We start from the raw sequence: 140,296 nt of genomic DNA on the forward strand, positions 1-140,296 counted from the left end.
TGGGGGGAAGAGAGGAGGGGTAGGGGCACCCTCTGGGCTACGGCAGGTCTTGGGGGGAATCCCACTGCCTGATGCACCTCTGGCACTGACTCTGCCTTGTTTTTGCACCTTCCCTTTTCTCAGCGCCCCCTGATTGATATGGGCCCTGTGGCTGTGTCAGTGATGAGGACTCCCTGCAGTAAACTGAGAGGTGGTGCCTTCAGCAGATGTGCCTGCCTGTTGGGCAATGAGCGACGCCAGGCTTGCCTTCCAGCAGCCTGGGCGTGAGATGGCCTGGCATTCGGCGCTAGACAGAAAGGCAGTGGTTGGGGGCTGGACCTCCCTGCTGGGGAGCATTTGGCTGCCTGCCTGCCTAGTTTCGTGGTGGGAGAAGGGAGGGGAGCTCATCCAAGATTCCTGTTTCCTGCCTGCAAGTCCCAGCTTCCCCATGTTAGCCATCTCAGGGAAACCCTGCAGAGGTATTGCTAGAAACCCCTGGAGTGCCTGGGTCCAGGGCCAGGCTCCCGGCAGAAGGTAGGAGTCCCAGGTAATCAGCCACTAGCATCAGTTACTCCATTCTGTGGACTGGCTGCTCCTGGCTGGCAAGGAACAGCCCCTCTCAATGCTTCATCAGGCAGACACGGTGCCAGACCGTCAGCCCCTCGTATGCAAAGATTTAATGGTGATGATTGGAGATAGTCCCTGCATTTTCAGCTGGCTGTGGGGTGATATCGCTGTGCCCTGCTATGCGACTGTTCCCTTCTGCCCCAGAGGTGGCTGTCCGTCAGTGAGGGTGAGGAAGCCCCTTTGCATAGCTCTGTGGGGTCCCGTGTGCAGTGAAGGAGATGCACAGGGCCATCTGTGACTGCTATCAAGTATTTCTAATAGCCAGAGGACACTAGATGGGGAGGGCTCTGAGTTACGACAGAGAATTTGTTCCCAGGTGTCTGGCTGCTGGGTCTCACCCATGTGCCCAAGGTCTAACTGATCACCATTTCCCCCCGAGACTCGGGGGCGGGGGAGCCCACGGGAGGGTGGTGTTGCACTTTCCACTCCGGCGTGGGGCACGGGCCTCGTGCTGGTTTGAACTAGTGTAAGTGGTGGAGTCTCTGTAACTTTTAACTTGTTAAACAAGATCTGAGGATGTCAGTAACTCAGCCAAAGGTTAGGGGTCTATTACCGGAGTGGGTGGGGGAGGTCTGTGGCCTGCAATGTGCAGGAGGTCAGACTAAATGATCGCGCTGGTCCCTTCTGGCCTGAAAGTCTGAGAGATGATATGGACCGGGCCTTCCGGCCCAGTGACTCTCTCCCCAGGCTGCGCTGCTTCTGGCTGCTTCCTTTGGAGGTGCTGAGCCGCTGCCTGGTGGCCCCTCTGGCCTGTGCAATGGCATAAGAACCACCAATCAGGAAGCTCCCTGGTGACATCAGCCTTAAAAATAAGGGATTGTCTCAAAATGTGAAATGGGCCAGACAGAAGATAGTGGCGAAATGCTGCTCCCTCTCCCTCGGCCGTGGGTGTGCAGCCGGCGGCTCCTCGGACCCAGAGCACAGCGTGGAGCTGCCTGGAGGCCTCCCTGCATGCGCTGGGAGGGTGCAGCTTTTTGCAAGTGACTAGCTCGGCCTCTGCTCAGGGATGTGGTCAGCCGAGCCGGATGGGCCGGCCTGGATTCTCCAGGCAGGACCGTGGCAGGCTGGATTCCCAGGGCCTGGGACAGGTCGGCCGGGCAGGACTGAGCAGGATTTCCCGGGCCTCTCTGAATCTCAGTGAAACCCAGAGCCTCTGCAAGGAAAGTGCCACCAACGCTTTTATTTCAGCCTCAGCGATGTTTCTCCTTCTTGCTGGCCTCTGGTTTGATTTTGGGGGATGCTCCTGCTTTTCGTGGGGCACCCTCCTCGTCGGCAGCTCCAGCTGCCCCTGGACCAGGCCTCCCCATGAGCTTTCCCTGGACAGAGAAGGCAGATGGGGTTATGGGGAGGGAATTTGGAAGCAGTGTTGTCTGCAATGCTGGGGCTGCCGCTAGCTCTCTGATTCCCCCTCCCACTCCCTCCAGGCTGCAGGCCCTGGCTGCTGTGCAAGATGCAGGACATTCTGCAGCCTGGAGAATGGGAGAGATGCTAGATGGGAGCTGAACCCCTCCTGGAGCACGTGGGTGGAGGGTCTGCAGCAGAAGAGGATGCTGGTCCAACCTCCGTGTGACTGACCTCTCCAGAGCAGCTTCCAGGGTTTATGGGGTGATTGAACTGCCCCTGACTGAGCTGTGGACCCCCTGGGCAGGCTTGAGGTGCTGCTATTGGGCTAGGGGCATTCTGGGTGGGAGCCTGGGAGGGGAGAAGGGACTCTAGTGTCCCTGGCTTTCATTCCCCACCCTGACTCTGGGAGTGTCTGAGCTTCTGGACACTCCCTCCTTTCTGGAGCTCCCTGAGACACCTCACCCCCGCCCCCTCCTTGCACTTCCCCAGAGCCAGGAGCAGAGAAGGCCAAGTCCCCTCTGCCGGAACCAGGGCGTGGACAGCCAGCAGAGCAGAGGAGGCCGGGGGCATGACGCTCACTGAGATCTGGGAGGGCACAATGGAAATCAGCGACTCCATGGTCTGGATCTTCTTCCCATCCTGGGCCTTCAGCAGCTTGAGGCGGCTCTTTTCCAGAAACTCACACTGAGTGCGCAAGGCATCTGCGGAGGGGGGATGGGTGGGGCTCAAAGGAATGGCATCTTCCTGGCTGCAGGGAGACCTAGCCTCTCTGACCAGGTTTGCTCCATGCCATCTCCAAGGTGAGCCCCCTTCCTCCCCGGGCCCCTGCAGTGCTGGCACTGGCTAGGGGCTGAGCTGTGCTCCCTGCCCACCAGTGGCCCTATGAGCCTCCCCGCGTCCCCCTAGCGTGGCTCTGTGTGTGGGCTCCGGAAATGTTCCCACCTCCCAGGCAGGCAGGCAGGGAGCAGACATGGCCGTGAGGGAGCCCTGGTAGAGGGGCTGTGAGCCCTGGGCACGTGGCAGGGAGGGCGCAGGCCTGCTGGTGCTGGGTTTCCTTGATGACTCTTTTTATCTTGGCAGCAAATCCAGCTGGCTCGGACCCCCTGGCAGTGGGCTCAGCTAATGCAGCTTGTGGGACGAGTCTGCCAGAACCAGCCCATGGACCCTGCGCCAAGACCTTGGTGTAGAGCCAAGGGCCTGCCCCCTGGAGCTGGAGCAGGGCCTGGGCCAGGCCCAGGTCAGCTGTGCTCTGTGTGGCTTGTTCCTTGTTGGCTGAACGTGAATGAACATGCCCCATCTGAGCCGGCCTATGGCAGGGAGCGTGGCTGGGGCAGCTCGGCCCAGCGCGTTACCCAGCCCCCTGGCGTTACGGCCCATGATAGCAATGCCAGTGGGACCCAGCATGGCTCAGGGAGCAGCCAAGCAATGGCACAAAGCTGTCGAGGAAAGTAGAGGCTTGAAATCCGGAGACGCTTCCCAGTGGAGACCTGCAGGGGCAACTGCCAAGGCAAAGGGGGAGCCCCAGCCAGGGGCCGTTTATACCGGGACTGGACAAAGCCCTGAATGGGCACCAGGGGCCAGGCACAGGGCCCCATCGCTGTGACATCAGTAACTTACCTCAGTAGCTGCCTGCTGTGGGGAGCCCTGCATGCTGCCCAGACCCTTTAGCGACTGCAGCTCCTTCCCTGAGAGCTGGGCTTTGAGAGCCCTGTTCCAGCCGCGGCCACTATGTAGTGCGTCTGAGGAAGAGGCCCCATCCCCACCAATAATGCCCCAGTGCTGCACCTCCCTCTGTCCCTGCTCTGCACCTCCCAGGCTGCGTCCTGCCACGCCCCACAACTGCCGGGGTGGTGTGCAGCCAAGTCCTTTCTGCATCTCCCTTGCCGTGGCCTCTTTGTGCCACCCTGAGCATTGGGCGGGGAGCAGCGGCCACCTACCCAGAAGCTCTGGCTCAGGATCCTTGAGGATGGGGGTGAAGGCGCGATAGGCGTTTTCCTGTTTGGTCCCTGCAAGAAGGAATCCTCAGCGTCACGTCATGGGTGGAGAAAGTGCCATGGGGCTGGTGTTGCCTGCTCCCCTCACTCCTCAGGGCAGCAGCAGAGCCAGGCGCTGGGCTGGGCTGGCCGGGCAGGGAGTCCTGGGCCCATGGGGGTGGGGTGAGATCTGCTCAGTGCTAGTACCTCTGGCCATGGGCATTGGATTGCTGCTCTGGGCCCTTGGGGGTTGGCCAGATGGCACAAGGAGCCCCCCCAGCAGAGCCTTTGCACAGAGCTTTGCACAGAGATGCTTTTAAAGAGATAATTGTCTCCCCCCGCTGCCCTGGCCAGCTGTGGGGCTAGGGCTTCAGTGGGGAAGGGCTGTGCTGCTGGGGGCTGCAGGGTGCCCCCGGGAAGGCACCTGGGGCTCCACGCTCCACCCGGCACACATAATAGGTTCCTCGGGGTGAGAGGAACTTGCTGGCGCTGTCGCTGGGAAGCTTGACCAGGAAGAGCAGCTTGAGGGTGCCCAGTTCGTCGCACAGGTCGATGGCTTCTGGAAGACACCGCAAGCCCTGGGAATGAATTGCGCCCCCCACTCTGCTCCCTCCATCCTGCTGTATGGCACAGCCCACGACGCTGACTCCGGGACCTACCTGCTGCCGAGCTCGCTGAGGCACTTGCCTTTCAAACAGTCCTGTGAGGCTGGGCAGGGCCAAGCCCTCTGCTAGTCCTGCTTCTGCGCCCACCACGCTGTGGAGATGGGTTACTGGGCTGGGAATCCCGGCTGCCCTGCAGCCCACTGGGGCACTTCACCCGCCGGACTCCCCCCTCCGCTGCATGCTGCAGAATGGTCCACGGCCTCCCACTCCCAGCTGTTGTCCAGCCATGCTGCTGTCTCCCGCACCACCAGCCTGCCTGCCTCACCTGCAGCCCTGGCCTCACATCTCTGCTGCTCTCGCCCACCCCCTGCAGTCAGTCTTGTCTCCTTTGCCCCACCAGGCCTGCCCCCACTGAGCAAGCCTCTGCACAGTGCCCATGGCACTTGTAAGCCCCTCATCAAAACCACCTCCTCGGTGGCTTTGTGCCTCGTGCCCCTGGCTATAGCTCTGTGCCACCCAGGCTTGGAGTGCAGCACCCTCCTGCGTGGCCGGTCAGATGTGTGGATGGTGTCACCTTGGGAGGGCATTGCGTGGGCTGCTGGCTGACGCCCTCCCCACCCATAGCCCTCTGGATCCATTAGACTCTCCTGTGGTCGACAGGGTATTACGTTTCCTCTTCCCCAGAGTGTCTTGAGTGCCTCTGCTACATGGCTTCCCCATGCTCCACCGCATGTGTCCTGCCCAGCATAGCGCCCAGCCCTGGCATCTGACATGACGTGCTCACCATCACCCATGTGGGCAGCCCCCAGCCACCTGGGTCTTGCACAGAGCTCTCCCCGGCGGCTCCTGTGGGGCTCCCTCCTGGGCCACCTACTGCAGGTAGATGCTGCTTCTATGCGCTGCCAACACCCAGCGCCAGTTCACGCCCTCTTGTCCTGTCCTCCCCAGCATGTGCCATGGGCCCAGAGCCATGCGCTCGGGCTCGCTAGATTGGGTCTGTGGACCTGTACTTGCTGCCAGCCCGCTCTCGGTTTCTGGCGGGATCCCAGCGCAAGCCTGGCAGGTCGGGGTGCTCACCTGTTCTCTGGAGCCCCACCTTACTCTTCAGGTAGTGCAGCAGCAGGAGGACAGAGCAGCCGGTATTAGCCAAAAACTGCTGGTTATCTGGAAGGGACAAGGCAGTGCCTGACCCAGGGCTGGGCACACAGCTGGGGCGGCCTCGGGGCTCTGCGCTGGGGGAAATGATGCGGCAGGTGGGAGCTATCTGCAGGCTGCCGCCTCCGCCTCGCTAGGCCTCCGCACGTAATGGGGCGAGAGGATGGCTCCCAGTGCCCGGCAGTGCCGGACTCACCAGCCAAACCCCCTGCGGCCTCAGACTGAGCATGGGGAATGCCCTAGCGCCTACGGGGTGCCCGTGCCGGCCCACCCAGCAGCTCTGTATCTGCCCTCTGGGTGAGCTGGCACCTGGGAGCTGTCCCACAGTGCCCTGCTGTGTCCCTGCAGACCAGGCTTGCAAGGCTGGGTGGATGCTTAGGGGCTATGGAAACTCAAGAGAGAACCCCAGGGGAGAACTCGGGCCCACCCCCCTGCAGAGCTAACTGGAGTCTTGCGCCCCTCACCTTATCTCGCCCCAACCCACCCTCCCAGTGAAGGCTGCCGCACATACAGTACCTTCTCCCAGCCAGCGCCCAGCACGGGGCCTCACCTGCGTGTTTGACACAGATGAACATTGCAGTGCCTAGGCCAAGCTGCATGATGCCAGAGGTGGGCTGCAGGGCACAACCCCCTCACATGACTTGCAGCAGGGCTATTGTGAAGTCAGACACAGAGAGAAAGGCCTGGCTGCCCGGGTCGGGAGGGGAGGCAGCTTGATGGCCTGGGCTGGGGATGCTGGCAGATGGGCCTCTGGCAAGAGGAGACCAGGGCTTTGAGCACAGCCGTGGGCCATCACCTTGGCAGTGTGGTGTATTGAGGACGGGGTTAGAATCGCAAGCTAGCACTCTGAGAGCACATGCAGGGTGTTCCTGGGCCTGTTGGCAGCCTGGGGCTCTGCAGGGAAGCCCACACTCTGTGTCAGTTTGCAGCGAGCCAGCCTAGAGCCAGGTGGATGGAGCTGAGCCTCTGCCTACAGAGCCGCCTGCTTTGGCTCTCTCTCTTTTCAGGAGCTGCTGTGGGAGTGTTCTGTGAGCTGCCCCATAGTCAGGTATCATTGCACGCTTCCGAGAAGAGTGTGTGTATGGTTTTATCTCACTTGGCTGTGTGGGCTGTGACCAGAACAGGACGCTCTTTGGTTCCTGGCAGCCCAGGGTAGGCAGTGGCGTGAGGGCCTGCTGGGCCTTGGCCGCTCACCATGGCATACGTGGTGCGGTGACACTCCCAATGGGACACTGGCAAAGCAGTGAGCAGAGGAGCCAGGCTCTGTGTGCAGCCCAGGAGGAGAGAGGGCCACAGGTCAGATGCAGGGGAACAGGCCCAGCCAGAGGGACGCACAATGGATTCCAGCAGGCAAGGGAATGAGTGCGGAGCCCCCACGCAGGGCAAGTGACTCCTGGGACTCCCGTGTCCCAGCGCCGCAAGGAGCCTCACTGGGAGCGAGGGGCACTGGGTCAGAGCCAGGGGACGTGGGAGAGGCTGCGGAGCGGCTGCGTCAGGGGCAGGGAGGGGTTTGCAGGCACAGAATGCCCAGAGGAACAAACACTCTTGGGTGAGACTGTTTTTATTTGTAAATCTGCTGCACAGTCACCAGCCAGAGAGCTCCTCCGCCAGGGCCCTGATCAGCCCAGGCAGAATGAGGGGAGCAGTAGGGGCAGCAAGGCCAAGCAGGACAAATGTTCGGGGGACAGCACCCACACGGCCAGGTGCCTTATGCTGGTGAGCCGCATGGCGGCTGGCAGGGATGCAAAGTGCATGCGGGGGGGCACTAAAAGAATGATGAGGGGAGAGTCGTGTATGTGGAAAGAGGTGTACGCTTGCAGACGGGGGCTGGGGGGAGTGCTTGAGGCGCTGGGCAAGGGGTGCTGGGGTGGATGGGGGAGGCATTGGGGCGGGGCAAGGAGGGTGGGGGTGCAGTGTGAGGAGAGGCGCTAGAAGCAGACAATCCCGACTCCTGCTGGTAATGTCACACTCCCACGTAGCTGTTCTTGAAGAGGCTCAGCCCAGGGCTGCTGCTGGAGGCTGGGGCTGAGAAGCGCCCTGGGGGGGCCCTCAGCTTGTCACGGCCCTCCCAGAGGGGCGTGCTGCCCTCCTTGGGGGGCAGCTCGCTGACGTAGCAGAAGCTCTCACTATAGTTAGGTTTAAAGCTCTCCACGATGTCCTTGGAGACTCCGGCCCATTCCTCCAAGAGAGCGAAATGCAAGTTAAAGGAGGCCCCCTGTAGCAGTCACTCCCCTACTGCCCACTCCTGGGCTGCCCCATGGCCCAGCTGAGGGGCCCCTCTCCCCTGGCTAGGGCAGAGCCAGCGGCTGCTGGCGCTGAGGAGGGTCACACTGTGCCTGTCCAGCGGGGGCGAGGCAGCACCTAACGTGCTCCTGGAGGCACCTGCAGGGAGCCGGGACCAGGTTGGCGGGCTGATGGGTGCAGCACCTTAGCGCTCACCTAGACTGCAAAAAACCCTGCGACGGTGAGTCTGAGGCCAGGTCGACTGGCCTGGGCACGTGGGGCTCCAACGAGGGGGCTAAGCCCAGCAGTGTAGCCGTTCCTGCTTGGCCTGGAGCCTGGGCTTCGAGCCCCCCCTCACTGGGTTACGGAGCCCGAGCAGGAGCAGCTACACTGCTGGTGTTAGCTCCACAGCAGGAGCCCCGCGAGCTGTCAGGTGACCCGGCCTCTGAGACTTGCAGTCGTGGTTCTTCCTCTGCAGTGTAGATGGACCCTGAGTCTCTGGGCCAAATTCAGACCTGAGGTTGGGGCAGCTCTGGCTGCGCATATGCCCAGGCTGACTCCCCTGGGCCAGCTGGATGGCCAGGACCCGGGCACAGGGACTGTCAGTGTGTCACGTTCTTATACGTGCTCTAGGTTAACACTGCGGGCAGCAGCGCGGGGCAGACACAGGTGCGCTCCCCCAGGGGAGCTGAACCATCGCTAGAGGGAAACAGCCAGTCTGTCTGTGTCTGTCCCAGCTCGCCAGGGAGCAGGTGCCCCTGTCTGTGGGTGCCTGGCTGAGCCCTATCTGTCTGTCCATCCCGAGGAGCAGGTCCCCGGCCCAGCCCGGCATATCAGCCCCTCCCGGCCCAGCCCGTCCATCGGCCCCTCCGTCTCCGACCCGGCCCCTCTGTCCCTGTCCTGGCCCGTCGGCCCCTCCGTCCCCGGCCTGGCCCGGCAGCCCATCCGTCCCCGACCCGACCCCTCTGTCCCCGCCCTGGCCCGTCGGCCCCTCCGTCCCCGGCCCGGCCCGTCGGCCCCTCCGTCCCCAGCTGAGCACTCTTACCGGGAAGTTGCCCTGGTGGGTGTTGAAGAGCTCTTCGAAGTTCTTGCTGGGGTTGGGGATTCTGGGCATGAGAATGACCCAGACTCTGCAGAATGGGAAAGGACTTGTTTAGTGAGGAATGGCAGCCCCTGGAGCCTGGCTGTAGACACATGGGCCCTGGGGCCCTCCTCAGCCAGGCACCGGTTGGTGTCCTCTGACTCAGCCCTCCTGCCCTGTTCCCCGGGTGGGTCCTCCTGGCCCAACCCTGCTCCCACCCTCTCTCCCGCCCACAGAGCTGACCCGGCGCTGGGACTCACCCAGGTCTGGGTCACCGCTCTGCTCTGAGCCCCAGCAGCCTGCACCATGCGCTAGCAGCAGGCTTGGCTTCTCTCCATACCTGTGCACAGGGGTTGGGGGCTATTGGGGAAGCAGCGGGACACTCACCTTTCCATTCGAATCAGCAAAATGACAAGGACTAGGAAGAGCATCAAAGAGGCAATGGGGAGAACCACGTGAATCCAGAACCATGGTGCCTGCTCCTCGGCCGTGCCTGCAGAGGAGATGCACAGCGGGTGATGCCGACACACCACCAGTGTGGTCCGACTGTAGGGGGGGCGGGCGCCGAGAGGCCATGGGGCTGTTCCTGGCTGGGAGCAGGCAGGAACCCCACACAGCTGGGAATGTGGGCAGAAATGAGCACTTGTCTCAACCTCAGGCTGTGTCTGAATCTTACTGATTCTTTCTGTGTAACTTCTCTGGGAAATAGCCGGCCTATCCACCCCCTGCCACACCTCCCAGCCAGGCCCCCATGGCCTCACGCCCTGATCCCTGCAACTTGCCTCCCTCTGGCGTCCTGCCTCGCTCAGATCCATTCAGAATGCAGCTGCAGAGCGTTTTCCTACCCTGTTGCTTTGGCCACGTCACCCCCTTCTCTACATCTCGCCTCGGGCTCTCCCTTCTCTAGCGCGGCAAATCACTGCCTGTCTCCCTTCAAGTCCCTCTCCGCCTGCCTGTTGTCTAGGGTTGCCAGGCGTCCGGTTTTCGACTGGAACACCTGGTCAAAAAGGGGTCCTGGTGGCTCTGATCGGCACGTGCCCTTAAAAGCCCAGTTGGCGGCACAGCAGGGGCCCAGGGCTAAGGGAGGCTTCCTACCTGCCCTGGCTCCATGTGGCTCCCAGAAGCAGCCGCTAGGTCCCTGCAGCCCCTAGGCACAGGGAGGCTCCCCACACTGCCCCTCCCCAAGTGGCTGCTCTGCAGCTCCCAGTGGCTGGGAACCGCAATCAGTGGGAGCTGCGGGGGCGGCGCCTGTGGGTGTGAGGGCAGGGCGCGGAGCCTCCCTGGCCTTCCATGTACTTAGGGGCCGCAGGGACCTGGCAGCCGCTTCCTGGGAGCCACAGTAAGTGTCACGGGACCCTGAACCCTCTCCTGCACCCCGTAACACCCCAACCCCCTGCCCCAGCCCCCTTCACCCCAACCCCCTCATCCCTGGCCTCACCCCAGAGCCCGCACCCCCAGCTGGAGCCCTCACCCCCCCGCACCCCAACCTCCTGCCCCAACCCGGAGCCTCCTCCTGAACCCCAATTCCCTCATTTCTGGCCCACCCAGAGCCCTCACGCCCCTCCCCCCTGCAGGGACGGCAGGTTTGTATAATTTTTGGTGGTGCCCAGTGGCTCCAAGTCCCACCCCCCCCCAACACACCTGCTAAGGCTCTGGGAGGGAGTTTGGATGTGGGTGGGGTGCAGGCTCCAGGAGGGAGTTTGGGTGCGGGGTGCGGGCTCTGGGCTGGGGCAGGTGGTTGGGGTGCAGGAGGGGGTGCGGGGGGCAGGCTCCGAGAGGGAGTTCGGGAACAGGAGGGGGCTCTGGGCTGGGGAAGGGGGTTGGGGTGCAGGAGGGGGTGTGTGGGGCAGGCTCCGGGAGGGAGTTTGAGTATGGGAAGGGGCTCTGGGCTGGGGCAGGGGGTTGGGGTGCAGGAGGGGGTGTGGGGGGCAGGCTCCGGGAGGGAGTTTGGGTGCTGGGTGCGGGCTCTGGGCTGGGGCAGGGGGTTGGGGTGCAGGAGGGGGTGAGGGGAACGGCACTTACCTCAGGTGGCTCCTGAGAGCTTCCTGCACATCCCTCTGGCAGCGGCTTCTAGCCTGAGAGGCCGGGGGGGGTCGGGGGGGGTCTCCGCGCACCGCTGCTCACAGGCACTGCCCCTGCAGCTCCCATTGGCTGCAGTTCCTGGCCAATGGGAGCTGTGGAGTCGGCATTCAGGGCAGGGGCAGCGCACGGAGACACTCCCCCCTCCCCGGGGCCCCAGGGACATGCCAGCCGCTTCTGGGAGCGGTGTGGAGCGAGGGCGGGCAGGAAGCCGCCTTAGTCCCGCTGCACTGGCGGGGGTGGGACAGAGGTGGGGCCTGGGGGAGGGAAGGGGCGGGGCCATGGGGAAGGGGTGTTAGGTTTTTTGTGCGATTAGAAACTTGGCAACCCTACTCTCCTCTCATTTGCTATCAAGCCGCCGATGCTGGCGCCACAGCCTTGTGAGGCCAGCCTCCATTGTCCACCTGTCACATTTACAACCAAGCCCTTTGGCGCTTCCCCCCGGCAGCCCCTCTTGCTCGGCAGGGCCTCCCCAGAAACAGCTGCAAAGCTCCAGCCTTATCCCCTTACAGATCCCTTTCCCGGGATGCCTACAGATACCTCGGCAAGGTTGGCTGGCGGCCTGCCGTGCTGCCCAAGGCTGTCTCGGCGCTTGGCTCTGCTTGAAACGCTGCCGCTGCCCTGCTGCCTACGCAGACGGAGGGGTTCTCCTGTCGGCACTAGCAGGGCTGTCCCTAGGGGGGTGCGGGGCCCGGACAAATCAGCCTCCCACTCGTCTCCTTGCTGTCCGCCCGGCGTGCATCCCGCCCCTGTCTGCCCGCCTCCTCACCCCCTGCCCCCTCACCCCCTTCCTGCCTGTCCGCCTGCCGCTCGCCTCCCCGTTCACCTCCTCACCCCGCTCGCCCTCCCGCCTCACCTCCCCACCTGAATATTGGGACAAATGGCGTCCTGATTGTACATTGGTCGGGACATGGGACAAAGGGCTAAATATTGGGACAGTCCCGATTTTATTGAAGCACGGGGCCCCCAAAGCGTGGGGCCCAGGGCTGTTGACCCGATTCACCCTACCCAAGGGACAGCTGTGGGCCCATGGAGTCGGTGCTTATGCACTATGCAACTACAAATAATAATAATAATAAACATCTTCTCTCTTGTTGGGCCAAGGATGCTCCTTAGCAACAACCCAGGGCCGGGGACCAGCTGGGAAACCCTGGCCGCGAGGGGTGTCACCTACCCTGGTCTGTTGCATTGTTGCCCCAGAACACTGGGACACTCCACTCGCTCCAGAGCTGGGTGGTGCCGCAGTACTGATTGATCTTGCTTTTCACGTAGAAGGTGTAATACTTCTCGTAGTCCACGCTAGGGAAGGAGAAGATCTTGCCACTGACCAAGTGCTCCTGGGGCAGAGACAGAAGGTCCCGTGCACGTGAGACAGGGTGGGCGGCTCAGTGCACAAGGAGATGCTCTGAGTGCCTGCTGTGAAATGTGGCCTGGCTTCCTCAAGGCTGGGCTCGCCACACGTGAGTGGAGAATGGAGCTCAGCCCTGCTACAGTCTCCCTCCCCTTTCCATGTCCACAAACTACAGGCTCAGCCCCTGTCCCCTGCTTGGCATGGGCTCATGCCCATTCCCCGGTGTGCCTGGCTTCAGCCAGCTATAGGCACAGGAAGGGCACAAGGAACCTCGTTCTGCCTATAAGTCCCAGCACCTGGAGCCTTGCAGGGACTGCGCTGCTCCCCAGGTCATGTGTGGCGTAGGGGGCTCTCAGCTGGCCCTCGGGCAGCGGTGTGCTTCCAGGTGGCTGAGGGGCTCCCAGAGAGAACATGTTAGTGGTGGGTAGGAGGAGAATGGGCTGGGGCCTGCAGCCTGAGATGGGGCATTTGGGTCACGTGAAGGGTGCTTTAAAGCCAGAAGAATCCTGAGGTGCAGTGAAGCAGCAGCATTAACTTAGCCCCAGGCTGGCATGGCCCTTAGCCCCTTAGCACATGGGGGATTGGGAAGGGCAGGGGACCAGTGAATATGAGCCCTGGGGTAAAGGTTGCAGCGGATGACAGGCTGTGGCCCTTGGGGCCCCCCTCTGAGCTGCCCCTGCCTTGGGTGGCCACAGGAGGGCCAGGCTGCTGGTTGCCATTACCGTCCAGCTGGTGTCCTGGTTGCTTTTGTATTTGACAGCATATTCCAAGCAGAGGGGCTTGAGGTACATGGAGTCCCAGGTCAGCTGCAGCTGGTTATTGCTTATGTTCTGGATGGTCAGGTTCACAGGTGGAGCGGGTTTCACTGCAACAGACAGACAGTACTCTGGCTCGGGGGGGCGTCCCAGCATGCTGGATGTGGAGCGGGGCTAGGTGCTGCTGCAGTGCTGGCCAGTCCCGCTCCATTCCTGCTGCCCCAGCCCCAGAGTCCCAGATCCCGGGAAGGGGATGGAGGGGGCAGTTGGGATGCCCCATGCCCTGGACAGGGAGCCACTTCACTTGTATGGTTGTAGTCAACAGGTGCTCTTCACCCTCGCCAGGGCGCATGAGGCCTAGGCGCACTGAGGTGAATTCCTCTCAAGATGGGGCCTGTGCAGGGAGACACCGGCCTGGGAGCGAGGAGGCTGAGAACTGCCCCCGGGCCGTGTCCCCGCCCCCCGGTTCCCCCGCCCAGAGCAGGTGGAGGGTCTCACACCTGACCGCACAGCTTTTACCGTGGCCAGGCTGCCACCGCCAGAGCCGGGTTGGGGAGAGCCACGTGGGCAGCTGTGGGGAGCCTGGGTCCCTCCACCTGCCCTGAACGGGGGGCATAGGGGGCGGACAGGGGCTGCTCTTGGCCCAACCCAGGGGTGGGGCCTCAGGGGGAGGGGCGGGGGGCCCCCACTTTTGGGAGAACTCCGGTGCCCTTGGTTCACCCCACACCAGCCCTGCAGGGCTACACGAGCTCAGAAGGAGCTAATTAACATGGGAGGCTGCACCTTGGGGAAGGGAGACTGAGGCTTGGCTGATGAGTACTGATTGACGGTGGATCCCATCTGGCAGAGTGAGGGGGGGGGCTGGTATAAAGCTCGGACATGAGAGCCAAAGGGGCTGTAGCCACTCTCTGGGCCTAGTGAGAAGAGGAGGAAACCTAGTGTGGGGAGCAGAAGCTTGGGAACCTGACTCTGAGGGACAGGGTTACCCCGAGGGCTGGTGGAGAAGGAAGCCTGTGGAGGGCAGAGTGGGACGAGGCCCAGGGATATGGCAGCACGGGTAGAGATGATGCAGACTGTGGCTACTGATTGTAGGGTCCCCTACTAACTACTTAGTGGCATAATCTTGAACTGGGAAGACTGCCTGGAATGGCACCCAGACAGCTGGCCCAGTGTGCCTTCGTTACCCTGGAAGGGCAAACTGTAGTGACCTGGCTGGAGGGCCAAGCCACGAAGAGGAAGCACTACGACTCCAGAGAGCAAGAGGGGCTGTGGTGTGAGTGACCAAAGGAAGGGGGCATCAGATGGGGCAGAGCTAATCTCTGGGTGCAGCCACAAGGGGGCACCCCAGCAGAGAGCAGAAGACCCATTACAGGCCCTCACTGGTTCTTTTCCAGGGAACATTTAGAAGTGCCAGGTGATGGGATTCAGAGGGGCTCGATCGGAAAACCGCTGTCTCTAACTAGTCTATTTCCCAAAGTTCCAGCTGATGCTGGCCCTTTCAGGGCACCAGGACATTTCAGTGAGCGGTGCTGACACTCATCAGCAACAGCCCACTTTCCGTACCCTAATTCAACATCTTTGTAAAGTCCTCAGGCATCAGAACGGGGAGGGGGCTGGCCAGTTCCTGTGTCTCTCACCCCACCTGGGTCCCTGGCACCCTGGGTTGAGAGGGGGCGTGTGAAACCTCAGGGCATTGGCATCTTTGTGGGGAAGTTGGGCAAGGGAGTGGAACCTGAGTTTATAATGTGAACCCTTCTCCTTTGCTGAGAAACAGCTGCTGCTCCGTAATGGTCAAATATGACTTGACCCAGGAGATGCCATTGGGATTGAGGGACAACAGTGCCTCCTAATGAAGCAAGAATTTTTGGAATAACGCAAACCTGTTATTTCTCTCCTCCCTGTCATCCCACTGGCCCCCAAGGAGTGTGTGGCCGATAGTGACAGCCTCCCTTCACCTATTCCTGATGTACCGCGGCTGCTGGGCTGGGACCATAGAGTGGGGGAGGAAGTGTCCTGTATGGAGCTTCTGCACCAGCATGGACCATGGGTGTCAGCTCGCTGGTGCAGCCGGAGCTGTGCTCTTCCATACCTAGGTCCTGCAGCTTCATGCCTTTGGTGGGGATGATGAGGCTCCTGCCCCCATGGCTGGCGTTGACGTGGATGTAGAAGGGGCGGAACTGGATGATCTCACTGTGGTTGAACCAGCAGCCCGTGTTGATGCCCTCCTCCTGGAGGTAGTGCTTGCATTCCTCAACTGGCATGTGGTTTTCACTCCTAAGGCACAGAGCGGGTTATGGGGAGAGCTCAGAAATCAAGGACAGCAGAAAACTGCAAAGCTGGGGTCCTTGGATGCTGCCCTCAGCTCTGCTTTTTGAATGATCTCTGCTGTGCACTCCAGCCCCCAGCCCTTGTGCGGGGTGCAGTGCACCTCTTCTCTCAGGACTTCCGTGTGCCTGGGGAGGGCTCTGAATGCACCTTCTGCTCTGGGCTTGGTTCTGGGGCTGAGGAGCAGGTTTGGCACTGTTAGACAAGCGCTGGTGCGATTCTGTGTCACCCAATGGGGAATTCACTGGCTCTATTTAGACTGGAGGCTAGGCTGAGGTGCAGACCCCAGCCTTTCCAGGTACTTGGGGCTCCGAGGGTGGTGTCACAGAAGACATAAAGTGCCCATGAGAGAAGCCTGTTCCCCACTGGGTGCTGTTAGCAGCATGGCCCTGCGTGTCAGGCAGGGAGGGCTCAGTCCTGGGATGGCATGAAACAAGCACTCTCCAGGGTTCCCAAAGCTGCCAGTCTGGCCTCTTAGGGGTTCTGCTGTGGCAGTGCCCTAGCTCCCTGAGCCTCAGAGTCTGGCTCTTAGGGACCCTCCCTGGTGGGATCAGGGACTCTGCGAGAAGTGCCAAGAGCAGGAGAGCTCTGCTCTTCACTCCCCTCAGCCTGCGGGCACCACCCGCAGTGTGCCCTCTTGCCTACAGGCCCCATCTCAGCCACTCCCTCTTGTGTTCCAGTGCCACAGGACTGCCAGGCAGAGCCACTCTCCCCACCTCCAGCCTCACTGGTGGCAGGCGTGGGAAACTTTTCCACTGCTTCCAGCTCTGCATTAAGCCTGGGCACAAAGACTGCCCCATAATGCATAACAAGGTACTTGAGCACTGCTGGGGAACCCATCGCACTTCCTGGAGGATGGTTACTGGCCTTGCACTTGTCTGCTTGGGTCATGCTAATGTGGAACACAACCCACAGGACGAGGTATGAGTAGCCCAGCCCCAAAGAAGAGTCACCTACCTTGGGGGAATGTACCAGTAATAGAGCGAGTAATTGGCTGTCAGTGTCGCTTTGCTGCCCCACATACAGGTCAGGTACTGATCGTTGAAGACTATGCACTCCACGCCTACAAGGGGAAGCACATTTTGTGATTGAGTGACCTGCTCAATTCAGCTGCAGAATCAGGACTAACCCCAGGAGCCCTGACTCCCAATCCCTGCTCTGCCCACTAGCCCACACTTTAAAAGAAGTGTATCGCAAAGCCAGCGCTGTGTGAGGGGAGCATGCGAATGGCTGACCCACCAGGGAGGAGGATTCCTGAGGCGGGGTGCGGGTTTCAGACTGCAGCATGTACATACATTCTGTGGTCTAGGCATGTGGGGAGCATGTGCTACAGAGGAGGCTCAAGTCCCTGCCTTTATAACCCACAGAAGAGGATTTATGTTAATTTTTCAGCTAAATTGGCTCACTGCTTTGGGGTTATGTGTGCATCCAGAATGCCCTCTCTCCCATACATTGTGCTTGGATAATGCCAATGACTGAAGATAGAAACGCCAAACTTGTCTGGGTTTGTAGGTGTTGGTGCATTTGTAGGAATAAGTTAAAGTGGAAGAACATTGTGTAAGGAGTTTTTAAATGATGAGCAGTTATCATGAGCCAGTTCACACCTGTACTTAGCATTTTGCTATCTGGGATCAGTCTAAGATGCTGGAACGGTGCAGAAGATTGGGGACCCCTGCTCAGTTTGGGCTTTCTTGATTTCCCATCTGAGGCCCCCATATCAGAGCTGTAAAGCTTTCCGTTCTGTTCAGGTTCTTATCCTGCCCTCCTCCTCTGCCTTCCGGTGCATGAAGTCATTTAACTGACATCTGCTGCATGGGGCGTGTTCTTTCTCCCTTTCACTCTTAGCAGGAAATTGCGTAGGGATTTGGAGAAACAAAGAAAAAAAGCATTATTTGACACATGCATGGTGCTCTGGGTCTGTACTAACAAAGGCAGGCTGGAGAAGTGTGCCAGGCACTCGGAAGAGAATGTGGTGAGGTCAGTGCTAGTTTTTAGTTCCTGGGGGAGTTCATGCCACAAACAGGGACTTTATTCTGGTGGTGAACAGTTCTCCTGCATCAGAAGAGCAGAGCTGCCAACCAGTCCATGGCCCAGAACTTTTGGCTCCTGGAACTTTAGATATCCTGCACCCAGGGCTTTGAGCACAGTGAAGATCTGGTCCAAGATCTTGAACTCAACTCTATGTTCTATGGGAAGCCAACACAGGGAGAGGAGGACAGGTGTGACATGCTCCTGATAGCTCGTGTTGCTGAGACGCACTGCAGCATTTGGCACTGGTTGGAGTTTTCTGGGGGCTGAGGACTTCGTGCCCAAGTGTCTGAGTGACGGGGCAGTTTGAGATGATCTGGTGTTTGAGAGATGGAAATGGCAGAGGGTGTGGCATGTACTGACACCGCTGGATTTGAGATGACCAGAGTTGGGGTTCTGCTTTCAGACAATTGGACAGATTACAAAAACAGGTCAATAGCACTGAGATCCCCCAACTTCACCTACCTTGGGAAACTCTTGGGGCAGGTTCGAGCCAAAGCTCTGTGACACATTTTGAGTTTAGAGAGAGAAGGAAATGAGAAATGTTTTGGTTGCAAAAAAGAGATTCTCAGAAATGGCTTGTCTTGTGAATGGGGCACTGGCTGTGGGCCACGTCAGAGCACAGCCAGGTCTGAACTAGTTCCAACCTCCCCAGACCAGGAGAACAATGGTTTTACAAGAAGAAATAACCCAGCACACACAGTCCCTGGTGGGAAGGGCAAGCGAGTCTGAGACACCTAAAAACAGGACACCGCACAGCAGAAACACACCAGATTGTAAGCAGCAACCTCCCCTCCGCCTGCACTGCATATGGCTCATTCGCTTTGGAATGAAAGCCCTGGTCCACTGGCTGCTCTCCTTCTCGGCACCCTGTCCTGGCCCTGTGGCCTGGTCCTGCCTCTGCCTGCCCTCAGCAAGGTGGGGTTAGCCTGCTTCTCTGGGGAGTCACTGGCCCAGGGCATACATATGTGGAAGGGCCTGCTGCTTCTCTTGCCCCCAGAGCCCTTCACGCACAAGTTGGTGGGCTGTGTGGGCCAGCAGCAGTGCAGCAACTCCCCGGCCAAGGAGGGAGAAGGGCGGCTCCGAACCACGGCGGGATGGGCCAGGTGTTACTGTGCTCGCTGCAAGACACCAAGGGCAGAGAAAAGCCCAGCAGCCTGGCTTGCCCCAGGCAGGGCCAGACTAAGGCGGAGGCACTAAAAGCCCAAGTCACAGGCCCAGCTCCTGGTGTCATTTGACGAGACCAGAATCTCAGCTTTCATTTAAAAAATAAACTTTGTTGCTAGCCCCCCGGATGTAAAGAAAAGCTTGAACATGTAACCGGAGTGTAACTGACTCGTGCCTGAGTCTGCAAAGAGCCTGCACCGATAGCCCCAAGGGGGGCGTGAATTCCAAAACCTGCTGCCACTCCAAGGCTTGGGGTGGGGCTATTGGGCTCCTTGTGGCATGTGCCTAAGGCTCTGCCGTGCCTGCCATGGCTCCTGGGCCCATGAGGAGATGGTATGGCTGGGCAGGGATCCGAGAGAGAGGCTGTGCTGGAGACTCCCCAGGGCATTATGCTGTTTCACTGTGACCTGGCCTTTTGCCGCTGCCGGTTAGTACCTGTGCAGCGAGAGCTCGTTACTCAATGGAATTGTCTGTGGGGTAACACCCCCCCCCAGGAACCCACTGCCCAGCCCTGCACAGCACACATCCCTGTGGCTTCCATCCATGTGACCAAGGCTCGGAATGTCGCTGTTTACTAACATGTCTTGCAGCCTGAAAGCCCCATGCTGGCCCCCTCCCCGCTGCTATGGGGCCACATGGATGCTGGGTCTCGTCAGCAGAGGGTGCTGTGCCCAGCCTGGGAAGAGCCGGTTCTCCAGTGATGGGTAAATACAGCTGTTAAATCCCTCATCCTGCTGCTTCTTCCCCTCCCTGCTTTGCCCCCTGCTCCCATCTACTGAAACTTTCCACTGGTTCCTCCTCCTTTGCAAACCCAATGGCAGAGGCAGCGCCACCCCCCCCACCCCCCCGGGCTGAGCGCCCAGCCGCCTGAATGGCCCTTTCCTGCCAGGCTCTGGCTGAACCCAGCTGAACCCTGGGTCTGTGGATGACACTCGGCAGTAGGGGAGCTGGGGCCTGGAAAGCCCCTGCTGAGCCTGCAGGCAGGGCTGTGGTGAGCATCACTTTGTAAGCAGCCGCAGGACGCAGGCTCGGGAGGGCCATGCCCGGCTCTGGGTGGCTGTGGTCAGTCAGCAAAGAGAAACCAGGGCAGCAAAGTGGGCCATGCCCCTGAGCTGGGGCTTCTGGGCCTAACCTTGTCAGAGCTACCTAGCCACCCAGGGCAGGGCCTACAGGGAGTGCGACGGCTGCATTTCAGCCTCTGCGGACAGACTCCTGAGTGTGCCTCAGGGCTGGGCTCTGTGGGGCTACTGGTCAATGCTTCGGAGGCTCCTCCTGGGGTACAGGACACAGCACATACCTTACGGCAGGGGGTCTCAACCAGGGTACACAGAGCTCTGCCGGGGGTACATCAACTCAGCTACATCATTGCCTAGTTTTACCATAGAAAAAGCACTAGCGAAGTCAGTACAAACTAACATTTCACACAATGACCTGTTTGTACTGCTCTATGCTACACACTGAAATGTAAGTACAAGATTTATATCCCAATTGATGTATTTTATAATCGTAGGGTAAAAATGAGAAAGTAGCAATCTTTCAGTAATTCTGTGCTGTGACACTTGGTAATTTATGTCTGATTTTATAAGCTAGTAGTTTTTAAGTGAGGTGAAATTTGGGGTACACAAGACAGATCTGACTCCTGAGAGGGGCACAGCAGTCTGGGAAAGTTGAGAGCCACTGCCTTAAGAGCAGGAGGGATAGCTGTCCTGCATGCCATGTCCCCTTAGGTCAGGCCCATAGCTAGGAGAGAGAGCCACGCCCTATATGGGTGAAGCAGGGGGCTATGTGTAGCCATTCTTGCATTATTTTACACACCAATTGCTGCTAGGGGATGAGAGGAGCCATACAACTGATGTAGCATGCTGCTCACTACAAGTAGGTGCTCTGGAGTATCCCTGGTTAAAAGGGCTGTGCTAATTAGTGGATTGGGATGGGCTGAGGAGAGCCCCACAGGCTAATTAGCCCATTAACCAAGCCGTAGAAAAGGCACAGGAAGACGTGCACAGGGGGACAGAGAGAAGCAGGCTTTTCAGAGTCAGATGCAGGTGCGATCTTCCCCCAGGGAAAATACCATCCCCCATCCTTGGCTGAAAGAGCTAATGATTGTATGATATTGTACATACAGAGCAGCATGACTTTGTGCAGGTGGGGAGGAGAACATGGTGAAATAAACCATGAGATGCTTGGCCAGAAGAAGGTCTCTGAGCAGTGACAAGAGACAGGAGTGGGACACCCCGTCCCCCTCCCACTTGGAGGTTTGGCTGGGATCTGTAGCCAGTGGGGGAATCTGGCAGTCTGGACCATGGAGGGGACCCGGCAGTGGCTGGTGAAACAGCAAGGGGAGCTGTAGAAGGCTCTGCCAAGGCTCCAGCAATCCCACCCCCTGGACTGGCAGCCCTTGCCTGGCTGGACAAGCAGCAAAAGAGCCTGCAGGACTTACTGAGAGACCCAGCCAAGGCACAGCAGCAGCTTCCACAGCTGGTGGTGAGTCCTGCGGTGGGAGATGGCCACCAGACATACAGCCTAGGACTGTGTAGGATGGCCCTGTGGATGATCCAATGAATTCCTGGGCACCTTGGAGAGGGCAGCTATAGGTGCTGGTTGGGATAGGGGACCTGGGCCCGAAGGCTGGCCCCTCTCTGTGCAGGAAAGACCCCGTGGCCTGTATGGCTCTGAGGAGCAGGCCAGGAATTATGAGGCGGTTCAGGCCACCATCTAGGATCAGGTGGCCTGAACAGTACCACCAAAAGTTCCGATCCACAAGGTGGGTGGAGGTTTGCGGCCCCAGGCCTTGGCCCAAAGGTTTATGGACTGGGCCACCTGCTTGTTGAACCCAAGACACCCAAACAGTGAGGAAGATAATGGACACACTGAACAATTCCTCTATGGCCTCCCCAAGAAAATACAGGTGTGGGTCAGCTGGCATCAACCAGGTTCTGTGGCTCCAGACATGAAACTGTGGAGGAATTTGCGAAGGCAGATCTCCCCAGGAGAGGACCGACCTGATGGGATGGGTGTTTGGGAGGAAGACCAGATCATCTCCAGCTGGAAAGGAGATAGAAAGGAAGAATCCAGAGGAGCTCTAGCTGGGGCTTGTCCATTTCATGTTACAAGTGTGGGTGGCTGGGACTCATAAAAAAAGATTGCCGGTACGTGGAATGCTGTTTTCCCAAGTCTCATATCTGGGCCGGGACTGGAGGGAAGAAAAAGGGAAAGAAACTGTCCTCCATTTCAGTAATGTAGATGCGGCCTCAGCTTGCGTTCCGGTCTGGTGGGAGCTGCTGAAACCCGACTGGATGATTCCAGGAGCAAGTATAAACCTAGCATGTGCTGATGGAGGTAAGAAATGTTGTTCTCTAGCAGTAGTGCCTCTGAAGGTCTGAGGGAGTTTATATTGGAAACAGGTGGGGGTAATGGAAGGGCTGCCCTGCCGTGTTGGGTACCGACTGGAGTCCCTTCTCCATCAGAAAACAAGCTGGTGTAGGGGTCCCCAGACTGGGGAAGAGGAATCCCAAGGAGGGAAAAATTAAACTTGAAGGGGGAGAAAAGAATAAACCAGAGGAGGAAGGAGAGGAACCCATTAGGCAACAGAGCCTAACTCACAATGAAAGGGAAGAAAGCCCTTAACAGGGGCCAAGGGACTCATGGGGACCCCCCACAACAGAGTGCCAAGGAGATGCAGACCAGGGATGAGCTGGAGGTTAGGGAGGGCCAGAGAGCCTGAACAAACAGAGGGATGGGGGGAATGGCCCTTGATCAACCAGCAGACCCAAAGGTGGAGAAAGAGAGAGCAGACCCCCAGGATGCCCATGGTGGAAAGACTTGTGGGCTGAAGCTGAGCTGGGGGTATGAGTGAGCCTCCCAAGGGGGCCCTAGATGATTACTCAGGGACAGAGGGAAACCTCTGAGGTTAGCTTTATGGGAGCTAAAACTAAAATTGCTCTGGCTGTGGTGGTGCAGGCAGTGGCTCAGGCCAGCTAGCTGAGTCCAAGGCTGCCTGACTCCAGGTCCCAGACCACGGTGCCATGTGCATGTTGCTATTTTTCACATGCTAGCTCAAGCAGAGCTAGTGTGTGTCCGGCTGCTTGGGCTGGGGCTCGCTCCCAGCTGCAGGGCGGACACACCCTTAGGAACCAGCCTGAGAAGAGCAGAGCTGCTGAATGGATCGATGGGCCCAGACTTCGCTCACTGGCCCAAGGCAGCAGCATGGCTTGGGCCTCTCCCAATCTGCATCTGTCCCTGTTGCCTAGCCCCACCAGGGGCACTGCATGCTGGGACTGGTCATCTCCCTGGGCTTGGTCTGTAGCAAAAGTGGAAATGGTTGCAATGATCGTATCAATGTGGTGTGGCTTTCAACTCTTGACCAAGCGCCAGCTCCTGCCTCTGGCACAGCTGGGCAGAGCTGAGTGCCCACCACGTAGGCAGGGGCTGCAATCCCAGGGTGGGGAGAGACAAGCAGCTGTCTAGGGGGACCCCCCAAAATGCCAAGGCTGGCTCAGGGACAGAACCCAGCTTCTTGCCTCCGCTATCAGCACAAGACAAATGCAGGCTGCTGCTGGGGGTACTGACGTTAGAGTAGCAGCTGGCTGATCAGGATGGCTGTACAGCTAGTGTCTGACCTGCCCCTGCCCCCCTCGGGCTGACCCGCTGTCCTGGGCGCTGTACTGCTCGCTACGGTGCCTGCCCCCAAGGCCTTACAGCGTAACAGGCTGTGAGATGGGAGTGTCCCTCTCAATGGAGGGGGGGAGGGCGCGAGGGTGACCCAGCCCAGACCATGTGCTCACATGTTAAGTGCTACTGGCCCTGAGCTAAGAGGGCAGCCAGGGTAACTGAATTTAGCTGACAGTTTCCCACTTCAGGCACTGCCAGCTGGAAAGGGGACAGGGAAAATGGTTTCTATTACAATGGGACAGATTTATCTGCATGGGAAACGAACCCCCAATTCTGCAGAGCTCTCCAAACCGCCCTTCAGTAGCTCGTGCCAGCCCTGCCTGCCTTAGAGACTGTTAGCTATTTCTGAGCCTCAGATATGGGGTAGGTGCCGCCTTCACACTCCAAGGCGTGGTCCCTGCCTGGGAGAGGCTGCAGTCTGGCATGAGCCTGAAGGACGAGGGGGTGATGACAGGCCACCAGGAAGGCAGTAAAGTGCGGCACTGGGCACCAGAGATGATCTTGACTGGATGAGGAGGGAGATGAGGTCTGTGTCAGAGATCCCAGGAGGCGGTAGGAGGTGCTCAGGGCATGGCTGAGTGATGGGTCCGGCTCTGAGAAGGGTGCTGGCAGCAAGATGTGGTTGGCTCCATGCTCTGTTGTGCTCAGCAGTGAGAGGACTTGGGGAGGGAAGATGAGCTTGTGTTTGGTCATGCTATCCCTGAGCTGACAGCAAATCCTCCAGGATGAGGCACAACCAAGAAAGGCGCAGAACCCACTGGAGCTGCTGGGCTCACTCAAGGAGTTCCAGGGTCTCCAGCAGAGAGGAGAGCTGGGACCTGTTTTGCATAGCTCTGGGAAGTGCAGAGCTCACTTAGGCACTACATGAATAATTACCCAAACCTAAGGGAACAGAACATTCGGGGGAAGTGCTCCGATGTCAACAATGTCAGAATGAAGGTTCTCAGTGCACCTGAGTGGCTCCAAGAGTGAAGCACAGCACAGGAGATGGGCCTCCTAAAACGTACGCAGGTGGTGGCCTGCTTAAAGGACAGCCAGCACAGAGCCTGCTGCAAGAGGGGCTGTTCTGCCCAAGCCTGAGGCTTCCCCAAGGGAAGGAAGAGTGGGTAGGCTGGAGAAAACAGAGGCAAGGGAGCTCATTACTGACTCCGGGTGGGGTCTGTCCGTGTCTGTGCAGCAATAAAGAGGCTCCTGGAAGCAGCAGGAACAGAGACTCCCACTGACTTGACAGGGCTTTGGATTGGGCCCTCTGCAGCCAGTGGGTTCTGGTTGTTTCCACTCCACCCAGAGATAGATACACGAAGGGTTAACAAGTTGCTGGGGCTCAGGCAGCCCTGCTCCAACTGGAAGGGGTCACGCTTGGAGGGAGAGCTCAGCAGCTTGAGCTTTGTGAGACTCCTGTCTGCCAGAGCCTCCCTGAGGGAAGATGGGCCTGTTGTGGGGCTGCTGGTTGATTCGTCTCAAATGACTTCGCAGACTGGCCCCTCACCAGCAGCTGCAGGTGGTGCCCTGCCTGAAGGGGCAGCAGCTAAATTACACACCTTTTATTTCCTTAAGCCTGACGGGGACCCAGTGTGGCTTGTCCCGAGCCCAGACGTGAGCCCGCCCCGCCCCGCTGGGCTAAGCTGACAGCAGTTGTATCATAGCCCTGAAAGCATTGCTTCTGCTACTGCCTGATCAGAAATCGGTGCAAGGGAAAGGAGCCAGGCCTGGCGGGAACAGACAGTCACATAGATGACAGGCTAGTCTAGGGGATGTTGGGAAGAACGGAAAGGCAGGTAAAATTCTGAAGGCAACTGAGGCTGCAGGAGTAAAATTAGATAAAGAAAAGTGCCGACAACCCCAGCTATAGTTGTCAGGCCTCTCTTTTTTTCCCCCCTTCCCTTCCAGGTGCTCTACAAGGAAGAACCCACAGTGGGAAGCAAACGGCGCATCGCCATCACCACTGCTAGCTCTTCCTCTGCCTGCACCAGGCAGGCCCTGCCAGCCCTGGTCTTGGCTTGCTGGGAACGCAGCCTGCATGTCCTTGCCGAGGAAAGCCAGTCCGGGAGAATCGCTCAGTGTGAGGGGTGTCTGCTGTGGGAGTCCCTCGGGAAGCAGGTCAGAGAGCTGCAGGAGGAGGTGGCTTGTTGGTGAGCATCGGGGAGCAGGAGGACTTAACTGACAGGATGCGCATGGATACATCTGGGTGGAGGATTCTGGCTGACTGCAGACCAAGAACCAGCTGCTCTACGAGGAGGAGACTGGCAGCTGGCCACCTTGGGCAGTAGCTTGTGCTCTCCCTTATCCCACTCCACCTCAAGTCTTGTCCATCGAGGTGAAAAACCTGGTAGCTGTATTGACAACAGGAGGTGAGGGGCAGACCCCAGTGGCCGAGGAGAAGCCAGCTGCCCTCAAAGCTGGGAGGATCATGGCCACAGCACCTGAGAGGAGGATGCACAGGGTGCCAGAGGTCAGGGGCTCCCTTCTGAGGGGGATGGAGGTGTCCATCTGCCGCCCTGTGAGGTCCTGGGAGGTGCAGATGCTGCCTGGATCCTGCATCCAAGATGTTACTGAAAGGCTGAACAGGCTCATCCATCCCTCTGACCACTACCCCGTGCTACTCATCCACATGGGCACTAACGACACTGCTGGATCTCACCCTGAGCAGGTCAGCAGTGACTACAGGGCTCTGGGTGTGAGGGTGAAGGAGTCAGAGTCTGGGTCCATCCTTCTAGTAGAAGGGAAGGGCCCAGGCCAGGACATGCATCCTGGAGACAAATGCAGGGCAGCACAGACTGTGTCAAAGGAAGAGCTTCAGTTTCTTCCACTGTGGGATGCTGTTCTGGGAAGAGATGGGGCACAAAGACTAGTTATCAATGGTTTACTGTCAAATGGAGAGGGTGGATCTAGTGGGGTCCTGTCGGGGTCAGTCCTGGGTCTGGCACTAGTCATTATTTTCATTAATGACTTGGATAATGGAGTAGAGAGTGCGCTTATAACATTTGGTAGGAGGGGTTGCAAGCACTTTGGAGGACAGGATTAGAATTCAAAACAACCATGACAAATTGGAGAATTGGTCTGAAATCAACCAGATGAAATTCTATAAAGGCAAGTGCAAAGTACTACACTTAAAAAGAAAAATCAAATGCACAACTACAAAATGGGGAATAACTGGCTAGGTCAGGGGTGGGCAAACTTTTTGGGCCAAGGGCCACATCTGGGTGGGGAAATTGTATGCAGGGCCAGGGCAGAGAGTTGGAGTGTGGGGTGTGGGAGAGGGTATGGTGTGCAGGAACGGGCTCAGAGCAAGGGATTGGGGCAGAGGAGGGGTGCAGAGTCTATGAGGGGGCTCAGGGCAGGGGTGCAGGAGGGGTGCGGACTGCGGGAGGGAGCTTGGGGGGGGTTGGGGTGTGGGGTGCGATGGGGCTCAGGGCAGGGAGTTGGGGTGCAGGAGGGGTCTGGGGTGTGGCAGGGGCTCAGGGCACGGGGTTGGGGTGCAGGAGGGGTGTGGGGTGTGGCAGGGGCTCAGGGTTGGGGTGCAGGAGGGATGCGGGGTGTGATGGGGGCTCAGGGCAGGGAACTGGGGTGCAGGAGGGGTGTGGGGTGCACAAGGGGGCTCAGGGCAGGGAGTTGGAGGGTGGGGTGCAGGAGGGGTTCAGGCATGGCAGCGGCGTGCACCAGGGCCAGGGCAGGCTCCCTGCCTGCTCTGGCCCCACGCTGCGCCGCTCTGGGAAGCAGCCAGAACCATGTCCCTGCGCGGCCCTGTGGGGGAGGGCGGCACAGGGCTCCGCATGCTGCCTTTGCCATGCCTCCAAGTACCTCCCCTGAAGCTCCCATTGGCCGCGGTTCCCTGTTCCCAGCCAATGGGAGCTGCGGGGGGTCGTGCCTGGAGGCAAGGGCAACGCAAGGAGCCCTCTGCTCCCCCCACCCGGGGCCCCAGAGACGTGGTGCCGGCCGCTTCGGAGAGCGGCGCAGGGCCTGTGGCACCACAGGGAGCAATCCTGCGAGCTGGATCCAAAGCCCTGAGGGGCCAGATCTGGCCCCTGGGCTGTAGTTTGCCCACCCCTGCGCTAGGTGTTAGTACAGGTGAAAAGAATGTGTGTGTGGGGGAGTTATAGTGGCGCACAAATTGCGTAAGAGCCAACAATCTGCTGCAGTTTCAAAAAAGGCTGATATCACTCTGGGGTGTATTAACAGGAGTGTTGTATGTAAGACAGAGGAGATAACTGTCCCGCTCTGCTCAGCGCTGGTGAGGCATCAGTTGGAGTACTATGCCCAAAATAGGGGAGACAGAGTACAGAGGAGAGTAACAAAAATGATAAAAGGTTTAGCCCTCGTCTACATCTACTTTGATGTACTTGTGTTGCTCAGGGGTGTGAATAATCCACACTCCTGAGCGACATAAATTACACCGAGCGAAGTGTCAGCGTAGAGAGCGCTGTTTCGGAGGGAGAGCTTCTCCTGCTGATACCGCTACTGCTTCTCGTGGAGGCAGGAGTTAAGCCGACGAGAGAGCTCTCTCACGTCAGTGTAGAGCATCTCCACCACAAGCCCTACAGCAGCACTGGTGCCGCGGTAAGTGCCGTAGTGTAGATGTAGCCTTAGAAAACCTGACTGTGAGGAAAGGTTAAAAAACCGGGCATGTTTAGTCTTGGAAAAAAGGCAACTGAGGAGGGACTGATCAGTCTACAACTACGATAAGGGGCTGTTTAAAAGAGGACTGTGATTAACTGTCCTGCCTTCAGTGGACATGGAGAACAAGAAGTAATGGGCTTACTCTGCAGCAAGGCAGATCTAGGTTAGATATTGTGGAAAATCTTTCTACCTACAAGGGTAGTTAAGCTCTGAAATAGGCTTCCAAGGTCTCCTGTAGAATCCCCATCCGTGGAGATTTTTAAGAACCGGTTGGACAAAGACCTACCAGGGATGGTCTAGAATCATAGAATATCAGGGTTGGAAGGGACCTCAGGAGGTCATCTAGTCCAACCCCCTGCTCAAAGCAGGACCAGTCCCCAACTAAATCATCCCAGACAGGGCTTTGTCAAGCCTGACCTTGAAACCCTCTAAGGAAGGAGATTCCACCACCTCCCTAGGTAACCCGTTCCAGTGCTTCACCACCCTCCTAGTGAAAAAGTTTTTCCAAACATCCAACCTAAACCTCCACCACTGCAACTTGAGACCATTGCTCCTCATTCTGTCACCTGCCTACCACTGAGAACAGTCCAGAGCCATCCTCTTCAGGTAGTTGAAAAGCAGCTGTCAAATCCCACCTCATTCCTCTCTTCCGCAGACTAAACAATCCCAGTTCTCTCAGCCTTCCCTCATAAGTCATGTGTTCCAGTCCCCTAATGATATTTGTTGCCCTCCGCTGGACTCTTTCCAATTTTTCCACATCCTTCTTGTAGTATGGGGCCCAAAACTGGACACAGTACTCCAGATGAGGCCTCACCAATGTTGAATAGAGGGGAACCATCACGTCCCTCGATCTGCTGGCAATGCCCCTACTTATACATCCCAAAATGCCATTGGTCTTCTTGGCAACAAGGGCACACTGTTGACTCATATCCAGCTTCTCGTCCACTGTAACCCCTAGGTCCTTTTCTGCAGAACTGCTGCCCAGCCACTCGGTCCCTAGTCTGTAGCGGTGCATGGGATTCTTCCGTCCTAAGTGCAGGACTCTGCACTTGTCCTTGTTGAACCTCATCAGATTTCTTTTGGCCCAATCTCTAATTTGTCTAGGTCCCTCTGTATCCTATCCCTACCCTCCAGCGTATCTACCTCTCCTCCCAGTTTAGTCTCATCTGCAAACTTGCTGAGGGTGCATCACCATCCTCCAGATCATTAATGAAGATATTGAACAAAACCGGCCCCAGGACCAAACCTTGGGGCACTCCACTTGATACCGGCTGCCAACTAGACATGGAGCCATTGATCACTACCCGTTGAGCCCAACAATCTAGCCAGCTTTCTACCCACCTTATAGTGCATTCATCCAGTCCATACTTCTTTAACTTGCTGGCAAGAATACTGTGGGAGACCGTGTCAAAAGCTTTGCTAAAGTCAAGGAACAACACGTCCACTGCTTTCCCCTCATCCACAGAACCAGTTATCTCGTCAGAGAAGGCAATTAGATTAGTCAGGTATGACTTGCCCTTGGTGAATGCATGCTGACTGTTCCTGATCACTTTCTTCTCCTCGAAGTGCTTCAGAATTGATTCCTTGAGGACCTGCTCCATGATTTTTCCAGGGACTGAGGTGAGGCTGACTGGCCTGTCGTTCCCAGGATCCTCCTTCTTCCCTTTTTTAAAGATGGGCACTACATTAGCCTTTTTCCAGTCGTCCGGGACCTCCCCCGATCGCCATGAGTTTTCAAAGATAATGGCCAATGGCTCTGCAATCACATCCGCCAACTCCTTTAGCACTCTCGGATGCAGCGCATCCGGCCCCATGGACTTGTGCTCGTCCAGCTTTTCTACACAGTCCTGAACCACTTCTTCCTCCACAGAGGGCTGGTCACCTCCTCCCCATGCTGTGCTGCCCAATGCAGTAGTCTGGGAGCTGACCTTGTTCGTGAAGACAGAGGCAAAAAAAGCATTGAGTACATTAGCTTTTTCCACATCCTCTGTCACTCGGTTGCCTCCCTCATTCAGTAAGGGGCCCACACTTTCCTTGACTTTCTTCTTGTTGCTAACATACCTGAAGATACCGGTCTTGTTACTCTTAACATCTCTTGCTAGCTGCACCTCCAGGTGTGATTTGGCCTTCCTGATTTTACTCCTGCATGCCCGAGCAATATCAGGATGGTTTGTCCCTGTAACCTCAATAAAGAGTCTTTAAAATACAGCCAGATCTCCTGGACTCCTTTCCCCCTCATGTTGTTCTCCCAGGGGATCCTGCCCATCAGTTCCCTCAGGGAGTCAAAGTCTGCTTTTCTGAAGTCCAGGGTCTGCATTCTGTGGCTCTCCTTTCTTCCCTGTGTCAGGATCCTGAACTCGACCATCTCATGGTCACTGCCTCTCAGGTTCCCGTCCACTTTTGCTTCCCCTACTAATTCTACATCACACTTGTTGCTCACACTTCTAAACTTAATCCAGAGACACTCAGGTTTTTCTGCAGTTTCATACCGGAGCTCTGAGCAGTCATACTGCTCCCTTACATACAGTGCAACTCCCCCACCTTTTCTGCCCTTCCTGTCCTTCCTGAACAGTTTATATCCATCCATGACAGTACTCCAGTCATGTGAGTTATCCCACCAAGTCTCTGTTATTCCAATCACATCATAATTCCTTGACTGTGCCAGGACTTGCAGTTCTCTCTGCTTGTTTCCCAGGCTTCTTGCATTTGTGTATAGGCACTTGAGATAACTTGGTGTTTGTCCTGCTTTCTTAGTATGAGGCAGGAGCCCTGCCCTCTCGCGCGCTCCTGCTCGTGCTTCCTCCCGGTATCCCACTTCCCCACTTACCTCAGGGCTTTGGTCTCCTTCCCCCAGTGAACCTAGTTTAAAGCCCTCCTCACTAGGTTAGCCAGCCTGCTTGCGAAGATGCTCTTCCCTCTCTTCATTAGGTGGAGCCTGTCTCTGCCTAGCACTCCTCCTTCTTGGAACACCATCCCATGGTCAAAGAATCCAAAGCCTCTGTCTCGGTTTACTTGGTCCTGTCCCAGCATTGGGGGTTGGACTAGATGACCACTCGAAGTCCCTTCCAGCCCAACATTTCTATGATTAAGAGAAGGGATGACGACGCAGCCAGAAGTCAAAGTGCCTAAAATGCCACCACCTAAAAGTGTACTGGAGCCACTGCAGTTCCACAGGTCAGGTCACGGCTCGGAGCTCATTTCTCCAGCGCGTGCGCTCACAGGTCCCATCTCGTCACAAACCGCCTAACACGGTTACTGTCTGAGTCCGTGTCCCGGGGTGGGGGGCTGCATGGTGATCTCCCACCTTCATGCAGCCAGTGGCCTGTGCTCCCACTGCCATGCTGAAGCCTCCGCATTCATTTACTGATAAATAAAACTTGCGGATTTAAATTTTTGGCCCAGAATGCCCTCAGGAGTAACAGATGCTAGCAACTGTGGTTTTGCTGGGATGCGCCTCTTATGCCGAGATGATGGGAAGCTTGCAGCGGGTTTTCCAGACACCGAGAGCAGGTGCACCCATATAGAGAGAGAATGTCTGAACAACAGGGAGCTTGAGAGATTAGTGGTATCTGCAGGGTCTCTATCACTCCAAGATGTTCCTGAACAGCAATGCTGGTTGAGATAGCTCTTTGTGTGTGGGAGGCAAGCCTGGAGCACTGGCTGCCTGTTCAGCGAGGATCCCAGTTTATTGCCGAGGTTCTCGGAATGAGAGTACTACACAAGGGCCTACCAGCCTCCCCACTGACGTCAGAACAGACTAAAACAGAGACTAGAGCAGATACACATCTGAAAACTATACCCACGGTGAAGATACTTATCAGGGCCTCACATCCTGCTGCTAAACTCCATGCAGTGAGAGAGGGACTCTCCATGGCTGATAGTTTGAGCAGCTCTGGTAATTGCATTGCAGGCCTATGGGCCTGGCAGGACTTATGGGAAAATGCTGTGTTCTTTATTCTAATAAAGCTCCTTACTCAGCATTACAAGAAACTGACTCATTCTCTGAATCTTTGCCTGTGGTCTACAGCTGACCCTTCCACTTCCCTCTCCAGAGAGAATGGATATGAGCAGCACCCACCTCCTGCCCCACTCCTGGAACCTGAGGCCTGTGCTCTGAGGGTTCAAGCTGGAGGCTGATGAGATTAGAGCCTCTTTCCCCACGGAGATGAGGGCGGGAGCTTGGCAGCTTTGCAACGTAGTACTTCCAGTGCGGGATCTGGCCTTGAGTCTTCCCATGGCCTCTTGCTTGCTGCCTCAGTGGGGGAAGCAGAGAGCTCAGGAGCTCCCTGCTGGACTTCCCCAATTCCTGCAGCCATGCAGGAGTGGTGCTGATAGGCTGGGGATGCCACGTACTGCCTTGCGGCCAGCCATCACCTCCCTGAGCTGTGACCCTGACGGACGCCACGTACCGCCCTGTTGCCAGCTGTCACCCCCGAGTCATCACCCTGACAGATGCCACGTACTGCCTTGCGGCCAGACATCACCCTGACAGGCACCACGCAATGCCCTGTGGCCAGACGTCACCACCCTGAGCCATCACCGATAGATGCCACGTACTGCCCTGAGGCCTGATGTCCCCCCCCAGCCATCACCCTCACGGACACCAGACATCACCCTGACGGATGCCATGTACTGCCCCTGCAGTCAGACATCACTCCCCCAGAGCCATCCCCCGATGGACACCACATCATGTCCCTGCAGACAGACACCCTGACGGACGCCATGTACTGCCCTGTGGACAGATGTCATCCCTTGAGCAGTGTCTTCGCTCGTCATTGCTATGTCACTGGTGCCAATATATTTTTGAGCCCCTGTAGCACAACGAGGTGCCCAAGTGACACAGTGGTGGCCTCTGGCCACAGAGGATGCAGCAATGCAAGCCTCTTCCCCCCCACCCTTGGCAACGTGCCTCAGCCCTGGGTCTAGGGGGAGAAGTGAATTCAGCCTCTGTGGACCATTCAGGCCTTATCCTTGAAACAGCAAAGGGGCCAGTTTGTGGCGGTGACTTGTGATCCAGACAAGGCACCATGAGTAAGTGACCTGAGTTTTACCAAATGCTTCACAAAGGCCCCCAAACCACCATCAGGTGGTGATGAGTTTATGCCTGCCTAAGATGGGATGGCTCTGAACCCACAGGTCAAAGGATCTACAGACAGCGCACAATCTCCAGAGCCAGCATGGCCTCCCCCTTGCTAGATATTCACATCGCCCCCCGTAAGCCTCATGCTGCTGAACTTCTGCCTTGCCTGGGGTGGCCTCTCAGTGAGGCACGTTCCTCAAGCTCCAAACGTGGCCTGTAGAACAAAGGCAGGGAGCGGATTCAGGAACGTGGTTGGCAGCTGAGATTCAGAGAACAGTGAGCGCGAGCATTACCTTGTGGGCTCTGGGCAGCCATGGCTCGCAGGCTGCGACCAGAGAGCAGGAGGATTAGAGTCAGGAACATCCCAGCTTCCTTCCTGGCAGAGGAGGGAGAGAGAGGGGAATCTATGGCCCTGTACTGCCACGCGTTCTCTGAGCGCCGGGGCCAGCCGGCAGAGCTGGCTGTGTCACAGCTCCTCACGGGCCGAGTGCTCGCTGCTGAAGGAGAATACCACGCAGCTGACTCTCCACTTCCGCACTCATTGCTGCTTCCTGTACAAAACCTCGTCCCCGCGTGCTTGCAGGCAGGAGAGTGCTTGGTCTCGGCAGCCCTCGGGGGTAGGCACAGTGCGTGCTTCACTCTACAGCCAAGGGAAACTCCCTGTGAGCTGCAGCCCAGCCTGTGGCGAGCAGCCATGCAGAGCTTGCCAGGCCCCATCACGGCAAGGGAGTTCATGTCGGGGGACAGGGTAGGCAGCTGAGGCGCAGCCTGATCTGGCAGCCGGATTGGAAAGGCACTAGCTTCAGCGTGGCCTCATAGCAAGGGGGCGCTGACATCACGGCCTGGCCTGGTCGTGTGGTGACAATGGGCTGGGCCTGCCCCAGAGCTGGAGCACAGGCCGCCTCAGAGCGGGACCATGGGCTTCCCCAGAGCAAGACCACGGGCTGGAGCACAGACTGCCCCAGGACTGGAGCACGGGCCGCCCCAGGGCGGGACCATGGGCTGGAGCACGGGCTGCCCCAGAGCGGGACCACGGGCTGCCCCAGAGCGGGACCACAGGCTGAAGCACGGGCTGCCCCTTGGTGCCAACTTTCTATTTGCAGACAACCGAACACCTTTGTCCCGCCTCCTTCCCTGAGGCCCCACCCCTTCTCTGAGGCTCTACCCCTGCTCACTCCATCCCCCCTCCCTCCATCGCTCGCTCTCCCTCAGCCTCACTCATTTTCACCAGGCTGGGGCAGGGGGTTGGAGTGTGAGGGGGGAGAGGGCTCTGGCTGGGTGTGTGGGCTCTGGGATGGGGTTTGCGATGAGGGGTTCAGGGTGCAGTAGGGGGCTCCAGGCTGGGGGTTGGTGTGTGGGAGGAGTATGGGCCCCAGGGTGGGGCCAGAGATGAGGGGTTCGGGGGGCAGGAGGGGGCTCTGGGCTGGACAGGGGGTTGGGGTGTGAGCGGGGAGAGGGCTCTGGCTGGCTATGTGGGCTCTGGGGTGGGGTTGGCGATGAGGAGTTTGGGGTGCAGGAGGGGGCTCCGGGCTGGGGGTTGGTGTGTGGCAGGGGTATGGGCCTGAGGTTGGGCCCAGAAATGAGGGGTTCAGTGTGCAGGAGGAGGCTCCGGGCTGGGGTGTGAGGGAGGAGAGGGCTCTGGCTGGGTATGTGGGCTCTGGGGTGGGGTTGGCGATGAGGGGTTCAGGGTGCATGGGGGGGCTCCAGGCTGGGAGTTGGTGTGTGGGAGGGGTATGGGCCCCAGGGTGAATCACAGAATATCAGGGTTGGAAGGGATCTCAGGACGTCATCTAGTCCAACCTCCTGCTCAAAGCAGGACCAATCCCCAATTAAATCATCCCAGCCAGGGCTTTGTCAAGCCTGACCTTAAAAACTTTTACGGAAGGAGATTCCACCACCTCCCCAGATAACGCATACCAGTGCTTCACCACCCTCCTAGTGAAAAAGTTTTCCTAATATCCAACCTAAACCTCCCCCACTGCAACTTGAGACCATTATTCCTTGTTCTGTCATCTGCTACCACTGAGAACAGTCCAGAGCCATCCTCTTTGGAACCCCCTTTCAGGTAGTTGAAAGCAGCTATCAAATCCCCCCTCATTCTTCTCTTCCGCAGACTAAACATCCCCAGTTCCCTCAGCCTCTCCTCATAACTCATGTGTTCCAGTCCCCTAATGATATTTGTTGCCCTCTGCTGGACTCTTTCCAATTTTTCCACATCCTTCTCGTAGTGTGGGGGCCCAAAACTGGACACAATACTCCAGATGAGGCCTCACCAGTGTCGAATAGAGGGGAACGATCACGTCCCTCGATCTGCTGGCAATGCCCCTACTTATACATCCCAAAATGCCATTGGCCTTCTTGGCAACAAGGGCACACTGTTGACTCATATCCAGCTTCTCGTCCACTGTAACCCCTAGGTCCTTTTCTGCAGAACTGCTGCCGAGCCATTTGGTCCCTAGTCTGTATCGGTGCATTGGATTCTTCCGTCCTAAGTGCAGGACTCTGCACTTGTCCTTGTTGAACCTCATCGGATTTCTTTTGGCCCAATCCTCCAATTTGTCTAGATCCCTCTGTATCCTATCCCTACCCTCCAGCGTATCTACCTCTCCTCCCAGTTTAGTCTCATCTGCAAACTTGCTGAGGGTGCATCACCATCCTCCAGATCATTAATGAAGATATTGAACAAAACCGGCCCCAGGACCAAACCTTGGGGCACTCCACTTGATACCGGCTGCCAACTAGACATGGAGCCATTGATCACTACCCGTTGAGCCCAACAATCTAGCCAGCTTTCTATCCACCTTATAATCCATTCATCCAGCCCATACTTTAACTTACTGGCAAGAATACTGTGGGAGACCGTGTCAAAAGCTTTGCTAAAGTCAAGGAACAACACGTCCACTGCTTTCCCCTCATCCACAGAACCAGTTATCTCGTCAGAGAAGGCAATTAGATTAGTCAGGTATGACTTGCCCTTGGTGAATCCATGCTGACTGTTCCTGATCACTTTTCTCAAAGTGCTTCAGAATTGATTCCTTGAGGATCTGCTCCATGATTTTTCCAGGGACTGAGGTGAGGCTGACTGGCCTGTCGTTCCCAGGATCCTCCTTCTTCCCTTTTTTAAAGATGGGCACTACATTAGCCTTTTTCCAGTCGTCCGGGACCTCCCCCGATCGCCATGAGTTTTCAAAGATAATGGCCAATGGCTCTGCAATCACATCCGCCAACTCCTTTAGCACTCTCGGATGCAGCGCATCCGGCCCCATGGACTTGTGCTCGTCCAGCTTTTCTACACAGTCCTGAACCACTTCTTCCTCCACAGAGGGCTGGTCACCTCCTCCCCATGCTGTGCTGCCCAGTGCAGTAGTCTGGGAGCTGACCTTGTTCGTGAAGACAGAGGCAAAAAAAGCATTGAGTACATTGGCTTTTTTCACATCCTCTGTCACTAGGTTGCCTCCTTCATTCAGTAAGGGGCCCACACTTTCCTTGACTTTCTTCTTGTTACTAACATACCTGAAGAAACCCTTCAGAAATGAGGGGTTCAGGGTGCAGGAGGGGGCTCCGGGCTGGGGCAGATTGTTGCGGTATGAGGGGGGAGAGGGCTCTGGCTGGGTGTGTGGGCTCTGGGGTGGGGTTGGCAATGAGGGGTTCAGAGTGCAGGAGGGGGCTCCGGGCTGGTGTGTGGGAGGGTTATGGGCCCCAGGCTGGGGCCAGAAATGAGGGGTTTGGGGTGCGGGAGGGAGCACCGGGCTGGGGCAGAGGGTTGGGGTGTGAGGGGGGAGAGGGCTCTGGCTGGGTGTGTGGGCTCTGGGGTGGGGTTGGTGATGAGGGGTTTGGGGTGCAGGAGGGGGCTCCGGGCTAGGGGTTGGTGTGTGGGAGGGGTATGGGACCCAGCGTGGGGCCAGAGATGAGGGGTTCGGGGTGGAGGAGGGGGCTCCGGGCTGGGCAGGGGGTTGGAGTGTGAGGGGGTAGAGGGCTCTGGCTGGCTGTGTGTACTCTGGGGTGGGGTGGCGATGAGGGGTTCAGAGTGCAGGAGGGGGCTCCGGGCTGGTGTGTGGGAGGGGTATGGGCCCCAGGCCCCGGGGGGGTTCGGGGCACGGGGGGGTCACAGCGCGGCGGCCCTGGGGGGGGTGCAGGGCGCGGGGCGGGCCCCGGGGGGCAGAGATGAGTGGTTTGGGGCGCGGGAGGGGCCCCAGGGGTGTGTTGGGGGGCGGGAGGGGCCCCAGGGGGGGCAGAGATGAGGGGTTCGGGGCGCAGGAGGGGCCCCAGGGGGTTGTTGGGGGGCGGGAGGGGCCCCGGGGGTGGCAGAGATGAGGGGTTTGGGGTGCGGGGCGCGGGGGGGTCACAGCGCGGCGGCCCGGGGGGGGGGCTCGGTGGCCCCCGAGCGAAAAAGGGAAACACGCGCCAGCCACCGCACGGGACTGACTCCTGCCCCGGAGCCGCCGCCGGCAGCGCCCGCCCCTTGTCCCGGCCCCTCAGGGCCCCTCAGACCCTGGCTCCGCCCGGCCCGGGCCCGGGCCCGGGCCGCGTCTCTGCGAACCCCGCGCTCTGCTCGTGAGGAAACAGCCGCGGCTCCGCTCGGCAGAGGCTGGGGCCAGCTCGGGAACCTCCGACCCCGCTCGGCAATTTCCGGAGGCCGGCTCTGGAAGCTCCGATCCCGTTCGGTAATTTCCGGGGCGCTGGGGCCGGCTCGGGAAGCTCCGACCCCCTTCGGCAGTTTCCGGAGGCGGGCTCGGGAAGCTCCGTACTCGCTCGGCAATTTCCGGGGCAGCCGGGGCCGGCTCGGGAAGCTCCGACCCCGCTCGGCAATTTCCGGAGGCCGGCTCGGGAAGCTCCGACCCCGCTCGGCAGTTTCCGGGACTGTCGGGGGCCGGCTCGGGCCCGCTCGGCTGGTTCCGCCGTTCCTTGTTGTGGCCCGGCCGTGTCTCTCCCCCAGCCTCGCCGGCCCCGCCACCCCCCCGGCGATGGCGGCCTTCGGGATCCTGAGCTACGAGCACCGGCCCCTGAAGCGGCCGCGCCTGGGGCCGCCCGACGTCTACCCGCAGGACCCCAAGCAGAAGGAGGTGGGGGCCGGGGGCGTGACCGGGCCGGGGGGGGACGAGCCCCCCGTCGCCGAGGGGTCCTGTCCCCGGGGGGGGGAGGGGGACGAGCCCCCCGTCGCCGAGGGGTCCTGTCCCCGGGGTGGGGGGGGGACGAGCCCCCCGTCGCCGAGGGGTCGTGTCCCCGGGGGGGTGGGGGGGACGAGCCCCCCGTCGCCGAGGGCTCCTGTCCCCGGGGGGGGGAGGGGGACGAGCCCCCCGTCGCCGAGGTGTCCTGTCCCCGGGGTGGGGGGACGAGCCCCCCGTCGCCGAGGGCTCCTGTCCCCGGGGGGGGGAGGGGGACGAGCCCCCCGTCGCCGAGGGGTCCTGTCCCCGGGGTGGGGGGACGAGCCCCCCGTCGCCGAGGGCTCCTGTCCCCGGGATGGGGGGGGGGACGAGCCCCCCGTCGCCGAGGGGTCCTGTCCCCGGGGTGGGGGGCGTTGGGGGACGAGCCCCCCGTCGCCGAGGGGTCCTGTCCCCGGGGTGGGGGGGGGACGAGCCCCCCGTCGCCGAGGGGTCCTGTCCCCGGGGGGGTGGGGGGGACGAGCCCCCCGTCGCCGAGGGGTCCTGTCCCCGGGGTGGGGGGCGTTGGGGGACGAGCCCCCCGTCGCCGAGGGGTCCTGTCCCTGGGGGGGTGGGGGGGACGAGCCCCCCGTCGCCGAGGGGTCCTGTCCCCGGGGGAGGGGGAGGGGGACGAGCCCCCCGTCGCCGAGGGCTCCTGTCCCCGGGGTGGGGGGCGTTGGGGGACGAGCCCCCCGTCGCCGAGGGCTCCTGTCCCCGGGGTGGGGGGCGTTGGGGGATGAGCCCCCCGTCGCCGAGGGCTCCTGTCCCCGGGGTGGGGGGATGAGCCCCCCGTCGCCGAGGGCTCCTGTCCCCGGGGTGGGGGGATGAGCCCCCCATCGCCGAGGGCTCCTGTCCCCGGGGTGGGGGGATGAGACCCCGTCGCCGAGGGCTCCTGTCCCCGGGGTGGGGGGGATGAGCCCCCCGTCGCCGAGGGCTCCTGTCCCCGGCGGGGGGGAGGGGGACGAGCCCCCCGTCGCCGAGGGCTCCTGTCCCCGGGGGAGGGGGAGGGGGACGAGCCCCCCGTCGCCGAGGGCTCCTGTCCCCGGGGGAGGGGGAGGGGGACGAGCCCCCCGTCGCCGAGGGCTCCTGTCCCCGGGGTGGGGGGCGTTGGGGGACGAGCCCCCCGTCGCCGAGGGCTCCTGTCCCCGGGGTGGGGGGATGAGCCCCCCGTCGCCGAGGGCTCCTGTCCCCGGGGTGGGGGGGACGAGCCCCCCGTCGCCGAGGGCTCCTGTCCCCGGGGGAGGGGGAGGGGGACGAGCCCCCCGTCGCCGAGGGCTCCTGTCCCCGGGGGAGGGGGAGGGGGACGAGCCCCCCGTCGCCGAGGGCTCCTGTCCCCGGGGGGGGGGGAGGGGGACGAGCCCCCCGTCGCCGAGGGCTCCTGTCCCCGGGGGCGGGGGAGGGGGACGAGCCCCCGGTCGCCGAGGGCTCCTGTCCCCGGGGGCGGGGGAGGGGGACGAGCCCCCGGTCGCCGAGGGCTCCTGTCCCCGGGGGAGGGGGAGGGGGACGAGCCCCCCGTCGCCGAGGGCTCCTGTCCCCGGGGGAGGGGGAGGGGGAACGAGCCCCCCGTCGCCGAGGGCTCCTGTCCCCGGGGGAGGGGGAGGGGGACGAGCCCCCCGTCGCCGAGGGCTCCTGTCCCCCGGGGGGGGGGACGAGCCCCCCGTCGCCGAGGGCTCCTGTCCCCGGGGTGGGGGGCATTGGGGGATGAGCCCCCCGTCGCCGAGGGCTCCTGTCCCCGGGGTGGGGGGATGAGCCCCCCGTCGCCGAGGGCTCCTGTCCCCCGGGGGGGGGGGGGACGAGCCCCCCGTCGCCGAGGGCTCCTGTCCCCGGGGTGGGGGGGATGAGCCCCCCGTCGCCGAGGGCTCCTGTCCCCGGGGTGGGGGGCGTTGGGGGATGAGCCCCCCGTCGCCGAGGGGTCCTGTCCCTGTGGAGATCAGTGGATGAGGCTGGGAAGCTGCCCTCCCTCAGTAAGGGCTGTGGTAGGGGCCAGCAGGGGAGGATAACGTCCTTTCTCTCACTGTCTTGTCCCTTGCCCCCAGGCTGGGCTTCCAGGGGAGCTGCATGGCTTGTGTAGAGCTGCACTGCCATGCAGTGTTCCCTTACTCCTTTTCTTGCACAGGATGAGCTCACCGCTTTAAATGTGAAGCAGGGTTTCAATAATCAGCCGGCAGTCTCTGGAGATGAACATGGCACTGCCAAAAATGTCAACTTTAATCCAGCTAAGGTGAGATCCCTGCAGGGCTTTGCGGGCCACGCCCCACTGCATTGAGTCCCTCTTACTAGGGTTCCCGGTGTAGGCCTTGCTCTTAATGAGTTCTGCACCCAGACTGGTGATGATTAGTGTGGTGGTTCTAGACCTTGGTCTTTTTATGGCCCACAGCCAGGGTCTTTGGGATAGGAGTTCTAGGGTGGACAGGTTTACACTCTTGTGATGATCTGGCCTATCACCTTCCCAAGGCTAAGCTCTTGGAGTGTCAATCCTTCTTTGTGGTGGTGGGCTGCTATGTTCCCAGCCTTGGTGGCAGAGTAGTCTGCTCAGCTCCTTACTCACAGTGTCAGTGATGAGGTGTGCTGTGGTCACAGATCTTTATCCATCGCTGTTGATAACTAGTACCTAGATGCCCCATCCTCACAGATCACTGGCTCACACATGAGCTGCAAATTAAGTAGGAGGTTAGAACATCAGTATTGGCTTGATGCAGTGCCATTGCTGTGGTGGATAAGAAGGTGTATGTTTGGAAGACAGACTTCTTTGTTGGTGCAAACACAAAGCTGGGAGTCATGAGATAGCTTGCGTGTCAGTTTGGCCTCCTGTACAATGCGGGAGTGCTCACCAGGCGCCCTTCCCACTGATATCCTTGGATGGAAGGCCGTCAGTAAGTGCCAGGTGTTGGGTTCTTCTGCCAAAGAATTAGCAACGTTCATTCCAGCAGTGCTAAAGCCAGGCTATTTGAGTGCTGCAATTCAGGAGTTCCCTTACTGAGGTATTCTCAGTCCTGCTGCAGACGGTCTTCTTGTTGATTGAAGCAAAGGGAACCATTGGCTGTTTTTGGTGATTGGTTTTGGAAGTTCATGCTAATGAGACTTTGGGGATAATAGCAAATGTATGTAACTAATTAATAAAGCCAAGCCTCTCCTAGAGACTGACAAGGGGTTATTGTGTAGCTCACTGGACCCAGTTCTGTGAGAGGTTTCTTACCCTCGTCTCTTTTTCAGATCAGTTCAAATTTTAGCAGCATTATTGCAGAGAAGCTGCGCTGCAACACGCTGCCTGACACGGGAAGACGGAAACCTCAGGTGAACCAGAAAGATAACTTCTGGCTGGTGACGGCACGCTCTCAGAGTGCCATAAACAACTGGTTCACAGATCTGTCTGGGACTAAGCCCCTCACTCACCTGGCTAAAAAGGTATGTTGCAGGTGAGGCTGCCAAAAAAGGTAGAACATGTCCTGTCTGAGCTCTTCCCTCACCTGGTTGTGTGGGTATTGTCTATTTTTGAAGATTGCAGTGGAGATTTTGCGGTTTGAAGAGGTTTGTTCTCTCTCCACATCAGATTGGTTATAGTTCTCAGTGTGTGTGTCCAGGACTCATCTTGGGCTGCCTGTGTCCTCCCCAGCTGTAGAGCTAAGGTTCCCAGTTATTCAGAGACAAGGCTAAGATTGTCTCATGGCATGTAGAGCTTGAATGTTTTATTTGCATTTTGATTGCTTTTAAGGGAACTGCTGCTGCCTGCCTTTATTGGCCTCATACTTAGATGAGGGTAGTTCATGCTGCTATGGTGTTTTCAAGTTCTCAAAAATTGTAGTGAGATTGTCTAGTGATAACTAGCTGAATGACTTCCCACACTCCTGTGTCTGTGGCAGCGTTTTTACAGAGAAGAGCTCTGTGTATTGGCCTGATGGAGAGCTGGTTAAGAAGAGCGTTTACATTTCTGTGCTCCAGGAGCTAGGCCTTGATGCTACCATAGTGGAGCTGGAATTATGAATTCTCCCAGGGCTGGATGAGGAAAGAAAGCTCTGTCTTCTGTAGAGGTGGGACTATAAATAGGGGTCTTGTGAGCCTGGCAGTGGTTGTGGGGAAGTTTAGTCCCTATTGTTGTACGAGCAGAGTGTATAATGTCGAGGCTAGAGCAGAGGTAGTCAATTATTTTTTGTCAAGGTCCAAATTTCTTAGTCCAGGTATAATCAAGGTCCAGACCCCAGAGAAAATAATAAAATAACAACAATGATAATAATAAGTAAATAAAAAGATTTTGGGGTCCATTCAAAAGCATCTGGTGGTCTGGATTTGGCCTGTAGTCTGTGTATTGACTACCTCTGGGCTAAAGTTTGCCAGGTCGTGGAGTTCAGGGCTCCTGCTGGTAAAATTCAGTTTTCACAGGCTGTTAGTGTGTCTTTTGTAACTTTGGCACTTACACACGTCTTGACTCGTTATCCACCCTTTCCTTAAGAACTGTGTTTATGACAGACCTGCCTCTTTGCAGTGCCTTTGCCCAGTGTCCTGCTTCATTTCTCATGTGTTGCACTGCAGCTCTGGTACTGTTGCCTGCTGACCCAGGAAAACGTTCCTTATGTTGTAACTGTCCTGACGGAATGGTGCAAGCTGTGTGATACTTAGTTTGTGCATGGTTGTCCAGGCACAAGGGTGGTAGAGGATGTTATTCTGGGGTGATTCCTTTCTGGATCCCCTGGATACTAGCTTTTCCCTTTTTCTATTCTGTTCTAGGTACCCATCTTTAGTAAGAAGGAGGAGGTCTTTGGTTACTTGGCAAAATACACTGTTCCAGTGATGAGAGCAGCCTGGCTGATCAAAATGACTTGCGCCTACTATGCTGCCATCACAGAAACTAAGGTGAAAAAACGGCACGTCATTGATCCCTTTATCGGTAAGTGCCCTGAGTGGAGCCCTGGCCTTTTCCATACCAGGTTTTCTCTTCCTTGCCTGTTTTTGTGCTTGCACCTCCTCGATAGAATAGTAGTCGTTAAGGATGAAAAAGATCTATTTGGCCACATTTGCCCTAGTCGGCAGGGTATATGCAGCGTGGTTGTAGCCGGGTGGGTCCCAGGGTGTTAGAGAGACAAGGTGGGTGAGGTGGCTCTAAGCTTGTCTCTCTCACCAACAAAAGTTGTCCCAATAAAAGATTTTACCTCATCCACCTTGTCTTTCTAGCCAGAAGGGGGCAGCGCAGGCTTCCTTCTACTGGATCACGCCTGCTGTTTTCATCCTTCTCCTTACATCCCAGGCAATGGGGCTTCAGCCTGTTCCCTTGGACAACAGACAAATACATCTTACTGAGAACGAATATTTTCTGATAGCCTTTCACAGGTCACTCTCATGACTGCTCCTTACACCCTGTGTGTTCCTCCCCTTAATAACCCCATTCCATCCTTGGTTTTTACACCTTTAACATATTTGTGGACTCTTATGTCTGCCCTTAGGTGTGTCTTAGCTAAGCTAGACAGATTAGTTTAAGGTTATTTCTCCCAAAATGTATTTCCCCCAACAGAATCCCATTCTGTTATTTCCTGCATGTTTCCAGCCTCGCTGGGCCTCTTTGGATAATGGGTCTGGCCTCTGTGAGTTCCAGGATCCTTCCAATTAGCAGCATATGGTAAAGCCTGTCTGTTATGGTTTATACTGCTGTCCATCACGATAGTATATGAGCGCTTTCCACGTAAAAGAAATAGCAAGAGGGACTTCCTGAAGTCTCTGCTCCTCTCTCTTTTTGGGACAAAGACAACACTCTAGCTTTTTTATTTTATTGGGTTGGTTGATTAATATGTTTGTTTACAGAGTATTGTTTTTTTTAATCTCCTGATCTCTTCTGGAAGCTTTTTCCACAGCTCAACCCTTTCAAGTATGCTTTATTCCCAGCTCTCACATGTCTTGTCCTGGGCTTTGTGATCTGAATCATCCCAGGGGAGCCAAAATATCTTGACAGTTCATAGAATGAAATTTGGGCTTTAATGTAGCTGGGACGTACTTTATTAAGTGTTTTGAAGATTAAGACCAAGGCCTTGAACAGGTATCTGAAATGGGTGGGCGCGAATTGAGAGATTTGAGAAATGTCACTATCATGTTGCAGCCCCATCTCTCAGATCACTAATGGGGACGCTACATCAGGCTGTCCTGACGCTGTTCCCTCCTGTTTCCCTCCATTCCTTTGCTCTTGCCAGATCTTCAACAAAAGCGTTTAAGGAATCTTCCTTCCTGGCGAACTGCCTTCCTGTATTTTGTGTGTTAAAGTCCTGCTTTAAAATGCAGTTCAGAATTTGTCCCTTGCTCTCCACCTTCCCCTGGAACCCACAGGCCTATCTCTTTCCTTGTGGTTTTCCTTCCATCACAGGAACTCTTTGGCTCCCACTCCCTCTGCCTAGATCAGCCCTCTCCCATGCCTCTTCCTGCTTACCTACTCACGGATGACTGTCTCTTCCTTCCAGAGTGGACACAGATCATCACCAAGTACCTGTCAGAGCAGCTGCAAAAGATTTCTGAGTTCTATAGGCAGCTCTCTGGGCAGGGTTGTGGTTCACCGTCTGGGCCCATGCCGCAGGAGGTGGAGCACGCTTTGAAACAATGGGACTACAATGAGAAACTGGCTATGTTCATGTTCCAGGTGAGGTGTTGAGGGGAGCTGCTGGGGTGGGGTTTGCAAGGGATACTCAAGGCTCAGAAGTAATTTGTTTTTGCAGAATGTATTCCACCCCTGAGTCCCTGGGTGGCTCAGCAGGAGGAATAGGGGTAGAATAACTCCAGGATGCTCTTCCTTTGGTCTTCTCACTCTGTCTGTCTGTCTCCAGGATGGGATGCTGGACAGACACGAATTCCTTACCTGGGTGCTTGAATGCTTTGAGAAGATACGGCCAGGAGAAGATGAATTGTTGAAACTGCTCTTACCTCTGCTGCTGCGGGTGAGCTTCTGGAGAAAACTGCCTCCTCCAACACGGCTCTGGGGAACGCAAGCCACCTTGCAGTAGCCTGGGGTGTTCTCCCAGCTGAGTGCCACCCCCCCCCACATTAGCCACCAGCTACCAGAAGGGAATGCTGCTTTTCCCATTACTTCCTGCTACTGCAAGGGGTTTTGTTCCAGCTCCTTGTCCCTGCCTTACCTGTAACAGCTGGGCTTTTGATGCTAGTGGTGTGTTCATTGGATGGAACTGGATAGAAGTGGCTTTTCTCTTCTGCTCCCATGGCTGGTTCCAGCTAGGCCCCCAAGGTCCTGAGAAGGCTGGGTCTGGGTACACTGAGCTCAATGGAAATGTTGTCCATGGTGCTCTGTGAATCTCACTGGTGCTTAAATGGCTTTGCGATGACACTTTTCTCACGGGTTCCCCGGCTGTTTAGGCCTTTGATCTGGGTGAGGCTGTGGCCCTATCCGTGAGGCACCACTGCACAGCATTGGGCTCTGGGGACTTCTCTAGTGTTGGTTGGAACTGGGATGCTTTTTCCTTCTTCCCCACAGTACTCTGGAGAGTTTGTGCAGTCTGCATACCTGTCCAGGCGTTTGGCCTACTTCTGTACCCGCAGGCTTGCCATGCAGCTGGATGGCACAGGTGGGCACCTGCCCCACATCCTATCCGCACAAACAGGAGCTGCTCTCCCTTCAACACCTGCCCCTCAACCGGCTGCAGGAAATCCTCCCCCCAGTCCCTTCAGTGACTTGCTGCTTTGTCCCCAACACCGCCCGGTGGTATTTGGGCTCAGCTGCATTCTACAGGTAGGGTTTTGCTGGGTTAATATCAATGGTGAAGGAGGCTGGAGCTCTGATGGGTCAACAGAAGACATTCTGGTTAAAATATTAGTATGATGCAAAATCAGCATAGCACATACTAGAAACTGGCTGGCTGATAGAACGGGGAGTCATCACTGAAAGAGAGTGTTTCTAGTTGGATCCCACAGGCATCCGTTGTTGGCCCAACACTATCTAATATTTTTATCAGTGATCATTCCTGGTAAAGTTTGCAGATGACACAGACTAGTTGAGATAGTAAATAATGATGATGGGTGGATCCCAGGGCACAATATGCAGTTTAATATGGCAAAATACAGAGTCTTACATCTGGGAATGAAAAATGTAGGTCACAGTTGAAGGATGAGGGACTTTATTCTGGAAAGCAGAACTTGGAAAAGGACTTAAAGATAGGACTTAATATAGGCCTAGGGAGGTGGTGTTACCTTTCTCTATAGCAGTGGTGAGTGCATTACTGGGATGGTGTGTCCTGTTCTGGTGCCCACACTTTAAAAAAGTTGTTTAAAAACTGGAAGCAGTTCAGAGACAAGCCATAGTGATTAGAAGAGTGGAAAGCCTGCCTTGCAATGAGTGACTGAAGGAGGTCAGACTTTTTAGCCGACTAAAAACCTACTGAATCAGAAGTCCTGGGCTTGGTGTGGAAATCCCTTGGTGAAATGCTCTGTCCTGTATTATGCGGCGTGTCTGACTATGGAATCTGTAGCAACGAATAAGAAACCCTGGGGCTCCTGGATTTGGCCTACATATATTCCCCCATCACACTTCTGATATATTTGCTAGTGAGTCCTCTCTGTGTCATTAATGTAACTGCCCAGCAGGACCAGCAGGGGAAATTCATGTGGTGTTATTGTGGGTCTTTATGAGCTGCATGCACCAGCTTTCACTGGCCTAAGGCAACTTGGGGTTTTGGCCTTGGTTACTTAAATGTGTCTAGTCTAAGTAAGCTAATGCAGCAAATGCTGGGTAGCTTCCTTCAGAGGGAGAGGGCACCTCTGTACCCCAGCACACTCTCCAGCCTCAAAGCTCTTTCAGGTGGGAGCCTATTCATAGGGTGTGGTGAGGCTGAGGCTGGGGAGTATCTGTACAATCTCGGAATAGCCCTGCAGGGTGCTCTCGGACCCAGAAGTCAGGCTTGGATATGCTTAGTGCTTCTTCTTTGGCTGTCTTCTGCAGAGTATCATCCTGTGCTGCCCAAGTGCTCTGGTCTGGCATTACTCCCTGACTGACAGCAGGATAAAGACTGGCTCTCCACTGGACCATCTGCCTATTGCCCCCTCCAACCTGCCCATGCCCGGGGGGAACTCAGCCTTCACCCAGCAGGTGAGCGGAGTGTTGGGGGTCCAGGACGTTAACCCTACCCCAGTCCATTCAGGCTTATCTCTCCATATTAAGCAACAGGACCTCTGGCTGTGTTCCTGCCACTTCTGAGCCTGAGCAGCTGAGGCACTAAGAGATGCAGGAGGCCTCTCCTCCCTTTGTGCGGCAAGCAGGGCGCCCATGGACCTGGAGGGTGGGCAGAATCTCTTCCCCTTGTGCCTGAGGCAGCCAGCGCCCCACCTGGGGATGGGCGGCATCTCTCTCGCCTTGTGCCTCAGGCAGGGCAGTTGACGTTCCCTGGGTTCTGCTGGCAGCTCTCCGTGCTGCAAGTTTATTCTGGCCACCCTCGCACGTGTTTATGGAATTCCTTTGCCTTTAGGTTCGGGCGAAGCTCCGGGAGATTGAGCAGCAGATAAAGGAGCGTGGCCAGGCTGTTGAGGTCCGCTGGTCATTTGACAAGTGCCAGGAAACCACTGCAGGTAACTTACTGCAGGATCTGCAATCTCTTCTCCCTAGCGTTAGACGTGTTACCCTGAGCCAGTGCCCTAAGGAGCTCCATGTCCAGTCATCCTGTCTTTGGCTTGTCTCTTGGCCACATTTCTGCTCGATTAACCACAGTGAGGAGAACGCAGATGGATCTCGCTCTTTCCCAGGCTCAGAGCCCTGTGGGGATCAGCTCCCCCCTGCCAACCACAGGTTTTGTCTCCTGTCTCCCAAGCTCTGAGCTCGCGGGATTTGGGGCTTTGCCTCCTGCGCTCCGAAGTCTGTGATACCAGTTGCCCAAATGCTTGCTCATGCACACTCCCCTTTCCTTCCCTGTGCGCTCCAGGATTCACTATTGGCCGGGTTCTGCACACCTTGGAAGTTCTGGACAGTCACAGCTTTGAGAGATCTGACTTCAGCAACTCTTTGGATTCCCTGTACAACAGGATATTTGGGCTGGGACCAAGCAAAGACAGTCATGAGGTGGGTAATGGGCCACACTGGTGATGCCCTGTGCTGGTGGTGGTGGTGGGTGCAGGCTAGTCTAGGGGGTGGTTCTCTTTCAGATTTATGTCCAGCTGGTACCATGAGGGAACTAGCTACTTGGGTGCCTCAGGAAAAGTGGCCCATTGCAGACAAGACATTGGAACTCCATTGGAGGGGGTGTCTACGCAGCCCTGGCTTAGGGAGAGAGCTCGTGTGGCGAGAGTGGGGTGTGCATTGTGAGAGCCTAGGGTAAGGGCTGCCTGTATTTCTTGGGGAGGGGAAGCCTGTGCAGACATGGGGGAAGTGGTGTCTGGTGCTGCAGAGTAGCATTCCGTACAGCCAACAATGACTGTCCTGAGCAAGGCACAACCCCAGCCCTCTGTGAAATGGGAATCGCCGTTGACGGGGGGTGGTTTCTTTGGTCTATAAAAACATGCTGTATAAATACACGAAAACCAAACGTTAAACAGCCCATCCAGGAAATGGTGACCCACGCTAGTACCAGGCGGGAGGCTGTGCAGGGAGCTTCCAAAGGCAGTTGACTTTGGTCCTGCTGGATTCAGGGCCACAGGCTGCTCTTTGGAATTCAGGAGCTGCTAGGTCATGCTCTTTTACCACAGCTGAGCATGGAAAGTAGCATGTCTTGGATAGCTGGGACCCAAATGGCTAGAGGTTCGGAGGTCAGTCAGTATCAGCACCCACAAGCAAACTGGGAGCCAGGGCAGTCTCTGAAGGGCTGGGGTAATGTGCTTGGTGAGCTTGGCCACAGCCTGACCCCGAAAAGGAGGAATTCTGTGAAGAAAGCCCTGCTTTAAGATTTCCCAGGGGTGTGTGATGGAGACAAGCAGCTGGTGCTGGAGTTCCCCCACTGTGTGGTCTGTATGGAGCATGGAATCCCTGCTTCAGGCTCTGGCTTGGTGTGTGTTCTGTGTGTACTGGGAAGAGAGGAGTAGAGCAGATTTCAGGCTGGTTGTCTTCCTGCTGATCACCTTCCTTGGTGTCCTGACTGCCTGTGCCTTCAGGAGCGGTTGAACTCTTACCTGTTGTTCAGTGTTTTACCATCATGCCTGTGTCCCGACAGATCTCCCCAGATGATGACGCAGTGGTGGCCTTGCTGTGTGAGTGGGCTGTGAGCTGTAAGCGCTCTGGACGTCACAGGGCTATGGTTGTGGCTAAACTGCTGGAAAAGCGGCAAGCGGAGATAGAGGCCGAGGTGAGTCCTTGCCCCTGCTGGACCCTGGAAGTCTTTGAACAGCAGCTAATAGTTGGAAAGAGAGCAGTAGTTACTGGGTTGGTCGCTGGGGTTAAAGCAGGGACGACCTTCTCCAAAGGAGAGCTCCCCCATAACTGTGTAGTGAGGTTGTGTCTCCGGAACTGATAGGCAGAAGCCTGCTAGCTGAGTACTGGAGGCCAAAGGCCCCCTGGTGCTAGTGCCTTTAGCATGAGCATTTACTTTGATCCATAGTAGGCCAGAGACCGCCCCACTGCATGGAACTGCTCTGTGTGTCTCTCGGGTTCTCTGGGGCACAGATACAGAAGCACTAGGTCTCCTCAGAGGCTGTGCATAGTGGGTTATGAGACGGTTCCCTAGGATGGCTTTCTCCTATGGGGGGAGGTTATCTCTAAAAAGACAAGGTCTGTCTTCGGGAGTGGGGAACACTGAATTTCTCCTCCTGGCAGCAGCCTGTACTCATGTCTGTCTCTGCAGAGATGTGGGGATTCTGAAGTTGTGGATGAGAAAGGCTCCATCTCCTCAGGTTCCCTCTCAGCAGCCAGCACGCCTGTCTTCCAGGACGTCCTCATGCAGTTCCTCGACACTCAGGCTCCTGTGCTAAGTACGTAACGAGAACTCGCTAATGTCCAGCCTTCCCTCTCCCTTGAGCCCTGGACACACCCAAGAGTCTCACTTGGACTCTGGAGAGGAGGGGATGTAGCCCAGACGGCAAGACATTAGGAAGGGATGAGGAAATGTAACTGCTGCTGAGACTAACTGGAGAGGAGCCCAACCACTTAGTTGCTGCCTCTGCCAGCTGTGTACTCTGGCCTTGGTCCCCACTGTGGTTTCCTAGTCCTGCCTTGAGTCCTGCCGGGTGATTGAGGGCCCTCTAGGAAACTCTTCCTCTAGCCCTGCAAAAGGACATCCCGGGGTTAGGTGTCGGGCAGGTGACCCGTGTTGCTCAGAGCAGTGCTGGAGGGAGGACTCTGGTAGGGCTACCTGCTCCTTCATGTGCTGTTGCTGTGCCTCCAGCTGACCCGGGGAGTGAAAGCGAGAAGGTGGAGTTCTTCAACCTGGTGCTGCTGTTCTGTGAGCTGATCCGACACGACGTCTTCTCTCACAACATCTACATGTGCACGCTCATCTCCCGGGGTGACTTGGCCATGGACTCGCATGGGCCCCGCCCTCCCTCGCCCTTTGATGACCCCACCGAGGAGCATGACAGAAAGGAGGGGATGGGCAACAGTGGCATCAAACTGGAGGTGAGGAGCACCGGCTCTCTTGGCCCCTTCCCAAGTCCTCCTTCCTGAGTGTCTTGACATCCTGGACTCTTCCCCTGCAAAGTACCTGCAGTGGCCACCTGCCTCCTCCCTCCCACAAGGCTAATCCTATAAAACTTCAACCCAAAGGTGAAGGATTAAATTCTAAGCAGCTGAAAAGGGCCTGTGGCATGGAAAAGGCCCTGGAGCCATGATTCTGTTGCTCATGCTGTGCAGCCCGGCTCTAATATGGTAGCATGGAATAAGCTACTCAGGATTTGAAAACCAAAGGGGCATTAACAGTGTGGCTGGCACAAGCACTGCTGGGGGGGGCTCATTCTGCCTGGGGATGTAGGCTGGACAATGCTGTGGGGAAACTCTGAGGTGTACACGTTTCCTAGTGCAGCACTGAGAATTAATGGCTGCCCTTGTTTATGGCCCCAGGACACAGGCCTCTCGGAGTCCATGGATATTGATCATAGCTCCAGCGTGCTGTTTGATGACATGGAGAAGACCGATTTCTCGGTACGTTCCTGTTTGCCTCTCCTACCTGGTGCTCGGTGAGTAGCTCAGGTATGCTTTGTTGGGCACCTTGCCAATGTGGAGGTGCATCAACTTGCTGCTGGGTGCACTGTGTCCTCTGTGGAATTGAAGGGCCTCGCCAAAAGGGCTTGTGTGTAGTGGCCGATTGGAGCTGTATGGTAGACACAACTTGCCTGTGAATGCTCTTGAGTAGAGTGGTACAGAACATGTAGGCAGGCTAGAATCCAGCTGTGTAATCAGGTGTGCCATTCCCTGAATTTCCTCTTTCACAGGGTTGACACCACCCCAGGAGCTAGGGGATGTGGCCAGTTGCTTGTCACTTGGAATGGTGAGGAAGCAGGAGGTGAGAGTGACATTACTGAGAGGCAGTGCAGGGTATCGAGGGTGAAAGTGGTGAAAGGATGGTGACATTGAGACTCTTGCTTACCTGGGGGAAGAGATGTCATCCAATGGCTGTGCAGCCTTGGGGAAGTCACTTGACCTCTCTGCCTTAGTTTGTGTGTTTCTTAGCTTGTTGTGGGGAGTCATTCTTTCATGTTTGCAGAGCACTTTGAGTGAAGATGCACAATAAGAGCTACGAACGATTGCTGTTGAAGTCTCTGGGAAATTTCTTTTTTCAGCCATTTCTATCTTTCAGGGTGTGTGTTGGATAACTGTGGTGTCTGGGGCTGAATTGTCCCCCAGGGGGCCTTTTGCCTTAATCGTGGCTCTTGTGGAGTGTTGTCATCAGAATCATAGCCTGGAATTCCTAATTTTCTGTTGCTTGTTCTCAGTGCGAGGTGTACTAGGAAGCTGTACTCATGTGCAGATTGGGGAGGAGGATCTGGTACCTGGGCTGGGAGCAGTGTCCTAAGGGGTGGGTGCTGTCCCCATGCTTTGCCCTCCTCATCAGCTGTGGGCTGGAATAGCCTTGTGGCCTGCTTTCAGTACCATTGATGTATGGCCATGTACCACAGCAATCTTGTCTTCTCTCCCTAGATGTTCTCTCCTCCAATGCACTGTGAGTCTAAGGCCAGCCCTTCCCCTGAAAAACCAGACCCTGAGAAGGAAGCAAAGCCTCTGCTAAAGGAAAAGGCTGCAGAAGGAACACTAGCATCCCTATACGACCAGCCCCGGCACATCCAGTATGCCACGCACTTTCCTATCCCTCAGGTATGAGAACTGTGCATACCTCCTCCAGCCCCTCTCACCCAGGTATCAGACCTGGGCTCACGCCACCCTCCCATGATGAGACCGGCACATTTCCTTGCTGCAGCTCCACCCAAACATGGGACGCCTGATGCCTTGCAGCTTGAGCACTGAAAGGGAAAGGAGCACGACCATGCGTGCCTTGAATGAGTGGGCTCCTGGGGTGGTTCTTTGCTTCCCCATTCCCCAGGGTCATCTCCCAGCTGCACCTTCCCTCTCCTCTTAGAGACCCATGTGTGACGAGATGATTGGCATCTAGCCTGAAAGCAGCTAATGCTGTTGTCTCCCTTTGGTTCCCAGGAGGAGTCATGCAGTCACGAATGTAACCAGCGGCTGGTGGTTCTGTTTGGGGTTGGGAAACAGCGAGATGATGCCCGACATGCCATCAAGAAGATAACCAAAGACATTCTGAAGGTGTTAAACAGGAAGAGCACAGCGGAGACAGGTTAGTGCAGCCTGGGTCTGCCCTGCCCCAGGAAGGTGTTCCTTTCCAGCTGGTTGGGTCCCTTGGGAGACCTGTACACAGAGGAGACTGAGTGTGCAAGGGAAGCAGTGACACTGACTAGACACAATGTGCTGTAACACAGGAAACCCGCTGAAAAATGTTAGGTAGCACAGCTGCACTGAAGTCAATGGAACTACATTGATTTACACCAGGTGGGGATTTGGTCCATTCCACTTTTCTGTAATCTCTGTCAGTCCAGGGCTTTTTAGAGGTGCCTTGTAACAACAACAACAGACACCAATGTTTTTAAGTTGAGGATGCTCCTTTAAAGGAGAGATGAGATGCTCTTGAAACCGAGCTGAGGGATTTTGAGGCTGAGTCCCGGTGAAAGTGGCTAGTCTCCCAAGGGAAGCACTTACATTGGGGCAGTTAAACTGCGACTGGTCAGAGCCCTTGAGAGAATAGCTAACTCATTTGGGATGGATTAGATGCTTCACCATCCCTGACCATCACTCTGAACTAGGGATTCCCGTCTCTGGGAGTTGGATTTGATGCCTTCTAGAGCGGGCCTGACAGCTTATGAGTTGGCCCAAGACCCTTTGTCCTAATGGGGGGAACGTGAGGCTCCCTGGTTCATAGTCATAGATTCCAAGGGCATAATGAACCACTGTGATCATGTAGTCTGACCTCCTGTGTAACACAGGCCAGGGAACTGCCTCAAAAGAATTCCTTAGAGCAGAGCTTTTAGAAAAAAGTCTGATTTTGATTTAAAAATGACCAGTGATGGAGAATCCACGTGACTCTTGGTAAATTGTTCCAGTGGTTACTCTGCCTGCAGTTGGGTGGACCTGTGCTCCCTGCTGAGGAATTGGAAGATGCATATGGCTGTCTGTAGGGTGGCTCTGTGCCCTAAAGAAGGTAGTCTGGTAATGGCTCCCTGTATTTCTTGCCTTTGGCAGGTGGAGAGGAAGGCCAGAAGAGGAAGAGGAGCAAGCCAGAGGCATTCCCAACAGCTGAGGATATCTTTGCTAAATTCCAACACCTTTCTCACTTTGATCAGCACCAGGTCACCTCTCAGGTATGGGGTTCTGGAGAGAGTTGTCTCCAACCTAGGCCCTGGCTGTATCTGTCCCACTGCAGCATGGAAAGCAGCCTCCAAAGAAGATAGTGGGAGAGTAATTTGGATCTGACAAATGGAGCTTTGCAAGGGGCTGATACTCCCTTGTGCCTCTCTCTCTCTCTGCCTGCAGGTATCTCGCAATGTCTTGGAACAGATCACCAGCTTTGCCTTAGGGATGTCATACCATCTGCCTCTGGTGCAGCATGTGCAGTTCATCTTTGACCTGATGGAGTATTCACTCAACATCAGTGGTCTCATTGACTTCGCCATCCAGGTGAGCCCTGGGGTCTGAGGTGCTTCCCCAGAGTGGGGTTCATCTACGTTAAATCCAGACTGAGTGTGTTTCTGAAGGATCTGCTCTTGCTCAACGACAGGTTATTGGGTTGGATGTAGGAATCTCTGAGTGAGGGTCTCTAGCCTGTGTCTTGCCAGATGATCATAATGGTGCTTTCTGGCCTTAGACTCTTTGGTGTTCCGTGGGGGAGTGGGCATGAGGTATGCTTGTGTGTGACACAAAGCTGTAGTCCTCCTCTGGGGCTCTGGTTTTGAGGGTCATTTTTCCAAAGGTTTCAGGATTGTTTGGAATGAACCTTGCTACTGTTCTTGTCCCTGAGCTGCAGTGATGCCTTTCTTGAACGAGAGGGTTTCTTTTCTGTTCATGGCAGCCCTTCCAACAATGAGGGTGGTTTCCTCCCTCAGAAGGCCCTGCCACTCTGCAATGCAAACTGTGTTACTGGTGTGGCCAACTAGGCCAGATGATATTTCAGGAAATTTGCTGCAGCTGGAGGTGTAACTGAGACTTTTACACTCCAGTTAGTGGATGAGCTAAGTGGGATTTTGAACAGGTCCTGGTAGTGAAAGGTCAGAGTCATATCTAGGAAGCCAGTCTGCCCATGCTTGTGTCCAACCGGCAGCCTTCTTCTGGTCGGCACCCCAATGCTGGCAGACCCCCTGAACTGACTGGGGCCTGGATGGCGGGCTTCGCCCAGCTTTCAGGCTCCTGAACGCATTGGTGCCTAGCCAGCAGGCTCCCTTTGACGGGTACCCCAATGACAGGGTTTGTAGTGGTGGAGATGTCTGGATTGCTGAAGGGTTTTCATGTCATTGGGTGCAGTTGCTGAACGAGCTGAGCGTGGTGGAGGCAGAGCTGCTGTTGAAATCTTCCGACCTCGTAGGCAGCTACACCACCAGTCTGTGCCTAGGCATCGTGGCTGTCCTGCGTCACTACCACTCCTGCCTTATCCTGAACCAAGACCAGATGGCCCAGGTCTTCGAAGGGTAAGGGAGCCCTGTGCCCCTCCTGGGCAGGGGAAGCCTCATCTCTGGGCTTTGTCCCACGCGGGTTGTGGGGTCTGGGATCTGTCCTCTTAGGAGGTGTTGTCTCTGTGCCTGGAGCTTTGTCCCATGGAGGGGTGGGGGTGGGGAGGGATCTCTTCTCCGAGGGCATTGTCTCCATGCCTAGGGCTCTACCCTCAAGAGGGTGGGTGCTGCCTCTGTCTGATGCCATGCTCCTTCAGGCTTTCCTTTCATGCTGCTGCAGCATTTCTTGTCTCTTTACAGTCTGTGTGGGGTGGTGAAACATGGCATGAACCGCTCCGATGGCTCTTCAGCAGAGCGCTGTATCCTGGCCTACCTCTACGACCTGTACACCTCCTGCAGTCACCTCAAGAGTAAATTTGGGGAGCTCTTTAGGTGAGTTTGAGGCAGGTTGGATGCAATGGCACTGCCCTCAGAAAGACCATGGCCTCCGCTTTGCTTGTGATCTTGCACACACTGTTCCCCACCAGCTAGTGTTCTTTCCTCATTGACATACAGTGGGGGATCCCTGCCTCGGGTCTAGCTGGGCATGCAGGGATAATGGTAGTTGTCTGGGCCCATCTCTGTTACAGCGGTGCCTGCAGGCTAAACTGCTGGCTGATGAGCACTGTTGACTTCCATCCTCCAGGAGCTGCACTGAGAGCAAGAGGAAGTGGCAGCCCTAGGCTAGGTCACTGAACCCCCTCTGGTATTTTCCAGGGGCTTCCCCAACAAGGAACAGGCATGGCTCTTCATGGAGGAACTTTTTTGAATGAGCCCTTTAAGCCTTCATGTAAAAGCTGGAGCTCTCTGCACTGCAGAGGCTGCAGCGGAGGTCTGGGGGAGGGAGCAGAAGGATCTCACCCAGGGCCTCAGCATTGCTTGTGAAAGGCAGTGGGAAGCGTGTTTGCAGAAGTGCCTAACCTCCCCTTCCTGCCCCTGTCAGTGACTTCTGCTCCAAGGTGAAGAACACAATCTACTGCAATGTGGAGCCGTCTGACTCTAACATGCTGTGGGAGCCCGAGTTCATGATCGACACCATTGAGAATCCATCCGCGCACAACTTCACCTACACCAACTTGGGCAAGAGCCTCAACGACAACCCGGCCAACCGCTACAGCTTTGTGTGCAATGCACTCATGCACGTGTGTGTGGGACACCATGACCCAGACCGGTGAGGCGCAGGGCTGGGGCTATTGAGACCCCTTTCAGGTGGCTCCACTTGTGTAGGGAGAAGGAGTGTCTGTGCTCCTCGAGGGGGCAGCAAGATATATCTGAGGACGAGGGAACCAGTAGCACTTGTCATGTGTCCACGGGGGATACTATAACCCTGACATTCATACAGCCTCTTTGGGAGGTTACCCCTTTAGTCCTAGGCCTCCACTTTTTACAAGGATGAGCCCTGTTACCCTGAGGCTGGGTTACTGGCTTCAGCACACGTTTCTCATCAGGGCTGCTCTATTGGGTCCAAATTAGTTTAGACGCCTTTTGGAGATATGCCGCTCTCAGGAGCCACACAACCAGCAGATGTTTTGAGGAGACACAGAACAAGCCAGCACATATAGTCAGCTGGAATATGGTATTTAGGGTCCTTTGGTTAAAGTGGAAAACCAACTTATATGCCTGTCCATGCTGGCAGCATTACCTGTCTCTCTGGCCTGGAAGTGTCTAGGATTCCAGTCTCTCCCTCTGCACTGCACAGCAGAGGTCTTATCACTGTATGCTGATATTTCCATTCTTTGTTTCAAGTTGCTGTTATGCATGTTCCATACATTCTGCTTCCCTTGGCTGCTAGTTCTTAAAAGTTAATATCCAGTTGTTTGTCTTCCATTTTGCCTGTCTGATGCAACTCCATTTGTATGTTAATGGTCCTTCAGCGTTCATTCAGACTGTTACAACTGTTCTGGAATTAACTGCACCTCTGACTCTTTGAGGCACCCCAGTTAGGTCTTGGGCCTCTAGCCATCACCCTTCTTGGACAGGAATCTGCAATCCTCTTCTTCCAGACTGTGCACTTAGGCTGCAAACTCCTTCAATTCACTGTGATTATCTCAGCAGATCTGACTTTAGTTCAGCACCTGCAGCCCTATTCTCTCAGGGGCAGTGACAGGGTTAACCAGTAACCAGGCAGCTTTCATAAAGCAAAGTACTATTTATCTTTAAAAACAACAAACAGCCTGTATACACATCTAGCTCACCAGCTGTCACCCATTTGCCACCTGCAGACCCTGACAGGTTTAAAGTACTTCAGGCCCTCTGCAGGGCATCTCTCTCTTGGTCACAGTTTTCTGTCAGTTCTTGAATCAAGTGTAAGTGATCTTGGCAGTCACTTTATACAGACAATTTCTTTGTCTGCTAGGCCTCTTGAATCAGGTCAGACCAGTCTGTGTTGTTTCCCAGGGGTGAAACTTACATAAACTTGTTACCTGCAGTAGGGATTTGTGTTAATAACTGTCCTCTTCCCCCAAGTGACTTTAGTTAATGCAGGAAACCCTTTAGCTTCCCTATTGACTTTAGTGAGGCTTTTGACAATGTCTCACATGATCTTCTCACAAAGGAACTAGGGAAATATAGTCTAGATGAACCTAAAGGTGGGTGCACAACTGGTTGGAAAACTATTCCCAGAGATGTATCAGAGGGGTAGCCATGTTAGTCTGGATCTGTAAAAGTGGCAAAGAGTCCTATGGTACCATATAGACTAACAGATGTATTGGAGCATAAGCTTTTGTGGGTGAATACCTACTTTGTCAGATGCATGTAGTGGAAATTTCCAGAGGCAGGTATAAATATGCAAGCAAGAATCAGGCTAGGGATAACGAGGTTAGTTCAATCAGGGAGGATGAGGCCCTCTTCTAGCAGTTGAGGTGTGAACACCAAGGGAGGAGAAATGGCTTTTGTAGTTGGCGAGCCAGTCACAGTCTTTGTTTAATCCTGAGCTGATGGTGTCAAATTTGCAAATGAACTGAAGCTCAGCAGTTTCTCTTTGATTTCTGGTCCTGAAGGTTTTTTGCTGCAGGATGGCTACCTTTACATCTGCTATTGTGTGTCCAGGGAGGTTGAAGCGTTCTCCTACAGGTTTTTGTGTATTGCCATTCCTAATATCTGATTTGTGTCCATTTATCCTTTTATGTAGGGACTGTCCAGTCTGGCCGATGTACATAGCAGAGGGTCATTGCTGGCACATGATGATGGCGTAGATTGCATTGGTGGACGCGCTGGTGAATGAACCAGTGATGGTGTGGCTGATCTGGTTAGGTCCTGTGATGGTGTCGCTGGTGTAGATATGTGGGCAGAGTTGGCATCGAGGTTTGTTGCATGGATTGGTTCCTGAATTAGAGTTACTATAGTGCGGTGTGTAGCTGCTGGTGAGAATATACTTCAGGTTGGTGGGTTGTCTGTGGGCGAGGACTGGCCTGCCTCCCAAGGCGTGTGAAAGCGAGGGATCATTGTCCAGGATGGGTTGTAGATCACTGATGATGCGTTGGAGAGGTTTTAGCTGAGGACTGTATGTGATGGCCAGTGGAGTTCTGTTGGTTTCTTTCTTGGGCTTGTCTCACAGCAGGAGGCTTCTGGGTACACGTCTGGCTCTGTTGATCTGTTTCCTTATTTCCTCATGTGAGTATCGTAGATTTGAGAAGGCTTAGTGAAGACCTTGTAGGTGTTGGTCTCTGCCTGAGGGTTTGGAGCAAATGCGATTGTACCTCCGTGCTTGGCTGTAGACAATGGATCGTGTGGTGTGTCCGGGATGGAAGCTGGAGGCATGAAGATAGGCATAGTTGTCGGTGGGTTTTCAGTTTAGGGTGGTGTTAACGTGACCGTCACTTATTTGCACCGTGGTGTCTAGGAAATGGCCTCCCGTTTAGATTGGTCCAGGCTGAGGTCAATGGTGGGGTGGAAGCTGTTGAAATCGTGGTGGAATTCTTCCAGGGTTTCCTTCCCATGGGTCCAGATGATGAAGATGTCGTCAATTTAGCGTAGGTAGAGAAGGGGCATGAGTGGACGAGAGCTGAGGAAGGGTTCTTCCAGGTCAGCCATAAAAATGTTGGCATATTGTGGGGCCATGATGGTGCCCATAGCAGTGCCACTGACCATCGCATCATCAGTGATCTACAAGCCAGCCTGGACAACGATCCCTCACTTTCACAGGCCTCAGGAGGCAGGCCAGTCCTCGCCCACAGACAACCCGCCAACCTGAAGTATATTCTCACCAGCAGCTACACACCACATCATAGTAACTCTAACTCAGGAACCAATCCATGCAACAAACCTCGATGCCAACTCTGCCCACATATCTACACCAGCGACACCATCACAGGACCTAACCAGATCAGCCACACCATCACTGGTTCATTCACCAGCACGTCCACCAATGCAATCTACGCCATCATCATGTGCCAGCAATGACCCTCTGCTATGTACATCGGCCAGACTGGACAGTCCCTACATAAAAGGATAAATGGACACAAATCAGATATTAGGAATGGCAATACACAAAAACCTGTAGGAGAACGCTTCAACCTCCCTGGACACACAATAGCAGATGTAAAGGTAGCCATCCTGCAGCAAAAAACCTTCAGGACCAGAAATCAAAGAGAAACTGCTGAGCTTCAGTTCATTTGCAAATTTGACACCATCAGCTCAGGATTAAACAAAGACTGTGACTGGCTCGCCAACTACAAAAGCCGTTTCTCCTCCCTTGGTGTTCACACCTCAACTGCTAGAAGAGGGCCTCATCCTCCCTGATTGAACTAACCTCGTTATCCCTAGCCTGATTCTTGCTTGCATATTTATACCTGCCTCTGGAAATTTCCACTACATGCATCTGACAGAGTGGGTATTCACCCACGAAAGCTTATGCTCCAATACGTCTGTTAGTCTATAAGGTGCCACAGGACTCTTTGCCGCTATTCCCAGAGAGTAGTTATCAGTGGTTCACCGTCAAGCTGGAAGGGCATATCGAGTGAGGCCCCACAAGGATCTGTCATGGGTCTGGCTCTGTTCAATATCTTCATAAATACTTTGGATAATGGTGTAGAGAGCACACTTATAAAGTTTGTGGATGATACCAAGATGAGGGGTGGGGATGGGTTCCAAGCGCTTTAAAGGACAGGATTAGAATTCAAAATGAGCTTGACAAACTGGAGAAATGGTCTGAAATAGATAGGATGAAATTCAGTAAGGACAAATGCAAGGTACTGCACTTGTGGATGTCAAACTAAATATGAGTCAACAGCGTAATACTGTTACAACAAAACCAAGCATCATTCTGGGATGTATTAGCAGGCCTGTTGTAAGGCAGACATGAGAAGTAATTCTTCCAGTCTACTCCGCACTGATAAGGCCTACGCTGGAGTGTTGAATCCAGTTCTGGGCACCACACTTGGGGAATGATGTGGACAAATTGGAGAAAGTCCAGAGGAGAGCAACCAACATGATTAAAAGTCTGGAAAATGGCCTATGAGGAAAGATGAAAACAATTGAATTTGTTTAGTTTAGAGAAGAGAGGACTGAGAAGGGGAGACATTTCAAGTATGTAAAAGATGATTATAAAGAGGAGGGTGGTAAATTGTTCTCAACCACTGAGGAGAGGGCAAGATATAATGGGCTTAAATTGAGGCAAGGGAGATTTAGGTTAGTCATTAGGAAAATTTGCAAGGTTAGTCATTAGAAAAACTTTCCTAACTGTAAAGGTGGTTAAGCACTGGAACAAGTTACCTTGGGGGGTTGTGGAATCTCCGTTAATAGAGGTTTTTAAGAGCAGGTTAGACAAACAAAATGGTTTAAATAATACTCTATCCTGCCTTAGTGCTGGGGCTGGACTAAATGACCTGTCCTAGAAATGTAGGACTGGAAGGGAACTTGACAGGTCATCTAGTCCAGTCCCACATTTCTGTGATTCTGTGACTGAGTCAGGAATTCGAGAACTAGCCAGCCCATAAAGATATATACAACATTAATAAAGTTGATGCAATAGTGGTTGACTATTCTAGGTGTCTGTAGAATCTGTCACATCTCAGTAGAATAGTCTGAATATTCCATGTTTCCAAACCATCATATCTGTCACACATACCAACCCAGTCTTATCTGCATGACCAGCACTTATCTCATATTCCCCTGTCCCAGAGGAGAAATTAACTCCTTCTGCCCTAGTAGGTCACAATACAAAGTGAGTGCCTAAACCGAGTCACACATTTTTCATAATAATATAGAAATAAAATGCTAACTTTTAAGAGTTCCCCTGACCTGCTTGTTTAATGATCCAGCAAAGGATCTGCATTTTAAATAAACCAACAAATGAAGTTCTTTTTCATTGTCAGCAGCTAGACTTTGTATTGCACGTTACTAGAGAAATGTGACCCCTCCTCCTATAGAGTAATGGGATAGTAAAACACAGACTTTTTTACCACATATGTGCACAAGAGAAGCACCAAAAAGATGATAGGTATTATGAAATGTGATCACCCTTTGTAGCGTACTCCGAGGAGGAGGGCTCCTCAGACATCACGCCAGGATCTATAGCCAGAATAAGTAATGTACAATGTAGTATGTTAACGTTTTATTGTAATTTTGCTTTAATAAAAAGTTTAAAAAGAAAATCATGATACAACAATTCCCCACATTCTCCAAAGCCCGGATCTGCTTTAGGAATGAAGGGAAGAGCTAGGCTGTTGAGTGCTGTTTGTGATCACATGACTCCTCTCTACAGAGTCAATGACATAGCTATCCTATGTGCTGAGCTGACTGGTTACTGCAAGTCCCTGAGTGCCGAGTGGCTGGGCGTGCTCAAGGCTTTGTGCTGCTCCTCCAATAATGGGACTTGTGGCTTCAACGACCTCCTCTGCAATGTTGATGTAAGTGGAAAAGCTTAAATAACAGGGCTGAGGAAAGAGGGGTACTGTGGGGGCGGGGGGGAGGGGGGAGAGATGGACGGGACATGAGAGAGTGTCCCCGAGGGGATGGAGATGGGAATGGGAGAGGGTTGTCATGGGCGGGAGATGGGGAATTGCCTTTTGGTGTTGGAACTGCCCTTATGGAGGGTTTTGCTGTGTTGGTCATGGAGTTGCTGGGCTTGCCCTTCCCCCTGCTCCTAGTCAGGCCCATATGGTGCTAACTTGAGGGGGTGAAACAGAAACTGAGATGGTCACTGGCTGCTCTTCTGTCTTCCAGGTGAGCGACTTATCCTTCCATGACTCCTTGGCCACCTTTGTTGCCATTCTCATCGCCCGTCAGTGCTTGCTGTTGGAGGACCTGATTCGCTGTGCAGCCATCCCCTCACTCCTTAATGCTGGTGAGTGAGTCCCTTCCAGAGACACTCTGCTGCTCAGGATGCCCTCCAGGGGGCTCCCTGCAGTGCCTGGCTCAAAGGGCCTGGTACCCAGCGGTGGGACTCTGAGACCCTGAAGCCCCTGCACACAGTAATGTTGGACATAATCCCCGGCCATGGAATATGCTCAGAATCCACCTTTTAAGAATTGGAGCTTTGATTTAAAGAAAATAACTGGCTCTTCTGTTTGTGAAGGAAACCCTGAACAGGTGATCTGAGTGTAACCCTCCTTCCAGATGTCATGGTAGCCTCCTGCACTGAGGATACCTCTCTCGGGGAAGGAACCCCAGGTATTAGGAAGAGGCAGGTAATAGTAATGGGGGATTCGATCATTAGAAATATAGACAGTTGCTATTCCTGGGGGAATTCTGTGCCGAAAAATTAAAACTTTTGCGCGCAGTATTAAAATTCTGCAAAATTTTACGTATTTTATTTGTAAAAAGAAAACCGTATAATCATGCCAGTTTCAATTATTTTGGTAATTTATTTCAAAATACCTATCAGCAAGTATGTCTGTAATAATACAGACCAAAAAAAAAAGGCTCAGGAAATGTTTTTTTTGACAAATAGATTCCTTACTAGGCATATTAATACAGAACTTTGAGTAATGCATTTAAATACACAATACAGAAACATTTCCCGGACCCCTCAGAAGCAGTGCAAAGGCTTGGGGGAGTCGGAGATAATGGAGGAGCTGAGAGAGAGGGAAGGAGCCTGGGAGTGAACATGGAAGATTGTTGGGTGTGGGTGGGAGAATTATGGAACAGGGTTTGGATTTTTTATTGGGGTGGGGGGATAGTTATGGAGTTGGGGAGCCTCTGCCATGCAGACCGTTTGACCCCTAGCCTCGTGCATTCAGTCAAGCACATCAGCCCCCTTCGCCCCATCCTCATGTGGCCCTGCAACCCCCTCCACCCCGTCCCCATGTTGTCATGACACTAGCTCCTGAGCCTGCACCCCAATCTGTCCCACCCACTAGCCCTTCTGACCCCCAGTCTGTGACCCCCCAGCAGCCTCATGTGCCCCACTCTGTCTGCTCCCCACATATCCTGTGCCTCCTAACCTGGCACTGTGGGAGGGAAGAGGGGCTGCAGGGCCACATGGGGAGACGGAGCGGGGCTGCACTGGACATGAATTCTGCACATGCGCATTGGTGCAGAATTCCCCCAGGAGTAAATTGGGTTTATGAATACCGGGAGAACAGCATGATGAATTGCCTACTGAATGTGAAGGTTGCAGATCTCTTGAGACTCATGTGCGATGCTGGGGAGGAGATGGTGATTGTAGTATCACTGATGTAGGGAAAGGGAGGAGAGAGCTCCTAGAGGCCAATTTAGGCTGCTCGGTAAGAGATTAAAGCCCAGCACCTCTAGAGTAGCATTCTCTGAAATGCTTCCAGTTCCATGTGCAGGGCCAGTTAGGAAGAACTGCAGGTCTCAAGACGTGGATGAGATGATCATGTACGGAGGATGGTTTTAGATTTATTAAATCTAACTGGGGAACCTTTTGGGAAAGGAGGATGGGCTCCACCTAAACCAAAACAGAACCAGACTGCTGGCATGTAAAATTCAAAAGGTCTTAGAGGAGTTTTTAAACTAAGGGCTGAGGGAAAGCTGTCAGGTGTGGAGAAGCACACAGCTGGGACAGAAACAGCCTTTTGGGGAGGATCTGTTAACAGGGATTCTCTATATTGGGGTGGCCAACCTGAGCCTGAGAAGGAGCCAGAGTTTACCAATGTGCATTGCCAAAGAGCCACAGTAACACATCGGCAGCCCCCCGTCAGCTTCCCCCCTAAATCCCAGTATCTCCCACCTGCCAGCAGCACTGCCGATCAGCACCTAACCCCCCATCCCTGTGCCTTCCGCCCACCATGATCAGCTGTTTTGCGGTGTGCAGGAGGCTTGGGGAGGGGAGGAGGAGCAAGGGCATGGCAGACTCAGGGGAAGGGATGGGGGCCTTGGGGGAAGGAGTGGAGTGGGGTGGGGTCAGGGCCTGGGGCAGAGCCAGGGGCTGAGCAGTGAGCACCCCCCGGCACATTGGACAGTTGGCGCCTGTAGCTCCAGCCCCGGAGTTGGCACCTGTGCAAGGAGCCACGTATTAACCTCTGAAGAGCCGCATGTGGCTCCGGAGCCCCAGGTTGGCCACCCCTGCTCTATATGCTAGTAAAGAGGAGAGGATAGAAGTTGATAAAGTACAAGTGGGAATTGAAGAGAAACAGTCAAATGAAAGAGAGTTCCATTCAGTTACATCACGTGAAGGCAGACAACTATATATTGCTGGAGTCTAAATAAGATGGGTGAATTTGTGTGCCTGGTGTTAGATGAGAATATTAAAATAATAAGAATGAGGATAATCAATAGGACACGGCAATACAAGGGTACAAAATATGTAGGAATGACAGAATCGGTCATGCCAGTCGGGGAGTGGCACTACCTGTGAAAGAAAGCACAGAGACAAGTATAGTAAAAATCTTAAATGAATCAAACTATACCATAGAATCTGTATGGATAGGAATTCCCTGCTTGAATAATATGATTATAACAGTAGGAATACATTATGTATCACCTGACCAGGATGGTGATGGTGATCATGAAATGCTCAGGGAAATTCGTGAGGCGATTAAAAATAGAGAACTCACTAATAATGGGGGATTTCAACTATTCCCATATTGACTGGGTACATGTCACCTCAGGATGGGATGCAGAGATAAAATGTATAGACACTGTTAATGACTGCTTCTTGGAGCAGCTAGTTCTGGAACCTGCAAGGGGAAAGGCAGTTTTCAATGTGAGTGAAGCACAGGATCTGGTCCAATAGGTGAATGTAGCTGAATCGTTCCATAATAGCGACCATAATGTAATTAAATTTAACATCCTTGGGAGGGGGAAAATACCAAAGAAGCCCACCATAGTGGCATTTAACTTAAAAAAGGGGAACTACTAAAAAATGAGGAAGCAAGTTCTGTGGAAATTGAAAAGAACAGTCACTAGAAAGAAATGCCTGCGAGCTGCTTGGAAACTATTTAAAACCACCCTAATAGAGGCTCACATTAAATGTATAGGCCAAATTAAAAAAAAGTAGTAAGAGGACCAAAAAAAAGCCACCCTGGCCAAACAAGAGAGTAAAAGAGGCGGTCAGAGGCAAAAAGCCGTCCTTTACAAATTGGAAGTCAAATTCTACTGAGGGAAATGGGAAAGAGCATAAACTTTAGCAAGTCAAATGTAGAAGTATAATTAGGCAGGCCAAAAAAGAATTTGAAAAGCAACTAGTACAAGACACACTAACAGCAAAAAATTTAAAAAAATATATGAGAAGCAGGAAGCCTGCCAAACAATCAGTGGGGCCATTGGATGATGGAAGCACTAAAGAAGCACTCAAGGACAATAAGGCCATTGTGGAGAAGCTAAATGAATTCTTGGCTTTGGTCTTCACTGCAGAGGATGTGAGGGAGATCCCCACACTTGAGCTATCCTTTTTAGGTGACAGGTCTGAGGAACTGACCCAGATTCAGGTGACACTAGAGGAGGTTTTGGAACAAACTGATAAATTAAACAGTGATAAGTCACCAGGACCAGATGGTGTCACCCAAGAGTTCTGAAGAAACTCAAATATGAAATTGCAGAACTACTAACTGTGGTACATAACTTAGTGCTTAAATCAGCCTCTGTACCGGATGACTGAAAGAGGATAGCTAATGTGACACCAATTTTTAAAAAAGGATCCAGAGGCGATCCTGGCAATTACAGGCTGGTCAGCCTAACTTCAGTCCCAAGCAAATTGGTTGAAACTATACTGAAGAAGAGAATTATCAGACACACAGATGAATTCAATTTCTTGGGGACAAGTCAACATGGCTTTTGTGAAGGGAAATTATGCCTCACCAGCCTATTAGAATTCTTCGAGGGAGTCAGCATACATGTGGACAAAGGTGATGCAGTGCACAGTGTACTTAAATTTTCAGAAAGACTTTGACAAGGTCCCTCACAAAAGGCTCTGAAGCAAAGTAAGCAGTCATGGGGTAAGAGGGAAAGTCCTCTCGTGTATTTGGTTAAAAGACCAGAAATAAAGGGTAGGAATAAATGATCCGTTTCAGAATGGAGAGAGGTAAATAATGGTGCCCTGCAGGGGTCTGTACTGGAACCAGTGCTGTTCAACATATTCCTAAATGATCTGATGAAGGGGTAAACAATGAAGTGGCAAAGTTTGCAGATGATACAAAATTACTCAAGATAGTTAAGTCCAATGCAGATTGTGAAGAGTTACAAAGATGATCTCACAAAATGGGATGACTGGGCAAGAAAATGGCAGATGAAATTCATTGCTGATTAATGCAAAGTAATGCACATAGGAAAACATAATCCCAACAATATGTACTGTGACGGGGCAAGGCCAGATGGCTATAGAAAAGTAGTGGGAGATAGATATATTAGCTCCAGGCTAAACGAATCCCTGGTACCAGGTTAAGTGAACTGGAAGCTGCTCCAGGTCAATTAAGACACCTGGGGTCAATTAAGAACTTTCCAGAAGGCAGGGAGAATGCTAGGTTGATTGGGACACCTGAAGCCAGTCAGGGGCTGGCTGAAACTAGTTAAAAGCCTCCCAGTCAGTCAGGTGGGTGTGCATGTCAGGAGCTGTGGGAGGAAGTTGTGCTGTTGGAGAGGCTGAGTAGTACACACCATATCAGGCACAAGGAAGAGGCCCTGAGGTAAGGGTGAAGTGGAGCTTGAGGAAGTGAGGGCTGCTGTGGGGGAAGTAGCCAGGGAATTGTACATGTCATGTTTCTAAAAGGTCAGCTACCATAGCTGATACTATTAGGGTCCCTGGGCTGGAGCCCGGAGTAGAGGGTGGCCCGGGCTCCCCCCCCCCCCCACCTTTGCCCCCTGATTAATCACTGAGACTGGGAGACAACAGAGATTGTGCAAGGAAGGATAACTTCTCCTCACCTCCCTTGCTGGCTTATGATGAAAATGGCTCAGTAGACTGTGACCCTTGTCTCTAGAGAGAGAAGGGTTACGTGGAGGGTCACAGTGAGCCTCTGAGGCTAGCGAAATCTGCCAGGAAACGCGGGACCCATGGAGGCAAGGACAGAGCCTTGTCACAATACAAAATGATGGGATATAAATTAGTTGTTACCACTCAAGAAAGAGATCATGGAGTCAATTTGGTTAGTTCTCTGAAAACATCCCCTCAATGTGCAGTGGTGGTCAAAAGTGCTAACAGAATGTTAGGAACCATTAGGAAAGGGATAGCTAATAAAACAGTAAATATCATAATGTCACTATATAGATCCATGGTATGGCCACACCTTGAACACTGCATGCAGTTCTGGTCACCCCATCTTAAAAAAGCTATATTAGAATTGGAAAAGGTGCAGAGAAGGGCAACAAACATGATGAAGGGTGTGGAGCAGCTTCCACATGTGGAGAAATTAAGAAGACTGGTACTGTTCAGCATGGAAAGGAGATGGCCAAGGGGGGAGAGGACGGAGGTCTATACAATCATGCCTGGGGGGGGAGAAAGTGACTAGGGACGTGTTGTTTACCCCTTCACATAACACAAGAACTAGGTGTCACCCAATAAAATTAATAGGCAGGAAGTTTAAAGCAAACACAAGGAATTTCTTTACACCACACACAGTCAACCTGTGTAACTCATTGCTAGGGGGTGCTATGAAGCATAGAAGTAAAACTGGGTTCACAAAAGAATTAGAGGACAGGTCCATCAATGGCTATTAGCCAAGATGGTCAGAGACACAACCACATGGTCTGGGCGTCCCTAGCCTCTGACTGCCAGAAGCTGGAATTGGATGATAGGGCATGGATCATGCAATAACTGCCCTGTTCTGTTCATTCTGTCGGAAGCATCTGGCATTGGTGTGACAGGATCCCTGGAGTACAATCTGGAACTGGGGTACTGCTCTGCCCCCTTAACTCTCCAGCCTGGACTGTCTCTCACAATGCTTTGTTAGTGACAAGCAGCAAACCCCTCCAGGCGCTGTTATCACTTACCCCACACTCAGCTAGATTGCATGAAAGCTCCCTGAGCCACTCACGAATCACACAGAGAAAGGAACCAGCAGATCTCCCAAGCCCCCAGCCTTGCACTCCGGATATACCGTCTTCCCTGGTCAGAAACCTGGGTAAGTTCATTACCCAGTCTGCTCCTCCCTCGATGTGGAGAGGACACACATTAGCCTTTGTAAACTGAGCTGAGATTTCCCAAGCACTTCAAGCAAACCCCACTGTTTTAGGTAAAATATAAAACATATTTATTAACTACAGAAGGATTTTAAGTGATTATAATTGGTAGGCACAAAAGGTCAGAGATAGTTACCAAAGAAAATAAAAGGTAAGTGCAGAGTCTAAATCTTAAACTTTATTACACTAGTTAGTATTTCGATCAAGCAGTTTTCTCACCCCACTAGATGTTACAGTTCTTAATACATAGGCTTTTTCTTTAAGCCTGGGATCAGCCTCCTCCGTTCAAGTCTTTGTCTTTTCAGCATTCTCTTGTTGATTCCATCATAGGTGGGGGAAGAGAAAGGCAAAAGCATGTTGATACTGTCCCCTCTTTTATATCCTCAGTCCATGTGCCTGGAAAACACTAGCCCAGACATGTCCTGGTGGGCTTTGCTGAGCCAGAGTTGAGCAATCCCCCATTGTGTGATGCTTGTGCTGCCCTTTTACGGTATTGTAAATACCTTGTTTACAACTCCCCTGCTGAGTAATTGGTGTTTTTAACACCTTCCTGGGTGTGGATCACCTCCTTTGTTGTAACTAGCAAAATTACAACATATTTCAGTAATAACCTTATAGCGAAATCTCATAACTTCATACACACTAACTATATACATATTTGGACAGAACAATGGGTTTCAGCAGAAACATGACTTTTCATATGATATCTTATATGGCACGTTTTGTATGAAATATATCATAGTTCTATGACACAGGTGAATATGGGGGTTCCAGGGTACTGCTTTGAGGTACAGAGTGCCACAACTGGCCATTGTCAGATGACAAGATACTGGCTAGAAAGATGGACCTTTGGTTTGACCCACTGCGGCCATTCTTATGTTCTTACGTAGTGCCTAGAGCCCTGCAAATCTGCTGATATCCACCGACCATTTTTGTGGATCATGACTCGGATGCGGATACAAGTCTTGTACCCGCACAGGGCTCTGCAGCGCACACTCAGCTGAACAGAGCAGCCGTCACCCAGCCGTGAGGCTCTAGCTTGTCTCTCTGGAGTCACGCAACAGGCACTAGCCCGCTGGGCATTCTGGGAGTTGTAGTCCACAGCTGGTTCAAACGGAGGAGGTAAACTACAACTCCCAGAAGGGAGTGTGACCATGTGCTCCTGCACAGTGAGCTAAGTAGTCGTCACCACTGCCAGTCCCGGCTGGGTCTGCTTGCATTAGAGTCGCTCCAGCTGTGTAGGGGTGTCCAAGCCCCGCACTGGGGGGGGGGGGGGGGAATGAGGGGGGCAGTGCTGCGCAGCACACGAGCGCCCAGGATTATAGCCTACCTGCCTAGAGTAGGGCAGGAGGTACGCGGGGGCGGAGCGGTCAGTGAGGCAGGAGATCTTTGTGGAGAAGTGAGAGGGCGGTTGGGGCTTGGCACAGCCTTGTGTCACTGGTGCGTGGTGACCTGTGGAGCTGTTAGTAGAGCCCTGCAAATCCACAGATATACACTTTATATCCCTGGATGATAATTGCAGATCGCGGATTGGATGTGGATACAAATTTTGTATCCACGCAGGGCTCTACCAATGCCATACTGTGTGCTGGAGTCTGCAGACAGTTCCAAATAAGAGCTCAGAGTGGTATGAACTACCCCATATGCCTCACTCTGGGTGTATAATTCTGAAACCTAATAATGTACTTTTCATTCTTGACATAGTTCACTCTGATTGCTGATCATTTAACAGGAACATCCACTAATATGCTCATCCCCTCCCTCCTCCTGGGGTTCCCTAGCTCCAAAACCCTCTGCCCTTGCCCCAGTTGTCTGACCCTCCAGCTTTGCCCTGTTGATTTCAGCCCCCCGGCTGCAGCACGGTGAAGCTGAGTAGGTAGGAGAAGCTTAGAATACATTGAATGTCATGTAGCAGTTGAGGCCTGGGGAACCTGTACTGATTGGATTGCTTGTTTGCATATTAATTGCAATATGCCCTCCTCCCTCCTTCAGGCAGAGTGCAGGCCACTCTAGTGCAGAAGTTAGGGCCAGCGGCTGGACTGTAGAGGTAAGCTCTGCTCCTGTGAAATCTCCATTGATTCCTTTGCTTTCTGTAGCTTGCAGCGAACAGGACTCGGAACCAGGGGCCCGTCTGACCTGTCGGATTTTGCTACACCTGTTTAAGACCCCACAACTGAACCCGTGCCAGCAGGATGGCAGTAAGTGAGCTGGGTACAGGAGCCTTCCCCCAGAGCAAACACTGTGAGCCTGTGGGCTGCCTGTGCTCACTGGATCCAAGAGGAGGAGCTTCTGGTGCTGTCCTAGAAAGCCTTGTCTCACCCTGGGCAAGGCAAGACTAGCCTTCTGCTGGGTAGTCCCATGCCCTGGAAAAGGGGATGAATGGGGAACCCATTTGTACAGCTTCCCCCTGTGTGTCACTGTGTGGTTAGCCAAGCATGTGCAGGAGGGGTCTCCTCCCTCTAGACCATCAACCACTGGGCCCCACTGTAGACAGGACAACAACCTTGGTGTGCTGTGGGTTGATGTGGCCCTTGCTTTGTCCCGGACATTACAGTAAGTGCTGAAGAGTTTGTCAGCCAGGGTCTCGTGCAGCCTGACATCAGTGCCAGAGTCTACTCCGTCCTCACCTACATATGTCACTCCCTACTTCTAGCACCAGATTCTTCAGCCTACCCAGCCCCTTGTGTTGCTCTCTGCAGTTCTTCTCATGTCCTGTGCCTGCAATCAACTGGCCCCATTGGAACCTGCCGTTTCCTTCTTTCCAGGGGACTCAGATTAGAGAGGCTCTATAACCTCTGTATTTGGCACGGGGGCAGCAGCTGCTGGAATCCTGTGTCCAGTTCTGGTGTCCTTGATTGAAGAAAGACGTTGTAAATTGCAGAGGGTTCAGAGAAGAGCCATGAGAATAAATGAAGGATTGAAAAACATGCCTGATAGTAATATATTCAAGGAGCTCAGTTTTAGATGATCAAAGAGAAGGTGAGGGGTGACTTGCTGCCAGTCTGTAAGGACCTACATGGGGAAGAGAAATTTTATAATAAAGACGCTCTTCGATGTACCAGACAAAAGTATAACATGATCCGATGGCTGGAGGTTGAAGTTAGACTTTAATTCAGACTGGAAGTAAGGTGTACATTTTAGCAGTGTGGGTAATTAACCATTGGAACACTGTACCAAGGGTTGTCGTGGATTCTCCACTAGACGTTTTAAATCAATGTTGGATGTTTCTCTAAAAGACCTCTAGTTCAAATAGAAATTAATTCAGGGCAGGTCTCTGGCCTGTGTTATACAGGCGGTCAGACTAGATGATCACAGTGGTCCCTTCTGGCCTTATAATTTATGAATCTTCCATGCCATAACTGGCAGCAAACCCTACTCCTCCTGCTTCTTCCTGACACCCTACAGTGCCTGCAGAGAGCAGCTTCTTCCCCCTCGACTCCCATCTCTGCCCTGCCCTCTGTATTATCTCATTGACAAACCCCTCTCCTCTGCTTCCGCAAACTCTGCAATCTGCCTGTCCTCCCCCTTTAAACATTCCCGCGTGGCCCAGGCATGCTAACCCTCTGGCTCCGAGTCTGAGCAGAGGGGCTGGGAGCTGTCCTCACAGCAGCAGCAGCATCTGGGTTTCATTCTGGCCTCAGCATATGAACCTCTCTTCAATGACCTGCTGCTGGCTCCTCTCCTGTCCTAGGGCTGCCACGCACTCCTCTGTAATGTCTCAGACTTGCCTGGTCTGACATCCCTTTCTGTTTGGGGCAGAACCAGTCCTGCAGGGCTCCGTCCATGGCTCATCATCTTTACTATTGTCCCCCACTCCTCCAAATGTGGCTGATGCCCAGGTTAGAGTTATGCTGAAGTCTGGACTTCGTTGCACAGACATTGCTTCCTGGTCATCCCTATGAATTTTATGGCTGTGTTACAGTGGGGTGGTCCAATGCTGCATAACACTTTGCCATTGAGTAGTCTGTCAGCCAAGGAGTTCAGAGACATCCCCACTCTTGGGCGTAGACAAATGTAATTGGCTCCATGTTACAGATGGGGAAATGAATAGCGCCAGACTGGCCCAGTGAGCTAGTAGCAGAGCCAGAACTGCTGGCCCTCAGTCTGCTGCACTGGATAGTGTGAGATTTGGGTGGCTCTGGAGCCTGGGTCTTTCTCACAGGCTGGGATTTACCCTTTTTCTTTGTCCTCTCTGCAGATAAGCCCACAGTGGGAATTCGTTCCTCCTGTGACCGCCACTTGCTGGCTGCTTCCCAGAACCGAATTGTGGATGGAGCAGTCTTTGCGGTACTGAAGGCTGTCTTTGTGCTGGGTACGTACCTTATCCTAGACTGGACCTGTGAGAGGGAGACAAAGAGTGTTGCGGGAGCAGGCGGAGTGCAGGAAGTGTGTGTGTGCTACAGAGTATTGGACTGTGAGAGATATATGATGACTAAATAGGAGTAGTCCGGGGGGGGTTCTGTGCCAAGAAATTCAAAATTCTGTGCCAAAAAATTAAAAATTCTGCAAAATTCTTCATATTTTATTTGTCAAAATAATGCAATACAATCACACCAGTTTCAATTGTTCTGGTAATTTATTTAAACTACAATATAGGAAAAAGTCACAATAACTATTCAGCATTTCTTAAACGCATGAAAGTGAAGTTACAAACACTTGGTAACTAACACCCTGCATTCCAGTTATAATCCTGGATTTTCATTTAAATTACTTTACAGAACAAACAGCGTGGGGGAAAAAAAAAGTAGAATGTCATTTTAAATTGCTCAGACTTTCACACCTGAAAGTCATACAGTTTTGCTCATCGTCGTCCTGGACCTGGCTGGGGACTCTGGGAAGTGCTTGGTTCTGGTTGTCCTGACATTTTATTGACTGCTTGATAAATGTTTTATTTGCCCTCAAAGTCTTTTTTCTTTCTTTCTTTCTTTCTTTCTTTTTTCAAATGGGCAAGTAAAATAAATTCTGAGCTGTAATCTAATCCCATTGTGCCACTTTGGCACAGGAAAAAAGTGAGAGAGCACCTAGATCTTCCTAGCTGATTCCCTTACTGTCATTTATAAGGCTTTACATCACTCTTGCAACGTAGGGGCCTTAAAACTTTCCTAGGTTTTATGCTCCTGGAGGAATTGACTGAGAATGGGAACAGTTAACTAAAAAAAGGAACATTGACAATGTTACTATGTAGCCAGGCTGCTACATTTCTGCCTCCTGCATAATAAAAAGCCCTACCCTTCCACATCAGCGAGCTGCAGTAGCAAGAAAGAGGGATAGAGTGTCTCTCTCTTGCTTGTTGGCACGCATGCCCAGGCACCACGCCCAGCCACCACCCCCACCCTCCCCCAGGTGATCAACCACGCAGGCATGCATGCCCAACTCCCCTTCCCCATCTCTGAGGCTGCTCCAGGCACGCTGGAACAGACGCGCTGCTGGGGAAGAGGTGTGTGTCCCCCAGCAAAAATTTTTTTGCATTTTTCTGCATGGGGGGCACAGAAAAATGCAGGCCATATGAATTCTTTGCCCCTGCACGGGTGCAGAATTCTGTCAGGAGTAATAGGAGGGGTAGATGAAATCTGTGTGATGAAGAAATGTCTGGCTTGTGCTAAGCTCTCTCCCTGGGGTGTTTGTGGGCTGCATGGGTCTCCCTGCCCAAGAGTTGGTAGCTGGCAGGGATGAGGCTGGCCTGCGCTGAGCTCTCTGGCCGAGGGGTGTTGGTTGGGGATGGGGACAGGGTGCCCTGCGCTGAGCTCTGGGGCCATGGGACAGTAGCTGGGACATGGGGACGGCCTGCCCTGAGCTCTGGGGCCGTGGCGCCGTGGCAGGGACATGGGGGCGGCTTCTGCTGAGCTCTGGGGCCAGGAGTAAATCTTATTCAAGTTCAGTATCCATTGTGTGGATGGCTCTGGTTTTTGTTACGGTTGCATTAGGTGACCCTTTGCCTCTTGGTTACAGGGGATGCAGAGTTGAAAGGCTCTGGCTTTTCCCACCCTGGAGGGGTGGATGACCTTATGGAAGATGAGCTGGGTGCCAAGAAGTCTGCTGGCCGGACAGTGTCCATAGAGACGGCCAGCCTGGATATTTATGCCAAGTATGTCTTGAGGAGTATCTGTCAGCAGGTAAATCTGGCTCTCGCGCCCCACCCTGTCCCTGGTCCCGGCTGCTGACAGGGCTCTCCCTCTGCCTATTCAGGTTTGGTGGATGTTCTCTTCCGCTGTTTCAAAGAAGTTGGGCACATTTTTGCCACGTATTGGTGCTAAGAATTAGAAGTTGCTGAACAGAGCTGACTGGTACTCTGGTTTCGGAGAGCGCAGGCGCTGTGTATTCTGTAGGGTGCTGGTGCCACCGCAGTGCCCCTCTCCCAGGGTGAGATGGAGTCAGTAGTCCCCTATGTGTTTGCTGGGGGCAAAGAGGAGGGAGCATGAGAAGGAGGGTCACTTGAAGTGATATAAGGTGGCTCTTGCACGTCAGGTTGGGGCATTCCTGGAAGCTCGGCAAGTTCTACAGCTGGGCTTGCTCACCTGCATCCTGTGTTTTTGTTGAGTTTCAGGGAGAGCCGCTCACTTTTTACGTGCCCTTTGCAGCGTTGTCCTGGCTCTCAAGTCTAATAGGTCCTGGGCGCCATCCAGGCAGTGCCCAAGTCCTGTGCTGCCCTCCTTTGCCCTGTCCTTCTGACAGCCTCCTGAACCCTTCCCTTCTCCACTGCTCTCACCACTTTCTAAGATCCACAAGAAGTGAGTATCTTAGGAGATACTCTCGCTAGCAGGGGCCTTGATAGGTGGGTTTAGCAGGGGAGGCTCAGCCCAAGTCAAGTAGATGAGCAGCACATTTTAAATGTGCATGAATTTAGAAACTACTTGACTGATTTCATTATTGGTGGGAAATTCTGCTTTCTTCTTCGAGTGCTTGCACATGTCGGTTCCATCTAGGTGTGTGTGTGCCCACGTGCACAGCTGTCGGAGATTTCTGCCTTAGCGGTATCCGTAGGGCAGGCTGGGGCGCCCTCTGGAGTGCCACACTCATGCGGCGCTATATCCGGCACTGCCGGCCCTGCGCCCCCTCAGTTCCTTCTTACCGCCCATGACGGTTGGTTGGAGCGCTTCGTCTTGCTTAGCAAGGGCATTAGGCGTTCTCCGCTGTGGAGGTGTTCTCCTCTATTATTCAGTCAGTGGTTAGCTAGCTGTTAGGTGTTTGAGCAGTAGTTTAGCAGTTAGAGTCCCCCGGGACTTTGTCCAGGAGGGGGGCATGCCCCGCTTCCCAGGCTTCCGGCCGTGTTCTTTGTGCAGCCAGCCGATGCCCATCAGTGACATCCTGAGAGTTGTCTGAAGTGCCTGGGGGAGTCCCATCGAAAAGACAAGTGCCGGATCTGCAAAAACTTTCATCCCCGACTCAGAAAGAGCGGGATGTTCGATTGCGGGCCCTCCTCATGGAGGCTGCTCTGCGCCTGGCATCGGAGCCCTCACGCTCGGATTCCACACCTGGTACTTCAGCATCGGCACACAGTGTAGCGCCGGCACTGGGATTGGCACCGTTCCCCCTCGCCAGTACCAAAGAAGCAGTCTAAGTCGACTGGTCTGCAGGCACCGCGCAAGGGAACTTTGGGCAAAGGACCTGAGTTAGGCCTTGTGCCCGCAACAGAGGCTCTAGGGGGTATCGCTGTGGACCCGCCTCTGACTCCTGGGAGCAGTAAGAGGTCCCAGCCCATCGCAGGGCCATCTGCATCCCAGGCGGCCAAAGAACAGTTAGGCCGACCGGCACCACAGACACCTGGCCACATGGTGGATCCTGCCAAGACACTGGCTCAGACGCATTGCCCAGGTCGCATTGCCCGTTCACCCTGGGGTCCTAAAGGTCGACAAGTCGGTGTGGCAGACCCCATCTTCCGTTCCGCCCACATCCAAGAAGGCGGAAAAGAAGTACTATGTCCCCACAAAGGGGTTTGAATATCTATACACGCACCCTCCTGCAGGGTCCCTGGTTGTGTCCTTTGTCAATGGAAGGACCTGGCAGGGCCAGGCGAGTGGCACCCCCAAAATAAGGATGCCAAGAGGCTGGACTTATTTGGCAGAAAGATTTATTCAACAGCAAGCCTCCAATTCAGGGTCTCTAATCATCAGGCCCTACTTGGCAGATACAGTTTCAACCTGTGGGACTCCATTGACAAGTTCAAAGAGAGCCTCCCACAGGATCAGGCGTAGGAGTTCTCCACTCTGGTAGAAGAGGGCACGGCGGTAGACAGAGGTGTTCTCCAGATGGCCTGGGATGCCATGGACTCGGTGTCACCTCTGCAATAGCCATGAGGTATAGCTCCTGGTTACAGATCTCCAGGCTGTCCCAGGAGATGCAATCCACCCTCCAGAAACTCCCTTTTGAGGGAACAGGGCTATTCTCAGAGCTAACTTCCTCAACAAGTCTCTCAAAAAGTTAAAGTTTCATATGGTCTCCCTGGCCTCCATCATCCCCTCCCTGGATCTGGGAGACTGGTATGCTGCCCTTGATTTAAAGGACATGTGCTTCCATATTTCCATATTCCCGGGGCACCGGTGTTTCCTCCGTTTCACATGGGGCCAGCACCATTTCCAGTTCACAGTGATGCCCTTTAGTCTCTTGTCTGCTCCGAGAGTGTTCACCAAGCGTATAGTGCCAGTGGCCGCTTACCTGCAACGTCAGTAGGTCCAAATCTACCCGTACTTCGACTGGTTGATAAGGGGCCGGTCCTCGGATCAGGTGTGGAGGCCTCTCGACCTTATCTGTTCCACCTGCCACGATCTGGACCTATTAATAAATGACAAAAAGTCAACCCTCACCCCAGTGCAAGGTATGGAATTCATTGGGGTGATACTCGACTCCACTCGAGCCAGAGCCTTCCTCCCCAAAACTTGGTTCCAAGCCATGGTGCACCTCATCTCGTTTCTGTGTGCCCAGCCACTCACCACTGCTCGCACATGCCTGAGATTGTTGGGTCACATGGCAGCATGCACTTATGTGGTTCGGCACATGCGACTCCACCTCAGGCCCCCTACAGGCGTGGCTGGCGTCGGTCTCTATCCCCAACCAGTGCAGTATGGACTGGGTGATCAGGATTCTGGACAGCATACTGTCTCCACTTACCTGGTGGCAAGATCCCGTGTTGGTGCTGGAGGGAGTTCCCTTCGCGTCCCCAGTCTCATTGGTGACTCTTGTCTCCAATGCTTTGGACCTGGGTTGGGAGCTGACCTGGGCGGTCTCAGTACTCAAGGCTGTTGGTCCACTCACGATTGGTCTCTGCACATCAATGTCAGGGAGCTCAGGGCGGTTCGCCTAGCCTGCCAAGCCTTTCCACCTCACATACAAGGCAGGGCGGTTCAGGTCCTAATGGGCAACACAGTCACGGTCTTCTATATTAACAAGCGGGGGGGGTGACAGATCATCTGCCTTCTGTCAGGAAGCACTGCAGCTCTGCAGCACGACATCCATCTCATGGCCGCTCATCGCCCAGGGGCCAGGAATGCTTGGGCAGCTCTCCTCAACAGGACATTCTCATCTTTGCCACGAATGGTCCCTTCACCCGGAGGTGGTCAGTTCTATCCTAGGGAGGTGGTGGAATCTCCTTCCTTAGAAGTTTTTAAGGTCAGGCTTGACAAAGCCCTGGCTGGGATGATTTAGTTGGGGTTGGTCCTGCTTTGAGCAGGGGGTTGGACTAGATGCCCTCCTGAGGTCCCTTCCAACCCTGATATTCTATGATCTTCCACTGGTGGGGAACTCCCCAGGTGGACCTATTCACATCCAGGCAGAACAGAAAATGCCACGTCTTCTGCTCGTTCCAGGGCAGGGACATAGGATCTCTGTTGGATGCCTTCCTGCTCTCATAGTCGGGGGCCCTGATGTACGCCTTCCCTCCAGTGCCATTGCTGCCCAGAGTCCTCATGAAGATCAAGCAGGACAGGGCAAAGAGCATCCTCATAGCGCCGGCATGGCCGCACTAACACTGGTTCAGCACTCTGCTGGACCTCTCAGTTGCGACCCTGTTCCGGATGCTGCTCAGGGCAGACCTGTTGCCCCAGAACCACGGCACTCTCCTGCACCTGAACCTGGCGGCGCTACATCTGACGGCTTGGCTGCTGTGTGCCTGAACGCTCAAGAGCGGCAGTGCTCATCTGAGGTCCAGCGAGTCTTGTTGGGCAGTAGAAAGCCCTCCACCAGGGCAAGCTACCTGTCCAAATGGAAGCTGTTCACCTGCTGGATGGTGGATAATGGCGTCTGTGCCAAGTGAGCCCCGTTGCAGCTCCTACTAGACTACCTCTTGCATCTCAAGCTCCAGAGCTTGTTCCTTTCATCAGTCAAAGTCCATCGAGCAGCCATCTTGGCCTTCCACCCACTGCTCGAAGACAGGTCGGTTTTCTCTCAGGATATCACGGCCAGATTCCTTAAGGGCCTGGAGTGCCTCTACTCGCACATTAGGGATCCTGTTCCCTAACCTTTGGGACTTAAATCTGGTGCTGTCGCGGCTCACGGGTCACCCCTTCGAGCCTCTGGCTTCCTGCTGTCTCCTTCTCCTCTCCTGGAAGGTTGCGTTCCTGGTCATGGTGACGTCGGCCTGCCGGGTATCTGAGATTTGGGCGCTTACCTCGGAACTGCCTTACACGGTCTCCTACAAGGACAAGGTCCAGGCTTTCCTTCCCAAGGTGGTCTCCCAGTTTCGTTCAAGCCCAAATATTTACTTACCCGTCTTCTTTCCGAAGCTGCATAAGTCAGAGGAGGAGTGCGGGCTGCATGCCTTGGACGTCAGATGAGCTCTGGCTTTCTATATTGACAGGACCAAGCTGTTCTGTAAGTCAACACAATTATTCGTTGCCGTGGCCAACAGAGTGAAAGTTCATCCTGTTTCCGTTCAAAGAATTTCTTCCGGGATCACAGCCTGCATTTGCTTTTGCCATGATCAAGCGAAGGTGCTGCCCCTGGTGATCGTCACTGCCCACTCGACCAGCGCGCAGGCCTCTTTGGCAGCCTTTTTGGCCGAAGTGCCTATTCTAGACATCTGTGGGGCAGCCACCTGGTCGTCGTTCCATACCTTCATATCCCACTGTGCGCTTACCCAGCGGGCCTGGGACGATGCTGGCTTTGGTAGAGTAGTACTGCAAGCCGCAAAGCGGTGAACTCTGAGCCCATCTCCATAGATACTGCTTGTGAGCCCCCTAGAATGGAATCGACAAGAGCAAGCACTTGAAGAAGAAAAAATGGTTACCTACCTTTTTGTGACTGTTGTTCTTGGAGCTGTATTGCTCACGTCCATTCCATTTCCCGCCCTCCTGCCCCTCTGTCGGAGCTGCCGGCAAGAAGGAACCGAGAGGGCGTAGGGCAGGCGGCGCCTGATTTACCACACCAGAGAGCGCCACAGCTGGCCCTAAGGCAAAAACCTCCAACAACTGTGCACGTGGGCGCGCACACACCTAGAACGGAATGGACATGAGCAACACATCTCGAAGAGCAACAGTTACAAAAAGTAGGTACCCGTTTTTTCTCTCTGGATCATGTACATCACGAAGGGCTGTACAAGGAAAAGGACTAGAGTTGCCATTGCGTTACATGGAATCTTAGATCTGCAGCAGCCATATCTTGGCCTGGTCTAAGTTTCACAGAGCTCACATGCCATAATGATACCAGTGAGGCTACTCCATGTGAATAACTTCTGAAATTTGACTTTAAGCAATTGGATTTCAATCCTGAGTACATGCCGTCAGCTGAGGGAGTCCTTGAAACTAGTTTTGATCACTTTCCCTTCCATTGTTTTGCTTTGCCACGGCAGACTCTCTAACTTGTGAACCCCTCTGCTGTATGGGTGTCATAAATCAGCAATTCCTTGTCTAGTTCACTTCCAGTCTGGTAGAAAACTTCTTACCTGCTCCCAAACCGAACTTGCTCACTTTAAGGCCAGTGCTGTTTTGTATTAGATGGGGGGACTGGCATCTGACTTGTAGGAGAAACTCAACTGCAATCTTGAGTGGCTATTGGATTTCCCAAAAACTAGAAAGAGACTGAGTAGTGGTGTCACTGGGAACAGATGTAAATCACTTCTCTGAACAGGGAAGAAAAAATGTCTCCGTTTGAAGCCTGCTTTCTGTTCAGTTTGTACTGTGCCAGCTCCATGCCTTGCAGTGCTGTCATGTGTTAATTGGCTGTATGTACACGAGTGCTAGGAGCCTGGGTAATAAACAAGAAGAGTTGCAATTGCTCATTTAGGAGCATAAATTCAACCTGGTTGGTATTACTGAAACCTGGTGGGATGGCTTGCATGATGGAATGGTAAAATCAATGATTATAACCTATTTAGGATCGAGTGGACAGAAGGGGAGGGAGAGTGGCACTCTATGTCAAAAATGGCATTATCTGTTTCCAAGTCACTGACAACTTGAAATGATCCTGAATGTTTCTGGATCAATGTCTGAACAGATACAGCACAAGATGGGGTACTAATCTGTGTCTGCTACAGACCATCCTTCTTCCGGGGGAGAGAATGGGATGACCAGCTTCTTAAGCCCGTCTATAATACAGAGGAGGAAAAAACTGCATGACCATGGGGGACTAGAGTCTGAGTGGCACACACTGGATGTCTCATGCTGACAGTACTAAAACATCCTTGGAATTTCTAAAATGTATAGATGACCATTTCCTAGCTCAAGAAATGTTGCAATCAGCACAAGGGAATTCTATATTAGACCTCGTCTTGACAGGTAAAGAGGAACTGATTGTAAAACTAAAAATTAGTCGTTGCTTTGGTGCACGTGATCATGACTTGATTACATCTGTTATAAGCAAACAGAATAAAGTCCAAATCAGTAACATATATACTTTGTACCTTAAAAGGACCAATTCCACAAAGCTGAGAACAATTGTGAGTCAAATCAGTTGAGAGAAGGGATTTAAACAGAAGAATGTGCATGAGAATTGAAAACTGATTAAGAAAAGCCACAATCGAGAAAGAAGGCCTCACTGGTTAAAAAATAACATGGCCTAAAGGGGAAGTGAAAGCAGCTCTCTCTCTCTCTCTCTCGATAAAAGCGGCAAAGAGTCCTGTGGCACCTTATAAACTAGCAGACGTATTGGAGCATAAGCTTTCGTGAGTGAATACCCACTTCGTCGGATGCATGTAGTGGAAATTTCCATGCATCCAACAAAGTGGGTATTCACCCACGAAAGCTTATGCTCCAATACCTCTGTAAGTCTATAAGATGCCACAGGACTCTTTGATCCAGACTAACATGACTACCCCTCTGATATCTCTATAGATGATATCTATATCTATATAGATATATAAAAGGTCACAATTAGAAATCCTATGGCCAGCAGTGTTAAGGATAATAAGGAGTTATTTGAGTGATTGTTCACACAGATTCCACGTTTGGTGTCCATGTGCCCCAGGCATGTGAGGTTGGACTCTTTATGAATAGCTGCATCTATTGTGGCCATGTCCATGCTCTGTATACCCTTGTGACCACTATAGTTAAGCGTATAGGGGGTAGGATGGTCTCAGCTGCCCCTCAGTTCCTTATTACTGCCCATGACTGCAAGATGGAAGACCTGCAGTGTTTGCATCCCCCGAGTGACATAGCTTTCATTTAATTTTCCTGTTGTAGTGTTAGATCTAGTTAGTCTTTAGGTTAAATTGCCCACTGGCTTAAAAAAAGAAAAGAAAAGAAAAATCATAACTTTTAAGGGGAAACTTGTGACTAGTGTGGCTTCACCCCTCTTTGTCCCTCCCCCCATGCACAGGAGGGGTATGCCTCCATCATGGCAGACCCAAGTCACCAGGCTTCAAGAAGTGCCCATTGTGTGACTCTGCCATACCCATAAATGATGGGCATTCCTGATGACTTATCTGCCCAGGAGGGACACGTAACACAGCACTGCTCCTTATGGTGCTTGTTCTCCAAGAGGATTGTCAAGAACAGAGAGGTGAGGCTAAATTCGTTTCCACTGGTGATTTCAAGCAGCCTGAGACGTATTTCTGCTTTGGAGAAGTCCAGAACAGGTCAGTCTCATCCTGCCTTGACACTGGCCAGCTGTGGCTCCACTTCCAGCTCTCTCACTGCTTCCTGCCATAGACCGCACTTCTCTCTAGCTCTGCTCCCTCAGAGAGAGGGAGCAAAGAGCACTGTTCCAGTAGAGAAGTCATGCACAGATTGCCCTCACCAACCCCAAGCAAGAGACTTCTCCTCAGACGTCATCTATTAAGATCCACAACTCAGTGTCCCTCCCAATGCCCTGGCACTGAAGAGCAAATCTGCACTGATGACTCCTTTAACCCACACAGACTGTGTTCCCCTGGTATTATGCTGACACTATGTGCTCCGGCACCATCCTCAGCGCCAAAATCCTACATGCCTGCTTCGGCCTTCTTGGCACAGACGAGCATCCTGACACAGAAGCCTTGCATCATACTGGCCAGCCTGTCCATAGGTCCAGTACCGGAGTCTCCTCTACTGCAATGCTTAAGAGATGTCATCTCCAAGCAGTCAGTCTCTATGCCTCCACCTGATCTGATAAGCTCCTTTTCATCCTATTCTCACTCTCCACTGTGGGTGGCTCAGTAGGAGTCCAGCGAAAAATCCAGAGAGGATTTCACTAGAGCACTGACAAAGAGGGCAGGGTTTCTCAAGGAACCTCCATCTTGGTATTCACCCATGTGCCCTCTACCCCAGTACGTCTACCAGCCTAGACATACTGGTCTTCTTGGGGCATGACCCCTTATTCCAGGAAGCTTTCCTCTACCGTGACTCCACCAAGATCTCCCTCACTGAGTAGACAAATTCAGCTCTCTCCAGCCCCACAACTTTCTTATCTTTAGTTGCTAGGAGATGAAGAATTGGATATTGGGGATGACCAGAGTGTCTCAGATCTAGAGCTCCCTGATCCTCAAGGAATTTCCTCCTGTTCTTCTGAATGAGAAGGTCAATCATCTCCTTCAGCCTGTCAGGATGAATTCAAAGTATTCCAGGATATCTTTAATAGGATCACGAGACTCTTGATATATCACCAGAAAACACCCAGGAAAAGCAGCACAGATGACTGGTTTATACTTTGCATGGTGACACCAGACAGAATTGTGATGTGGATTAATGAACATCCAAAGATTTTTCTCAGCACCCGACCCCAGGCTTCTTACTGGTACAGACAGCTCAGGAAAGGCCCAAAAAGTAGGGAGCCCCTAGAAAACACCATTCTGAGGGAGGATCCCAAAAACCTAGATCTATTTGACTATAAGGTCTACTCTTCCGCAAGCCTCCAAATGAGGGTGCCCAACTATCAAGCTTTGCCATCAGTGTGATTTTTCTCCTCTGGGATAGACTCTCTAGCCTACTTAATAAACTGTCAAGGGAACATCAGGGTGAGTTAAAGGCGAACTCACAGCGAGAACCTTGTTATAAGTTCCTCATTATGCCTCTGATATGGCAGTGAGGACTGTTGCATTTGCCATGATGCATTCTTCCTGGCTTCAGGCATCTAGGATCATAGAATAGAATCACAGAATATCAGGGTTGGAAGGGACCTCAGGAAGTCATCTAGTCCAACCCCCTGCTCAAAGCAGGACCGATCCCCAACTAAATCATCCCAGCCAGGGCTTTGTCAAGCCTGACCTTAAAAACCTTAAAGGAAGGAGAGTCCACCACCTCTCTAGGTAACGTATTCCAGTGCTTCACCACCCTCCTAGTAAAAAAGTTTTTCCTAATATCCAACCTAACCTCCTGCACTGCAACTTGAGACCATTACTCCTTGTTCTGTCATCTGCTACCACTGAGAACAGTCTAGATCCAGCTTCTTTGGAACCCCCTTTCAGGTAGTTGAAAGCAGCTATCAAATCCCCCCTCATTCTTCTCTTCTGCAGACTAAACAATCCCAGTTCTCTCAGCCTCTCCTCATAACTCATGTGTTCCAGTCCCCTAATCATTTTTGTTGCCCTCTGCTGGACGCCTTCCAGTTTTTCCACATCCTTCTTGTAGTGTGGGGCCCAAAACTGGACGCAGTACTCCAGATGAGGCCTCACCAGTGTCGAATAGAGGGGAACGATCATGTCCCTCAGTCTGCTGGCAGTGCCCCTACTTATACATCCCAAAATGCCATTGGCCTTCTTGGCAACAAGGGCACACTGTTGACACATATCCAGCTTCTCGTCCACTGTAACCCCTAGATCCTTTTCTGCAGAACTGCTGCCGAGCCATTCGGTCCCTAGTCTGTAGCAGTGCATGGGATTCTTCCGTCCTAAGTGCAGGACTCTGCACTTGTCCTTGTTGAACCTCATCAGATTTCGTTTGGCCCAATCCTCTAATTTGTCTAGGTCCCCCTGTATCCTATCCCTACCCTCCAGCGTATCTACCTCTCCTCCCAGTTTAGTGTCATCTGCAAACTTGCTGAGAGTGCAATCCACACCATCCTCCAGATCATTAATGAAGATATTGAACAAAACCGGCCCCAGGACTGACCCGTGGGGCACTCCACTTGATACCAACTGCCAACTAGACATGGAGCCATTGATCGCAACACGTTGAGCCTGGCGGTCTAGCCAGCTTTCTACCCACCTTATAGTGCATTCATCCAGCCCATACTTCTTTAACTTGCTGGCAAGAATACTGTGGGAGACCATATCAAAAGCTTTGCTAAAGTCAAGGAATAACATGTCCACTGCTTTCCCTTCATCCACAGAGCCAGTTATCTCGTCATAGAAGGCAATTAGATTAGTCAGGCATGACTTGCCATTGGTGAATCCATGCTGATTGTTCCCGATCACTTTCCTCTCCTCTAAGTGCTTCAGAATTGATTCCTTGAGGACCTGCTCCATGATTTTTCCAGGGATTGAGGTGAGGCTGACTGGCCTGTTGTTCCCCGGATCCTCCTCCTTCCCTTTTTTAAAGATGGGCATTACATTAGCCTTTTTCCAGTCCTCTGGGACCTCCCCTGATCGCCATGAGTTTTCAAAGATAATGGACAATGGCTCTGCAATCCCATCTGCCAACTCCTTTAGCACTCTCGGATGCAGCACATCTGGCCCCATGGACCTGTGCTCGTCCAGCTTTTCTACATAGTCCCGAACCACGTCTTTCTCCACAGAGGGCTGGTCGCCTCCTCCCCATGCTGTGCTGCCCAGTGCAATAGTCTGGGAGCTGACCTTATTCGTGAAGACCTCCTGTGGAAGGTCCAGAAAGCTAGAGAGGACCTCCCCTTTGAAGGGACCAGTTTTATTTAGCAGGAGCACAAATGAGGCTCTCCACAACATCAGAGACAGAAGATTGATTATTTGATCCCTGAGACTCTGCTTTCCTATTGCAGAGGAAACTGCAACGGAGGCAGGAACCTAACTACAAGCGCAAACGTCAGCCCCAATGCTAATTGCAACAATCTCCTTCTGAGCCTCTGAGGAAGAAGTAGAAGTTCTGCATGGTTCAACCTTCCTTCTCCTCTTCTTCTGCTCTGCAACCTGGACCTTCTACTAAGATGTAGTTTTGATGTAAGTGTTGAGAGCCTGGTTGGACCACCTTTGGAGCATTTTTCTTTTGCCCTCTATTAGAAACTTGCCTTTTCTCTAGAAGTTTGGATGAAGATAACCTTGGATTGGTGGGTCCTCAAGAGAATAGCTAACAGGTATTCCATCCAGTTTTAGAGTGTTCCAACTCCCTCCTCCTGGCCTTTCCAGGGACCCATCTCACAAAACTGTTGAAACAGAAAGTGGACTCCAGTGCAGCTCAGAGCAGTGGAAGAGGTACTTCATGTGAAGGGACTTGTATTCTCATATATTACTCAGTTCGATATCAAAGAGGCTGGAGACCCATCCTAAACCTTTGACCTTTCAGTGTGTTTGTGTCATTTCAAATTCCATATGGTCACCCTAGTTTCCATAGTATGTTCCCCTGGATCACGTGGACTGGTTCAGTATACATACTTGCATGTTTTCATCCACACAACTCCCAGAAAGTATCTGAGATTCTTGGTAGGAACATTCCTCTGCCAAGACAGAGTCCTGTCAGTTGGCCTCTGAGTGGCCCCATAGGTCTTTGCCAAAGTCCTGGCTTTAGTGGCTGCATACTTTTGCAGACTGGGACTACAAGTTTATCTCAATCTGGATGACTCACTGATTCGGGGAAGATTCCCACAGCAAGTAACTGACCCAATTAATACAATCCATCTCTTTGCCTCCATGGACCTCAAGGTCAACAAGGACAAGTTCACTCTGACGTAGGCAAAAGAGTTCATCGTAGCGTTAGATTCCAGATTGGCAAGAGCATACTTACCGCAGTGATTTCAAATGACGGTAGATCTCTTCAGTCAGCTTTGCACTCCAGAAGATCAGTGAGATGTATGGGGCACAGGCCTATGGCAGTGTGCACCTGTGTCAAGCAGCGTGCCTGACTGGACTTCACCTTTGGCCACTACAAGGCTGGTTGAGATCAATCTGAGTAACAGACACAGCATGGACCAGCTGGTCATGGTCATGTCAGAAGTTCTATCCTCGGTAAGCTGGCAGACAGGTCTGCTTCAAGTCTACAGTGGAGTTCCATTCTCTGTGTCTCTCCCTTCCAAGACCCTGGTAATGGACTCCTACCCTCTTGGTTGGGGAGCTTATCTTGACCATCTCAAGATGCAGAGGCTGTGGTTCCCTCGGGAGGTCTGATTGCACACAGATATCTTGTAAGTTAGAGCCATACCATGAGCATGCCAGGCCTTCCTACCTCTCCTTTGGTGCCTCACTGACCAAATGCTCACAGCCAGCACCACTGGAGTGTACTTTATCAACAGACGGGGGAAGCAAGATCCTCTCCACTCTGTGACGACACAACATACCTTTGGGAATGATGCATACCTCACCGCATTGTGCCAGTAGCTCCACACCTGCCTGGTATCCAGAACACCCTGACAGTCCATTTCAGCAGCCACTTTTCAGAGAACCACAAATAGTACCTCAGCAGTTCCATCCTCCACGACATCTTTGTCAGATGGGGGTTCCTAATGTGTTCACAACATGCCAGAAAAGCAAGCAGGAAGTATTTTGCTCCAGAAGGAGCATGAGCCCAGGCTTGCTGACAGACACCTTTCTTCTCATGTGGATGCCAGGTAGGTCTGTTTGTTTTTCCACCAATTCCCTGATTTCTGAGAAAACTGAAACAGGACTCAGGTCACAACAGCCTGATAGTTCCAACATGACCTAGACAGTTTCAGTTCTCTGAATTGATGAATATTTTGGGCAACCCACCAGCTTCCTTACCACTTCTTTCCAATGTAGTGTCTCAGAACCACAGCCTCATATTGCACCAGCCTGGCTTCACCTGCCTGCTTGGATGCTGGCTGGATGACTCCCTTGGACAGGGACTGCCCATCTGGAGTTCAGAACATTTTGTTACAAAGCAGAAAGCCTTCTATCAGGCTTAACGTACAGAGCTATATGGAGAAGGTTTTCTGTCTGGGCAACCCAGCAGCAGTTTTCGCCATTAAATACTTCAATTTGACCCATCCTGGGCTAGCTATCTTCCCTGAAGCAATCTGGGTTTTCTGTTTGTTCCATTATAGTGCACAGACAGCGATTTCTGCAAACCTCCTGCCAGTCCAGAGTTACGGCGTGTTTGCTCTCCCCACAGTACTGAAATTTCTCGTGTGTCCCCCCCCCACCCCACCCCAGTTAAGGAACCTCAGTTTGGTTCTAACTGTCTTAATGGGACCCCCTTTAGATCCCAGGGCAATTCGCCCCCTCTATTACTTGTAGACAAAGATGGCCTTTTTGGTGTCCGTTAGCTCAGCCAGATGAGTCAATGAAATATCGGCCTTCATGGTGGGCCCTGTATGTATCTTAAGGACCGTGTCATCCTTAGGCTTCTCCCAAGTTTCAGACTTTCACCTCAACTAGTCAGGTCATCTCTTGCTTTCTTCCCAAAACTTTCTCCAGCTCAGACAAAATAGAGGTGTACACCTTATATGTGGTGAGAGCCTTATCCTTCTATTCAGTTAGGGCAAAGCATTCACAGCCTCCCCCAGTCTGTTTGTGGCTTTCCCAAAAAGGGTTTCCATTCAGATTATCCAGCTGGGTTTTGGACTGTGTTAAGGCTTTGGTTTTAGATAGCTGACAAGATCCTCAGGGTCATGTTAGAGCCTATTTCACGAGGGCTGACACTGCCTCCACAGTGTCTCTAGGTAACGTCTCATTATTTGGAATAGTTAGAGCAGCTTCCTGGAGCTTCGTTCACACTTTCACCTTCCATTTTGTCGTGGTTCAGGCTTCCAGATGAGATGCCAGCTTTGTTAGGGCTGGCTTGCCATACCTTTTAAGTAGGACTCCTCTTCCCACCTTCAGGTTAAAGATCTTCTTAATCACCAAGAGTGGAATCTGTGTGTACAGTCACTCGAAGAACAGTTACTTATCCTACAGTAAGGGTGGTTCTTTGAGATCTGTTGTCCACACAGGCTCCATGATCTGGCCTCCACTGTCACTAATGGGAGACCTGTTCTCTTGGAATTCTTATTGGCGAAGGAATGGGGTGGCAGTTGAGGCTGACCCATCCTTTAAGACCCCAATGTCTGTGGTTGCAAGGATACACAAAGCAGGGATGCTGCTATCAGGAACTCAGCTGCCTCAGGCTTGGTTGCCTAGCAACCCCATAAGCTTGGCTTAGCCTAATAAACCCTCACTAAGTGAATGTGCTCCCTGATTGGTCAGAAGAGTCAACAGATCACCATGTAAACCCTGTAGCAACAGGAGCTCAGTGGCCACTCAATGCGTTCCCTGCCCATAGCTGCGCCAGACCTACTTCCTGACCAGCCCTTACCTGCTCCACTCCAGCCCTAGTCCCTGCCTACCTCTGAACTCCTGATTCCTATCTCCTGGCTCTGACCACTGGCTTGTCTCCTGACCATGACTCTAGCTCTGCCCTTTGGTCCTGTTCTGGCTTCTGGCTCAGTCTGTTGGCTAGCCTCCTGATTCCGCTCTGACCACTAGTTCGCACCACCTACACTTCGGAGTGTGACAGACATTGCTGTTCAAAAAGAATCGGATCTTGTGTGGCTGGGTCACATGGGCACCATGAGTGGAATCTGCATGGACAACACATGTCAAAAACCACAGTTATTGAAGGGTAAGTAACTGTTCTGTTTTCAAGTATATCAGGAACAGAAGGAATCCGGATGATAATATTGGCCCATTACTAGATGGAAATGGTAGAATTATCAATAATAATGCAAAAGAGCCAGAAGTGTTCAATAAATATTTCTGTTCCGTATTTGGAAAAAATCCAGATGATGATGATGGTGTCATATCATAGTGCTGAAGGTGAAATACTTTCAATTCCGACAGTAACTAAGGAGGATGTTAAATAGCAGTTACTAAGGTCAGATGTTTTTATATCAGCAGGTCCAGAGAACTTTAATCCAAGAATTTAAAAAGAGCTGGCTGAGGAGCTCTCTGGACCATTAATGTTGGATTTTCAGTAAATCATGGAACACTGGGGAAGTTCCAAAGGATTGGAAGAAAGCTAATGTTGTGGCAGTATTTAAAAAGGATAAATGTGACAACCCAGGTAATTATAGGTCTGTGAGCCTGATATCAGTCCTGGGCAGAATAACTGAATGATTGATACAGGACTTGATGAGTAAAGAATTAAAACAGGGGAATAAAACTAATGCCAAACAACTTGGGTTTATAGAAAATAGATTCTGTCAGACTAACTTGATATCTGTTTTTATGAGACAAGTTTGATTGATAAAGATAATAGTATTGCTGTAATATACTTAGAGTTCTGTAAGGCGATTGACGTGGTATCGCATGTCATTTTGATTAAGAAACTAGACTGATACAAAACCAACATGACATATGTTAAATGTATTAAAAACTGGCCAACTGACTGCTCTAAAAATGTAATTGTAAATAGGGAATCATCATCAAGTAAGGTTGTTTCTAGTGGGACCTGTAGGAATAATTTTTTGGCTCTATGCTACTTAACATTTTTTATCAATGACCTGGAAAAAACCATAAAATCATCACTGATAAAGTTGACAGATGAGACTAAGATTGGGGGAGTGGTAAATAATGAAGAGGATAGGTCACTGGTACAGGGTGACCTGTATCACTTAATAAGCTGGGATCCAGCAAACATCCATATCAGTATGGCAAATATGAGGTCGTATACCTAGGTACAGCGAAGGAGGCCGTATGTGGATGGGCGATTCTATCATGTGAAGGAGTGATTCTGAAAAAGACTGGTGGTCATAGTGGATAATCGGTTAAATGTGAGTTTGCATGAACATGAGCTCCCAATGCAATGCAGTGGCCAAAAGGTCTAATGTGATCCTTGGATGGATAAACAGGATAATGTCAAGTAGTAGAGAGGTTATATTGCTGTATTTGTGGCCGTTGTGTGACCGGTCCTGGAATATTGTTCCAGTTCCAGTGCCCCCAATTCAAGAAGGATGTTGAAAATGTGGAAAGGATTTAGAGAAGAGCCACAAGAATAATTACAAGATTGGAAGACATGCCTTATTTATTATTTGTTTATTATTACCGTATACTCGTTTATCCAAAACCCTATTATCTGAACCTCCATGTTGTTCAAATCCCTGCCTTGTCCCCCATGTATCTCATGCTGGGGGACAAGGAAAGGATTTGGATAATGCAGAGCTTCAGATCATAGAGCAGAGACCCCTGGCCAGGACTGTGGGGAGGTACCCCTGGCTGTGGGGAAGGCCACTCCACTACTGAATGGCTCCTGCCCTCTCAATTATCCAAATTCCCAATTATCCAAATAAAATCCGTGTCCTCCATGCTGTTTGGATAACTGGATAATTGGAAGTATACTGTATTTATTATTTGTATTAATGTGGTACCTAGGAGCCCTAGTCCTGGCTCAGGACCCCATTGTGCTAGGCCCTGTACAAACACAGAACAAAAAATTAGTCTTTGTCCCGAAGAGCTTACACTTGGTTGCAGGAGGCATTTGCTGCTAGCATGATATAAAACCTAGAACTAATTTAATTTTGCCTAAGAAGAGGGCCCCAGTCCAGTTCCAACTGAGATCAAAGAGAAGGATAAGAGAAAATTTTCAAAAGTTCCTAAGTGACCTAGGAAGTATAGGTATAAGACAAGAGACAGGTGGATACAGACAGACCGGGGAGGAAATAATGAGACAGGATTGGTCAGTGTGATAAACAGTGATCTCAGCACACCCGCGGCCTAACTGCTATCAAGTTAGGAGAAGGAGAGTGGGAGGGTTTGGAAGGAAGGAAGGAGGATAATGAGATAGCTTTGCAGATGACCACCTAAGCATGGAAGAAAGCATGAAGGTGCTTGTTTGAAAATGTAACAAGTGGACAGTGGAGTGTGGCATCATGACCTGATTGGAGGTGGGAGTCAACATCCTGAAAATGAATGAGAGATGATAGGTAAAGTGGGGGTGGACCTCAAAGATCCTTTAAAGTGAAGTAGCTTGTGTTTTGATGCGCTAGAGAAGGGGGAGCCGATGGAGAGAAAGGGGTGACACGGTCAAAGCGAAAGGTTAGGAAAATTATCTTTGCAGCTGCATTTTGAATGGATTTGAGCGAGGCAGGATGGTGTTTGTCAAAGCCAGAGGGAAGGATGTTGCAGTGATCGAGGCATGACATGATGAGAGTTTTAGCTGGATGGTGGAGAGGAAAAGCTGTATTTTAGAGATGTTTTGTAGAATGAATCAGTAAGCTTCAAACACAGCCTGGATATGAGAACCAAGAGAGAAGCCGGAGTCAAAGACCATGTCCAGGTTACAGGCCTGAATGACAGACAGGAGGGTGATGTCCAGAGTGATGGAGAAAAGAGGTAGTGGGGAGGGCTTGGAGGGAAGATTTAAGAGCTCAGTTTTAGCCATATTGAGTTGGAGCTGATGACAGGACATCCACGAGGGGATGTCAGAAACAGGTGGTGATTGTAGTTTGGAGAGCAGGAGATAAGTCTTTGAGTCATCAGCACAGAGACTGTAGTTGAATTTGTGTTTCTAGATGAAATTGCCAAGACATAAGGTGCAGAGGGAGAGTAGAGAGGGACCAAGGCGGGAAGGAGTGATTAGAGAATCAGAAGAGGGCAGAGTCATGGAAGCCAGGGAAGAGATCATTAGGGACTTGGGCAAGAGCAGTTTCAGAGAAATGAAAGGGGCAGAAGCCAGATTGGAGAGGGTTTTGGATAGGATTGGAGGAGAGGAACTCCAGACGATGGTAAAGACGCCTGGAGTCTTTCAATCTATTTTAGGTTATCAAAAGGAAGGTTACGAGGTGACTTGATCACAGTCTGTAAGTGCCTACCTTAGGAACACCAATTTAATAAGAAGACTCTTCAGTCTGATAGGCCATGATCTAACAAGATCCAATAGTGAAAACTGAAGCTAGACAAATTTAGACTGGAAACAAGGTGCAAATTTTTAACAGTGAGAGTAACTGACCACTGGACCAGTTTACCAAGTATCATGGCGGATTCTCCATCACTGACCATTTTAAAATCAAGATTGGAAGTTTTTCTAAGATATGATTTAGGTCAACCCCAGATGTTGGGCTTGAAGGCAGGAGTTAATTCAGGGAAGCCCTGTGGCCCCTGTTATGCAGAGGCTCAGGCTGGATGATCACAATGGTTCTTTCTGGTCTTAAAATGTATGAATTGCTAATGGAACATTTGGAATGTCTAATGGCTTTGGTGAAGCCTTGACATGGCGGTGACCGTCTGGAGTTAAGTCTGGCCAATAGGTCAATAAACAAACAGCTACAGCTGTGCTCCTCTGCTGCTGACCTGCCAGGGCCAGTCTTTCCCCTTCTACAATCACTGCACTGGACAAGTAAAGGGGGAGTGTCAGCATAATTAGTGAGGAGAAGGGACTTTGGGCCCTACTAGTTGCTAGGGAGGTCCATGTGGATTGAATTTACTCCCAGATCCTCCCCTCAAATTTGTGGAGCAGGCTGTGGGTGCTGTCTTGGCATGCTCACCTAAACACAGTGCAGGCCATGCACTGACCCTGCTCGTCCTGTGCTCACCTTGCAGGAGTGGGTGGGTGAACGATGTCTGAAGTCCCTCTGTGAAGACAGCAATGATTTGCAGGATCCCGTTCTGAGCAGCACCCAGGCCCAGAGGCTGATGCAGCTGATCTGTTACCCACACCGACTGCTGGACAATGAGGAGGGAGAGAATCCGCAGCGACAGAGGATTAAACGCATCCTACAGGTATTGGGGGGGTCGGTCCTGCTTGGCTCCGTGGTGGGATAATGGGGGAGAAGAGACCCTGACATATTATTTCCATTAACCTCCATTGCTGGACATAAGCATTCATAACTTTAATCTCTAAAACACGTTCACCTTCTTGAGGCCAGCGGGAAGATTCGTCATTGGAGGAGGGGCTGTGTGGGCTGAGGAAGTGGTTGCGGGGGAGGCTAATTTGCAGTGTGTCTGTGTGTTACAGAACTTGGACCAATGGACAATGAGGCAGTCCTCGCTGGAGCTGCAGCTCATGATTAAGCAGACAGCAAATAATGTGAGTTGTGTGCTGAGCTTAGAGAGCTGCCCTGCATGTTGGTGGGGATCTCTCTGTGTTTCCAAGTGGGGGAAGGACCCCTGGCAGGGAGCGTGAATGTGGGGAACATAAATGGGGGAGGATGCTTGGGGAACGGCTCACAGAGAATGGATGAGTCGCCCAAGGCTAGCAGGCATGAGGGATTTTCACTTGCTAGGATTGCGCCGAGCTGTGCTGAGGCGAACAGGCTCTGTTGCTGTGGTCAGCCAGTGCCCCAAGTGCTCTAGAAAGAGGAGTGGTGTTGCAGGGGGGTGCTGCACTCCACTCGCCACTTCCACTCTCTCCAGGAGATGAATTCCTTGTTAGAAAACATTGCCAAGGCCACGATTGAGGTGTTCCAGCAGTCGGCAGAGACCAGCTCCGCTAACTCCACTGGAACTGGAGTCAACAGCATCAGCACCGTGCCTGCGAGTACTGCATCTGCCAGCAACAAAGCCAAACCCATCCTCAGGTAGGTGCTGCCCCAGCTTCTCTCTCCCTGGGACAGTGGGATCCTTTGCAGAGGGACTCTGGACTATGGGTTGGCTCACTCAGCTTTTTTGTCTGCCCTGTGTCGCAGTTCCTTGGAGAGGTCAGGAGTGTGGCTGGTGGCCCCACTTATCGCCAAGCTGCCAACATCGGTGCAGGGCCATGTACTTAAAGCTGCTGGAGAAGAGCTGGAGAAAGGACAGCACCTGGGGTCATCGTCCCGCAAAGAGCGAGATCGCCAGAAACAGAAGAGGTGGGCTCTGGAGAGAGGTCAGGAAGCCCTGGGCAGCCAAACCTAGCATTTGGTATTGTCTAGCTCACTTCCTCTTCTTCTTCCCAGCATGTCCCTCCTGAGCCAGCAGCCCTTCTTGTCACTGGTGCTGACATGTTTAAAAGGGCAGGATGAGCAGCGAGAAGGCCTCCTTACCTCACTCTACAGCCAGGTCCAGCAGGTAGGCTCCTTCACAGCCCCCAAAAGAGCTTGGGAACAACAGACCATCCAAATGGACCTACCCTCACAGGGTGGCATCCTTCATGGGGAAGGCATCTCCCTCATTCCCATCTTCTCTGCTTTCCCCCTATCCCAGACTGTGAGGAGTAGGGAGTACTCACTGCTCCCCCTGCAGTGCAGGGTCCAGCATGTGAAGTCCTCACCTCTCTTCTAAATCTCCTAGATTGTTACAAACTGGCGGGAAGATCAGTACCAGGACGACTGCAAAGCCAAACAGCTGATGCATGAGGCCTTGAAACTGCGACTGAATCTGGTGAGCAGCAGGAGAAAAGGGGGATAAACAGGGAGCCCTCACTTCTAGGGGTGTGCAGGGCATGATGAAGATTTCCCTGGCTCTTCTGGGTATGAAGCCATGCGGGGAACGGGATGGATAGAGAGACCTGGCTGTCTTGTCCGGACAGAAGACACCTCTGTGCCAGAACACACACCTTGAACTCTTTAAGAAATGCTTATTGCAGATTGGTCACAGCATTGCTTCCCTTTTCAACTTGCTGCCAAGCTGGCAGGGAGAGCCACTCCAGGGCCTAAGCTGCTCCAGGGCCTACAGCAGGGCACCCCCTTAGCTGGGATGTCTGGAGCTTGTCCCCCATCACCTGCCCATAAGAGGTGTCCTGGCTTAGCCTCCACTCTCCCTTTTGGGTTCTGGGGTTCCCTGTGTGGCAGGACAGTGCCTGGGCTCTGACTGACTTTTGTTCCCTGCCAGGTGGGGGGGATGTTTGACACAGTGCAGCGCAGCACACAGCAGACAACAGAGTGGGCGGTGCTACTCCTGGACATCATCAGCAGTGGGACTGTCGACATGCAGTCAAACAAGTAATTGTCTCCTTCAAGTCTAGGAGCAGGGCCCCTCCCACGGGGAGTCTAGAGTTAGTCCAGCTCCTCTCCTGGTGAGGGCAAGCTGTCCCACCCACATGCTTCTGTCCCATGTGGGAGAGTCAGCCCGCAAGCACATACAGACCTCTCCTGTGAGAAGCTTGTGGGAACCAGGGATGGCTGAAAGAGGCTTAGGAGAAATAGTGGGCAATTAGTTCCCAGTGCGTAGGCGCATATGGCAGCAAAAGGGCCCTCACGCTCCATGGGCACATGCAGAGCAGGGATAGGACAGCCCCCTCTCTACAGCAGGAGCACTGAGCTCACCTGGACATCATTATTACCGGAAAGATGTAGAAAAGCTGTGAGGAGCTCAGGGAAGAGCTGAGGGACTGAGGTGTGAGGAGAGGCTGAGTGAGTGTGCACACAGGGGCACATCCAGCTGTCTTGAGGGTGTGAATGCCAGGGGGGTTACAAGGAGAATGGGATGTTGAGGGATCTGGGAGGCCGTGGAACAGTTTTCCAGAGGAGGAGATGGGGATTGAAGTCTGGACAGTGTGCTATAAGATGTCCTGTGCTGGTGAGTCCAATCCTGCCCATCCCCTGAGGGCATGCTCCAGGTGAGCTAATGGGGCATTTTCTCTGTGATGGCAGAGGTGCTCATGCAGCCCTGCATTTCTGGGTGATGCTGAGCTGTGGAACTGCAGGGTCTTCCCCGCTCCTGACCTCAGCCTTTCTCCTCTGCCCCTCAGCGAGCTCTTCACTACAGTGCTGGACATGCTGAGCGTGCTCATCAACGGCACCCTGGCTGCGGACATGTCCAGCATTTCTCAGGGCAGCATGGAGGAGAACAAGCGAGCATACATGAACCTGGTCAAGAAACTCAGGGTGAGGAGGCCCTGGCCAGTATGGAGAGCTGGGGCAATATGGTGTGGTCGGCACAGAGGGCAGGGGTAGCGATATAAGAGGGTATGGAGAATTGGTTGGTGGGGCATGGGGTGATAGAACAGTGGTGGTTGTGGGGCAGAGCACTGTGGGGGTGACAGTGATAGTAGGGTAGGTTGCATTGGATGCTGCTATTTGAATGGCTCCCTGACGCCTTTGTCTCCACCTCCTGCCTAGTGCAGAAGGAGCTGGGCGACCGACAATCCGACAGCCTGGAGAAAGTGCGACAGCTACTTCCTCTTCCCAAGCAGACTCGGGACGTCATTACCTGCGAACCTCAGGGGTCCCTCATTGACACCAAAGGCAACAAGATTGCTGGCTTTGACTCTATTTTCAAGAAGGAGGCAAGTAATCCTGTTCCTGGGCCTCTGAGTCATGGCTGCCGGTGCACAGACAGCCTCTGGCTCCTCTTGCCTGGAGCCTGTGCTGGTGTCTGGAAGCATCTGGTTTGTTAACCCTCTTGCCAAGTACTGTGTTTTGTGCAGCTGTCCAAAGAGAGCCAGGGCCCTCGCACTCAGGGTGGTGTAGCTACATCAGAGAAGGGCAGAGTTAAGGTGTTTTAACCCGTTAATAGTTGCAGGCAATATCTTCCAAGACATCACGAGTACTGCTGCTGATGATTTAAATGTTGGCTGTGTACCCACGACCCATGCCACAGCAGCTTACAGCCTATGTGCCAGCAGGAGACCGGTGAAGGGTTTGGGGGATGCATTGAGGAGCAATAGGAGACAATGTGATGAACATTGTTTCAGAAGAGACACGACACTGGTCCCTTGAGGGCCAATAGAAATGAGGGTTTCCTGGTGGGGGTGAGCAGGGACCACCAGTGAGGAGCTGGGCCGCTCTTCAGGAGCCCTGCTCCATGGAGTGGAGTTGGTGGTATGGGCTCAGTGGCTCCCTGTGCCCTTGCCCAGGGGCTGCTAGTGACTTGCAGGGTTGCTCACTGACTTTCTCGTCTTTCTTTCAAGGGTTTGCAAGTCTCCACGAAGCAGAAGATTTCCCCCTGGGATCTGTTTGAGGGACTGAAGCACTCAGCCCCCCTCTCTTGGGGCTGGTTTGGGACTGTGCGGGTGGATCGTAAGGTGTCCAGGTTCGAGGAGCAGCAGAGGCTCCTGCTGTATCATACACACCTGAAACCCAAGCCCCGCAGCTACTATCTGGAGCCTCTGCCACTGCCTCCCGAAGAGGAGGAGCCCCCCACACCTGTGGCCCTAGAGCCAGAGAAGAAGGTTATAGAGCCAGCCAAGGCTGATAAAGCCAGCTCCAATCCTGCCACCTCCACTGAGGAGCGCAAGAAGAAACCGAGCAAGAGCAAAAAACGCAACCAGCCTGCCAACAAAAGTGAGGTAACATGGCCTTTCCTGCCAGTCGTGGACCTGACACGGGGCTGAGTCCCACCTGCAACTGCAGATCTGCCCTCTCTGCTCTGCCTGTGAGGAGCAGGTGTTTAGTGCTTTCCTTTCCGAGAGGCGTCCGTGAAACGCTGGACCTCTTCCCAGCATTCCCCATGAGAGGAGCCTCTCTGGGTTTCTTGAGGAAGAGGCAGCGTGTGTGCCCTTGGCATCCTTGTTAGGGAGAGGAGAGGCTGCTCGTAGCTCTAACTAGCACACAGGGTCCTGTCCCTTTTAGCTTTGTGACCCAGTTGTCAGTTCCTGGAGGCTCCAGGTGTGCAGCTCCCTCTCACTCCTCCTTCCTTCTGCAGGATTTTGTGTTGGGCCCTGGCCGAGGAGTCTCCTATGGAGTTGGCATGCCTGCAGACCTCATGCATCATCAGGCTGGGAATTCCATGTCTAGACTGGCATATGGGCAGTCGCCAGTGGGTCTCTATGCCCAGAATCAACCTCTGCCAGCAGGTATGTGTGGGGGAGAGGAGACTCTTACTACCAACTTTAAGGGAGCAACTTTAAGGGAGTCCCTTTTACATCAGGAGCTTCCGTTTCTGTAGCCTGTTACATCTGACAGGTGAGCGAATGTAAGAACCAGACACAGCTGCCTGGGCTTGGCCTGGCTAGAGACGAATAACCAGCAGGGTGTGCCCTTTCGCAGCTTCTCCTGCCCTGGTGTGGTGGGACAGTGGTGGGTTGGATGTGTGTGACTCTGGCCCTTTCTCTTTCTCCTCCTATTGCAGGTGGCCCTCGGCTGGATACCTCCTACAGACCTGTACGCATGCCCCTGGGAAAGCTGGTGCAGAGTCGGCCCTCCTACAGTGGGGTGCTGCCTTCGGGGATGAGTGGCATGATGGGAATTGACCCTTCCTATAAGCCAGCAGTCTACAGACAGCAGCCTCCAGTTTCCCAAGGGCAGCTGCTCCGCCAGCAACTTCAGGCTAAGCTGGTACGGCAGAGCTGTATCCCACCCCTTGCGGCGCAGTAGTCCCAGAGCACAGTGGGTCCTGGGTTGTGCTCGCTGGTTTTCATTTTCTTATTCATGCTGGAAAACAAACTCCCCAACGCTCTTCCTAACCCCCCATTTCCATCTGCCTCAGGTAGCTGATGTTTCTATAGCACCTGTGACCTCGAGGGCCCAGAGTATTTGGCATCATCTGGGTCCTTGGTTCCTTTCCTTCTTTGTGTGCCCACATCATTGATTGAATCATCCGTGATGGGGACACTGACATTGAGAATGAGCTAGTGTCACTGTGACTGTGGGGCCAGAAGGGGGCGCCAGGCCCAGCTCTGGGAGGGAAGGGGTTAGTGTCACTGTGACTGTGGGGCCAACAGAAATGGAGGCAGCTCTGTTCTTTAGCCTGGCCTGGGAATGTCCTCCAGGGCCTTGTCCTGATTGGAAGGTGGGGTCCCTGCGAGCCCAGTTGCCCACTGCTGGGTCCCATGTGGCCGTGACACTCCTGCCTGACTGAGTCCTGGAGAGGACGGGCTGTTGTCTGGCTTGAGGAGTGCTTCCAGAGCACTGCTGGGAGGAGCTCACATATGCCCAGAGGATGGCAAAGAGTGAGCCGGACAGGTCCTAGGTCTTCGTGTTCCTGAGTGTGAATGTCTTGTGCTCCTTTTCAGCAGAGCCAGGGAATGCTGGGGCAGCCGCCAGTGCGCCACATGGCCCCTACCCCTTCCTATGGAGCCCTGCAGCCTTCCCAGGTGAGTGGGGCTTCCTCTGCCTGGGAGGAGGAGGATGAAGGGCCAAGTGGGTTCTGGTGGAGCCAGCACTGTGTGAACTCCTGCTTCAGGGCCCTGGAGCCACCTGGTTCTCCCCTGGGGTCCCCACTTGCCAGCTGTCATGAATATTCCAGTCTCTGGGAAGAGGGCGAAGTGGACCATGAGGCCCTGGGTTTCTAATGCGGCCGTTTCTGTGTCCCCGTGGGAAATGCCCCGCCCCAGCACTCCCTCTGTATCCCAGCACATTTAACAAAGGCTCTTTCTTCCCCTCAGGGTTACACACCTTACGTCTCCCATATAGGCCTGCAGCAGCACCCCCCTCAGTCCAGTACAATGGTACCTCCCACCTATTCCAGCCAGCCCTACCAGAATTCCCATCCCAGCTCAAACCCAGCTCTCGTGGATCCCGTCAGACAGATGCAGCAGAGACCAAGTGGCTATGTGCATCAGCAGGCCCCTGGCTATGGCCACGCCCTGGGCAACACACAGAGGTACCTCCCAATCTGCAGACGCTGAGCAGCTACAGATGTTGCACAGGGAACTTCTCCAGTGTAACTGATTAGACAGGACTAGTCGATGGGGCCTGCTATAGCTCTGGTGCTGTAGCGGTCAGCATCTGGGAATCCTCTGTGCTGCCTGAGCTGATGGCCTTGTCCAGCTCCTTGTCAGACCCAGAAAGATATTACAGCCAGGAGAGAATTCAGTGAGTAGCATGGGGAGAGACGTGTGTAAACCCCAAGCAGGGAAAGGGGTTAAGAGGCTGTGACTAGTAGGGGAGGGGTGGAATTAAGAAAGGGGAAATACAGGCTGAAGGGTAGGGAAGTCATTAACCACAGGTTTGGACCTGACCCCAGGGGAGAAGGGCTGGGACCCCAGTCACTCTCAAACAGGTGGATCTGGCCAGGGAATCATTGCCCCAGGGGAAGGGCTGGGTGCCCTTTCACTCCCTGACCAGGGTATGGATCTGGCTGGGAGATTGTCCGTCCCCCCAGGGGGAAAGGCCGCAATGCACCATTGTTCTCCTTCAGGGGGATGGATACAGCCAGGAAATTGTCCCCAGGAGCAGGGCTCGGAGTCCTGTTGCTTGAGACTTTTTAACTTAGACTGGACAAACCTTTGAAAAGGTACAGGGAGAATCCTGGGTGCCTGGGTCCCGAAGTGGGTGCTCTGGGCTCTCCGAATTGGTTATGTGGGAGGCTCTGGTTCTGGCCATGCTTGCTCTGACGCATTGGGTTTTCTTAGACCATGAGAAGCTCGGGCTGGGTTTAGGGAGGCTGCTCCGTCCCCAGGCTTTGTCCGGATCCACAAGAGCCACCGACCCTTCTCCTTGTTGTGTAAGGTTTCCTCATCAGGCGATGCAGCCAGCGCCTGTGATGAGCGGGATGAACCCGATGAGCGCACAAGGGGTTCCGTCGGGGGTCCGGCCCAGTCCGATAGTGCCTGAGCAGCAGCAGCAGCAGCAGTACCTGAGGCAGCAGCAGCAGATGCTGAGGGTAAGTGGGGGCCTGCTTCTTTTTTTCACCTTCTCCCACGTCAGCTGAAGAGACGGAGCTGCGGGGTGGAGGGCCTGCGACGGGCCACTAGCCCAGATGGTCCTCTGCTCCGTGCAGTGCTGGGCCCTTGCCAGCAGGGGGAGCGGATGGCGGCCGGGGCGCTCTCTGTCACACTTTGTGTGACACGCAATGAAGATGCCTCTTCTGCGGGGGCGTGGCTGGTCTCTCCTGTTCCCCCCCAGGAGCTGTGCGCGCCTGGTGGAGAGGCCTGGGGCAGTGCTTGGCTCTCTCTCGCAAGTCTCCTGACACACACAGTAGAAAAATCCGTTGGGCCGATCCCCCATTGGTCTGCTCTCGGCTCCAGCTGAGCCTTTGGAATATTGGCCAAAGTCTGGCTCACAAGGCAGTTAGTGGTGCTAAGCTCTGAGCTTTGCTGGGACGTCGCTGCCAAGTGCTGCTTGGTGCAATGAGCTGTAGCCGTGCCAGTCCCAGGCTCTTACCGGGACAAGGTGGGTGAGGTCATATCTTTTACTGGACTCACTTCTGTTGGTGAGCGAGAGAAGCTTCTGAGCCACACAAAGCATGTGGCTCAAGAGCTTGTGTCAAGTAAAATATATTATCTCGCCCATCTTGTCTCTCCAGTGCTGCTTTAGACTTTCTTTGTGAGCCAATGTGTCCAGGCTTCTCAATGAGCCTCTTTAACTGGAGATCCCCACCCAACCTGAGGCGAGGGCAGGACATTTCCACAGAGGAGAAGTTTTATAGGGTCATGTAACTGGAATGGAAATGACTACGTTGTAATTCCCACCTGTAGTGAGTTCAGTGTGAGTCTGTGGGTACATTCATATTTCATATTGTTCTCTCACTTATTCTGAAATGAGTGTGTGCACACAGTCTTGCCCAAAATCACAGGGGTGGGCAGTAAAGGCAGCTAAATTGTTTCACTGACAGTTTATATGTAGATGAGCCCCCTGGCTTTCCAGTTTGACATGTCATAGAATCATAGAATATCAGGGTTGGAAGAGACCTCAGGAGGTCATCTAGTCCAACCCCCTGCTCAAAGCAGGACCAATCCCCAACTAAATCATCCCAGCCAGGGCTTTGTCAAGCCTGACCTTAAAAACCTCAAAGGAAGGAGATTCCACCACCTCCCTAGGTAACACATTCCAGTGCTTCACCACCCTCCTAGTGAAAAAGTTTTTCCTAATATCCAACCTAACCTCCTGCACTGCAGCTTGAGACCATTACTCCTCATTCTGTCATCTGCTACCACTGAGAACAGTCTAGATCCATCCTCTTTGGAACCCCCTTTCAGGTAGTTGAAAGCAGCTGAATGTCCAGGTAGACCTTGGTGAGGCTTCCAGCCTTGCCTTTGGGAGACTGTCCCATGGGTTAGGAGATTTCATTATTACAAAATGTCCCCTAATATTCAGCTTTTATTTCCTTTTGCAAAGGGCTCCTTAGTTGTTCCTTGTATGCAGTTTTACAGTAGACAGTGATGTGCTAATTTTAGGTGAGCACTCAGATAGAAACTCCTCCTAGATTAGGAGAATCTATATGTTAATGGAAGTGGATTATTCCCGGGATTTAGAGTAGGGTTTGATGAATATTGGATGCATGACATCGATTACACGGTAACATAGGTATTAACACACCTGCCCCTGAAATGATAGAAATCGATTGAGAATTACAAGGGAAATTTTACTTTAAACAATTAATTTTGGGGGCTACTGGGTTCAAGTAAACTGTATTCCCTAACTGATTGTAAGGTCTAGCTTTTTAATAGTGTCCATATGCGTGCTCTGCTGTAGGTTTATCTGAGTCTCTGTGCTGCTGATCAAAGAATTTGGTAGCAGTGTCTGTTTGGCCCGAGCATGCACACTCCCCCACCCCAGTCTGCCACGAGGCTAACCAGCGTTGCAGGGGCAAACCCTCCCCAGTTCCTTCTCAACCCGGCTAGAGATGGAGCTTTAGCAGTCCGTTAGTGGATCATTACTTTTTATAGAATTGCTAATTGTTTCTCTAATCTTTTAGAGCTCCCTTTTCTTTTTCACTCGTGTATCTTTTTTTTATTTATTTATTTAGCTAAAAAAAAAAAACCCCAAAAAACTTTAGTTTAAACATAGTTTTTCTTTTACCCCCTTCCCCTCCCGGAACAGGGTATGCCTGGTTCACCGGGCTTCAAGAAGTGTCTCAGTTGCAAATAATCTATCCCTTTGACTGATTGACATTCTCAGTGCATCTGCTATGGAAGAGAACCACATCCCACAGAAGTATAGTTTATGCCAACAATTGACACAGAGATCTAGAAAGGATAGAGAACTGAGACTCAAGCTTCTTCTAATGGAAGCGGCCCTCCAACCGCCTTCGGAGTTGCACCAAGACTCCGGACAGCAGGAATTCTCACCGCAACCCTCTACATCTAAGGGTGGTGAACCTAAGAAGTCAACCATGAGCCACTCTCACAACGCCTCTAAGAAAAAGGCCGGTAGTCCCCACAGCAAGCCCTGACCAAGCCAAAACCCATCTCGGCTTGCTTGGTATCATCGGTACCAGTGGTAACGAATCCTGTACCAGGGGCTCACAGGGTACCTACTGCCCCAACAGAACATGTGGGGCTGCCTAAGGACCCAATGGGCACAGGCAAGGAATCATTGGTATCGCCTGGGCGTGAGAAAACGAGAGAATCCACCCTGGAGAAGGCTCCTGAGGTGCAGACCTCAATGTTGGTACCATCACTTCAGGCACTGGCAGACCGCGCAATCAGGACAGCATTGCAAACTCCTTCGATGCAGACATCTCAGCACCACTAAATGCTTCTGGTATCAATGACTGTGGCACCACCGGATTTCCAGTCCGTGACAGACGTTTTGGTGTCTGATGCACTGGACTCCTCTCTACTCGGTACCAGGGCCCCGGCACTGAGTCCACCCAGAGCTCCAGGCTCACCGGTGACATACACCCCCATTTTCAAGGGCTGAGTCAGATAGAAAGCAAGAGGACGTAGTCTTCTGCCACTCCTCTCATCCACCCTATGGTACCCATTTCCAGTATGTACCTCAACTGTACTGCCGCTCTGACCCCCAGCCTCCTTAGTATGGGCAGGCATGGTACCAACCTCCAGGGACTTTCCCACCCTCTCAATGGTTTTACTGGGATCCTTGGCAGACAACAGAGACACCGTGCGTCCCATGGCTCTAGCTTGGCCTATCAGGAGCCCATGAGATACCCACTGAATCGAGGGCATCCAAGCCCCCTGAACAGTCAGGAGGGAACAAGAGGCTGAAGTCGAGGAGGAGATTACCCCCCCACCCTGACCAACTTCTCATCTTCATCACCAGGTGAGACAGTGATGCCCCCTTCTCCATCGTTGGCAGATGATTTCAAGCTTTTCCAGGAGCTAGCTTTACATTGCATGCATTACAACTACCATTACAAGAGGTAACCGAGTCACACCATAAACTATTGGACGTTTTACTCACCTTGTCCAGACTAGCTTTCCCTATTAACAAGGCCCTCTTGGACTCTGTCAAACTCATATGGCAGACCCTGGCATCGGTCCCACCGACTTGCCAACGGGCCAATAAAAAGTGTTACCTGCCGGCAAAAGAAATGGAATTTCTCTTCTCCCACCCACCCCCCAATTCAGTCGTGGACATGCTGAGCTCAAGAGGCCATCAGCATCATCTGAAATCCAGCCCCACTTTTCACAATATATTCATCCCAATGCTTGTATGAACCCCCCAAAAAAGTCCAGATTCTCCAAAGGGAAATCTTTGGGCCCTCAACCTACTTCTTCGCAGCCATCCATCTCAAAACGACAGTTTTGATGGGTTGGTTGAGGTGCCATCAGACCAATCTCTTCAATATCATCCAACATTGGAAAACCCCTCTCATCCCTATGGATGCCGGCATCTTGACCCATTCCGCAGCACTTGGGAATGGATAACCTCCGACAAATGAGTACTGGAGAGTATTCGAGATTGGTCCTCCATCTATTTCTCCTTCCCCCCCCCCAGCACCCTTCCCCATCCCTCTTCAGTGACCCTTCTCATAAGAACCGATTATGACAAGAGATAGACCATCTCCTCAGTATAGGATCCATAAAACCAGTACATCTAAGACGCAAAGACTTTTACTCTCGCTATTTCCTGATACCCAAGAAAAAGCGAAGTTGGAGACCCACGCTAGACCTCAGAGTGCTCAACAAATTTGTCAAGGCTCAGAAGTTCAAGATGGTCACTTTAGCGACAATTATTCCAGCATTAGAAAAAGGTGACTGGTTTGTGGCCCTTGACCTCCAAGATGCGTACTTCCACATTTCAATCATACCATGTCACAGAAGAGATCTCAGATTGACACTAGGCCAGGATCACTACCAGGATAGGGTACTCCCTTTTGCTCTCTCATTGGCCCCCAGAGTATTCTTCAAGATCCTGTCGGTGGTGGCAGCTCACCTACATTCCCAGGGCATTATGATCTACACTTACCTGGACTATTTTCTCTTCAGGGTGCATTCCTTCATCAAAACCCAGCGAGTTACCAATATCACTCTGGATCTGTTCAAGAATCTGGACCTACAAATCAATGCAAAAAATCAACATTAATACTGGTACAGAGACTGGAATTCATAGGAGCCAATGTCGACTCTGAGCAAGAGCACTTCTCCCACAACACAGGTTCCTCAGTCTATCCACACTTAGAGACAGTGCAATCCAGCCCTCCAATATTGGCTTCAGCTTCTGGGGCACATGGCCGCAGGCTCATCAATGATAGTTCAGGCCAGACTTCACATGAGATGCCTCCAATTATGGTTCAGTTCGATTTACAGGCCAAAAGACAACATAGACAAACTCCTATCGATGCCCACCAAAATCAAATAATCCTTGAATCCATGGAAAGACCAGCAGACACCTGCATGGGAATCCCGTGCACTGAGCCTTCCCCATCACTATTTCTCACCACCGACGCATCTCTGTTACGATGGGGCACACATCTCAACGATCTCACAGCGCAGGACAAATGGTCTCCATCCAAGACGTGCCTTCACATCAATCTACTCAAACTCAGAGCGGTCAGGAATGTGTGTGTTCATTTCCGTCTGCTGATCAGAGACACGCACACAAAGGTAATGACAGACAATATAGCGTGTATGTATTACATAAACCATCAAGGAGGCACCAGTGGAAGCACTAAAGCTGTGGAACTGGTTTATTTCCTACAATGTTACAATATCAGCAGCTTAACTACCAGGAGTACACAACATGATAGCGGGCAGTCTCAGCCACAAATTCCCACACAACCACAAGTGGGAGATAGACTCAGACATATTCTGAGGTACTCTGACATATTCCGACAATGGGGGACACTGATAATAGACTTGTTCACTACTTACCAGAACAAGAAGTGTCCACGGTACTGCTCCAGAGTGGGCATTGGCCAGCACATCATGGGGGATGCTTGCCTCCTCTCGTGAGACAAGGGCCTTCTTTACACCTTTCTCCCATTTCCTCTGTTGCTGAAATTCCTGTTGAAAATAACAAGAGAAAAAGCAAACATCATACCAGTTGCTTCCACCTGGCCCAGACAGACATGGTACCCTTACCTGTCACAACTGGTGCTGTGTTCACCAGTGACTCTTCCAACCACTCCTTACCTTCTCTTGCAGAACGAAACACTCTCCATCCCAACCTATGGATACTACAGCTCAAACCCTGGCTCCTTCATGGTTCCAGCACATAGAAACATCATGCTTGAAGAGGTACAGGAAGTGTTGTTCCACACTAGGAAAGTGACTACCATCGCACTTACCTATAGAAGTGGACTAGATTCCAGAGGGAACTGTACAGCATAAGCTCATAAAGTGTCCCCCTCCCCCCCAATGTGGAGAGGAATATGTATCAGCCTTTGCCCCTTGAACTATGATTCCCATACACTTCACTCCAACTCACTGGTTTAGCTAAGGCAAAAACTACTATAAAAGATAGATTTTAAGTAATTATAAGGGATAGCAAACAGATCAAAGCAGATTACCTAGCAAATAAACAAAAAACGCCAACTAAGCTTAATATACTAAATAGATTGGGTATGAATTAGCAGATTCTCACCCTAAGAGATGATACAAGCAGGTTGCAAATTCTTAAGGGGCAAGTTGCACTTGCTTTACAGCTTGGAATCCCAGGTGTTTCATACACAAGCTAGAAATCCCTTTAGCCTTGGTCCAGTACTTCCCACAGTTCAGTCTTTGTTCCTCAGATGTTTCCAGGAGTCTTCCTGTATGGGGAGTGAAGAACCGCAGATGATGTCACTTCCTGCCTTATATAGCTTTTGCATATGGCGGGAACCCTTTGTTCCAAAGCTTGGTTCCCAGACAAGTCTGTGGAAAAATACTGACATCTCAAGATGGAGACCAGCATCATGGGGCCTGGTCACATGTCCTTGTATAGTCATAGCACCTATCACTCACAGGCTGTCTGTGGTGTTCTCAGGAAGGCTCACCAGTTGGGAGATAAGCTTCTCTTAAGGCCTATTGTTCTCCCTAATGGCTCATTGACCTGAATAGGCCCTTCCCCACCAGCTGTCTAGACTGAAAGCATCTTGCCTAGTGGGCATTATCCAGGTGTAACTACATTTGAAATATAGATACACAGTCCACATTCATAACTTCAGATACAAAAATGATACGTGCATACAAATAGAATAATCATATTCAGCAAATCATAACTTTCCCAATGACACCGCACATGACTTACCTTGCCTAAAATGCATCCTAATTATGCTATGACCATATCTTAATAATATCACTATGAAGAGTATGGGGTGCAGTGTCACAGACGGCGTTCCGTATCACCATTACCTCGGCTAGAAGGATAGGGGAGATAGCAACCTTGAGGTCGCATCCCCCCTTCACAGTGTTCTTGCCTGACAAAGTCTTGCTTAGACCACATCTGAAGTTCACTCCCAGTTTGACTTCCACATTTCACGTGAACCAACTCATTCACCTTCGAACCTTTTATCCCAAGCCTCACCAGCATAATATGGCAAACCATCCTCCATACACTTGATCTAAGGAGAGCCTTGGCCTTTTATTTGGACAGGACAAGAGGTTTTAGAAAATCTTCAAGACTCTTCCCTCTGTCATGGACAGGTCTAGAGGCATAGCAATTTCAGCTCAAAAATTCTCTAAATGAGTCTCAGATGATCAAACTCTTTTATCAGATGTGCAATTTAGCACCCCATCTACAATCTCACACATTCCGCAAGATCGGTTTCCTCATCCGTCACCTTCTTCAAGGGTATCCCTATATCATAAATCTACAGACCAGTTACCTTAGCATCTGCGCATACATTTGCTGAACATTATGCCATCCTTGGGGACTCTGCTGCAGACACCAGATTCGGCGCCATGGTACTATCATCCATCACAGACTCGACTCCAGAGCCCCAGCCTCCCGGAGGGGATACTGCTCCGGAGTCCCCTACAGTGGAGCACCCATAGGGACACTACTCGAAGAAGAAGTTACTCACCTTGTGCAGATGTGTGTCCCTGTGGGTGCTCCACGACCCCCCCTCCTCCCCTCTACTTCGGAATTCTCATCATACGTTCTGCAGTAGAGAGGGAATTGGGGAGGGTTCACCTGAGCAGCACTGGGTAGCCTCATGGCAGGGCATGCACAGGCCGAGCAGGCACTGCTACCAAAGTTCTCCGATCAGCAGCCCAGGGGGACACACACACCTCAGTGGAGCACCGTAGGGGGACACAGCTCGAAGAACCATCGTTCCTGCACACGGTGAGTCATTTCTTCATGCACGCAACGTCGCACGCATGTTTGCCGTTCTGTTTTCTTCTTTGCTTTTTCAATTAAAGAAAAAAAACGGGTCCAGAATTTTCCCAAACATCGCCATCAACCAAGCCCGTCAGAGCGTGGCTCTCTGGTGGTGACGTCGCAGGTGGCGCAGACCCAAGCGACTCCCTGTGCTGGGTGGTCGGGGCTCTGTTCTGAGCCCTGTGAGGGAAGTCACTTCCGCCATGTCACCCGTAAGAAAACCATGTCTAGTGGTCAGGCTGAGGGGCAGTCAGGGAAGGTCGCTGTTTGTTTCTTGAGTCACAGATTTTTCCCTGTAGCGTTCCCTAGGCCGCTTGTCTCATTGCATCGCCTGCCCCGGCGCATCGCCAACGGTCTCCTCTGCTTCCGCTTTTCCAGCAGCAGCAGCAGCAACAGCAGCAACAACAACAGCAGCAGCAGCAGCAGCAGCCCCAGGCACCACCACAGCAGCAGCCACAGGTGTCCACCGTTCCCCAGCCGCAAGCCCAAGGCCAGCCTCCCGGCCTGGGGATGCAGGCTCTTCCTCCTCAGCAGCCCATCGTAAGTGTGTCACAGAGCAAGAGGGGATGAGCCCTTCGCCACAGCCCGGCCGTCCACAGACCCTCCCTCCTGCTCCCTGCAGCACTCCGCTTCTCCGCCCCACTAGCTGCTGCCCAACACGGGGAGCACCTGCTGGCTGCCTGCGCGAGGGCTGAGTCCCCACCAGCCTAGCGGCTCTCGCTCACCAGGTTTCTCTCTCTCTAGTTCCAGCGCCAGGGCCTCCAGCAGACACAGCAGCAGCAGCAAACGGCTGCCCTGGTCCGACAGCTTCAGCAGCAACTCTCTAGTAAGAAACCAGCGCTCCTCGTTCCCCTTGCCTCTTCTCCTTGCCCCGCCCAAAGTGTCTGTCTCCATAGAACTGGTCCTAGTGTAAAGTGATAACCGGGGGCGGGCAAGCCCCCACTCCCCTGTCTCTTTACACACCATCTCGCTGTGACCACAGGTCGTTGGGGAAGAGCCAACATGACTTTGTAAAGGGAAACCGTGGCTCACCAATCTGTTAGAGTTCTCTGAGGGGATCAAGAAATGTGGACAAGAGGGATCCAGTGGGTATAGTGTACTTAGACTTTCAGAAAGCCTTTGACAAGGACCCTCACCAAAGGCTCGTAAGCAAAGTAAGCTGTCATGGGATAAGAGGGTAGTTCCTCTCATACGTCAGTAACTGGTTAAAAGACAGGAAACAAAGGGTAGAGATAAATGGTCAGTTTTCAGAATGGAAAGAGGTAAATGGTGTCCCTCACTGATCTTTACTAGGACCATTACTGTTCAACATATTCATAAATAATCTGGAAAAAATGGGTAAACAGTGAGGTGGCCAAGTTTTCAGACGATACAAAGTTACTTGAGATAGTTAAGTCCCAGGCAGACTGCAAAGAGTTACAAAGGGAATCTCATAAAACTGATGACCGGGCAAGAAAATGGCAGATTAAATTTATTGTTGCTAAATGCAAAGTAATGCACATTGAAAAACATAATCCCAACTATTCATACCAAATGATGGAATCTAAATTAGCTGTTACTCAGGAAAGAGACCTTGGAGTCATTGTGGATCGTTCTCTGAAAACATCCACTCAAAGTGCAATAGTGGTCAAAAAAGCGAACAGAATGGAACCATTGGGAAAGGGATAGCTAGTAAGACAGTAAATATCATAATACCACTTTATACATGGTACGCCCACACCTTGAATACTATGTGCAGTTCTGGTTTCCCCATCTCAAAAAAGATGTATTAGAAATGGAAAAAGTACAGAGAGAGGCAACAGAAATCATTACGGGCCTGGAGCAGCTTCCACACGAGGAGAGATCAAAAAGACTGGGACTGTTCAGCTGGGAAAAGAGATGATGGGCGGGGGGGTGGATATGAGAGAGGTCTATAAAATCATGCCTGGGGGGGAGAAAGTGACTAGGGACGTGTTATTTATCTCTTCCCATAACACAAGAACCAGGGATCACCCAATAAAATTAATAGGCCGCAGGTTTAAAACCAACATCAGGAAGTACTTCTTCACTCAAAGCACAGTCAACCTGTGGAACTCATTGCCAGGGGATGCTGTGAAGGTCAAAACTATAACAACGTTCAAAAAAGAATTAGGTAAGTTAATGGAGAACAGGTCCATCAATGGCTATTATCCAAGATGGTCAGGGATGCAACCACATGTCTGGGTGTCCCTAAGCCTCTGATTGCCAGAAGCTGAGTTTGGATCATGCATTAACTGCCCTGTTCTGTTCATTCCCTCTGAAGCATCTGGCACTGGCCACGTTCAGAAGACAGGATACTTGGCTAGATGGACCATTAGTCTGACCTAGTATAGCCATTTCTATGTTATGATGACCATAGCTATTGTTAGCAGTGCCAGGGCCGCAGGCAGAGAGAGGAGCACAAAGTACTACCAACCAAGTGAGCAACCTTGTAGACCTGTTGCAGATAGAGGGGCCAGGGCAGCAGTGTCTGTGGAGGCTGTCAGGCAGCTCTCCCAAACGTGTCAGGTCTGCTTTTCTGGATGTACCACTGTGTCAGTGCCGCAGCCTTCGTCGTTGCTGGCTCCCAACGATCCCAACGGGAGTATAAATTCTGGAGCTCATGCCTAATGGGGCAGCCAGGGAGGTGCTTTATTCAGGGCATGGTCAGTGAGAGACTTTTTTTTATTGAGCACTGCCATGTGGGATGCTGCCTGAGCCCCAGCAGAGCAGTGTATCCCTCCAGACCACCCTGCTGTTGTACAGATCACGTCAGTAATTTTATATAATAAAACTGGCAATTGAACTATTAAACACCCAAGCCAGAGCCCTCCCCAAAGGAATGCTGGATGCAAACATATGCTGCCTTACTTCCCAGGACGCAGCCCAGCCACGGCTTTGCCCAGGTGTATTGAACCCTGCCCCAAGTGACCACATCTCAGTGCAGCAAAAGGGAGGGGCAGCTCAGTGGTTTGAGCATTGGCCTGCTAAACCCAGGGTTGTGAGTTCAATCCTTGAGGGGGCCATTTAGGGATCTGGGGCAAAAATTGGGGATTGGTCCTGCTTTAAGCAGGGGGTTGGACTAGATGACCTCCTGAGGTCCCTTCCAACCCTGATATTCTATGGTTCATCTAACACAGCGATGCCATCACTTTGCAGTCTTCTAAATAAAATTTAAAATTGGATTCCAGCTCCTACTAAATTCTTCCTTTGAATCCCAGTATCTATACATTATTTTTCTTATGAGGCTGTGACTGCAGGAACTATTAGATATTCCTTTATGGGCTGTGACATATTCCTTCCCGTGCCTGTGTATGCTTCACTGAGGCTGCGTTATACACTGAGCCAGTGAGATGCAAATGAGATTGCAGAGTTTCTCCAAGGTGTTGAGAGCCATAGTAACAGTCAAGAAAAAGAATTCAGAGGCGCAGGGTGGCTGGTGACTGGGGTAAATGGTCCCTTCTAAGGCCACCATTTCCACCCTGTTTCTTGACAGGACTGGTTGCCTGATTGGGTTATGGAGCCTTTCACTTCTAGGCTCCAGGCAGAAATCTGGCAGTGCTCAGTACCAACCATGTGGTAGTCTTGTGTGGACTTGGTTGATTGAGTTTCTTTCCATAGATCCCTAGAATGTGCACTTCATGGGGGACGGCCTGTGACTTTCTTTGTCTGAAAAGCACCAGGAACACTTATGCCACTGCAGAAGTCGTGTTTTATCTTTCCTATGTAAAAAGTGCATTTGTAATCAGCCTCCAGAAAAGTCCACACTAAATAACAGCCCGACAGTAATACTATCCATCAGCCTAACCACGTATCGCCCTGGTCCCTCTGAGAATGCCTGAGCAAACAGCTTAAGCCTTGCAGCATGCCCTCCTCTGCAGTGGAGGAAGTGAATTCTAGGGCTGAGTGCCCCCAGTGAGTCCAATCTGAGGGGCTTCTAGTGCACATGGCTCCAGGGGATAGTGTTGAAGTACAGAGAGAGGCTGCCTCTAATAAGTTTTGTAACCAGCTCGTGAATCTCTCCTCTGTCCCGGGCGGAGCTGTGTAAAGCGCTGCTGTGTGGACTCACCTACTGTGCTGCCTCCCATATCGGTGCACTCCTGAAAGTCCGAGCTGCTCTCCCCCAGGGCCTCGGGATGGGGAGAGTGCCCGGAGGGGACACACCGCCTGGCACCAGCAGCTCAGATGGCATCCCAGAATGCATTGCCCTCTCGCAGAGTGGAAAAGGAAGGAGGACCAGCCATACTGGTTACACTGGCATGATTTTAGCAGCTCTGCGCTGCAGAAGGCCTGTGGAATGGGCTATAGGAAGAAAATAATGTTTCTGGTGGCAAGGCCAATGCCTCCCTGAGTAGTGAGTGTGTTGTGGCCAGCTTGAAACAAGGCTTGTGTCTGTACACGTCACTAACTGGTTGCCCACTGAGTTTAAAGTTGTAGTGTAGACAGGCCTTAAATCATAAAGATCTTTATAGAGTAAAACCATCCCCCCAGATTGCACCAGCAGTGAACGTGGGGCCAGTCAGATCCCAGAGCAAAGGTGTATGATGTTCCCTGTAAGAAGCACCACTCCAAGGGTTGCTCCTTTTTCTCTAGCTGGAGTTTCCGAGAGCCTTTGGGCATGCTCCCATATAGATCATATTGCTGTAACTGGGGCAAGGTCTTGTATCCAGCAGAAACCTTGCAACCTCCTTGCTGTATGAAAGAGGCTGCAGCTAGGGATAAACCTCAGTGATATATCCCAGCTAGAGTGTGTCTTGGAGACTGCTGTGTTCCAAGTGCACACATCCCCATAGCGGGAAGCACCATCGCACGTGGCACAGATCACTCCCGTCGTGGTTAGTCTCAGCAGAGAGCACAAAGCATTGGGTTAGTCGTGCTCCTCCCTGTCCAGCTCAGGATGAGACCTGGGGCAGGAGACGCTTGCGCTGCTGTTGTCTGTGCTGTACCGTTAGTGTCCAGGACTGTCAGGTTGATGCCTTCGTGAGCAGTGACTTTGACTAAAGTACTTGTAGAGGAGGAAAAAAACATCTCTCCAATGCCCCAGTTACCAGCAGGCTTTCCCAGTGTGGGGTTGGGGCTGGGTTTGCCCTGTCGTCCTGCTGAGGGCCTGCCCAGCAACATGCTGTATGGCTGGATTTTGTAATGGAATGACAGACTCTGAATGCTCCCACTCACTAGGTAACAGTAAACCGACAAGTCATGGAAGTCTGGCCCCACAGGGCTAGTGAGTCCTGTAGTCAGGAGCCAATCCTGGAGCACACTGCATCTAAAGATGATCAGCAAGAGCATCCGAGTTGGTCTGGAGTTCGAGGGGAGGCAGGTCTTTAAGGTTGCCTGCTGTCAAGCTAGATAGGTCTCGAAACCAGCACCTGGATAGTAAGTGGGAACCAGTGTGGTCTATGAGCACTGATGACATGCTCCTGGGTGATGTGAGCCTCTGAATTCTGCACTAGCTGAAGTTCCCAAGTTTTCTTCAGGTTAGATGGTTGGTGGGAACTCCAGGGTAGTTAGCTGGCCCAGCGCAGCTCATACTGTGCACCCACCTGGTGGTGGCGGTAGCAGTGTTTGGGTTTCTGTATGGCGGGGGTGCTGCACAGAACTAGGGGTTACAGGTGTTCTGTTTAAAAGAGAAAAACCCAGACGATAATTCAACTTCCAACCTCATCACCTAGGCAGCTACCCGCTCCCTTTCAGTGCCACGTTGTTCCACACCTATTTCACACCAAGGACCAGTGTGGAGCTGAGCAGAAGAGGCGTAGAGAGCTGGGTTTGACACAATTTATCCCCACCTTTCCAGGAGCAAGTGGAATTTTGATAGTACTGCTATCCTAAGCCCCAGGAACTGGCACCAGAGTGTGTGGCATCTGAGCAGAGCATCAAGTGCCACAAGTGATACAGAGGTGCAGTGTCCCAGTCTAAGACCTGAGTAGCCCCTTCTCTTGCCTACCTAACCCCTCCTCTTCACAATCAGACTCTGAATTGCAGAGCTGATGGGCATCTCCTAGCTGGACCCAGAATCCTGTGATTGTCTAACTCTGTGTTTGATCTGAACAGATACACAGCCACAGCAGAACAACAACCCATTTGGACGCTACTGAGCCATGGCACTTGGGCCCGATCCAGGAGGGAGACATCACTGTGGACTGGATACAGCCTCCTGCATTGGGGGCTGTTCCCAACCCCTCTGTCCCTGGGGCACCTGCCCAGGCTCCGTGTTCTGCAGCTGCCCTTCTTGGAAGGGAGGGAGTGATTTTTATCATAAAGAGAAAATGTTTTTACTCCGGTTTCTACAAAGGTTTATGGAGATTCCATGTGCTTGGTAGTCTCCCCTCCCCCTTTGGTTTCAGTTTTTACTAAGTTTTTAGTATTTTTGTTAAAATAATGATTAAGACATTGTAAGATTTTGTACTTTATTTATACCAGATGAAACCCTGTATTGCAGACCTCCTCAGACAAATACAGAGAGCTTACTTTGCGAAAGGGGTGTGTGTGTGTGTGTGCGCGCGCACACGTGCGTGTTCAGAGTCTGAGCCCCATGACCCTGACATGATCCCTTTCCCGATTCCCCTGCATTCCCACAGACCCTGCTCTGAACTACTCCCATATAGGGCCCAGCGAACTATATACACCAAATCTCAAGAACTGTAGTCTGCACCTTTCCTGCTCCTGAATAAGTGCATTGTTCAGCCTCACTAGGTTTGTGTGGGGAACGGGTCTATCATCTCTTGCTCACCTGTTTTGCCCAGGTTGTTCTCTCCCTATGTTCACTAGTTGGGAGGAGAGTTTTGATAGTGATTCAGAGCTGCCCTTTAAGCAGCAGTGTCTTGTTACCAATCCACGGAGAACAAATGGTCCCTGCACACTTCCGCTGGTGGGATCAAGATGCCTGTGCAGCCAGGATCCTGAACCTGCTAGGGTTTGTCCTGGCGAGGATAAAAGGTGTCTAGGAAGGAGGTGAGGTGGCAGCTAACACATTCTAGACCTCATGTAAACTTTCAAGATAGATTCTAAGGCCAGAAGGAACTGTGGTCAGATGTTTGGCTGTATGTGTGTGTGTGTTCTTCCTGTGTGCTGCCTCAGCTCTGCGCAGACAGCCAGCACAGCAGACCTCGAGTGAACTGCCCAATGACCACAAGATCTGTTAAGGTACGAAGGCACTAGGCCAGGTTTATTGTCAACAAAGCACGGTAATAGCACCTGGCAGACTCTACAAGGATACTAAGACAAGTATACCGGTGACAATGGACGTGGTTCAGTGAATGGTGGGACTTTTCATTCCCCCCTCAGCTGGACAAAGATACTCTCTCTGAGATGCATCTTTATACCCTGATACAAACAAGTTACTTACTGCCTCTGACATAGTTAGTCACTGCTCCCTGATGTGCCTAATTATCACCTTGTGCATGTTGGTTCAATCAAACATCTCAATTATGTACTGTTATCCTGACCTTATCTTTTAGGAGGGGTCAGTATGTTCCTGTTACCCTTGGAGAACATTTTTGAACCATCCTTGACATCAGGATGTTCTGGTACCACTTGATATCGGGATGTGTTTGTGTGAATATTCTGTGCTTAGAACTTCTTAGGAGTGGTATTTCTGCAGTATTAGCCCTGTTCTTGCCAGATTCTGTGAGCAGGTCCTGCCTCATACGAGGCCTCTGATACAAGGGTTTATGTCTCAGACTCTCTCCCTACTACATGGACCATTGTGATCATCTAATATGACCTCCTATGGAGAATCCATTATGACTCTCAGTAAGCTGTTCCAATGGTTAATTACTCCCTCTGTTAAAAAATTACACCCTATTTCCAGTCTGAATTTATCTAGCTTTATCTTCCAGTCATTGGGTCATGTCATACCTTTGACTGATTGAAGATTGAAGAGCCAATTGTTAAATATTTGTTCTCCATGTAGGTACTTATAGACTGTAATCAAGTCACCCCTTAACCTTCTCTTTGTTATGCTAAATAGATTGAGCTGCTGGGGTCTGTCACTGTAAGGCATGTTTTCTAATCCTTTAATCATTCTCGTGACATCTCTGAACCCTCTCCAATTTATCAACATCCTTCTTGAATTGTGAGCACCAGACATGGACACAATATACCAGTATTGGTCACAGCAGTGCCAAATATAGAGGTAAGATAACCTCTCTACTCCTACTTGAGATTCCCTGTTTCTTCTTCGAGTGATTGCTCATGTCCATTCCAATAGGTGTGCGTGCGCCATGTGCACGGTCATCAGAAAGTTTTTTCCCTGGCAGTACCCGTCGGGTCGGCTGTGGAGACCCCTGGAGTGACGCCTTTATGGCAATGTATATAGGTCCCTGCCGACCCACCGCCTGCTCAGTTCCTTCTTACTGCCAGTGACGGTCGTTGGAACAGCTCAGTCGCTTGCATTCGCAAGAGCCTACCTAGTGGTTCCCTTTTCTTAGTTGTATATAGTTGTTAGTTTGTGATATATTAGTTTATAGAGTAGTTGGACTTACTTTGGGGGGCTTTCCCCCGCCCCCAACCCAGTCCTAGTATCCCCAGGCACCGGGGCATGCCTCGGTCTCAAGGGTTTAAGGCGTGCGAGAGGTGTGCGAAACCTATTCCCACAGGTGATCCCCATGCTGCCTGTCTCAAGGGTTTAGGAGAGGGCCGTCAGACAGATAAGTGGACCAATTTGCATTAGCTTCAGACCCAGGACTAAGAGAGCGGGACTATCTTTTGAAGCTCCTCCTGATGGAGTTGACCCTCCGCCCGCAGCCGGTACCAGAAGCAGTACCGGCATCATCGGTGCGCAGCACCCTGGCCTCAGTGGGGGATGTCCTGGCACCGAGGAAGGACTCCTCCAAGGAGCACCGGTGCCGCTCCCCAACCCTTAAGGCCATTGCCACCAGGCGGCACCGTTAGCAGTCCACAGTGCCGCGTAAGAAAAAGAGGGTGGACAGGGGTCGTTCCTCTGTCAAGAAGCCGCGAGGGGATTCCAGCGGGGTGCATCCTCCAGCGGGACACCCATGGCCTGGGCCTCAAGACCTGGCACCGTCGACTCCGCCCCAACGGGAGGCCCGTCAAGTCCAGTGCTGATGGACTCCCCGTCTCAGGAGGATCTGGAGGAAGAGCTTGACCTTACCTCCAAGCTGGACACCTGTGAGGCAGCGCGAGCCCTCGTTGCCATAGCGGCGCAGGGCCTGGCACCGCAAGCCCAAGCACCGGCGGCGGCACCGGCTGCCCCGTCTCGCCCGGCACCGCACGTGGCTCCGGCACCCTGTGCGGCACCGATGGCAGCACTGCCTCTGGTTCGTCATCGCGGCAAGCCTGTGATGTTACAGCACCGCTCACCGTCTCCCCTGTGCCGCTCCCCGGCACCATCCAGCTCCCCCCCCGTCTCCCCCGTGGTCGGGCACAGACTGCTCATCTGAGTACAGGTGCTGAGTCTTCTCTATCACAGCGCAGCCACCACTGCTCCCAGTCCGGACACTGAAGACCAGTGGAATCATCGGCACCGGCGGTCGCCTGGCCGCCCCAGTGGCAGGGCCCAGTACAATGGCCTTTTTGGACCCCTTGGGCCTACTGCCAGGCTCAGGGTCAGGGCTCCAGGCCAACATCAGTGGCACCTGCACCCCGTGGCCCTCCCCCCCCCCCCCCGCAGCCACATTGCTGGCTTGCCAAACCCCCAGGGCTCCTGAGGATCCTGCACGTGACAGGGACTCTGGGCTGTCACGCTCAGGCGCAGCACCCAAACCAGCGCCATCAGTGACACTGGAGCCACCTCCAGTCACGGGAGGCTCCGAGGTACCTGACCCAGCTTCCAGAGAGCCAGAAGGGCAGGAAGACCCTGTCCTGCGGTCCTTCTCCTCGCAAGATGAGGCGGTGGCAAGCACCACCACCACCCTACCGGCAATGGACACCAGGACCTTCTTAGGAGGGTGGCCCTAAACCTCAATCTCCAGGCAGAGGTGGTCATGGAGGACTCTGACCCGGTGGTGGACATCCTCGCCCTGGAGGGTCCTTCTAGGGTGGCCTTGCCCCTCATAAGAACAATCCAAAACACCACTAAGGTGCTCTGGCAGACTCTGTCCTCTATACCACCCACCGCTAAAGGGGTGGAAAGACTATATTTTGTGCCGCAGAAAGGGTACGAACACCTTTTCACCCACCCCCAACCGGGGACTCTGGTGGTCAATGCGGCAAACCACAAAGAGCGGCAAGGACAGCTGGGTCCCACATGTAAGTCACAGGACAGTAGGAAGCCGGACCTTTTCAGCCGGAAGGTCTGCTCGACCGGGGGGCTCCAACTTTGAGTGGCCAACCAGTAAGCGGTCCTCAGCCACTATGCTTAGAGCTCATTGGCAAAGTTCCAGGAGTTACTCCTGGCTGACTCATGCAAGGAGTTTAGGGCGCTCCTTGAGGAGGGCAGGTGGTCTCCAGAATCTCCCTCCAGGCTGCGTTAGACGCGGCAGACTTGGCAGGTCGTACCATGGCCACCGCCATTACAATGAGACGCAGTGTGTGGTCCTAGGTGTCGGGAATACCACCTGAGGTCCAGAACAGAATTCAGGACCTCCCCTTTGACAGTGCGGGCCTGTTTGCCCAAAATACGGACTCTCGCCTGCACAGCCTTAAGGACTCGCAGTCAACTTTGAAGTCTTTGGGGATGCACACCCCTGCACCTCCAAGAGCCTTTTAAGCCTCAGCCCCCGTCCCGCTTCTACTCTGGGCCTCCAAGGTGAGACTCGTCCAGGAGATGGGGCAGAAATAATAGGGGGCACCTGCCACAATCCTCCTCAGGCCAAGGCCAGGGTTCAGCCAAACAGCGCCCGGGCCTGAAGCCAAACCTTTGAAGATGCGCCCAAGGACGGAGCATCAGCTTCAGTCTCGGATCCTTACCCCGCCTTTGTGAATCCAGTTCTGTACCCTCCCTCCCCCCCTTCCCTGTCCCTCTTCAGGGACCCTTCTCACAAGCAGCTCCTCTTGCAGGAGGTGCAATCACTCTAGGGGCAATAGAGGAGGTTCCTCAGGAGTTCAGGGGCAAGGGGTTCTACTGCCGCTATTTCCTCATCCCCAAGGCCAAAGGTGGGCTCCGGCCTACCCTGGACCTGCGAGCTCTCAACACATTCATAAGGAAGGTGAAGTTTTGCATGATCTCTCTGGCCACCATCATTCCTTCCCTGGATCCAGGGGACTAGTACGCTGCCCTCGACTTGAAAGATGCGTACTTCCATATATCCATTATCCCGGCCTGTCAAGGTTCCTTCTCCACTCTGAACTCTAGGGTACAGATGTGGGGACCCGCATGAAAGACCCCCTAAGCTTATTTCTACCAGCTTAGGTTAAAACTTCCCCAAGGCACAAAGTCTTTTCCCTTGGATTAGGTAAAACGCTGCCACCACCAAGTGTTTTAGACAAAGAACAGGGAAAGGACCACTTGGTGGAGTCCTATTCCCCCAAAATATTCCCCCAAGCCCTACACCCCCTTTCCTCGGAAGGCTTGATGATAATATTGTCACCAATTGGTACAGGTGAACACAGACCCAAACCCTTGGATCTTAAGAACAATGAAAAATCAATCAGGTTCTTAAAAGAAGAATTTTATTTAAAGAAAAGGTAAAAGAATCACCTCTGTAAAATCAGGATGGTAAATACTTTACAGGTAATCAGATTCAAAACATAGAGAATCCCTCTAGGCAAAACCTTAAGTTACAAAAAGACACAAAAACAGGAATACACATTCCCTCCAGCACAGTGAATTTATAAGCCAAAACAAAGAAAAACCTAACGCATTTTCTAGCTAGATTACTTACTAACTTTACAGGAGTTGAAGGGCTTGCATCCTTGATCTGTTCCCAGCAAAGGTATCACACAACAGACAAAACCCTTTGTCCCCGTCCCCCCGCCCCCTCACTCCAGATTTGAAAGTATCTTGTCCCCTCATTGGTCATTTTGGGTCAGGTGCCAGCGCGGTTACCTTAGCTGCTTAACCCTTTACAGGTGAAAGAGTTTTGCCTCTGACCAGGAGGGATTTTATAGCACTGTATACAGAAAGGTGGTTACCCTTCCCTTTATATTTATGACACGGCCCACAGACGATTCCTGAGATTCATGGTCAGTGGCCCGCATCATCAGTTCAGGGTGCTCCCGTTTGGGCTCTCAGTGCCTCCGTGGGTATTCACCAAGTGTATGGCGGTCGTGGCAGCCTTCCTCCGCAAACATCAGGTGCAAGTATTCCTGTATCTAGATGACTGGCTCATCAAGGCCGAGTTCCAAGCACGGGCCGTGCAGCATGTGTCCCTTGCCCGGGCCACATTTCACAGGCTGGGCCTCATATTTGAATGTGCCCAAATCCACACTGGCCCCAACGCAGAGAATAGAATTCATATGGGCTCTCTTGGACTCCATGCAGGCCAGGGCATTCCTGCTGGAGCTGCACTTCCAAGCACTCATGGACATTATCCAAAACCTTTGCCAATTTCCCAGAACCACGGCCAGAAATTGCATGAAACAATTGGGGAATATGGCAACCTACACATACGTGGTCCAGCATGCCAGGTTACGCCTTCAGCCCCTCCAGGCGTGGTTGGCACGGGTGCACAGATCAGGCAGGAACCCACTGGACACGATAGTTACCCTCCCCCCTCACATCCTCGAGTGTCTCCAGTGGTGGCTGCAGCCACAAGTGGTCTGTGCGGGAGTACCCTTTGCCAAACCCCAACCTACGCTATCCCTAGTCACGGACGCATTGGCGGTCGGTTGGGGAGTGCACCTGGGCAACACCAGAACCCAAGGCCTATGGTCCCACACAGAACTATCGCTGCATGTCAACGTAAGGGAGCTGAGGGTGGTTTGTCTGGCATGCCAAGCGTTCCAGGCCTGCCTGCAGGGTGCATGTGTGTCGGTGCTGACAGACAACACTGCAGCGATGTTCTACAAACAGGGTGGTGCTCGCTCCTCTCCCCGTGCCAGGAAGCCCTCGAGCTGTGGGATTTTTGCATCGTCCACTTGCTACACCTAGAGGCGTTGCACCTTCCGGGAGCACAAAACGAGCTAGCTGATCACCTCAGCCACTCATTCCAAGGTCACCAATGTTCTCTGAGGCCTGACATCGCGCACTCGATTTTCCAGAGACGGGGCCGAGCAACAGGAAGTGCCCGCGGTTCTGCTCTTTCCTGAACCACAGCCCAGGCTCCAGCGCAGACGACTTTCACTTTTCATGGACGAGTCACCCTCTGTACACGTTCCTGCCCTTCCCTCTCATACACTGAGTCCTCCTCAAGGTTCACCGGGACAGGAGTTCCTTGATCCTCATAGCGTCAGCGTAGCCCCGCCAGCACTGGTTCACCTTGTTGTTGAACCTCTCAGTGGACAGACCAGTAGCACTTCCTGTATGCCCGACCCTCATCACACAGGACCACGGCTATCTGCAACACCCCAGTCTGGAGTCCCTCCATCTCATGGTTTGGAATCACCGTGGCTGAACGCCCTTGAACTTCAGTGTTCGGACCCAGTGAGGGAGGTCCTGCTGGGAAGTAGGAAACCCTCCACTCGTGCCACGTACCTGGCAAAGTGGAAGTGTTTTCCCATCTGGTCTTTGCAGAGGGGAACCGAACTGCAGCTAATGCCAATTCCCCTTGTTTTGGACTACCTGTTATACACAAAGCCACAAAGCCATTTTGTAAGTCACCGCAGCTCTTTATTGCAATCACAGAAAGGATGAAGGGGATCCCGATCTCGTCCCAGCACATTTCATCATGGATCACGTCCTGTATCAGGACTTGCTACAACCTGGAAAAAATTCCAGCCCCTCCGCTTACGGCACACTCCACGAGAGTGCAGGTGTCGTCCGCAGTGTTCCTGGCGCAGGTCCCTATCCAGGACCTATGCAAGGCAGCAGTGTGGTCTTCCATCCATGCCTTCACGTCACACTACGCCATTACCCAGCAGACGAGGGATGCTGCAGCCTTTGGCAGGGCAGTCCTGCACTCGGCAACCAGGTGATCTCTGACCCCTCCCCTAGGCAAACTGCTTGGAAGTCACCTATTGGAATTCATATGAGCAATCACTCGAAGAAGAAAAAATAGTTACCTACCTCTCGTAACTGTTGTTCTTCGAGATGTGTTGCTCATGTCCATTCCAAATCCCGCCCACCTCCCCTCTGTCGGAGTATTCCGGCAAGAAGGAACTGAGCAGACAGCAGGTCAGCAGGGATCTATATACATAGCCATGAAGGCACCACTCAAGGGGTCTCCACAGCTGACCCGACGGGTACCGCTAGGGGAAAAACCTTCCAACAATCATGCATGCGGCGCACGCACACCTATTGGAATGAACATGAGCAACACATCTCGAAAAACAACAGTTACAAGAGGTAGGTAACCGTTTTTTATCCATCCCACAATTGCATTACGTCTTTTGGCCACTGTGTCAAACTAGGAGCTCATGTTCAGCTGATTATCCATCCCCACTCCCAAATCTTTCTGAGTCACTGTTTCCCAGGATAGAGTCCCCCACCCTGTACATATGGCCTACATTCTTTGTTCCCAGATGTATACAATTGCATTTAGCCGTATTAAACCACATATTGTTTTCTTGTATCCTCGTTTAGTTCTTCATTAATCAAATCTTTTATCAGCCATTCCATTATCTTGCCTGGGATCAATGCTGAACTGACAGGCCTATAATTATCTGCGTCATCCCATTTGCCCTTTAAAAAAATTGTCACATTATCTTTCTTCCGGTCTTCTAGAACTTCCCAGTACTTAAAAACTTATTGAAAATCAACAGTAACTGTTCAGCGTGCTCCTCGGCTAGCTCTTTTAAAACTCTTGGATGCAAGGTATCTGGACCTGCTGATTTTAAAATGTCAAACTTTAGTAGTATTGGCTTAACATTCTCCAGAGATATTAGTGGAATGAAAAAAGTGTCATCACCATCTGATGATTCTGCCTGTTTTTTCCCCAAATACAGAACAGAAATATTTATTGAACACTTCAGCCTTTTCTGGTTATTATTGATAATTCTGCCATTTCCATCTAGTAATGGACCAATTCTATTGTCCAGATTCTTTTTGTTCCTAATATATTTTAAAAACTCATTATTATTCTTAACTCTGCTGGCTGTAGATCTCTCCGTGTGTCCGCTGACTGCCCTTATCAATTTCTTGCAATTCCTAACTTATGATTTATATTCATTACTATTAATTTCCCCTTTCTTCCATTTGTTATGTATTATTTTTTAATTTTTTTACAGCTGCCTTCGCTTCCCCTCTCAACCGGCTTGTTATTTTAACAAGCACAGCCTTCTTCCTCAGTTGTGGGTTTTTGGCTTTTTGGACACCTATAAATTGTTCTTAAATGATTCCCAATTATCATTCACATTTTTCTGATTACATTCTTCCTCCTAGCTGATTTGGCTGATAATTGTTTTCAGCTTTGTGAAATTGGCCCGGTTAAAGCACCAATTAAAAAAATAATTGATCTGGACTTTATTCTGCTTCCACAGTATAGATGTGATCAAAATATGATCACTTGTACCTATGCTACCATTAACTTTTAGTTCTGTGATCAGTTCCTCTTTATCTGTTAGGACAAGGTCTAATATAGAATTTCCCACCGTTGGCTGCAGAAGTTTTTGAATTAGGAAATTGTCATTCATAACGTTTAGAAATTCCAAGGATGTTTTTAGTCCTGGTGTCATGAGACCTCCAGCATATGTCACTCACATTGAAGCTCCCCATGATCTCACAGGTTTTTCCCCCTGCACATTATAGATAGGAGGTGGTCATTCTGTTCCCTACGGTGATTTGATGGTCTGTAGCAGACACCAGCTAATACACCATCTTGTGCTGTAGCTATTAGGAGATAAAGAAAGTGATCTTGAATGCTTCAGTGACTCGGAAGCAGGTAATGCCATTTCTGACATAGAGTGCCATTCCCCTTCCCCTTTTGTCCACTCAGTCTTTCCTAAATAGGTTATAACCTTGATTGTAACATTCCAATTATCCAAACATCCCATCAGTTTTCAGTAATGCCAACTAAATTGAATTTATGCTTATAAACGAGTAATTCCAGTTGCTTTTGTTTGTTACTCAGACTCCTAGCATTGGTGTATAGGTAATTTAATAATTTCTTCTCGTCACGTCCTTTAGTTCCTCGATTAATTTATTCTCAACCTCTTGTTTTCTGCTGAGTGCTCATATCTTCCCTCTTTTTACCCTTACATTTTGCTATTAGTTTAACACATACACCCAACAACTTTAGCCAGCCTGTCCCCAAGGAGATTAGTTCCCCTTCTACTGAGGTGGAGGCCATCCAAATTATACAGCCCCATTTTTCCACAGAAGTGGACCAGTGTTCCATAAAACTAAAGCCCTCCACCACTTACCTAGCCAGCGATTCACTTCCAGAAGTTTCTGTCTTCCTTTGTTTGTGGGAGAAGAAGGCTCTCAGAGAAGATCGCTTGGACATTCTTCTTCAGCTTGCTTCCGAGTTCCCTGAAGTCATCTACTATGTGTGAGATATCCCAGGATGCAGTGTTATTAGTGCCACTATGAGTCATCCCCAGTGGGTCCTTCCACACAGACCTCAGAAGACTATCCAGACTTAGAATGAGGTCTCCTGTCTTGGCTCTGGGAAGGGAGCACGCTGTCCAGTTTGTCCACCTGTCCTTTACAGAATGTTTTTCTGATTCTTCTGGGTATTGAATCTCCAACAAGGATTGTCCATCTTCTTTGGACGGTTAGAAAACTCTTTGCAGGTGAGCTTAATGTTTTACAGGTTGGGACAAGTTGCCATGCCCAGGTGTGTCCTGTACATCTTTCCATTCCTTTGGGACTACTGGATCTTAAGAGATATCTTCCATAGTTTCCACGTTGAGAACTTGGTATAAGAATATAAGAATGGCCATACTGAGTCAGACCAGTGGATCTCTAGCCCAGTATCTTCTCTTCCAAAAGTGGCCAATACCAGGTGCTTTGGGGGAATGAACAGAACAGGGCTATTATTTCATGATCCACCGCCCGTCATCCAGTGCCAGCCTCTGGCAGTCAATTTGAAAGTTCTAGCTGTGTGAAATTCCTCCTGCTTTTTTTCTCTCTGGTGGCCACAGTTGGCTGATCTTCATCTGTCTCCAACCGTGTAAAATACTGTCATGACCTCTCACCTCTGGTGGTTACAACTGCCAGGCACCCTCTCTGACTCCCTCCCTCACCGATTCCTTTGTGGCCAGCTTCTTTCTCCTGTGAACCCAGGGTACCGATGTTTCCCAGACCTGGCAGACTAGGAACTTTTCAGCCTCTTTGTTTCTTAGTAGCATCTCAACTTGCTCCTCCAATCCAATAATCTTTTTCTACAGCTCAGCCACCAACTTGCAGTCATGCACAGGAATTCCCTTCTGTCTTCTGGTAGGAAAGAGAACATGACACATCCATTGCAAGTCATCACCAAGGTTCTGTCACTGGCCATCATGACATCTCAAGTAGTGCTGAACCTAGAAGGAAAGCCACCCACAATCCCTCCAAAACTCCTCTCTTAGCTGACTCTGTTTGCAACTAGCTGGGCCAGGAAGTTTGGAGTGTAGGCTTCAGCTCCACCACCTCACCTGTGTATCAAACCATGTTAGGTACCACGTCTCCCCAACACACCTAGCCAGGACAAACCCTAGAGACCAGGTCTGATGGGGACCACTTACCCTCCATTCTCTCCCCTGCTATAGGAGTCCAAGGGCCCCCTCAGTTCCTTCTACTTGCTCAAAGTAGAGCAAGCTCAGGTCACACACTGTCCTCTGTGCTTCCCTTGTTGGTTTCTTCTGCCCCTTGGGGTGACTCTGTGGCTAGTTAGGCCGTCTGTTAGTAAGCTTCTCTTAAACCACCAGGCAAGCCCCTGGCAGTACGGGGCTAGTGAGCCAAAGTGCAGATTGCTCAATACTAAAGATGGCCAGCCTGGTGCCCCATGTCAGGGGGGCAGCATCTGCCTTGCCCATGGCATGATAACCGGGGCCAAGTGGTCAGACCCATCTTGGCTGAGATGCTGCATGGGTCACAAGGGCGGGGTTTAAAGGAAAGAGAGACAGTGGGCTGTATCACTGGGGTAGAGACAGCTCTGGCCAGCTGCCAACTCAGCTACAGCAATGGCCAAGTGGGGCCCTGAGACCAATGTTTCTGGCCGGGGGAATCGCCGGGGAAAGGACAGTTTCCAGCACCTGTAAGGGAAAGAGCTAGTTAGAAACCTCTGCCCCAGTGCCAGCTGAGAGGAGTGGGGGGAACCGCTCTGCCTCTCTCTGTCCAGCCAGCCACTGATCTTGCCTTGTGGGTTGGGAACCCTTGTTGGCTATGATGGAAGCCTCTGAGGCTGTTATGCAGGACCTGCCCCTACTGCACTGTACGTGCCAAGCTCTCGCTTCCTTCGCTCCTGCTGTCTTTCTTGCTCCCTCTGATTATGTTTCTGTTCCCCTGCTGGAGCCTCTTCTGAGCGTCACGGATGGACCCAGTGCCTCTTTTGTTCACGGGCCCCACTATCTGGCAGGCCTGTTGTGCTCAGTGATCAGCCACGTCCCCTAGAGGGAAAGCATGAGAGCGGTACAGGCAGGAAATGCTGCCCTACAGCGAGCAGCCCAGGGTGCCATGGAATGTGGAGGTGGCAGTAGCTTGCTACCAGGAAAAAAAGGGATCATAATTCAGATAACTCCCCCTCCAAATTGGGCATGTCAGAAGCGAGTGCTCAAAGGAGAAAAGCCCATAAGGGAGCCTTCCTTCTTCAAGGCCACAAACCCAAAGGGAGCAGAGACCTGGGAAGGGGTCATGGGCACAGGTTTGCAGTGTGGTTAGCTACAAAAACAATCCCTGTGGCTTTGGGGTTGTGCAAAAGGTGCCTTGGGCCCTCGCAGAGACCCACCCAATGACTGCACTGGTGGGCTCACAGGGACATTGATAAACTAGAAGGAAGAACAAACCATGCCAAAACATCCTCATTTCCTTCTTTGACAGGGTTCCTGGCCTAGTGAATGGGGGGGAAGCAGTAGACATGATATACCTTGATTTTCAGTCAGGCTTTTACACAGTCCCACATGACAGTCTCATAAGCAAACTGGGTAAATGTGGTCTACTTGATGAAATTAAGATGAAATTACCAAAAGGTGGGTGCACAGCTGGTTGAAAGACTGTACTCAAAGGGTAGTTACCCATGGTTTGTTGTCATACTGGAAGGGTGTATCAAGTGGGCTCCTGCAAGGGTCAGTACTAGGTCCAGTACTAGTCAATATTTTCATTAATGACTTGGAGTCATTATAAATGCTTATAAAATTTGCTGATGACACCAAGCTGGGAGGGGGTGCAAGCATTTTGTAGGACAGGATTAGAATTCAAAACAACTTTGACAAATTGGAGAATTGTTCTGAAATTTCAACAATGTGAAATTCAATAAAGCAAGTGCAAAGTACTTCACTTAAGAAGGAAAAATCAAATGCATGACTACAAAATGGCGAATAACTGGCTAGTTGATAGTAATGCTGAAAAGGATCTGGGGGTTCTTCTTCAAGTAGTGTCCCTATGGGTGCTCCACTTTAGGTGTCTGTGTGCTCCTGCATCTCTAATCGGAGATTTTTGGTAGCAGTGTCCCGTTGAGCCCGCATATGTGCTCTCCCTCCCTCGTGGTCTGCCTTGAGGCTATTTAGCACTGCACGGGCGAACCCCCCTCACTTCCTTCTCTATCGCCTTTGGCCTCTGACAGAACGAGCAGTTGTCCCTTCCTTAGCTGTGTCATTAGCATAGGTAGTGTTTGTTTTGTTACCTTTGTTCTCCCTAAAAGTACTCAGGCTAGTGTTTTCTTTTATTTTATTCCTTTGGTTTAAAAAGAAAAGAGAAAAAGGAAAAGAACTTCACTTTCCTTCCCTGTCTGGGGGCATCCCCTCTCTCCCGCCCCGGGCATCTAGTAGACTCATAATTATTTCTTTTTCAGTTTAAAAAAAAAAGAAAAAAAGTAAAGACGATGTTCTTCTGCATATTCCTCCCTGCTAGAGGATGACACTCCCTACCCAGGGGCTTGCCTGGCTCTCTCTGCTCCAAGCGATGCTTCTCCTGCCAGGAGTCAGTTCCTGTAATGGCCAGATGCTCACTGTGCCTGGGAGACCCTCACAGAAGTGCTTTACCTGCCACACCTAAAACTGCAGCCTCACAGGAGCTGGGAGCTGACTTTAAAATTCCTCCCCATAGAGAAAACACTTCAGTCTGCAGGGGGCTCCGATGGGTGCTGACCCCGGATCATCCCCGGAGCCTTCACTTCAAAAGGGGTCGAGTGGTGAAGAGGAGGAGAGAGAAAAAGAAGCAGCCACCAGCAGACTCCCCCTGGAAAGGCTCCTCCAAGCAACTGGCCAGCCAGAGGGGTGTTCCCCAGTGCAGGCACCTCGGCACCGATCCCGGAGCAACTGGCCAGCCAGAAGGGGTGTTCCCCAGTGCGGCCATCTCACATAGCTGCCGCCCGCAGCATGGAAGCTCGGGAAGCTGAAACCTGAGAAGGGGCTTCTGTGAGCTCTGTGCTGCTCTGAGCTCTATTCTGGCAACTACTGCACCGGGAGGGCCCTGTTACCGTACCATCTGTAAAAGAGCGACACAAAGAAGCCCTGCTGTCGGCTCTGCTTTGCCGGACACCAGAGGCTTCCACCGTCATGGTACCATCCCCTAAGGAGAGGGGACAGTTACCGTACCATCTCTAAAAGAGCAGCATAGAGAAACCCATCTAGGAAGTGTTCTGCACCTTCCCAAGCATTGATACCGACTACAGACACTCCTCTGGGGTTCCGGATGAGCCCATGGTAACACAGGTGCTCTGAGACTCTGGAGACCTGTGGCCTCAGTACCCAGGGAGAGACAATTACGGGGAGGGGGAAACATTGGCACAGGAGTAGGATCGGAAGATGTATCCCCAGATGGAGAAAAGGGGGCATGGCAGGACCCTGAGGGATGGTGCCAGACAGGGGGCGGGGGGGGGATGAGCAGCCAAGGGGCAGCACTCAGCAGAGAGTGAGGAGGTTGGGGGTGGGGGATAAGATGGGAGGGGTCAGAGAGCTGGAGCAGTGGGTGTCAAGGCAGCATGAGCAGAGATTGGGTGCTGGGATTCTGGCAGGAAGGGCAAGGGGACAAATCTCTTCCTGTCCTTCTGATGCCCCCCTACTGCAGGGCTGGCAACGCCCTCCTAGGGCATCCTGGGGCCAGTTCGGGGCAGCTCCCTGTAGCCTGGGGCAGGTCTCAGGATGGCTCTGCTCAGAATGGGTGACGGGGTAACCCCCTCCTCACCCAGGTATGCGATGGCTGTGAGCGGAGTTTGAGCTGATACCCATCTCTGTCCATGTGCAGCTCCACTGCAGGATCCTGGCTTCTCTCAGAGACCAGGCACCCTGCTCTGCCTGTCTGAGGACTTTCCTCCAGTCTTTGGCTGGGGGAGGAATGGTAGCCCAGGGAGTGCAGCAAGGGCTGGCACTGCCCCACCCTGCCCCGGGGCGGGCCTGGGCACTGGGCATTCCTGGCTGTGCTATAGCAGCCAGGTCTGAGGGTCTCCCTGCCCTGAGAGAGGCAAAGCTCCAGGGTTTGCTCTTCTCCGTAAGGGAGATATAATTAGCCAGCAAGGATTGCTGAGTGCCAGCTGCCTCCCTCCCCAGCCCCCGCTCTCCTTTGTGAGATAGAACCTGTCATCTGCGCATCCCGGGGGATGTTTCCTCACTCCGGAGGCTGGCGGGGGGGAGGAGGGAGTGCCTGGGGAGGCCAGTTGCAGTAGCCAGTCCATCTCCCACGGATGAAGGGGAATGGGAGCTGGCACTGTGGGGGGGATGATGTAGGTAGATACTGAAGTGGGGTGTGCTCAGGGAGGCGGGGGGTTGCAGCTGGGTGCAGTGTGTGTGGAGGCTGGTGAGGGGTGCAATCCAGAGGGGGAGGTTGCAGTGCAATGCAGGGTGGGGTCCAGGGGAGGCTGCAGCGGGTGTGGACGTAGCAGTAACAGAGATCAAGCTTCTGTTTTCTGCTTTTAACATTAGAGGGGAGTGATTGAAAGGAGCCTAGGGATTTTCCCAGGTGCCCTTCCTCAGCCCCCCAGCACTCCTGGGTCCTCACTCCACGGAGCCCTGTCTGCAGGGGTGGAGAGCAGAGCTCCCCGGAGTGCTCAGCCAGAGGGAAAGGCCCACAGTGCATGAATCTGTCCTGGGTCTGTCCCCGACACTGGGCCTTGGCAGGGGAGGGGTCTGGCTCCCCTGTCCACCGGGCAGAGCTCAGCACTCTGTCCATGCGCCCTCTGGGGAGCCCCTGTGTTGAGCAGGCCCCACCTCTGCTGCTCTTAGGCTGAACGCTACCCCTGCATGTTAAGCTCAGGGCTGCACAGCAGCCTACCTCTTGTTGTCAGGGACTCCCAATGATGCCCCATGGGGCTCACACCCTGCAGGCATCTGCTGCCTGTCCCCTGCTCACCTCACTAGCTGCAGATCCATCCTCTGACTTAGCCCCTGCTTCCCTTTGCTGTCTGGCTTTGCAGGGGGCTTTTTCCCATCTGTCAGTGTCTCCTGGGTGCTGGGGCTCCCAGAACTGCCCCCCATCTTCCTGAGTCTTGTGGAAAGGGTCTGTCCACTCCCAGCCCTGACTCTGTGTGTCTGCAGCCCAAAGCTGTGCTGGCCTTGTGGTCACCATGGCCCTCAGCGACCGCCTGTCTCCCTCCCTTTGAGGAGCTGGGCTCCTGCTGGTCTCCTTACACCTAGAGCGCCACAGGGTGCAGCTGAGCTCACATGGGCGTTTGCCCACGTTCCTCATCTCTCCTCCCCGCAGCTGGATTCCTTCTGTTCCCCGCCCCCACCCTCGTGTCTCTCTCTTCCCTCTCCCCACAGCACCTGTCACCATGTCAAGACTCGTTCTTCTGCCCCTTTCCTGATCCCTGAGAGCCCCTTCAGGTATTCAGCCTTTTGCCCTCACCTGTGGGGGGGAGGGGACTCTCACTGGGACCTGCATGACAAGCACCCATGTATCCCACCTGCTCATCACCCTGCAGGCCTGACTGCGTTTCCCCCCTTTGGGACCCCGTGATCTGATACTAACACCACTAGTTCTGTAGCTACCAAGAGTCTCCTGAATATAGCAAGCATAAGCAGTGGTTGGTACAAAGCACTGGAGAGAAATAGATTTAAAACACCACACCAGCTATGTGCATGTTTGATCCCATCTGATCTCACACTTCAGCAAGACTAAGTGAGATTAGCTGCTTCTTCGCATGGTTGCACACGGCCACTCCACTTCAGCTGTGTGTGCACCCAGTGCACCAGAGTCAGATATTTTCCCCTTAGTGGTACCTGTCAGGGCTGTGTGTGCCCTCTGCTACCATGTGCTGTTCCACAATGGTATAAAGGATGGAACCCACCCCTGACCTCCTTCAGTTCCTTCTTACTGCTCATGACTGGTACTCAGAGTGTGTTGACTTGCTTTGCAAATGTTCCCCCTTTCTGGTCTTTTGTGTATAGCTGGTGTACTTGTCATAGTTAGCAGAGCTTTACAGTAAATTTAATTGATTATCTATATAGTGTTTCTTACAGGGTTTGTGTTTGGGATACCAACTCCTGGTATCAGGGCATGCCATGGTCTCTAGGCTCTAAGCCTTGCACTGGCTTCAAGAAGTTGATGCTGGTGATTGATCCTCACTCCAGGCATCTGAGGGCCTTATCTGGACAGGTGTCAAAACTGTAGAGACTTCAAGCCCCAGACTAAGAAGGACAGAGAGGTGAGACTGCATCACCTCCTTATGGAGAAAGCCTTGCGTCCCTGTCACAGCCTTCCCGCTCAGGAGCGGCACCACGCGCTGACGTGTCCCTCTGAGTCAGACATGTCCCTCTGGACATTGCGGAAACTCGGCACTGCTCCCCTTCCCCGGTACCAAGGAAGTATAGACACCATGCTTCAAAAGAGCCAACCTCTTCGAAGGGAGGGTAGGCTGGAGGCCAGGTAGTGTCCTCAGGGAAGAGATACTCCCTGGTACTGCCTTTGTCTCGTACGTGATCGCGGACGCTGGCACCGGTTCCTGTGCTGCTGGAGCCGACCAGCTCTGCAGTACCAACCCCTTCGATGCAACAGCAGCATCCGAAGAGCATCTCCGGACCACAGACGCTGGAGGCAAACACTGTGGCACAGGATCTCCTGTGCCTCTCGGTACTGGATTCTCCAGCTGTTCAGGAAACAACCTGTCTGATACCAAGTGATCCCCAGTCTTCTTTGGGCTTATCTATGAGTAGCATCCAACTCCTGGTACTGTGGCTGACTTCAGACCATCCAGAACCTCCTCACCTGGTACCATCCAGGTGGCAAGCCCAGCAGGCTGTCTCCGATTCCTGTGTCGCCAGAGACACACCACCAGTCCTCAGCACAGAGTGGCACCACGCCAGTCTGGTCGGGCAACTCGGACTGTTCATCAGAGTTGGAAGTAGCCTTCTGTTCCCCTTGCTTCTGGGGTGGAAGGCATCACTTTCAACAAGAGGACCACGTTTCTGGTGCCCCGCAGAGGTCCCACGGCAGTCCAGAGACCCGGATCTGTGGCCTGGTAGAGGTCTAGGTTCCATACCCTAGCAATGACTGTATTGGAACTCGGGGGGGGGGGGTTCCTCCTGCCACCAGATCCTCCCCCCTCCAGAGCCCTGAGCAGATGCTGGGATAACTCTCATGAAGAGACTCAGGAGGTTACCCCTGGTGCTGAGCTCAGAACCAACCTTGCCTGCCAGAACCTCCTGTGCAGGAGGTACAAGAGACTCCATCTCTGCCCCCTTTGCGCTCCTCATCACTGAATGAGGTGGTGATGTCTTGGAGAGGGGCCAGCACCCCAGACAACCACAGCATCTCCTAGAACCTGCTAAAGAGGATTGTTCCCCTCTGGACATTCAGATTGAGGTAGTGCAAGAGAGCTCCCATAGGCCGGTGGACGTACTAAGTTCGGCTGGTCATTCCTCTGTAGCTCTGCCTGTAAACAAGACCATATTGAAGCCCATAAAGTTATTGTGTCAGACACCTTCATCTCTGTGTCACTGACAGCCAAGAGGACCAAATGGAGGTACCACATTCCTTCTCATAGGCATGAACATTTCTATACCCATCCCTTCCTGGGCTCCTTGGCTGTCTCCGTAGTGAACTAGAGGGAACAGCAGGGATAACCTTTGTCTATCCCAAAGGCAAAAGAGGCAAAAAGACTCAAACTTTTTGGTAGAAAGATTCATTCTACAGCTGGCCTGCAGTCTCATATCTCGAACCAGCAATCCCTACTGGCCCGATACGATTTCTCCCTGTGGGACAATGTTCTGAGGTTCATGGACAAATTGCTAAAGGAGGCCAGGCAGGAATTGAAGACTGTATCGGAGGAGGGCATGATCATGCTAGGACCTCTCTCCAAGCTGCACTGGATGGGGTGGGTTCAGCAGCCAGAGCCATGGCACCTGCAGTAATGATGCATAGGTGTTTGTGGCTTCAATCATTGGGTCTTCCACATGAGGTCCAGCAGTCTATCCAGGATCTCCCTTTTGAGAATCTGATCTTCTTTCAGCAGACTTATGAGAAGTTTCACAGTGTTAAAGACTCCTGGGGTTCCAGGGATTTATATGCCTCTCCCTCAAAAGAAACAATTCTACCCTCAGACAGACCAGTGACGCCAGCCTTTTGCCCCGGGCATCTGGACCAGTCTAGGAAGAAGGGGAAGAACCGCAGGGAGAGACCTCCACGTCCTAACTTTTCTTCAGTCCTGGACACTACAGGAAAGCCAGATTTCAGTCAACATTAGTCTTTACGACAGCCCTAAAAGCCCATCCAACCTGATCGTAAGGAATTGCCTCAGGCTTCTGGGCACGGGACCTCCTGTATGTATGTGCAAAAAGAAAAGGAGTACTTGTGGCACCTTAGAGAGTAACCAATTTATTTGAGCATAAGCTTTCGTGAGCTACAGCTCACTTCATCAGATGCAGAAGTTGCAGAGCTGGGCAAGTTCAGTGAACTCCCCAGCTCTTCATGCACGGGACATGCTGGTTCACGTGCCTGCAGGAGTGTTAGCCTTCTTAGACTGATGTATGGATCCAACGAACCTGTCTGTGGGAGTTCCCGTCACCCTTCCCCTACTCACATTGACTCTGGTTATGGATGCTTCTTCTCCAGGCTGGGGAGCTCATCTAGGGAATCTGAGGACTCAAGGTCTGTGGTCTCCTCCATATTTAACTCTTTAGGTAAATGTGCAGGAGTTGAGGGTCATTCATCTAGCCTATCAGGCTTTCCTCCACCGTATCAAAGGAAAGACTGCACATGTCCTTCCAGACAACACAGCGATTGTGTTCTGCATGAACAGATAGGGAAGGGCCAGGCCGAACTCTCTGTCAAGAGGTGATGCAGCTTTGGCAGCTTTGTGTCAACAGTTCGATTGACCTCAAAGCATCCCACGTGCTGGGGATCCAGAACAGTTTGGCAGATCACCTGAGCAGATCTTTCAGCAGAGCTCACAAGTGGTCTCTCAGACCAGATATAGTAAGGCTCCTATTTCCGTCTGGAGTGTGGGAAATGTACGGGGGCCCTCACATAGATTTGTTTGGTACTCACCACAACAGAAAGTGCCAATTCTTCTATTCAACAGCAGGCCGCGGTCTGGGATCTTGCACAGATGCCTTCCTCTTATCCTGGAAAGCCGAACTGACTTGTGTCAGTTTGAGGACTTCTATAGCTCAGACATAAGTGAGAGGTTTTTCACAGGAGTGGGTGGGTGAGATTCTGTGGCCTGCGTTGCGCAGGAGGTCAGACTAGATGATCGTAATGGTCCCTTCTAACTTTAATATCTATGAATAAAGCAATCAATTTGCCAACATCTAGAAGATAATCAGGTGATAAGTAACAGTCAGCAGGGATCTGTCAAGAACAAACCGTGTCAAACCAGCCTGAGAGCTTTCTTTGACAGGGTAACAAGCCTTGTGGATAGAGGGGAAGTGGCAGATGTGTACATCTTGACTTTAGTAAGGCTTTTGATAACTGTCTCGCATGACCTTCTCATAAACAAACTAGGGAAATACAACCTAGATGCAGCTACTGTAAGGTGGGTGCAAAACTGGTTGGAAAGTCATTCCCAGTGAGTCGTTATCAGTGGTTCACAGCATGCTGGAAGGGCATAACGAGTGGGGTCCCGCAGGGGACCAGTTCTAGGTTTGGTTCTGTTCAATATCTTCCTCAACTATTTAGATAATAGCATAGAGAGTACACTTATAAAGTTTCCAGATAATACCAAGCTGGGAGGGGTTACAAGTGCTTTGGAGGTTAGGATTAAAATTCAAAATGATCTGGACAAACTGGAGAAATGGTCTGAAGAAAACAAGATGTTCTATGACCCACCCTCCTTCCCCTCTATATCAGAGTCTGTCCGGTAAGAAGGAACTGAAGGGAATTCGGGGAAATCTCTGCCCTTTATACCTTCATGCAGCAGCACAAGGTAGCAAAGGGCGCATGTGCTGCTCCGACGGTTACTGCTAAGGGGGAAATCTCTGACTCTGGTGCACTGGGCATACACACACCTGAGCTGGAATGGACACATGCACCACATCTCAAAGAATAACAGTTACAGAACAGGTTAGTATCCATTTTTTCCTATGCAGTTACAGAAGCATAACTGAACCAACCCAGCTTACGTTCTCCTAGCGATCCCAGATCCTCCCATGTGTGTGGGATTCTGCATCCGCCTGTCTGCCTGACCCGCCCTGTTCAGACAGCTTTGGGTGCTCTCCCAGGAGCGTGGGCGAGAGCCATGAAGTCTACTTGTTCTGGTGCTGACCTCTCAATGTGACAGGAAGCAATCAGGCATCTATTAGGAAGGGCCTCCCTCTCCTTTCCATACCTGGGCAGGCTCTGCTACCCCATCAGACCCCAGGGAGAAATATCCCCCCATTCTGAAGTACAAATACACCATGCTAGTACAGCCCACAGAGGCACTGGTAACAATTATGAAAAGCACCTTCACCCCCACATTTGTGACAGTACCCCTTCCAGTTGGCTGTTTCCTTATAAAAGCATCCCAGTGCCCTGCTAAATATAACATTCCCAGGAGCACCTCTCATCCTTGTTACCTGGGAACAGTGAACTACAGATCTTCATAGTTGGGACCCTCCTTCCAGATGATGTCATGATATCATCTCGCACTGAGGCTACCTCTCCAGGGGAGGAAACCCATTTATTGCAAAAAGACAGGCAATAGTAATGGGGGATTCAGTTATTAGAAATAGAGTAAGTTCGGTTTGTGATGACTGGGAGAACAGGATGGAGAATTGCTTGTCAGATGCAAAGGTAGCAGATCTCTTGAGACATCTAGATGAATTTATAATCAGTGCTGGAGAGGAGCTAGTGGTCATGATATTTTGTACCCTGGTATTACCATGTCCCATTGATTATCATCATTTCATCAAGTTTCTGTGATGCCTTTTATATCAATATAATTTAATACCAGGAACGCAAATTCACCCATCTTAATATTTAGACTTGTAGAGAGACAAGGTGGATGAGGCAATGTCTATTATTGGACCAACTTCTGTGGGTGAGAGAGACAAGCTTTTGAGCCAAAGATAGCTCTTCTTCAGGTCTGGGTAAGGTACTCAGAGTGACACAGCTAAATACAAGATGGAACAGATTGTTTAGCATGTGTAGTTAACACATATTCTAGGGCAGTGCTTCTCAAGCTGTCTCATGTGGGGGACTGGCAATTTTTTCCCCAATGTGCGCGCAGACTGGCAGCCGACGGCTTGGTCCGCGGACCACCACTTTGAGTAGCACTGCTCTAAGAGACCATGCAAGGGGAAGATGCCCGTTAACACCTCTCCAGTGATAGGACAAAAAAAAAAAGGGGAGGGGGGAGTGTCAGGGGGTGAGTGGGTTACAGATTGTTGTAATAAGCCATAATACCAGTGTCTTTATTAAGATCATGATTTTTAATGCCTAACAAAGTTATGAATTTAAGCTGCCACGCTCATCTTTTGAAGATGTGCAGGTTTCCTTCAATGATGACTGAGAGATCAGATATGAAGTGATGATTTTGGGTGATATGGTGTTTTTGCCTTTTGTTATTTTTCCATGTGAGTTCATTCAAGAGTGTAGTGATTGTCGGGTTTCACCCACATAGTTTTTATTGACAGGTTTCAGAGTAGCAGCCGTGTTAGTCTGTATTCGCAAAAAGAAAAGGAGGACTTGTGGCACCTTAGAGACTAACCAATTTATTTGAGCATAAGCTTTCGTGAGCTACAGCTCACTTCATCGGATGCATACTGTGGAAGCTGCAGAAGACATTATATACACACAGAGACCATGAAACAATACCTCCTCCCACCCCACTCTCCTGCTGGTAATAGCTTATCTAAAGTGATCATCAAGTTTGGCCATTTCCAGCACAAATCCAGGTTTTCTTACCCTCCGCCCCCCCCCCACACAAACTCACTCTCCTGCTGGTAATAGCCCATCCAAAGTGACCACTCTCTTCACAATGACAGGTTTCAGAGTAACAGCCGTGTTAGTCTGTATTCGCAAAAAGAAAAGGAGTACTTGCGGCACCTTAGAGACTAACCAATTTATTTGAGCATAAGCTTTCGTGAGCTACAGCTCACTTCATCGGATGCATACTGTGGAAATTGCAGAAGACATTATTATATACACAGACACCATGAAACAATACCTCCTCCCATCCCACTCTCCTGCTGGTAATAGCTTATCTAAAGTGATCATCAAGATGGGCCATTTCCAGCACAAATCCAGGTTTTCTCACCCTCCGCCCCCCCACAGACAAACTCACTCTCTTGCTGGTAATAGCCCATCCAAAGTGAGCACTCTCTTCACAATGTGTATGATAATCAAGGTGGGCCATTTCCTGCAGGAATCCAGGTTCTCTCACCCCCTCACCCCCCTCCAAAAACCACACACACAAACTCTCCTTACAACGTGCATGAAAATCAAGGTGGGCCATTTCCAGCACAAATACAGGTTTTCTCACCCCCACCCCCCCCACACACAAACTCACTCTCCTGCTGGTAATGCAAATTGGATACAATTAATTTAGGCTTAAATAGAGACTGGGAGTGGCTAAGTCATTATGCAAGGTAGCCTATTTCCCCTTGTTTTTTCCTACCCCCCCCCCGGCCTTCTGGTTAAACTTGGATTTATGCTGGAAGTGGCCCACCTTGATTGTCATGCACATTGTGGGGAGAGTGGTCAGTTTGGATGAGCTATTGCCAGCAGGAGAGTGAGTTTGTGTGTGTGTGTGTGGGGCGGGGGGTTAAAAAACCTGTATTTGTGCTGGAAATGGCCCACCTGATTTTCATGCACGTTGTAAGGAGAGTTTGTGTGTGTGGTTTTTGGAGGGGGGTGAGGGGGTGAGAGAACCTGGATTCCTGCAGGAAATGGCCCACCTTGATTATCATACACATTGTGAAGAGAGTGCTCACTTTGGATGGGCTATTACCAGCAAGAGAGTGAGTTTGTCTGGGGGGGGCGGAGGGTGAGAAAACCTGGATTTGTGCTGGAAATGGCCCAACTTGATGATCACTTTAGATAAGCTATTACCAGCAGGAGAGTGGGGTGGGAGGAGGTATTGTTTCATGGCCTCTGTGTATATATTGTCTTCTGCAGCTTCCACAGCATGCATCCGATGAAGTGAGCTGTAGCTCACGAAAGCTTATGCTCAAATAAATTGGTTAGTGTCTAAGGGGCCACAAGTATTCCATAGTTTTTATTGGGACATTGAGTGCACTGGATGAGATGCACCACATGTTGGGATCGGCATGTGTAGGATCCATGAACATTCAAAGCT

General features: G+C 52.5%; 3 protein-coding genes across 7 annotated transcripts; 1 reads left to right on the forward strand and 2 right to left on the reverse strand.

The window, feature by feature from the left end:
• Positions 1–1,796: 1,796 nt before the first annotated feature.
• On the reverse strand, positions 1,797–6,258 carry C9HXorf65 (chromosome 9 CXorf65 homolog). Its single transcript, XM_074963195.1, has 6 exons — positions 6,234–6,258; positions 5,606–5,692; positions 4,348–4,482; positions 3,888–3,956; positions 2,413–2,651; positions 1,797–1,922 (listed from the first exon to the last, which is right to left on the reverse strand). The coding sequence occupies exons 1-6, from the start codon at positions 6,256–6,258 to the stop codon at positions 1,797–1,799; spliced, it is 681 nt and encodes a 226-aa protein (XP_074819296.1).
• Positions 6,259–7,232: 974 nt separating this feature from the next.
• Positions 7,233–33,621, reverse strand: IL2RG (interleukin 2 receptor subunit gamma). 3 transcript variants are annotated; one of them, XR_012640811.1, is made up of 9 exons: positions 29,362–29,878; positions 16,455–16,560; positions 15,262–15,446; positions 13,140–13,282; positions 12,241–12,403; positions 11,607–11,740; positions 9,375–9,480; positions 8,952–9,036; positions 7,808–7,862 (listed from the first exon to the last, which is right to left on the reverse strand). XR_012640811.1 is itself a non-coding variant. In XM_074962817.1 (8 exons), the coding sequence occupies exons 1-8, from the start codon at positions 33,421–33,423 to the stop codon at positions 7,647–7,649; spliced, it is 1,074 nt and encodes a 357-aa protein (XP_074818918.1). In that variant the 5' UTR covers positions 33,424–33,621; the 3' UTR covers positions 7,233–7,646. The 3 variants fall into 3 exon arrangements, 2 of the variants coding, with proteins under 2 accessions (XP_074818918.1, XP_074818917.1); XM_074962817.1 differs by lacking the exons at positions 11,607–11,740; positions 29,362–29,878 and adding an exon at positions 33,354–33,621 and having other exon boundaries at positions 7,233–7,862; XM_074962816.1 differs by lacking the exon at positions 11,607–11,740 and having other exon boundaries at positions 7,233–7,862; positions 29,362–29,875.
• A 4,355-nt stretch (positions 33,622–37,976) lies between these two features.
• Positions 37,977–115,990, forward strand: MED12 (mediator complex subunit 12). 3 transcript variants are annotated; one of them, XM_074962819.1, is made up of 44 exons: positions 37,977–38,123; positions 40,318–40,422; positions 41,415–41,606; positions 42,924–43,083; positions 44,639–44,814; positions 44,999–45,109; positions 45,661–45,915; positions 47,122–47,268; positions 47,645–47,744; positions 48,095–48,231; positions 49,316–49,447; positions 49,943–50,069; positions 50,483–50,712; positions 51,154–51,234; positions 52,231–52,404; positions 52,741–52,885; positions 53,845–53,963; positions 54,136–54,279; positions 55,120–55,283; positions 55,566–55,697; positions 56,248–56,475; positions 62,008–62,152; positions 62,469–62,589; positions 70,919–71,020; positions 73,021–73,134; positions 74,772–74,935; positions 93,820–93,999; positions 94,235–94,306; positions 94,633–94,796; positions 94,905–95,066; positions 95,154–95,265; positions 95,488–95,577; positions 96,028–96,137; positions 96,887–97,022; positions 97,262–97,423; positions 98,048–98,425; positions 98,782–98,932; positions 99,208–99,413; positions 100,091–100,171; positions 100,463–100,680; positions 101,529–101,682; positions 109,890–110,048; positions 110,253–110,334; positions 115,560–115,990. In XM_074962819.1, the coding sequence occupies exons 1-44, from the start codon at positions 38,025–38,027 to the stop codon at positions 115,601–115,603; spliced, it is 6,465 nt and encodes a 2,154-aa protein (XP_074818920.1). In that variant the 5' UTR covers positions 37,977–38,024; the 3' UTR covers positions 115,604–115,990. The 3 variants fall into 3 exon arrangements, with proteins under 3 accessions (XP_074818920.1, XP_074818921.1, XP_074818919.1); XM_074962820.1 differs by having other exon boundaries at positions 100,094–100,171; positions 109,887–110,048; XM_074962818.1 differs by having other exon boundaries at positions 37,978–38,123; positions 109,887–110,048.
• The last annotated feature ends 24,306 nt before the right edge of the window (positions 115,991–140,296 follow it).

The sequence above is a fragment of the Natator depressus genome, chromosome 9 (assembly GCF_965152275.1).
Source record: "Natator depressus isolate rNatDep1 chromosome 9, rNatDep2.hap1, whole genome shotgun sequence".
NCBI lineage: Eukaryota > Metazoa > Chordata > Testudines > Cheloniidae > Natator > Natator depressus.

Bases quoted from the DNA above. Each gene is read 5' to 3' on its own strand.
- MED12 (XM_074962818.1), top strand. From the start codon at position 38,025: ATGGCGGCCTTCGGGATCCTGAGCTACGAGCACCGGCCCCTGAAGCGG. The intron at 50,713-51,153 runs GTGAGGAGCACC...TTATGGCCCCAG, and splicing joins ACAGTGGCATCAAACTGGAG to GACACAGGCCTCTCGGAGTC. The intron at 56,476-62,007 runs GTGAGGCGCAGG...TCCTCTCTACAG, and splicing joins GGACACCATGACCCAGACCG to AGTCAATGACATAGCTATCC.
- IL2RG (XM_074962816.1), bottom strand. From the start codon at position 29,794: ATGGGGCCGGATGCGCTGCATCCGAGAGTGCTAAAGGAGTTGGCGGAT. The intron at 16,561-29,361 runs GCAAGTTAAAGA...TTCCCCTTGTAG, and splicing joins CTCCCACAGTATTCTTGCCA to GCGTGGAGTGCATAGTCTTC. The intron at 12,404-13,139 runs GTAATGGCAACC...TCTCTGCCCCAG, and splicing joins ACCAGGACACCAGCTGGACG to GAGCACTTGGTCAGTGGCAA.
- C9HXorf65 (XM_074963195.1), bottom strand. From the start codon at position 6,258: ATGTTCATCTGTGTCAAACACGCAG. The intron at 2,652-3,887 runs GTAGGTGGCCGC...CCCCCTCCGCAG, and splicing joins TCCTGAGCCAGAGCTTCTGG to ATGCCTTGCGCACTCAGTGT. The intron at 1,923-2,412 runs GTGAGGTGTCTC...TTCTCTGTCCAG, and splicing joins AGTGCAAGGAGGGGGCGGGG to GGAAAGCTCATGGGGAGGCC.